Source organism: Pseudophryne corroboree, chromosome 4 (genome assembly GCF_028390025.1).
Source record: "Pseudophryne corroboree isolate aPseCor3 chromosome 4, aPseCor3.hap2, whole genome shotgun sequence".
Classification (NCBI taxonomy): Eukaryota; Metazoa; Chordata; class Amphibia; order Anura; family Myobatrachidae; genus Pseudophryne; species Pseudophryne corroboree.
This window is the reverse complement of record NC_086447.1, coordinates 68,668,241-68,795,677: the sequence shown is the minus strand read 5'-3', so window position 1 is coordinate 68,795,677 and position 127,437 is coordinate 68,668,241. Positions and strand designations below refer to the sequence as shown.

The following is a 127,437-nucleotide window of genomic DNA, read 5'->3' as shown; positions in this document are numbered from 1 at the left end:
TACACTTTACACAGTAACATACAGTATCATTGGACTTTAAACAATACTTATCCTCCCTATCATTTATTAACCCAGAGTTACATTCTCCCCCTGGTGATTGGCACTTATGAAAGGAGTGAAAATCACCATATAATTAATAACAATACTGATTCATCTATTATTTACACACACTATAACCAAAATACGGCCATGACCCTATCAAACTAGGATGTACTAACAAAGGAACTTCCATGGGAGTGCCTAACTGTTCATAAGTTAAAATTCTTGGGGGTTTCCGAACTCTTTGAGGGCGAGGTGACATATGTAGTCCCTCCGACACTACCTCTACTCCGCCTGTGGTATCGTGTAACAATTCAGAGTCTTCTCCTATTTCCCAACTTTCCTCTGTAACTTCCCCCGTAGGGTTTTTATCAATAGCTTTGGAGTATTGATAAGTCAGCTCTGGAACAATCTCTTCCTGTAAACAGTCTTGGTCTTGATAAAAACATCCTGAGGCATATTCATCATTAGTGTCACTATTCTCAGAGTGCATTATATTTCCATTACCCTGATCAATGTTGATCTCTGTGGAACTACCCCTCTTAATCATAGGACCGTATATCTTGGCCAATGGGGAGCAAATGCTGCCGATGATATGTTACATGGGGCCCCAGTCCATTTTCAGGGGCCAGTTGGTACACTGGAAGATCGGAAAGTTGGTTTACAATAATATAGGGTTGGGATCTCCAACGATTTATCATTTTCTGTCTTCGTGGGGCTCCTAACATTCGGATTAGCACTCTATCCCCTGGGAACAGTCTGTTTTCTTTTACATGACTATCATACCTGTTTTTATTCCTTTCCCCAATATGTTCAGCTGAGGATTGAGCCATATTATAAGCATCTCTTAAAAGCTGTTGTAATCGCTTTACATATTGATGATGTGAAGATACCTTAGGGGAATTTACTTGCGTCCCCAGACATACATCGATTGGCAGTCTAGCCTCTCGGCCGAACATAAGGAAATAGGGAGTATACCCCGTAGACTCATTCTGAGTACAATTGTAGGCATGAACCAACGAAGAGATACACTGTTTCCATCGCCATTTCATCTTAGCATTTAATATTCCCAACATATTTAAAAGTGTTCGGTTAAACCGTTCAGGTTGAGGGTCGCCCTGGGGATGATATGGAGTTGTTCTCGATTTCTTTATCCCACAACATATACATAATTCTTGAATGAGACTACTTTCGAAACATCGACCTTGGTCAGAATGTATCCGAGCGGGTAACCCATAATGTTGAAAAAATCGCTCCCACAGGGTCTTGGCAACAGTCATTGCCTTCTGATTCGGAGTCACATAGTCTTGCGCATATCGCGTGAAATGATCTGTGACTACCAGTACGTTCCCTTCCTTTCCTTCCGGCCCTTCCAATGACAGAAAGTCAATGCAAACTAAATCCATGGGCCCATAGCTATGAATGTTTACTAGTGGGGCAACTTTCATAGGTAAAGTCTTTCGAAGAATACACTTCCCACATGTCCTACAGTACTGATCAATATCCTTGTTCATAAAGGGCCAAAAGAATCGTTCCGATATCAGACCTTGAGTCTTATCATACCCGAGATGACCATGCCGGTCATGCAGCTCCATCATCACCAATGGTTGATATATACATGGTAGTAATATCTGCCACTTATCCCGACCATCTCTCCTTAGACTGTGCCGATAGATTATGCCTTCTCTGATACTCAATCTTTTTGACTGTTGAAGAAGTACTCTGGATTTTGAGGACAGGGTTCTATAATTTATAGTATATTGAGGGTTTTCCAGCAATTTAAGGATAGGCAGTATATCAGGGTCGGCCCTCTGATCCTGAGCCAATTGGTGGGTATTAATAATTTCCAAGCCATCCATTTGAGACCTTGTTACTCTCTGGTACTGAGGTGGTATGGCCTTATCAGAAGCTCCAATCATACGGATAGCTGCTATATGTGGATATCCAGTGTTACCGACCTGATGGCATAGTCCCTGGACGCCTGCAGCTGGAACTTCGATCCACTCATTGCTGTCCACCTTTTCTGTTGAATGGGGCATTCTGGACAACGCATCTGCATCCTGGTTGGTGAGTCCTGGTCTATATTTGATGGTAAATTTGTAGTGACAATGCTAAATTCCTTTGTCGTATAACCAACCCTTATGAAACTAAGAACACTGTACGCTGTTTACTTAAGAAGTACCGTAATGGTACGCTATCTGCGTAGCGATCGCTCAGCCGTAGGCGAGACGCTCAAGCGTCACGTTCGCTCGCGGCCCAGTGATCACAGGACACGTTATTGGTTAAGTCTAGGGGAAAGATTCGCTGTTACGTAGTGTACGCTAGAGACCACGAGGAGGTCACCAGCGATGCAGACGCTTACAACACTTTACCTTGATATTAAACCTTATACCAATGAAACACACAGAATACCTTAATGTGAGTACAGGGTGTAAATGCAACCTTGTGTAACCTGACTACCTACAAAGCTGTTTGAGCGTCACCGACGCTCAAATGAACACTTAACACTATAGTAAATACACAAATACTGATTTAGGGTTCCAAAGCCTATTATCTGTATTATATCTAGTATACTTGTAAAAGAGTAACACAGTACAAATGATACACTACAATATAACAAAGACTTCCTAACCAAACACCTAACTAAGGGATAAACTACAATACTATCCTGGTCTAACACAATACAATACAATACTATAAAGTTTAGTCTAGGGGAGATATGAGAGAAAAGAGAAAATAGAGAGAGAGAGAGATAGACACAGAGAGAGAGAGAGGAATTGGCTCACAGAAAGACAATGATTACGGAGAGAACTTACGCACAAAGGGTATGATCGCCAGCGCCTCGATATCCAGCTCCCGATTATCAGCAGATAACCGTTGATGAGAGAGTGAGAGCTGGATGTGGTCGGTCTGCCTATTTATGCCCCACACACAATGCAATCTCCTAGTCCCTACAATCCTACAGTTTATTGGACACAGGAATTCGGCCCTGTACTGTAACCAAAGGTCATAGGTTGATTCATACAGGTGGGCTGTGCTGATTTCCAACAGCTCAGGTGGGTGGGGAACTGGGTTTCCCGCCGCATACCTGAGTATGTGCAAATCATAGAAATGGACATAAACTTCTTATGTCCATAACTATTCGCACGAGCGATTAATACGCTCCAAACCAACACCGGAATATTGCTAATTAAATACTCTTCCGATGGGTATCAAACACTGCTGTATGACTCCTGTTAGACCCTTCGTGCAATACAAAGAGGGATTCCTCCGCTCAGGGACATTCTATCTAAACCAAACTTACAGAAACTATTGAGGGGAACATGATCTATGAAATACATTAATTGTGCATATTTGTAACGAATGAGTCGCACGCTACGATCACATAAACTCTACCGTAAATGCGCATACTGCGCGTGCGAGTGCACGCTATTGCGGGTATGCGCTTCCACGGGAGAGCGTACGCATGCGCAGCACGGACCAGTGTGCGGTGCAAATATGGCAGTGTGCATTAAGACATTTTTCTGACTTCGACAGTCCACCCTTTGGCAGTCAATAATAACTGCCACAAAACATTTAAGGAGAAAAATGTAAGTCAGGGGTTAATTGATTTCCATGGTTGGGTAGGGGAGGAGAGAGGAGAAGGTGTGAAGAGGGTATGACCTAGTGAGAAAGTAGAAGCATGTGTGTATGAGTCCATGTTTGGGGGGGTCATGTATCATCGTGCCGTACGTGTGGTAAATCAAGCTTCGAGGTATTGCGAAGTATACATTTGAATTCCTTCTTATCCCGTACTAAGGGTCTGTGGATGGGCTGTCAAACTCTACCGAGCTCATTTCGGCTGTGGTTGCAACAAAATGGGGATGCACATTTTAGTTGATGATACATGAATGGGGGAGGTATGTGGTTGCTGATATCTGTGCCTGTATTCCCTATCGACTATGTGTGTCATTACCTGAGGGTTGTAGAGATGAAGATAAAGAACACTTATGGAAAATGCAATGATATTCTATGTCAGGGAAATGTACATTCGTCGATTGAGGTCTTGATTGGTGTCATTTGCTTGGAGTCTTCTTCTTTGTGCTTTTGCTCATAAATCGTGAGTAAAGCAATCAACGTCCATGGATTTACAAAAAAAATGTTGGGCTAGCGTGATTTTAAAGTTCCTAGGGAAACTGGGGTACCCATGGCATTGTCCATCAAAATCTTGTATATCAGGTCGTCTGCTCTTCCTCTTTCCATCTTTCCGTTGTCGGCCCCTTGGCTCATCAAATCCTTCGTCTACGTGGGTCTTTGTACCTCGGAGGAAAACATAGAAATGGGTGAAAGACGGACCGTATACTCATTACATCATTACGTCATGGTTTCTAGCATTGGGTCATAAATCAAATCCAGGTTAATTACAGTTTCCTCACTCCTCAAGCTCATCACTTTCGTACTTTGTTTACACTTCGTCAAAGCCTGCCCGCATCTAAATATCAATCCAATCGATATAACGACACCCAAGATACACAGTAGAAACTTTCCAACATCCATTATGACTCCTTGAGCCCACTCTCCCAAACCGGAGAACCAATTTCGCGGGTTCAACCATGACACCCAACCAGTCAGCTCATTACCTACAGCAACAAGGGTGAGATTGTGTTTTCGACGAAATTCCCATTTTAATTGCAGAATATCATCCATCTTTTGGTCTATGACCTCTACCGGATCCTCGGTACTATTTGTGATGTACGTGCAACACTTTATGCCGTACTGTGTTGCCAATGTAACACAATATCCGCCTGTTACTGCTGTAAGGTAATTAAGAACCATCCTATGCTGAACTAGTTCCGTTTTGTAAGCTTGGAGTTCTCTTCCGGTGTATCTAAACGTGTCATCATACATTTCAGTGATATTATCTAACAAATTGGCGAGTGCGGAAATGTATTTATAATTCATCACTCCTCGAGCGGTACGAGTGAAATCTAACGCTACCAGAACCTGAATCCCGGTGGATTCATGGATAAGATCAGAGGCCGGATGCTCTAACCTTTCTGACAGGTGTCTTTTAACTCGGTGTTCGTAGTGAGTGTGAGTATAAGGAGCTTGGGCACCACGGTGTATGTCTTTCATTTTGTCATGTGTTACAGTCATCACTTCAGGCAATACTTTTCCAATATAACACAATCCTTCAGAGTTTGGGGCAAGCCACTTGTACGCCTTTCTCCCGCATATGAAATATGCATCATCGGGGAGAACATAAGGGACGGAGAAGGACATGACCATGTTACAAACCTTCCAGGTGAAATCTCCTGACCCTAATTCTTCCATCTGTCTAATGCACGTATCAGTTTGTACGATATGTGCACAGTATCCTGGTGATACCTCTCCAACTTTAGTAATCCTATTTCCTAAGGTATATCGATACCGAAAAGATTTTCCTCTACTGGCTATGTGGCGTACGAGCTCTGTATCTGTAGGCATTCTATCTGCTCTGTGTGAAAAGGTCATGGTAAGGTTGCTCCATGACACTTCCCAATTTCCCGGTTTTCTAGGATTGGAGATGTTAAAACATATGAGGGACCTATCCACATGGTATTGGTGGAGCTTCAAACTAGGAGGGCTGGAGATGTTAAACCTCCGGTCCACCGGTCTCCCACCACTTAGCTCAAGTACCTCCCCTAACGTTAAAGGAAATGGTACTAGCCCTGATTTGCTGTGACCCTGAGGTACTTGAGAGCATACCCAACAATCGGTCTTGTTTAATACGTTACCCACTAGAGAGTGATAGTCACTCAATGGATGCCGGTCCATATGGATATTAAAACTAGATTGGCATTTCTTTATGCATCCATCTTCAACCAGATTATCACAAAGCCTACAGATACAATTTTCTTCAGCTAACAATCCATCACAATTTCTTCTATCGGATCGTTTTCTGATACTCGCCTTTGCTTGTTGGATTGGTTGATCTTGGAAAACTACACCTCCATCATCATAATCGGAACCCATTCCAGAACCTCTCTCGACCTCTATGGTACTCTCGCCGGAACAGACTGCTCTGGTCAACATCATGGTCAACATCAAAATCCGGATTACAGTCTCTTGGGGCAAGTCCATCTTTGAGGAGGAAATGGAGAAGAATGAGAAAGGGGAAAAAGAAATATCAAGGGAGAAGGGATGGGAAGTGGAGAAAAACAATAAAAGGGAGTGGGGAGTCGACAGCTGCTTTCGATCTTCAAGGCTCAGGTGCCGCCTCAGTCCTCCTGAAACAGACACTCCAGTGATACAACCTCTACCGTCTGTTCCTTATCACGGGACTTCTCTGGGTCAGCAACCTTTTTGCAGTGGGATGAATGGACCCAAGTCTCTCTCTCAGCAACCTTCAATGCTGTGGTGCTAGTCAATAAGACCTGGTATGGTCCTTCCCATCTATCAATAAGACAACCTGAGCGTAGAAAATTTCGTATCATTACATAATCCCCAGGTTCAATGTCATGACAATTACTATCTGGTAAATCAGGAATCACCAACTTCAGATTATCATTTTGACTCCTCAACTGCTTACTCATGTTAATTAAGTACTTTACAGTTACTTCATTGTTACATTTCAAATCATCCTGAGGGTTAATCATGACGTGCGGTTGTCGACCAAACAGAATTTCAAAAGGAGACAGATTAAGAGGGGACCTGGGAGTGGTTCTGATGCTATACAAAACAATGGGTAAAGCTTCTGGCCACGTCAAACCTGTCTCTGCCATTACTTTACTCAATTTATTTTTAATAGTGCTGTTCACTCTTTCGACCTTCGCGCTCGCCTGTGGACGGTACGGAGTGTGCAGCTTACTATCAATACCCATCAACTTACACATTCCTTGGAAGACATCACCTGTAAAATGGGTACCCCTATCACTTTCAATGATTCTAGGGATACCATATCTACATACAAATTCCTGCACAATTTTCTTAGCTGTAAACATAGCAGTGTTTGTAGCTGCTGGAAAAGCTTCGACCCAATTCGAGAAAACATCTATACAAACAAGTACATACTTCAAATTTCTACATGGGGGTAATTGGATGAAGTCAATTTGTATTACTTGGAAAGGGCCGCCGGCAGGTGGGATATGGGAGGGTTCTGTAGGTATTGCCTTTCCAATATTCTTTCTCAGACAGGTAAGGCATGACATTGCTCTTTTACTAGCATGGGAGGAGAATCCTGGGGCACACCAGTATGCTCTTACCAATTTGCACATCCCCTCCTTGCCTAGATGAGTCAGCCCGTGAGCTGCTTCAGCCAGACATGGAAGGTATGCCCTGGGGGCCACTGGTTTACCATGTCCATCCGTCCAGAGCCCTGAGGACTCCTGGCCATATCCCTTTGCCTTCCAGACTGCTCTCTCCTGAGTGGAACACAAATTCTGCATCTCACACAACTTCTGTGTGTTGATGGTATTGAATACCATCAACTGTGTGGCGTCTGTCTGTATGGGGGTAGCAGCTGCAAGCTTTGCGGCTTCGTCTGCTCGGCTGTTACCAAGGGATACTGGGTCTTGGCTATATGTATGTGCTTTACATTTGATAACAGCCACTCTGTCGGGTTCCTGTATCGCTGTTAGAAGCCTTTTTATATACGCTGCATGCGCTATCGGTGTGCCAGCTGCCGTCATGAAATTTCTGAGCCGCCATAGGGCTCCGAAATCATGGACTACCCCGAACGCGTATCTAGAATCGGTGTAGATATTGGCAGACTTTCCCTTAGCCAATTCACATGCTCTGGTTAGGGCGACCAGTTCAGCAACCTGGGCTGAGTGAGGTGGGCCTATCGGTTCCGCTTCTATGGTGTCTTGGTCATCTACGACTGCGTATCCAGTACACAAGTCTCCCGAGTCTGACTGTCTGTGACAACTACCGTCCGTGTAGAACGTGAGTTCTGCATCTTCTAGTGGATTGTCACTGATGTCAGGCCTTGCGGTAAAATTTTGGGTCAAATATTCCATACAATCATGTGTATCTTCCTTTGCATTAAATCCTCCTTCCCCATCACTCTCACCTCCCACCCTTTGTGCCTGTCCAGGCACACCTGGGAGAAATGTTGCAGGGTTTAATGCACTGCATCTCCTTATGGTGATGTTTACGGGGGCCATTAATGCCAATTCCCATCTCGTAAACCTGGCTGATGAGACGTGTCTGGTTTGGGCAGAATTCAATAAGGCAGATACTGCATGTGGCGTATGGATTGTGAGGTTGTGGCCTAGCACGACATCTTCGCTTTTCGTCACTAGCAATGCTATCGCCGCAACACTACGCAAGCATGTGGGGAGGGATCGCGCTACCGTGTCTAGCTGCGCGCTGTAGTATGCAATTGGCCTGCTGGCATCACCGTGTTTTTGTGTTAGTACACCTGCTGCGCACCCAGCACTTTCTGTTCCGTATAGTTCAAAGGGTTTCCCATAGTCTGGCATACCTAGTGCTGGTGCCTGCGTTAGGCATTGCTTGAGTCTTTCAAATGCTGTTTCGGATTCGTCTGTATGCGAAATCCGATCAGGTTTGTTTGAAGAGACCATTTCCTGCAAAGGTAACGCCAATATGGAAAACCCTGGGATCCAATTACGGCAATACCCACACATTCCTAAAAACGTCCTTATCTGTTGCTGGGTTTGTGGCAGTGTCATGTCTCTAATGGCTTGGATTCTATCAGCGGTCAGGTGTCTCAGTCCTTGTGTTAGACAGTGTCCCAAATATTTTACCTTAGTCTGGCATAATTGCAACTTGTCTTTGGAAACCTTGTGACCTGTGTCTGAAAGGTGAAACAGGAGCTGTTTCGTATCTTTCAGGGAAGCTTCCAGTGAATCTGAACACAGCAGTAAATCATCCACATACTGTATCAATACTGATCCACTCTCTGGTTGAAAAGACTGTAAACAATCATGCAAAGCCTGAGAAAATATACTTGGACTATCTATGAAACCTTGGGGTAATCGAGTCCACGTGTATTGGACTCCTCTGTATGTGAATGCAAACAAATATTGGCTGTCAGGGTGCAGAGGTACCGAAAAGAAAGCGGAGCAGAGGTCAATAACAGTGAAAAATTTGGCAGTGGGAGGAATTTGCATTAGGATGACAGCTGGATTAGGCACTACGGGGAACTGACTCTCGACTATTTTGTTAATCCCCCTTAGATCCTGCACTAGCCTGTAACCCCTCCCCCCACTCTTTTTAACAGGGAAGATGGGACTATTTGCTGTGCTGGACGTTCTTACTAGAATGCCCTGTTGTAGCAAGCGCTCTATTACGGGAAAAACTCCTAACTCCACCTCTGGCTTCAGAGGATACTGTGGGATTTTTGGAGCTATCCTACCATCTTTTACTTGTACTACTACTGGAGCTACGTTTGCCATTAATCCAGTGTCCTGTCCATCTTTTGTCCAAAGTGACTCTGGTATCTGAGATGTCATCTCTTCTACCTGGGATGGGTTCCTATTTGTTATAACGGTGTGTGACATTAATTTTGATGGGGAGTCTAACATGTCTCGTACTTCCTGAGCGTGATTCTCAGGGATGTCCAAGAATACACCTTCAGGAGTACAATAGATGACGCAACCCATTTTACATAGTAAGTCTCTTCCCAGGAGATTGGTTGGTGCCGATGCAGCCAGCAAAAAGGAATGCTTGGTGTGCAAAGGCCCTATTGTAATCTCGGCTGGTTTGCTAACAGGGTAGTGCTGGACTACTCCTGTTACTCCCATGGCTGGAATTGTCCTACCAGTGGTTCTCATGCCCACTGTCGAATTTATCACTGACTTGGCCGCCCCTGTGTCTACAAGAAAGTTTAAAGTTTTACCAGCCACATTGATTGCAATCTCTGGTTCACTTCCAAGACTAGCAATCAATTTAACTGGTTGCAGATTACAGGTATGGCCACACCCCTATTGGGTATGCTGACCTCCCTGAATCCCATTGGCAGCAACTATTTGTGAGGGGGTTAGCTGGGAACTACCAGAGGCATGCCAATCTCTGTTCGGGGGATATCTTTTTGTTTCCCCTGTATGTGGCTCAAAACTCCGCCTCTGTGGACCCTGCTCCCAATGTCGTGTGTTGTGTTGTTGTCTAGGGGGTTGAAAAGATCTTTGTACATTTCTTACTCTACAGTCTCGTGCAAAGTGTCCTGGTTTGTTACAAGAAAAACATGTTATTATACTTGCCTTACCCACAGGATTCGGTGGTACATACGCAGGCTGCCTTGTGGTCAGCGCCTGTATACTTACTGACATCAACTTATCACTTTGCGACTCCCTGTGCCTAGTGATGTTTTTGTCATGATCAACAGCAGCCTCTCTCAATGTGGACACTGACAGACCTCGCCAGCATGGCTGCGTGGTCTGAACCCTAGTCTTTAATGTTTCTTTCAAACCATCCATCAGTACAGACACTGCTACTTCCCGATGGTTTGGGTTGGTCTTTATGTCCTCTATACCAGTGTACTTTGCTATTTCTGTTAGTGCCCGGTGGAAATATTCTGCTGCCGTTTCGGACTCTTTTTGCTTAATGGAAAATATTTTATTCCATTTAACAACGGCTGGGAAATACTCCTTTAGTTGTAAATTTATCCTTTTTACATTATCCTTATTGTATACGTCTGTAAGCGGTACATCTTTATCCAATTGACAGTCAGCTAAAAACTGAGTTGCGTCGACATTGGAAGGTAAACAAGCTCTTAGCAGTACCTGCCAATCCTTGTTGTTGGGCTCTACAGTGTTACCTAAATCCCTGATGTATTTTTGGCTAGCAACTAAGTCTTTCCTGGGGTCAGGAAATTCGGACACTATTGCTCTTATTTCCATTCTGGAAAATGGGGCGTACATGGCAATGTTCCTTAGGGGAGTGGCTCCAGACACATCTGTTTTTCCATTGGGAACTGCTATTACCCTTACAGGAGCAATTCTAACAGCATCTTCCTGTGTAGATTCTACAACTTGTGGTACAATGGTTTCAGTGTAGTGCATGGTGCCGTACTTACCCGTTGACACGACCTCACCTATCCCTCCGCTAGGGGCTTTCACTAATCTCGTGGGTGTCGCTGTGCCTACTGTGGTCTCTGATATGGTGGCCGCAAGAGAGAGAGCTGAAATTGTTGCCGAATCGTCTTCTTGTTCACACTCCTGAGGAAGGTTCAAAACAGGGTACAACTTGCACGGGTTAATACTTGCATGAGTTATTCGGTTAACATCATTTACATTTACAGGGTTACTAAGAGTTTGTGTTTTACAACCCAGTGCGTTTCTCTCCGCAATCAACCTCTCTCCTGCAATGTATGGTGGAGGAGGAGCTGTGGCAATCAGCTTCCTGACCGCCCCAGTTCCCGCCGCCAGAGCCAAACCTCTCTGTATCTCACCTTCCTGGTGCCATAACTGCAAGTAATCATGATGCTGAATTCGTCTCTTTGATGATTTTACGAGACATATCCTCCTCCTTAAATTTTGTAACACATCTGGACTGAAGCTACCTATTCTTGGGAACTTGTCCCTGTCTTGTACAGTCATTCTCTCCCATTCATCACATAAAACCTCTGTGTGACTACCGTATTTTTCACACATAATGTATCTTGCCGACCCGACTGGTCGGTTCTCCGAATCAACCTGAACCTGGGTTGATCGCCCCCTACCTGAGCAACTGGCCCCCATCGTCTGTAGGTGTTGCTTAGTCCTCCTTGGATTTTCTGTATCAAGGTTTTCAGCAAGCCTTTACAGACAACCAAATTACTCCACAGTAGGCCGGCGGTGGCGGTTTACCGAGTACCCCACTCACTCGCCCACCTCGACCAATACGACCTGATCACACCGATATGGTGCTGGCGTACTCGATACAGGGCCCCTATGGAACCTTCAGTTTACTGGAACATATGAGGGTTACCCGCAGGACACTTACTCTTTCCAGTAAAGTTGGGGTTGTTAGATAGTTCCTGAGTGACCAGCGAACTTCCCTTCCAAAAATAAAAAATTACACAAATCACGTCAGAATGTACAAGTAGCGTTTGTGACCACTTTTCTCTAATGGTATGAGGTCAGATTTACTAACTACTGCACACAATTACGTGCGGTCCAATCGTTCAGTACGCGAGCACTATTTGTCATGTACTGAAAGATTAATGGAATCGATGTTTCCGGCTGCGATTCCTTCAACCAGAGCTTGTATGGCCTATATGGGTTCTGCACCAACACCCCAGGCGTTGTGCCACTGGACTTTTATAGCGGACCTTTTTACCTTATGACCTCCTGGTCTTGTTACCTTATGGTCCGCTATACTCTAATGCTCAAATATTATTTAACCAGGGATGCCTCCCTAGCCACCGTATATGTCACTTACACGTATGTCCCTTTACGAGTACCCGACTTTCCTTTTGGTTCCACCTTTAAAATTGTATAAACTTTTGTATACAAAACACACTCACTCAACACATGTACACTTTTGTTTCTATATCTATTTCTGCGCAGAAATTGTCTTCAGGCCAAGTGTGTTACCAATTAGGAGCAGGATCTGTTAAACTAAATTTCAGATTTTCCAAAAATAGATTTGCGTTATTTACCGCTTCGCGTTAATTATCGCTGTGCGTTAATTATCGCTTTGCGCTAAAATCCAACTTTATCACAACTTGAGCTACGTGGGCGTAACCAGACGCTACGTTGCGTAATGTACGCTGCGTGCGTCTGCCTTTTGGATTGCGTACGCTAGTCTTTGTTAGCGACACGTGTACGCAATGCAAAGGATCCACCGTAACACAATATATATTTTATCAATGTAGATGATCCCTGATCATCTACCGCAATCCACACTGCACACTGGCTGCCTCGTCTCTCGGACAAGCCGTGTGTTGTTCTATACTTTAACTATTACCTCTATTATTAAATAACAGCAAATCTCCTTTTAGCCCTTTCTATCAACTATAAAAATGTGGCAAACAGGAATAGTGATATACGAAAAATGAAATACACAAGTGAAAAGAAATGCAGGTATATATGCGTGCGTATGCAAGACAAAAGAAAAAAAATAAACAGTTTTAAAAAGACACAAGCGTTTTGTTCTTACTTCCGGTTACCGGGTTCCTTCAGCACTCTTTACCTAAGCGAAGCAGACGCTTATCCCGTCAGCAACTGCGAGACAACCTCCCACCCTTTTGCTGGGGGATAAAGTCTGCTGATCTACCTAGTGCAGATGTGAAAAGGACCGGGCGAGCCCGCAATTGACAATGCTAAATTCCTTTGTCGTATAACCAACCCTTATGAAACTAAGAACACTGTACGCTGTTTACTTAAGAAGTACCGTAATGGTACGCTATCTGCGTAGCGATCGCTCAGCCGTAGGCGAGACGCTCAAGCGTCACGTTCGCTCGCGGCCCAGTGATCACAGGACACGTTATTGGTTAAGTCTAGGGGAAAGATTCGCTGTTACGTAGTGTACGCTAGAGACCACGAGGAGGTCACCAGCGATGCAGACGCTTACAACACTTTACCTTGATATTAAACCTTATACCAATGAAACACACAGAATACCTTAATGTGAGTACAGGGTGTAAATGCAACCTTGTGTAACCTGACTACCTACAAAGCTGTTTGAGCGTCACCGACGCTCAAATGAACACTTAACACTATAGTAAATACACAAATACTGATTTAGGGTTCCAAAGCCTATTATCTGTATTATATCTAGTATACTTGTAAAAGAGTAACACAGTACAAATGATACACTACAATATAACAAAGACTTCCTAACCAAACACCTAACTAAGGGATAAACTACAATACTATCCTGGTCTAACACAATACAATACAATACTATAAAGTTTAGTCTAGGGGAGATATGAGAGAAAAGAGAAAATAGAGAGAGAGAGAGATAGACACAGAGAGAGAGAGAGGAATTGGCTCACAGAAAGACAATGATTACGGAGAGAACTTACGCACAAAGGGTATGATCGCCAGCGCCTCGATATCCAGCTCCCGATTATCAGCAGATAACCGTTGATGAGAGAGTGAGAGCTGGATGTGGTCGGTCTGCCTATTTATGCCCCACACACAATGCAATCTCCTAGTCCCTACAATCCTACAGTTTATTGGACACAGGAATTCGGCCCTGTACTGTAACCAAAGGTCATAGGTTGATTCATACAGGTGGGCTGTGCTGATTTCCAACAGCTCAGGTGGGTGGGGAACTGGGTTTCCCGCCGCATACCTGAGTATGTGCAAATCATAGAAATGGACATAAACTTCTTATGTCCATAACTATTCGCACGAGCGATTAATACGCTCCAAACCAACACCGGAATATTGCTAATTAAATACTCTTCCGATGGGTATCAAACACTGCTGTATGACTCCTGTTAGACCCTTCGTGCAATACAAAGAGGGATTCCTCCGCTCAGGGACATTCTATCTAAACCAAACTTACAGAAACTATTGAGGGGAACATGATCTATGAAATACATTAATTGTGAATATTTGTAACGAATGAGTCGCACGCTACGATCACATAAACTCTACCGTAAATGCGCATACTGCGCGTGCGAGTGCACGCTATTGCGGGTATGCGCTTCCACGGGAGAGCGTACGCATGCGCAGCACGGACCAGTGTGCGGTGCAAATATGGCAGTGTGCATTAAGACATTTTTCTGACTTCGACAGTAGTTATTTAACGCGGCCAGCCACCTATGACCAGTTGCATCTAATTTTGCTGTAGAATGAATATATGTCAAGGGATTATTGTCAGTCTGTACTAAAAATTCCACTCCATATAGATAGTCGTGAAACTTCTCCGTGACTGCCCATTTGAGAGCTAGAAACTCTAACTTATGTACAGGATAATTTTTTTCACTATGAGATAGTCCACGACTTACATATGAAATAGGTCTTAGCTGATTATCATAGAGTTGATATAATACTCCCCCAAGTCCCTCAAAGGAGGCATCAATATGGACCTCATAAGGGAGTTCTGGATTTGCATATGCCAGCACAGGAGATTTTGTTAGACTTTCTTTTAGTTGACGAAAAGCATCTTCGCAGTTTTCATCCCATCTTACTCCAAATGACTTTTTAGGCTTTAAATACTTTGTCTCATAGTTGATAGAAGAACCTGTCATTTTCCTAGTGGGTGGATAGCCTCGGGTCAGATCAGTTAAGGGACGGGCAATCTTAGAATATTGCGGCACAAATTTTCTGTAATAGCCGCAAAATCCCAGAAAGGATCTCAGATCTCGGAGATTATCAGGTCGGGGCCAGTTCTTTACAGTTTCAACCTTAGCTGGATCAGTAGCCACCCCTTGCCTACTGACTATGTGACCAAGATACTTTACTGATGACTGACAGAGTTGGCATTTTTCAAGAGATAGCTTTAATCCTCTGGCAATTAATCGATCCACTACTTTGAGTAGGCGCTGGTTGTGTTCATCAAGGGTTCTTCCAAACACTATGATGTCATCCAGGTATACTAGTACTTCCCTGTAACACATATCCCCTATTGTCTTTTCCATGGTCCTCTGAAATGTAGCAGGAGCACCAGTTATCCCCTGAGGCATCTTGAGAAATTCAAAGAACCCGATGGGGCAAATGAAAGCAGTTTTAGATCTATCATTAGCGCTCATCGGTATTTGATAATAACCACTCCTTAGGTCTAATACAGAGAACCACCGACTACCCTGAAGACAATCAAGTGCTTCATCAACTTTCGGGACAGTATATTGGTCTGGCACGGTGCGATTGTTAAGGGTGCGATAGTCAATGCATAATCTAATTTCACCGTTTTTTTTTCGAGCTACCACTATGGGAGATGCGTATTGGCTCTCAGAGTCAGCGATCACATTATTTTCAAGCAGTCCCGAGATGCTGCCTCACGTCCTCGAAATCAGCGGGTGCCAACCGTCTAGATCTTTCTCTGAAAGGTGTGTCATTGTTTAATTTAATGTGATGTTCAACCCCGGTAGCAGTGCCTAAATCCCATTCACTTCTGGAGAATGCCGACTCTCTCAGTAGTAATTGTTCTATAAGAATTTGTTTATTATCATCGTCAATATCACTTCCGGTAAAACAAGCTTCTAACTCCAACTTTGAAAAAGGCCGTACTCCCTCCTTGAGTAAGATGACATCCTTTTCTCCTGTCGCCATCTTTCCCTCCACCCGTTGACTACGGCATTGAGAGTGGGTACCTGCCGACTCTGGCTTCGCACCTTCCAAAATTTCCTGCTCTTGCTTCTCACACCATTGTATAAGGTTCTGAAACATATTTGTATTGGTGCCCACGATTACTGGCAACTTCCCATTGTCCCCAGGGGAATCAGGACATACCAAGGCTACTAATGGAACTGTTTTGTTAGTAGAACTCAATCCGGGATCAAACGTGATCTGGGTAACCACATACCCCAGATACGGGTAACGTTGTTCGCTCAATCCCCATATAGTCAGTCCACTAAGGGGTTGAATGGGAACATCAGACAGATGTGGTTGTACCAAGATTCGAATATTATGGACACTTGTGATCCGCTATCCATCAATATAGTACAATCGTGACCGTTGATCATAGCCTTAGTTATAGGTGCATGTCCCAATAAACTATCGGGAACAGAGTGGGACCATTGTGCACTCCCCATAGCTCTAACTTGTATTATTGGGGAGTCTGTGAGGGGTCCACAGAACTCCCGTTGGAGTTTCCCCCTTCAGATGACCTTCTTCTCTCATTGCTGTTAATTCCCCTCCTCTCAGACCCCCTTAGGGGGCATTCGAACGACCGATGTCCAAACTGCCCACAACTATAGCACTCGTAGGCATTTCTAAAGTCACTTCTTCTATCTCCTCTTCCTACACCCAACAACCTATTGGGGGCTCGTTGTTGACTAGTCTGCAAAGCTATAAGCTGATCGATTTTCTTGTTCTGTTCTTCTATCATCCTCAATAATCTTTCATCCACAGGATGGGGATCAGCAGTAGGTAATACAACTTTAACCTTTTTTATAGATTTTTCCCGGTTTTCCATTTGGACTTCCTCCAATTTGACATCTCTGACTAATTCATTCAAGGTGGGGTGTCGAGATGGAGTCATAGTACAACGAAGTTTTTGAGCTATCGGACTGTTGGTAAGAGCCCCTTTCAAGATTTGTCTTAATCGCCTCTCATCCACGACGTCTAATGTAAGTCCTCCTTTGTCCACAATCTTATATATTAACCGGTCCACTCTATATATAAATTGAGTTAACGTCTCTCCGTTATTTTGATAAGTGCCGTTCAGCCTGGCCAACATATCTCCAACATCTTCCAATGTTCCAAAGGAGAAATCCAAAGCCTCAATATATTCCCGTAAAGTGGCATTGGGGTTGCTCCGCCTGGTCGCTTGGATCACCCTCATAGCAGGCCCACGCAGACTCTCCACCACTCTCTACTTTCTTATATGCTCCGGGCATTGCCATTCCTCAGAATGTTGGATGGCAGCCTCCCTCCACATATCGTATGTTTCTTCTCCTGCAGGTACAGGAGTAATTCCCGAGAATATCCTCAATCTACGATATCCTCCTTCAAAATGCCATCTTTCCAGATGGCTAACCACTTTGTCGACTACAGCTTCTACCTGGGGTTCTGAGCTGGTACGTTGTCTAGATGCAGCATTGGTTTCATCCCGAATCATATAGGATCCTGCAGAATTAACACCAGTGCCATGTTCTCCTGCCCCTTGATCATCTCCTTGGGTGGCCTCTTCCTCTTCTGACCTTTGTCCTTCAGGCCATATTATTTGGATTTTTCTCCCAGATCCTCGTTCCAATATGATCATACCAGGAAATAAAGTCCGGTCCAGTACGTCCTTACCACTGAGGAGCATAGCAGACACTTCTCCATTCTGCTCCTTCCATTTATCCACTATACAGGGATAACTTAGCCCATAGACTTGCCCCATGAATTTCAATACCTCTTCTTCCTTGACGGTGGAAAGATTCCCAACCAAACTCAGACTATAATTAACATGCACTCCCTTCTCTTGGCACCAACGACTGATATCTTCCTCCGTAACCTACTCCATCACGACACTATATTCCTACCGATAGTCAGTCAACAGAAGACGCTGGTATAATAGGATCTCAGCAGTGCCTCCAAAATGTAACCCCTATCTACACCCCTGGGGGGGTACTTGATACAGCTGACAGAGTGCCTCCACCCAAGCGGTTATTTTTCCAACCCCGGCTTGCTTGGGAAAGCTGTTGCCAGTAAGATTATATTTACTGTTTATTATGTGGGTTGAATAAGATGTTTAATTTACCTTGTGTGTCTTCTTTTGTTTTTCAGATCCGTGGATTCAGATGCCTGAGACAACTTGTCCAATTCAATGGTAAGTATTTATTAATAGTACTTTCTTACCTTCCCATATTATGTTGTTCACAGAATGAACCCTACCTTAAGTAAAGTTCACAGTACATTACATATTCTTCTAGTAAATTCAATGCATTACTCACAACATAAGGATATAATATCCCAACATATATGGTTTCACATAAAATGATAAATGTTATACAATACAAACAATATTTATGACTATAGTTTATAGAGATATTATCACTCCAGCTACCATAACATTATGTGTTCAACTGCAGTCTTATATTTATGTGTTGGGTATACCTTTAGATTATAGTTGGTGCACTGTTGGGGCCCATTTTACCTTAGGTACTCCTGAAGTCTTAGTCATTCGATGCTGAAATAACTGATTAGTCTTGTCCCTAAAGATGAGAATGAAATGTAGGTACACTGTAGTTAGTACCCTTTCCCATATAGTCTTTTGTAGTGTAATATCCTTCTCTTTATAGGGGAGTATCAAGGACCTATTGAAAGCCCAATGATTATACCTCAACAGATTGATAGTACCTTTACCGGAGTCCCAATAGCTGAGGAACTATGTGCATATAAGACAATCCTTGTTCTTTTCTTCGATTACTTCGGAATTTTCCACCTTCCTTGTACTACTCGGTGTGAATAATTGAATATCCTCTGCTATTTATACCACCAGGGTCCACACAATTTAGTAATAGAAATTTTGCAATAGATGTCTAATTTGAGTGTAATTAATGACAAATGCCTCTATGGTCTTTCTCCCCCAAACTCCTTTATTTAGGGAAAACCATGGATGATCATTTCACCAATATTGTCGTCCACTTCCTCAGCTGAAATGGGGCTATCCAATTATTATAATTTTAGGATTATACAATATGGCCAACGTGGTATTGGAAAGCTAAATGATAATAGGCAATGGGACGCATATAATAAGTGCTTGAGTCTTTGAGGCAAATTCTATGCTCATGCTTCCCGGTTATTAGGCATTACTTGGTCTATATCAGTGAGGTCCATTCCCCTCACGTCCCTTCACACTTGTTATGATTCCAGTACTCCTGACCGGAGGAGATCTTATGACAGGGGCCAGAGTACTGGAAGGGAATGCTGGTGCGGTAGCAGGAAATACTAGTTGCCCCTGGCGCCCTAACTCTATTGTCTCACCCGTGCTATCGGAAATCCCTTGCGAGACTATGGTTTCTTGAGCCCCTGGCAGCCACGTTTGAAAGGCGGATTATGTCTGCCCAACTCCGGTGCCCACCGGTCTTAGTGAGAGACAAAGGGAAATCCGAGGCAGGATGATGACAAGAGGACCTCTGACTAACAACGGGCCAAGGGCAACAAGCTAACTAACCAAACTAGAAGTATGCGCGGAAAAACCGCCGGATAAAAGGACAACCAAAGTCCACTAGTCCATTTACTCCTACCCAGCACCGCTGGATACCAGAGTGGATCAGTGGGGGCGGAATCCTCCGCAAAAATCTCCGAAACACAAATAATAAATAATAAGTAATAAAGCGGCCAAGCCGCAACACACGGCTACGCCGCGACTCACGAACACCACTGGATGTTTAACGGTGCTCAGTCAGGACTCCAGGAACAGATGACGACTTCCGAGTACAGGACAACTGAGGACAGGAACGACCGGATACAGCAGGACTGGAAACACTCTCAGCAAACAGATACAGCATGCAGGAAGCTATTACCGGCGTCTGTGTGAGGCACTGCAAGAGCATATAAACCGAAGCCCTCCAATCACCTGCTGCCAGTGCTGATTACATGAATGCCGTGCAGCTGCCTTGCTGCACGGCCAGGAAACAGGTGCCTTTACTAATTTCAATGGACCCAGCAACGGGGAACGCGATCCGCCAGTGGCGTCCCCGTTGCTAGGGTCCGTGCGGCTCCGTGCGCCTGGCGTCTAGCGTTGCCAGGGAGCCGGAGGCTGTACGCGCACGGCGTCCCTGGTTGCTAGGCGCCGGGCCGCACCGACGAGCGGACCCCGGCGCCTAACAGTACCCCCCCCCCTTGAGGAGGGGTCAAGGAACCCCTAAAGCCAGGTTTCCGAGGAAATTCACGAAAAAATGCCCTCTTGAGCCTCGGGGCATGGAGATCTTTATCCAGGACCCAAGACCTTTCCTCTGGACCATAGCCTCTCCAGTGCACCAGAAAATAAAGCCGACCCCGGGACAATTTGGAATCGAGAACCTTCTCCACCAAGAACTCCTGTTGTCCCTGTACATCTACTGGTGATTTCCCCTGAGAGATCTTCCGAGGAAATCTACTGGAAGAAACATATGGTTTCAACAGGGAGCAATGGAACGTATTTCCGATCCGGAGAGCTCTTGGTAAACGTAACCGGAAAGCAAGAGAAAAAACATATCCGTGTTTTTTTTTGGGTTTTTTTTTCTCTGTAAATGATGTATCTCATGGCTAAATACCGTGCTGTATTTGATATATTTTATTTAATATTTGGTTTTCTTGCTCTATTTAAAGCCGTAATATTACTGGTTTATAAGATTACCCTAGTAATATCTTAATGCCTTGTTAGTATAAAATAAAAAACCTTTTCTTTAATATGACCAAGGAGGAATATTTGACATGTTTTTTAGTTCTTAGTGAATTGTCTTATAAGAAATGGATTATATCGGATGCGCAATACAGCCGACCATCACAATTTTTTGTAACAATCGCCTTTTACAGTGAGGGAACGGCTTCATACATAAGCCGCATCGATATAACCTATTTTGATCCACTTTTGTAACACTGCAGGACTTTGTATAATTCTATGGAGTGTTTGCATACTTTTTAAATGTGTTCAGTATAGATCAGGTGATAATGATTAATCTGTAATTGAATACATCTGTCATCGGATTGGAATCCTATCGAGATTGGTCATGTGGGGTCATATGACTTAAGTCCATCCAGGATAAATTCAGGAACAGAAAGATCTACACAGCACTTCTTGACAAAGGGGAGAGAAATCCTTGAAACGCGTTGAAGTATCCAGAAGTATCCATGCTGTGACAAACATCTATCTATTGCGGGACGTTCTTTTGCTGCAGAATCCATGTGTGTTTTAGTCTCATGAAATAAATCTGTGTGTGATTTTAACTACATCGGTCTGCTGGTCTCCTGTCTACAACGTGTGGGAGATAAAGAAACCTTTCAGTGCACTCGAGACTGAATTTTAATGTAAGTCTTATTTTTATTGTTTGCTGTCTCTTTGGAAGAAATCATTTTTTACTCTGCTATCAATATAAAAGATACCTTTATGGGAATGCGAGACTGAATTTGAAAGTGAGTGTCTTTCTAATTACGTTGAATCATTCTGAAGACCCCATTGGAACAGCTCGCACAACAGCTTAGTCAGACGTTTTATATAACGGTGTTTATTGTTTTTATTATAAAACAGTAACAGCGCTGGTTTTTATCTCTCTTTTTATATATTAACATTTGCACTTGTGGAATTTTGAGGGTGAATTCCTTTGATTTAAGACCAGCCGCTCATATAACAGCGCAGGGCTGCATTAACTACATTTTTATTACACTTAAATCAATGTACACAGCTTCAGGGGCCATATTACGTCCCACTATTGCTAGTGCATTGATTGCAAAGGCTATAGTAAAGTGGTCGTCTACCTTACTTGAGGATTTGGATACGATGGATAAGGATGATGTTGTATACATGATTCAGCAGGTTTTATGGTAGAATCCATGAAAGACCTGGGTTCCATTACTGTGGGAATATCTTCCATGTCTGTTTCAGCTCGTCGGGGACTGTGGCTGCGCCAGTGGTTGGCTGACGCGGAATACTGAAAAAGTGTGGAGTCCCTACCCTATACAGGTCAGGCTCTCTTTGGGGAAGCCTTAGACGAGTGGATATCCATGGCTACAGCTGGTAAGTCTCCGTTTCTTCCCTCAGCAGCACCTGCTCCAAAGAAATCCTTCTCTTCATCTGCAACACAGTCCTTTCTGCCTAACAAGCCTAGAAAGGCCAGACCATCCAATACCTTCTTTAGGGGAGGTCGAGTTAAGTCCAAGAAAACTGCTGCTGCAGGCTCCCAGGAACAAAAGCCTGCTTCAGGTACGCCAAAGTCCTCCGCATGACGGTGGACCGCGCAGCCTGGAGGTGGGGCCAGTGGGAGCGAGACTCAGACAATTCAGTCACGTCTGGGTATCGTCCGGCCTGGATCCCTGGGTGATAGATATTGTATCCCAGGGATACAGGCTGGAATTTCAAAGTCTCCCTCCTCATCGTTTTTTCAAATCAGGCTTACCAGCTCTGTTGACAGACAGCACTGTACTACAAGAAGCTGTCCAAAAGCTGGTAGAGGCACAGGTCATTGTGCCAGTTCCTCCTCCTGCGCAGGCCACAGGTTACTATTCAAACCTTTTCGTGGTACCGAAGCCCGATGGTTCAGTCAGGCCCATTCTGAACCTAAAATCATTGAACCCCTTTCTAAAGGAGTTCAAGTTCAAGATGGAGTCTCTCAGGGCAGTGATATTAGGTCTGGAAGAGGGGGAATTCCTGGTATCCATGGATATCAAGGATACGTACCTCCACATTCCGATATGGCTGCTGCATCAGGCTTATCTCCGTTTCACATTGCTGGACTGTCATTTCCAGTTCCAGGCCCTGCCATTCGGCCTCTCCACAGCACCAAGGGTGTTTACCAAGGTGATGGCAGAGATGATGGTTCTCCTCCGCAAACAAGGGGTGAACATCATTCCATATCTGGAGGATCTGCTGATAAAGGCATCGTCCAAGGAGAAGCTGCTGCAGTCAATTGTTCTCACAACACGCCTCCTCAAGAGTCATGGTTGGATTCTGAACCTTCCAAAGTCACATTTGGATTCACACAGAAGTGCAGAAGGTGTTTCTTAAGCAGGAAAAGGCGTTGGTGATACAAACTATGGTCCGGGATGTCCTGAAGCCAGCCCGGGTGTCGGTTCATCAATGCATTTGCCTGTTGGGAAAGATGGTAGCTTCTTACGAGGCTCTCCAGTACGGGAGGTTCCACGCTCGGACCTTCCCACTGGATCTTCTGGACAAGTGGTCGGGATCTCATCTCCTCATGCACCAGAGAATTCGTCTGTCGCCGAAAGCCAGGATATCGCTCCTCTGGTGGTTACAATTACCTCACCTTCGAGAGGGCCGCAGGTTCGGGATTCAGGATGGGTCCTTCTAACCACGGATGCGAGCCTTCGGGGCTGGGGAGCAGTCACTCAAGGAGTAACTTTCCAAGGACGGTGGTCAAGCCTGGAAGATGGCCTGCCCATCAACATCCTGGAACTAAGAGCCGTCTACAATGGTCTTCTTTAGGCGGCCCCTCTTCTAAGAAATCGGGCCATTCAAATGCAGTCAGACAACGTAACAACAGTGGCTTACATAAACCGACAGGGCAGAACGAAGAGCAGAGCGGCAATGTCAAAGGTGACAAGAATACTCCTCTGGACAGAAAAACACGCGTTGGTGCTGTCAGCCATCTTCATTCTGGGAGTAGACAACTGGGAAGTAGACTTCCTCAGCAGACATGATCTCCATCCAGGGGAGTGGGGGTCTCCATCCGGAGGTGTTCAAGGAAATAACAGACCTTTGGGGATTACCCCAAATAGACATGATGGCCTATCATCTCAACAAGAAGCTTTGGCGTTATTGTTCCAGGTCGAGGGATCCACAAGCAGTGGTAGTGGACGCCCTGGTGTCTCCGTGGGTGTTCCAGTCAGTGTACGTGTTTCCACCACTCCCACTCATCCCAAGAATCCTAAAGCTCATAAGGAGAGCAAGGGTTCAAGCGATCCTCATTGCTCCATACTGGCCGAGAAGGGCTTGGTACGCGGACCTTCTGAATCTACTGCAAGAAGAACCGAGGCCTCATCCTCTTTGGGAGGACCTGCTGCAGCAGGGGCCGTTCGCCTATGAAGACTTACCGTGCCTACGTTTGACAGCATGGAAGTTGAGCGCCTGATACTTGCTCGGAAGGGCATCCTGAAGAAGGTCATTCCTACCCTGATACAGGCTAGGAAAGGGGTAACATCTAAACATTACCATCGTATTTGGAAGAAATATGTCTCTTGGTGTGAATCAAAGAAGTTTCCTACGGTGGAGTTTCAACTTGGACGTTTTCTCCTCTTCCTGCCAGCAAATGTGGATATGGGCCTGAGGTTGAGATCTGTGAAGGTCCAGATTTTGGACCTATCCATTTTCTTGCAGAAACAATTGGCTGCCCTACCTTAGGTTCAGACTTTTTTGAAGGGAGTTTTGCACATCCAACCTCCCTTTGTACCGCCTACGGCTCCTTGGGACCTTAACGTGGTGTTGCAGTTCCTCCAATCAGATTGGTTTGAGCCTCTACAGAAGGTTGAGGTCAAATTTCTTACATGAAAGGCGGTCACGTTGTTGGCCTTAGCTTCTGCTAGACGCGTGTCCGAATTGGAGTCTTTGTCCTGTAAAAGCCCTTACTTGATCTTCCATGAAGATAGAGCTGAGCTCCGGACACGTCAGCAGTTTCTTCCGAAGGTTGTGTCGGCATTTCATATCAACCAACCTAGTGTGGTGCCAGTGGCTACTGACTCCTCAATTACATCAAAGTCCTTGGATGTTGTGAGGGCTCTGAAGATGTATGTGAAGAGAACTTCTCGTCACAGAAAGTCGGACTCTCTGTCGTATATGATCCCAAGAAAATTGGGTGTCCTCCTTCTAAGCAGATGATCTCTCGCTGGATTTGGTTTACTATCCAACACGCTATTCTATGGCAGGATTGCCATCTCCAAAATCTGTTAAGGCCCACTCTACTCATTAGGTAAGGTCTTCATGGGCAGCTGCCCGTGGTGTCTCAGCATTGCAACTTTGCCGAGCTGCAACTTGGTCTGGATCGAACACTTTTGCAGAGTTTTACAAGTTCGATACTTTGGCCTCTGATGATCTGAAGTTCAGTCAATCAGGTCTGCAGGAGCCTCCGCGCTCTCCCTCCCGTTCTGAGAGCTTTGGTACATCCCCATGGTACTAATGTGGACCCCAGCATCCTCTAGGACACAAGAGAAGATAGGATTTTAGTTATCTACTGGTAAATCCTTTTCTCGTAATCCGTAGAGGATGCTGGGCGCACGAACTGTGGGAGGCAGTGGAGTCGGCTGCCGCCGGGCTCCTGGCCTCAAGGGGGCGCTTCTCCACTGTCTCCCTCTGCTACTTTTTTTTTTTTTTGGTAAATCATTCTTGCAGACGGAGGGGGCCGGGCGGATTGGTCCAGCAGGACACCATGCGAGTCCCTGCTAGCAGGATCCCATGCAAACATCTGCGGGCCGGCTGAAGCTTGCTGCTGGCCTCCACGCTTTCGGGTTTGCGTTCCAGCAGCTGGAACACAACACAGAAGCTATTACCTGCTCCGTCCTGCTGCCACTTCCGGGTGCCGTTAGCCAGGAGCAGTGAGTGTGTGCGGTTGCTGGGCTCGAGCTGTGTGTTAGTGGAAACGATGTGACATGCACACCTGTTTCCACTGCCATTTGCTGTGTAGGGGCCGGACAGAGCTGCCAGGATGGTCAGAGGTGAAGCTGCTTAATCACCAGCGTCAGGTAATTCACTGTCTCGGGACATCTGCACACTCACTGACATCTGATCTGCACGGCCACAGTCGATCCTGTTGTGTGCAGCCCACTGCCTATTCATCTCCCCCTCCTGCAGCTCCTGCTGTTAACTGTTTGTATACTGCCATTCCTATAGCCAGGGCCCAGGGTGGGAGCACAGGAAATGATACTGTATGTGGTGGGAGTCGTCAGCCGTAGGGATTGTGTCAGTGCACATGATTTATTTATGTAACACATCAGACCCCCGTGTTCTGCATACACACACACTGTAGGTAAAGGGCTGCTGTAGCTGGGCCTGGCACTGCAGGGTTAACTTCCCCCTTCATCTGCTTCAGACAGTGTGCTGGGAAATGAGGATCTTCTGAAGATGGAAGACGATCTGATTGGATAGTATGGGGGCAGGTGGAAGGTGTACTGTGCCTTGCTGAACACTGTCTGCAAGTGCAGCAGGAAAGGTCCCATCCAGGAAGGTAAGAGGACACAGAGGAGGGGGCATGGTAAAAAGGATCACTATTGCATACATGCCTTCATGGGCAATTAATAGCAATTACATTAGAGATGAGCGGGTTCGGTTTCTTTGAATCCGAACCCGCACGAACTTCACTTTTTTTTTCACGGGTCCGAGCGACTCGGATCTTCCCGCCTTGCTCGGTTAACCCGAGCGCGCCCGAACGTCATCATGACGCTGTCGGATTCTCGCGAGACTCGGATTCTATATAAGGAGCCGCGCGTCGCCGCCATTTTCACACGTGCATTGAGATTGATAGGGAGAGGACGTGGCTGGCGTCCTCTCCATTTAGATTAGATTTAGAAGAGAGAGAGAGATTGCTGTGATACTGTAGATTAGAAGAGAGTGCAGAGTGCAGACAGAGTTTAGTGACTGACGACCACAGTGACCAGTGACCACCAGAGACAGTGCAGTTGTTTGTTTTATTTAATATATCCGTTCTCTGCCTGAAAAAAACGATACACAGTCACACAGTGACTCAGTCTGTGTGCACTGCTCAGCCCAGTGTGCTGCACATCAATGTATTGTATATAAAGCTTATAATTGTGGGGGAGACTGGGGAGCACTGCAGGTTGTTATAGCAGGAGCCAGGAGTACATGATAAATAATATTATATTAAAATTAAACAGTGCACACTTTTGCTGCAGGAGTGCCACTGCCAGTGTGACTAGTGGTGACCAGTGCCTGACCACCAGTATATTAGTAGTATTGTATACTATCTCTTTATCAACCAGTCTATATTAGCAGCAGACACAGTACAGTGCGGTAGTTCACGGCTGTGGCTACCTCTGTGTCGGCACTCGGCAGGCAGTCCGTCCATCCATAATTGTATTATATACCACCTAACCGTGGTTTTTTTTTTCTTTCTTTATACCGTCGTCATAGTCATACTAGTTGTTACGAGTATACTACTATCTCTTTATCAACCAGTGTACAGTGCGGTAGTTCACGGCTGTGGCTATCTCTGTGTCGGAACTCGGCAGGCAGTCCGTCCATCCATAATTGTATTATAATATATACCACCTAACCGTGGTTTTTTTTTCGTTCTTTATACCGTCGTCATACTAGTTGTTACGAGTATACTACTATCTCTTTATCAACCAGTGTACAGTGCGGTAGTTCACGGCTGTGGCTACCTCTGTGTCGGAACTCGGCAGGCAGTCCGTCCATCCATAATTGTATTATAATATATACCACCTAACCGTGGTTTTTTTTCCGTTCTTTATACCGTCGTCATACTAGTTGTTACGAGTATACTACTATCTCTTTATCAACCAGTGTACAGTGCGGTAGTTCACGGCTGTGGCTACCTCTGTGTCGGCACTCGGCAGGCAGTCCGTCCAACCATAATTGTATTATATACCACCTAACCGTGGTTTTTTTTTCATTCTTTATACCGTCGTCATACTAGTTGTTACGAGTATACTACTATCTCTTTATCAACCAGTGTACAGTGCGGTAGTTCACGGCTGTGGCTACCTCTGTGTCGGCACTCGGCAGGCAGTCCGTCCAACCATAATTGTATTATATACCACCTAACCGTGGTTTTTTTTTCATTCTTTATACCGTCGTCATACTAGTTGTTACGAGTATACTACTATCTCTTTATCAACCAGTGTACAGTGCGGTAGTTCACGGCTGTGGCTACCTCTGTGTCGGCACTCGGCAGCCCGTCCATAATTGTATATACCAGTGACCTAACCGTGGTTTTTTTTTCTTTCTTTATACATACATACTAGTTACGAGTATACTATCTCTTTATCAACCAGTCTATATATTAGCAGCAGACACAGTACAGTGCGGTAGTTCACGGCTGTGGCTACCTCTGTGTCGGCACTCGGCAGCCCGTCCATAATTGTATATACCACCTAACCGTGGTTTTTTTTTCTTTCTTTATACATACATACTAGTTACGAGTATACTATCTCTTTATCAACCAGTCTATATATTAGCAGCAGACACAGTACAGTGCGGTAGTTCACGGCTGTGGCTACCTCTGTGTCGGCACTCGGCAGCCCGTCCATAATTGTATATACCAGTGACCTAACCGTGGTTTTTTTTTCTTTCTTTATACATACATACTAGTTACGAGTATACTATCTCTTTATCAACCAGTCTATATATTAGCAGCAGACACAGTACAGTGCGGTAGTTCACGGCTGTGGCTACCTCTGTGTCGGCACTCGGCAGCCCGTCCATAATTGTATATACCAGTGACCTAACCGTGGTTTTTTTTTCTTTCTTTATACATACATACTAGTTACGAGTATACTATCTCTTTATCAACCAGTCTATATATTAGCAGCAGACACAGTACAGTGCGGTAGTTCACGGCTGTGGCTACCTCTGTGTCGGCACTCGGCAGCCCGTCCATAATTGTATATACCAGTGACCTAACCGTGGTTTTTTTTTCTTTCTTTATACATACATACTAGTTACGAGTATACTATCTCTTTATCAACCAGTCTATATATTAGCAGCAGACACAGTACAGTGCGGTAGTTCACGGCTGTGGCTACCTCTGTGTCGGCACTCGGCAGCCCGTCCATAATTGTATATACCAGTGACCTAACCGTGGTTTTTTTTTCTTTCTTTATACATACATACTAGTTACGAGTATACTATCTCTTTATCAACCAGTCTATATATTAGCAGCAGACACAGTACAGTGCGGTAGTTCACGGCTGTGGCTACCTCTGTGTCGGCACTCGGCAGCCCGTCCATAATTGTATATACCAGTGACCTAACCGTGGTTTTTTTTTCTTTCTTTATACATACATACTAGTTACGAGTATACTATCTCTTTATCAACCAGTCTATATATTAGCAGCAGACACAGTACAGTGCGGTAGTTCACGGCTGTGGCTACCTCTGTGTCGGCACTCGGCAGCCCGTCCATAATTGTATACTAGTATCCAATCCATCCATCTGCATTGTTTACCTGAGGTGCCTTTTAGTTGTGCCTATTAAAATATGGAGAACAAAAATGTTGAGGTTCCAAAATTAGGGAAAGATCAAGATCCACTTCCACCTCGTGCTGAAGCTGCTGCCACTAGTCATGGCCGAGTTGATGAAATGCCAGCAACGTCGTCTGCCAAGGCCGATGCCCAATGGCATAGTACAGAGCATGTCAAAACCAAAACACCAAATATCAGTAAAAAAAGGACTCCAAAACCTAAAATAAAATTGTCGGAGGAGAAGCGTAAACTTGCCAATATGCCATTTACCACACGGAGTGGCAAGGAACGGCTGAGGCCCTGGCCTATGTTCATGGCTAGTGGTTCAGCTTCACATGAGGATGGAAGCACTCAGCCTCTCGCTAGAAAACTGAAAAGACTCAAGCTGGCAAAAGCACCGCAAAGAACTGTGCGTTCTTTGAAATCCCAAATCCACAAGGAGAGTCCAATTGTGTCGGTTGCGATGCCTGACCTTCCCAACACTGGACGTGAAGAGCATGCGCCTTCCACCATTTGCACGCCCCCTGCAAGTGCTGGAAGGAGCACCCGCAGTCCAGTTCCTGATAGTCAGATTGAAGATGTCAGTGTTGAAGTACACCAGGATGAGGAGGATATGGGTGTTGCTGGCGCTGGGGAGGAAATTGACCAGGAGGATTCTGATGGTGAGGTGGTTTGTTTAAGTCAGGCACCCGGGGAGACACCTGTTGTCCGTGGGAGGAATATGGCCGTTGACATGCCAGGTGAAAATACCAAAAAAATCAGCTCTTCGGTGTGGAGGTATTTCACCAGAAATGCGGACAACAGGTGTCAAGCCGTGTGTTCCCTTTGTCAAGCTGTAATAAGTAGGGGTAAGGACGTTAACCACCTCGGAACATCCTCCCTTATACGTCACCTGCAGCGCATTCATAATAAGTCAGTGACAAGTTCAAAAACTTTGGGTGACAGCGGAAGCAGTCCACTGACCAGTAAATCCCTTCCTCTTGTAACCAAGCTCACGCAAACCACCCCACCAACTCCCTCAGTGTCAATTTCCTCCTTCCCCAGGAATGCCAATAGTCCTGCAGGCCATGTCACTGGCAAGTCTGACGAGTCCTCTCCTGCCTGGGATTCCTCCGATGCATCCTTGCGTGTAACGCCTACTGCTGCTGGCGCTGCTGTTGTTGCCGCTGGGAGTCGATGGTCATCCCAGAGGGGAAGTCGTAAGCCCACTTGTACTACTTCCAGTAAGCAATTGACTGTTCAACAGTCCTTTGCGAGGAAGATGAAATATCACAGCAGTCATCCTACTGCAAAGCGGATAACTGAGTCCTTGACAACTATGTTGGTGTTAGACGTGCGTCCGGTATCCGCCGTTAGTTCACAGGGAACTAGACAATTTATTGAGGCAGTGTGCCCCCGTTACCAAATACCATCTAGGTTCCACTTCTCTAGGCAGGCGATACCGAGAATGTACACGGACGTCAGAAAAAGACTCACCAGTGTCCTAAAAAATGCAGTTGTACCCAATGTCCACTTAACCACGGACATGTGGACAAGTGGAGCAGGGCAGGGTCAGGACTATATGACTGTGACAGCCCACTGGGTAGATGTATGGACTCCCGCCGCAAGAACAGCAGCGGCGGCACCAGTAGCAGCATCTCGCAAACGCCAACTCTTTCCTAGGCAGGCTACGCTTTGTATCACCGCTTTCCAGAATACGCACACAGCTGAAAACCTCTTACGGCAACTGAGGAAGATCATCGCGGAATGGCTTACCCCAATTGGACTCTCCTGTGGATTTGTGGCATCGGACAACGCCAGCAATATTGTGTGTGCATTAAATATGGGCAAATTCCAGCACGTCCCATGTTTTGCACATACCTTGAATTTGGTGGTGCAGAATTTTTTTAAAAACGACAGGGGCGTGCAAGAGATGCTGTCGGTGGCCAGAAAAATTGCGGGACACTTTCGGCGTACAGGCACCACGTACAGAAGACTGGAGCACCACCAAAAACTACTGAACCTGCCCTGCCATCATCTGAAGCAAGAAGTGGTAACGAGGTGGAATTCAACCCTCTATATGCTTCAGAGGTTGGAGGAGCAGCAAAAGGCCATTCAAGCCTATACAATTGAGCACGATATAGGAGATGGAATGCACCTGTCTCAAGTGCAGTGGAGAATGATTTCAACGTTGTGCAAGGTTCTGATGCCCTTTGAACTTGCCACACGTGAAGTCAGTTCAGACACTGCCAGCCTGAGTCAGGTCATTCCCCTCATCAGGCTTTTGCAGAAGAAGCTGGAGGCATTGAAGAAGGAGCTAAAAGGGAGCGATTCCGCTAGGCATGTGGGACTTGTGGATGCAGCCCTTAATTCGCTTAACAAGGATTCACGGGTGGTCAATCTGTTGAAATCAGAGCACTACATTTTGGCCACCGTGCTCGATCCTAGATTTAAAGCCTACCTTGGATCTCTCTTTCCGGCAGACACAGGTCTGCTGGGGTTGAAAGTAGAGATGAGCGGGTTCGGTTTCTTTGAATCCGAACCCGCACGAACTTCACTTTTTTTTTCACGGGTCCGAGCGACTCGGATCTTCCCGCCTTGCTCGGTTAACCCGAGCGCGCCCGAACGTCATCATGACGCTGTCGGATTCTCGCGAGGCTCGGATTCTATATAAGGAGCCGCGCGTCGCCGCCATTTTCACACGTGCATTGAGATTGATAGGGAGAGGACGTGGCTGGCGTCCTCTCCATTTAGATTAGATTTAGAAGAGAGAGAGAGAGAGAGATTGCTGTGATACTGTAGATTAGAAGAGAGTGCAGACAGAGTTTAGTGACTGACGACCACAGTGACCAGTGACCACCAGAGACAGTGCAGTTGTTTGTTTTATTTAATATATCCGTTCTCTGCCTGAAAAAAACGATACACAGTCACACAGTGACTCAGTCTGTGTGCACTGCTCAGCCCAGTGTGCTGCACATCAATGTATTGTATATAAAGCTTATAATTGTGGGGGAGACTGGGGAGCACTGCATGTTGTTATAGCAGGAGCCAGGAGTACATGATAAATAATATTATATTAAAATTAAACAGTGCACACTTTTGCTGCAGGAGTGCCACTGCCAGTGTGACTAGTGGTGACCAGTGCCTGACCACCAGTATATTAGTAGTATTGTATACTATCTCTTTATCAACCAGTCTATATTAGCAGCAGACACAGTACAGTGCGGTAGTTCACGGCTGTGGCTACCTCTGTGTCGGCACTCGGCAGGCAGTCCGTCCATCCATAATTGTATTATAATATATACCACCTAACCGTGGTTTTTTTTTCATTCTTTATACCGTCGTCATACTAGTTGTTACGAGTATACTACTATCTCTTTATCAACCAGTGTACAGTGCGGTAGTTCACGGCTGTGGCTACCTCTGTGTCGGCACTCGGCAGGCAGTCCGTCCAACCATAATTGTATTATATACCACCTAACCGTGGTTTTTTTTTCATTCTTTATACCGTCGTCATACTAGTTGTTACGAGTATACTACTATCTCTTTATCAACCAGTGTACAGTGCGGTAGTTCACGGCTGTGGCTACCTCTGTGTCGGCACTCGGCAGGCAGTCCGTCCATCCATAATTGTATTATAATATATACCACCTAACCGTGGTTTTTTTTTCATTCTTTATACCGTCGTCATACTAGTTGTTACGAGTATACTACTATCTCTTTATCAACCAGTGTACAGTGCGGTAGTTCACGGCTGTGGCTACCTCTGTGTCGGCACTCGGCAGGCAGTCCGTCCAACCATAATTGTATTATAATATATACCACCTAACCGTGGTTTTTTTTTCATTCTTTATACCGTCGTCATACTAGTTGTTACGAGTATACTACTATCTCTTTATCAACCAGTGTACAGTGCGGTAGTTCACGGCTGTGGCTACCTCTGTGTCGGCACTCGGCAGGCAGTCCGTCCAACCATAATTGTATTATATACCACCTAACCGTGGTTTTTTTTTCATTCTTTATACCGTCGTCATACTAGTTGTTACGAGTATACTACTATCTCTTTATCAACCAGTGTACAGTGCGGTAGTTCACGGCTGTGGCTACCTCTGTGTCGGCACTCGGCAGGCAGTCCGTCCAACCATAATTGTATTATAATATATACCACCTAACCGTGGTTTTTTTTTCATTCTTTATACCGTCGTCATACTAGTTGTTACGAGTATACTACTATCTCTTTATCAACCAGTGTACAGTGCGGTAGTTCACGGCTGTGGCTACCTCTGTGTCGGCACTCGGCAGGCAGTCCGTCCATCCATAATTGTATTATAATATATACCACCTAACCGTGGTTTTTTTTTCATTCTTTATACCGTCGTCATACTAGTTGTTACGAGTATACTACTATCTCTTTATCAACCAGTGTACAGTGCGGTAGTTCACGGCTGTGGCTACCTCTGTGTCGGCACTCGGCAGGCAGTCCGTCCAACCATAATTGTATTATAATATATACCACCTAACCGTGGTTTTTTTTTCATTCTTTATACCGTCGTCATACTAGTTGTTACGAGTATACTACTATCTCTTTATCAACCAGTGTACAGTGCGGTAGTTCACGGCTGTGGCTACCTCTGTGTCGGCACTCGGCAGGCAGTCCGTCCATCCATAATTGTATTATATACCACCTAACCGTGGTTTTTTTATACCACCTAACCGTGGCAGTCCGTCCATAATTGTATACTAGTATCCAATCCATCCATCTCCATTGTTTACCTGAGGTGCCTTTTAGTTCTGCCTATAAAATATGGAGAACAAAAAAGTTGAGGTTCCAAAATTAGGGAAAGATCAAGATCCACTTCCACCTCGTGCTGAAGCTGCTGCCACTAGTCATGGCCGAGACGATGAAATGCCAGCAACGTCGTCTGCCAAGGCCGATGCCCAATGTCATAGTACAGAGCATGTCAAATCCAAAACACCAAATATCAGAAAAAAAAGGACTCCAAAACCTAAAATAAAATTGTCGGAGGAGAAGCGTAAACTTGCCAATATGCCATTTACCACACGGAGTGGCAAGGAACGGCTGAGGCCCTGGCCTATGTTCATGGCTAGTGGTTCAGCTTCACATGAGGATGGAAGCACTCAGCCTCTCGCTAGAAAACTGAAAAGACTCAAGCTGGCAAAAGCACCGCAAAGAACTGTGCGTTCTTTGAAATCCCAAATCCACAAGGAGAGTCCAATTGTGTCGGTTGCGATGCCTGACCTTCCCAACACTGGACGTGAAGAGCATGCGCCTTCCACCATTTGCACGCCCCCTGCAAGTGCTGGAAGGAGCACCCGCAGTCCAGTTCCTGATAGTCAGATTGAAGATGTCAGTGTTGAAGTACACCAGGATGAGGAGGATATGGGTGTTGCTGGCGCTGGGGAGGAAATTGACCAGGAGGATTCTGATGGTGAGGTGGTTTGTTTAAGTCAGGCACCCGGGGAGACACCTGTTGTCCGTGGGAGGAATATGGCCGTTGACATGCCAGGTGAAAATACCAAAAAAATCAGCTCTTCGGTGTGGAGGTATTTCACCAGAAATGCGGACAACAGGTGTCAAGCCGTGTGTTCCCTTTGTCAAGCTGTAATAAGTAGGGGTAAGGACGTTAACCACCTCGGAACATCCTCCCTTATACGTCACCTGCAGCGCATTCATAATAAGTCAGTGACAAGTTCAAAAACTTTGGGTGACAGCGGAAGCAGTCCACTGACCAGTAAATCCCTTCCTCTTGTAACCAAGCTCACGCAAACCACCCCACCAACTCCCTCAGTGTCAATTTCCTCCTTCCCCAGGAATGCCAATAGTCCTGCAGGCCATGTCACTGGCAAGTCTGACGAGTCCTCTCCTGCCTGGGATTCCTCCGATGCATCCTTGCGTGTAACGCCTACTGCTGCTGGCGCTGCTGTTGTTGCCGCTGGGAGTCGATGGTCATCCCAGAGGGGAAGTCGTAAGCCCACTTGTACTACTTCCAGTAAGCAATTGACTGTTCAACAGTCCTTTGCGAGGAAGATGAAATATCACAGCAGTCATCCTACTGCAAAGCGGATAACTGAGGCCTTGGCATCCTGGGTGGTGAGAAACGTGGTTCCGGTATCCATCATTACTGCAGAGCCAACTAGAGACTTGTTGGAGGTACTGTGTCCCCGGTACCAAATACCATCTAGGTTCCATTTCTCTAGGCAGGCGATACCGAAAATGTACACAGACCTCAGAAAAAGAGTCACCAGTGTCCTAAAAAATGCAGCTGTACCCAATGTCCACTTAACCACGGACATGTGGACAAGTGGAGCAGGGCAGGGTCAGGACTATATGACTGTGACAGCCCACTGGGTAGATGTATGGACTCCCGCCGCAAGAACAGCAGCGGCGGCACCAGTAGCAGCATCTCGCAAACGCCAACTCTTTCCTAGGCAGGCTACGCTTTGTATCACCGCTTTCCAGAATACGCACACAGCTGAAAACCTCTTACGGCAACTGAGGAAGATCATCGCGGAATGGCTTACCCCAATTGGACTCTCCTGTGGATTTGTGGCATCGGACAACGCCAGCAATATTGTGTGTGCATTAAATCTGGGCCAATTCCAGCACGTCCCATGTTTTGCACATACCTTGAATTTGGTGGTGCAGAATTTTTTAAAAAACGACAGGGGCGTGCAAGAGATGCTGTCGGTGGCCAGAAGAATTGCGGGACACTTTCGGCGTACAGGCACCACGTACAGAAAACTGGAGCACCACCAAAAACTACTGAACCTGCCCTGCCATCATCTGAAGCAAGAAGTGGTAACGAGGTGGAATTCAACCCTCTATATGCTTCAGAGGTTGGAGGAGCAGCAAAAGGCCATTCAAGCCTATACAATTGAGCACGATATAGTAGGTGGAATGCACCTGTCTCAAGTGCAGTGGAGAATGATTTCAACGTTGTGCAAGGTTCTGATGCCCTTTGAACTTGCCACACGTGAAGTCAGTTCAGACACTGCCAGCCTGAGTCAGGTCATTCCCCTCATCAGGCTTTTGCAGAAGAAGCTGGAGGCATTGAAGGAGGAGCTAACACGGAGCGATTCCGCTAGGCATGTGGGACTTGTGGATGCAGCCCTTAATTCGCTTAACAAGGATTCACGGGTGGTCAATCTGTTGAAATCAGAGCACTACATTTTGGCCACCGTGCTCGATCCTAGATTTAAAGCCTACCTTGGATCTCTCTTTCCGGCAGACACAGGTCTGCTGGGGTTGAAAGACCTGCTGGTGACAAAATTGTCAAGTCAAGCGGAACGCGACCTGTCAACATCTCCTCCTTCACATTCTCCCGCAACTGGGGGTGCGAGGAAAAGGCTCAGAATTCCGAGCCCACCCGCTGGCGGTGATGCAGGGCAGTCTGGAGCGACTGCTGATGCTGACATCTGGTTCGGACTGAAGGACCTGACAACGATTACGGACATGTCGTCTACTGTCACTGCATATGATTCTCTCAACATTGATAGAATGGTGGAGGATTATATGAGTGACCGCATCCAAGTAGGCACGTCACACAGTCCGTACTTATACTGGCAGGAAAAAGAGGCAATTTGGAGGCCCTTGCACAAACTGGCTTTATTCTACCTAAGTTGCCCTCCCACAAGTGTGTACTCCGAAAGAGTGTTTAGTGCCGCCGCTCACCTTGTCAGCAATCGGCGTACGAGGTTACATCCAGAAAATGTGGAGAAGATGATGTTCATTAAAATGAATTATAATCAATTCCTCCGCGGAGACATTGACCAGCAGCAATTGCCTCCACAAAGTACACAGGGAGCTGAGATGGTGGATTCCAGTGGGGACGAATTGATAATCTGTGAGGAGGGGGATGTACACGGTGATATATCGGAGGGTGAAGATGAGGTGGACATCTTGCCTCTGTAGAGCCAGTTTGTGCAAGGAGAGATTAATTGCTTCTTTTTTTGGGGGGGTCCAAACCAACCCGTCATATCAGTCACAGTCGTGTGGCAGACCCTGTCACTGAAATGATGGGTTGGTTAAAGTGTGCATGTCCTGTTTTGTTTATACAACATAAGGGTGGGTGGGAGGGCCCAAGGATAATTCCATCTTGCACCTCTTTTTTCTTTTCTTTTTCTTTGCATCATGCTACCTCATTGCGCCTCTTTTTTTCTTTGCGTCATGTGCTGTTTGGGGAGGGTTTTTTGGAAGGGACATCCTGCGTGACACTGCAGTGCCACTCCTAGATGGGCCCGGTGTTTGTGTCGGCCACTAGGGTCGCTAATCTTACTCACACAGTCAGCTACCTCATTGCGCCTCTTTTTTTCTTTGCGTCATGTGCTGTTTGGGGAGGGTTTTTTGGAAGGGCCATCCTGCGTGACACTGCAGTGCCACTCCTAGATGGGCCCGGTGTTTGTGTCGGCCACTAGGGTCGCTAATCTTACTCACACAGTCAGCTACCTCATTGCGCCTCTTTTTTTCTTTGCGTCATGTGCTGTTTGGGGAGGGTTTTTTGGAAGGGCCATCCTGCGTGACACTGCAGTGCCACTCCTAGATGGGCCCGGTGTTTGTGTCGGCCACTAGGGTCGCTAATCTTACTCACACAGTCAGCTACCTCATTGCGCCTCTTTTTTTCTTTGCGTCATGTGCTGTTTGGGGAGGGTTTTTTGGAAGGGCCATCCTGCGTGACACTGCAGTGCCACTCCTAGATGGGCCCGGTGTTTGTGTCGGCCACTAGGGTCGCTAATCTTACTCACACAGCTACCTCATTGCGCCTCTTTTTTTCTTTGCGTCATGTGCTGTTTGGGGAGGGTTTTTTGGAAGGGACATCCTGCGTGACACTGCAGTGCCACTCCTAGATGGGCCCGGTGTTTGTGTCGGCCACTAGGGTCGCTTATCTTACTCACACAGCGACCTCGGTGCAAATTTTAGGACTAAAAATAATATTGTGAGGTGTGAGGTATTCAGAATAGACTGAAAATGAGTGTAAATTATGGTTTTTGAGGTTAATAATACTTTGGGATCAAAATGACCCCCAAATTCTATGATTTAAGCTGTTTTTTAGTGTTTTTGGAAAAAAACACCCGAATCCAAAACACACCCGAATCCGACAAAAATAATTCGGTGAGGTTTTGCCAAAACGCGTTCGAACCCAAAACACGGCCGCGGAACCGAACCCAAAACCAAAACACAAAACCCGAAAAATTTCAGGCGCTCATCTCTAAATTACATTGGCAGCATCCATTTTTATTAGTAAGTATTGGCTGCAATTAGTTTTTATTTTTATTTTGTTATTGATGGCCAATACAGTTGCTCATTACGTTGGCAATATGTAATCAAGGGGGTAATTCAGACCTGATCGTAGATGTGCGAAAAAACACACATCTACGATCATTTTCTCTGACATGCGGAAGGACGCCAAGCACAGGGCAAGTCTACCCCGCATGCCGGGTCCTGCCACCCCCCCTCCGGCCCTTCCCCGCACGCAGACATGCGAAAGCATCACACAGCGGTGGTGCTTTTGCAAAGGCAGACAGCTACCCACCGTGTTTTGGGCCGCTGCGTTTGCATTGACGCCCCGTTTCCGCCCACCTCCAGGTGTTAAACTGCTTTGTGTAGGTGTACTATAAAGGTGTGCTGGTGTCTATTTTATTGTAATGACTGACTTGGAGTGCGTCCCCTTTGGATGTGTATCTATATTACTATTGGGAAAGGTACCTGAGCACGCTGCTACTGTTCACCCTTAGTGCCGGAGAGTAACATATGGTATGTGTGTGTATATGTAGGGGGGCACCAACATTTATCATGCCTCCGGGCGACTGGGACGAACTTACGCCACTGCGCCCAGCGCTTCATTTTTCTGCAACCACTATCTGGTTCAATACGACTTTGTTTAGTTATGTACTGCATTGTTACTTGGTAAGTAATGTTTCAGCTGTTGCTGAGTTTTTCAAGCTGGTTAGCTTGATGTGCCTTGTATGTGTGAGCTGGTATGAATCTCGCCACTATCTGTGTTAAATCCTTCTCTCGAAGATGTCCGTCTCCTCGGGCACAGTTTATAGACTGAGTCTAGTAGGAGGGGCATAGAGGGAGGAGCCAGCCAACATCTCAACCTCTTAAAGTACCAATGTCTCCTGGTGGACCTGTCTATACCCCATGGTACTAATGTGGACCCCAGCATCCTCTACGGACTACGAGAAAAGGATTTACCGGTAGGTAACCAAAATCCTATTTTGGTCCTTCCCTATCCTACTCATTAGATATGTATGTTGATATTTTAATATTTAGATAGTTGGCCACTCCTACAAGTTTCTGGCTGCCCATGGATCACCTAAGTTTCTAGTGTCTGATAAGGTGTGCTGGATTGGCTTTTAAGTAGAGATGTGCAGCGGGAGTTTTTCGTGTTTTGGTTTTGGATTCGGACGCGTTATGGCAAAACCACCCTTTCGGATTTTTGTCGGATTCGGATGCGTTTTGGATTCGGGTGTTTTTTTTTCAAAAAACCCTCAAAAACAGCTTAAATCATAGAATTTTGGGGTAATTTTGATCCTATAGTATTATTAACCTTAATAACCATAATTTTCACTCATTTCCAGTCTATTCTGAACACATCACACCTCACAATATTATTTTTAGTCCTAAAATTAGCACCGAGGTCGCTAGATGACTAAGCTAAGCGACCAAAGTGGGCGGCACAAACACCTGGCCCATCTAGGAGTGGCACTGCAGTGTCAGACAGGATGGCACTTAAAAAATTAGTCCCCAAACAGCACATGATGCAAACACAAATAAAAAAAGAGGTGCAAGATGGAATTGTCCTTGGGTCTTCCCACCCACCCTTCCCACCCACCCTTATGTTGTATAAACTAGAGATGAGCGGGTTCGGTTTCTCTGAATCCGAACCCGCACGAACTTCATGTTTTTTTTCACGGGTCCGAGCGACTCGGATCTTCCCGCCTTGCTCGGTTAACCCGAGCGCGCCCGAACGTCATCATGACGCTGTCGGATTCTCGCGAGACTCGGATTCTATATAAGGAGCCGCGCGTCGCCGCCATTTTCACACGTGCATTGAGATTGATAGGGAGAGGACGTGGCTGGCGTCCTCTCCATTTAGATTAGAAGAGAGAGAGAGAGAGATTGACCTGATTTACTGGAGCTTAGGAGTACTGTAGAACTGTAGAGAGTGCAGAGTTTACTAGTAGTGACTGACCACAGTGACCACCAGACAGTGCAGTTTTATTTAATATATCCGTTCTCTGCCTGAAAAAAACGATACACAGTGACTCAGTCTGTGTGCACTGCTCAGCCCAGTGTGCTGCATCATCTATGTATATATCTGACTGTGCTCAGCTCACACAGCTTATAATTGTGGGGGAGACTGGGGAGCACTGCAGTGCCAGTTATAGGTTATAGCAGGAGCCAGGAGTACATATTATTATTAAAATTAAACAGTGCACACTTTTGCTGCAGGAGTGCCACTGCCAGTGTGACTGACCAGTGACCTGACCACACTGACCACCAGTATAGTTAGTAGTATACTATATTGTGATTGCCTGAAAAAGTTAAACACTCGTCGTGTGACTTCACTTGTGTGGTGTTTTTTTTTTTATTCTATAAAAAACTCATTCTGCTGACAGACAGTGTCCAGCAGGTCCGTCATTATATAATATATACCTGTCCGGCTGCAGTAGTGATATATATATATTTTTTATATCATTATTTATCATCCAGTCGCAGCAGACACAGTACGGTAGTTCACGGCTGTAGCTACCTCTGTGTCGGCACTCGGCAGTCCGTCCATAATTGTATACCACCTACCCGTGGTTTTTTTTTCTTTCTTCTTTATACATACATACTACTACTACATCTCTTTATCAACCAGTCTATATTAGCAGCAGACACAGTACAGTACGGTAGTCCACGGCTGTAGCTACCTCTGTGTCGGCACTCGGCAGTCCGTCCATAATTGTATACCACCTACCCGTGGTTTTTTTTTCTTTCTTCTTTATACATACATACTACTACTACATCTCTTTATCAACCAGTCTATATTAGCAGCAGACACAGTACAGTACGGTAGTCCACGGCTGTAGCTACCTCTGTGTCGGCACTCGGCAGTCCGTCCATAATTGTATACCACCTACCCGTGGTTTTTTTTTCTTTCTTCTTTATACATACATACTACTACTACATCTCTTTATCAACCAGTCTATATTAGCAGCAGACACAGTACAGTACGGTAGTCCACGGCTGTAGCTACCTCTGTGTCGGCACTCGGCAGTCCGTCCATAATTGTATACCACCTACCCGTGGTTTTTTTTTCTTTCTTCTTTATACATACATACTACTACTACATCTCTTTATCAACCAGTCTATATTAGCAGCAGACACAGTACAGTACGGTAGTCCACGGCTATAGCTACCTCTGTGTCGGCACTCGGCAGTCCGTCCATAATTGTATACCACCTACCCATGGTTTTTTTTTCTTTCTTCTTTATACATACATACTACTACTACATCTCTTTATCAACCAGTCTATATTAGCAGCAGACACAGTACAGTACGGTAGTCCACGGCTGTAGCTACCTCTGTGTCGGCACTCGGCAGTCCGTCCATAATTGTATACCACCTACCCGTGGTTTTTTTTTTCTTTCTTCTTTATACATACATACTACTACTACATCTCTTTATCAACCAGTCTATATTAGCAGCAGACACAGTACAGTACGGTAGTCCACGGCTGTAGCTACCTCTGTGTCGGCACTCGGCAGTCCGTCCATAATTGTATACCACCTACCCATGGTTTTTTTTTCTTTCTTCTTTATACATACATACTACTACTACATCTCTTTATCAACCAGTCTATATTAGCAGCAGACACAGTACAGTACGGTAGTCCACGGCTGTAGCTACCTCTGTGTCGGCACTCGGCAGTCCGTCCATAATTGTATACCACCTACCCGTGGTTTTTTTTTTCTTTCTTCTTTATACATACATACTACTACTACATCTCTTTATCAACCAGTCTATATTAGCAGCAGACACAGTACAGTACGGTAGTCCACGGCTGTAGCTACCTCTGTGTCGGCACTCGGCAGTCCATCCATAATTGTATACCACCTACCCATGGTTTTTTTTTCTTTCTTCTTTATACATACATACTACTACTACATCTCTTTATCAACCAGTCTATATTAGCAGCAGACACAGTACAGTACGGTAGTCCACGGCTCTAGCTACCTCTGTGTCGGCACTCGGCAGTCCATCCATAATTGTATACTAGTATCCATCCATCTCCATTGTTTACCTGAGGTGCCTTTTAGTTGTGCCTATTAAAATATGGAGTACAAAAATGTTGAGGTTCCAAAATTAGGGAAAGATCAAGATCCACTTCCACCTCGTGCTGAAGCTGCTGCCACTAGTCATGGCCGAGACGATGAAATGCCAGCAACGTCGTCTGCCAAGGCCGATGCCCAATGTCATAGTACAGAGCATGTCAAATCCAAAACACCAAATATCAGTAAAAAAAGGACTCCAAAACCTAAAATAAAATTGTCGGAGGAGAAGCGTAAACTTGCCAATATGCCATTTACCACACGGAGTGGCAAGGAACGGCTGAGGCCCTGGCCTATGTTCATGGCTAGTGGTTCAGCTTCACATGAGGATGGAGGCACTCAGCCTCTCGCTAGAAAAATGAAAAGACTCAAGCTGGTAAAAGCAGTAGCACCGCAAAGAACTGTGCGTTCTTCGAAATCCCAAATCCACAAGGAGAGTCCAATTGTGTCGGTTGCGATGCCTGACCTTCCCAACACTGGACGTGAAGAGCATGCGCCTTCCACCATTTGCACGCCCCCTGCAAGTGCTGGAAGGAGCACCCGCAGTCCAGTTCCTGATAGTCAGATTGAAGATGTCAGTGTTGAAGTACACCAGGATGAGGAGGATATGGGTGTTGCTGGCGCTGGGGAGGAAATTGACCAGGAGGATTCTGATGGTGAGGTGGTTTGTTTAAGTCAGGCACCCGGGGAGACACCTGTTGTCCGTGGGAGGAATATGGCCGTTGACATGCCTGGTGAAAATACCAAAAAAATCAGCTCTTCGGTGTGGAAGTATTTCACCAGAAATGCGGACAACAGGTGTCAAGCCGTGTGTTCCCTTTGTCAAGCTGTAATAAGTAGGGGTAAGGACGTTAACCACCTCGGAACATCCTCCCTTATACGTCACCTGCAGCGCATTCATAATAAGTCAGTGACAAGTTCAAAAACTTGGGCCGACAGCGGAAGCAGTCCACTGACCAGTAAATCCCTTCCTCTTGTAACCAAGCTCACGCAAACCACCCCACCAACTCCCTCAGTGTCAATTTCCTCCTTCCCCAGGAATGCCAATAGTCCTGCAGGCCATGTCACTGGCAATTCTGATGATTCCTCTCCTGCCTGGGATTCCTCCGATGCATCCTTGCGTGTAACGCCTACTGCTGCTGGCGCTGCTGTTGTTGCTGCTGGTTGTCGATGGTCATCCCAGAGGGGAAGTCGTAAGACCACTTTTACTACTTCCACCAAGCAATTGACTGTCCAACAGTCCTTTGCGAGGAAGATGAAATATCACAGCAGTCATCCTACTGCAAAGCGGATAACTGAGGCCTTGGCATCCTGGGTAGTGAGAAACGTGGTTCCGGTATCCATCATTACTGCAGAGCCAACTAGAGACTTGTTGGAGGTACTGTGTCCCCGGTACCAAATACCATCTAGGTTCCATTTCTCTAGGCAGGCGATACTGAAAATGTACACAGACCTCAGAAAAAGAGTCACCAGTGTCCTAAAAAATGCAGCTGTACCCAATGTCCACTTAACCACGGACATGTGGACAAGTGGAGCAGGGCAGGGTCAGGACTATATGACTGTGACAGCCCACTGGGTAGATGTATGGACTCCCGCCGCAAGAACAGCAGCGGCGGCACCAGTAGCAGCATCTCGCAAACGCCAACTCTTTCCTAGGCAGGCTACGCTTTGTATCACCGCTTTCCAGAATACGCACACAGCTGAAAACCTCTTACGGCAACTGAGGAAGATCATCGCGGAATGGCTTACCCCAATTGGACTCTCCTGTGGATTTGTGGCATCGGACAACGCCAGCAATATTGTGTGTGCATTAAATCTGGGCAAATTCCAGCACGTCCCATGTTTTGCACATACCTTGAATTTGGTGGTGCAGAATTTTTTAAAAAACGACAGGGGCGTGCAAGAGATGCTGTCGGTGGCCAGAAGAATTGCGGGACACTTTCGGCGTACAGGCACCACGTACAGAAAACTGGAGCACCACCAAAAACTACTGAACCTGCCCTGCCATCATCTGAAGCAAGAAGTGGTAACGAGGTGGAATTCAACCCTCTATATGCTTCAGAGGTTGGAGGAGCAGCAAAAGGCCATTCAAGCCTATACAATTGAGCACGATATAGGAGGTGGAATGCACCTGTCTCAAGCGCAGTGGAGAATGATTTCAACGTTGTGCAAGGTTCTGATGCCCTTTGAACTTGCCACACGTGAAGTCAGTTCAGACACTGCCAGCCTGAGTCAGGTCATTCCCCTCATCAGGCTTTTGCAGAAGAAGCTGGAGACATTGAAGGAGGAGCTAACACGGAGCGATTCCGCTAGGCATGTGGGACTTGTGGATGGAGCCCTTAATTCGCTTAACAAGGATTCACGGGTGGTCAATCTGTTGAAATCAGAGCACTACATTTTGGCCACCGTGCTCGATCCTAGATTTAAAGCCTACCTTGGATCTCTCTTTCCGGCAGACACAAGTCTGCTGGGGTTGAAAGACCTGCTGGTGAGAAAATTGTCAAGTCAAGCGGAACGCGACCTGTCAACAACATCTCCTCCTTCACATTCTCCCGCAACTGGGGGTGCGAGGAAAAGGCTCAGAATTCCGAGCCCACCCGCTGGCGGTGATGCAGGGCAGTCTGGAGCGACTGCTGATGCTGACATCTGGTCCGGACTGAAGGACCTGACAACGATTACGGACATGTCGTCTACTGTCACTGCATATGATTCTCTCAACATTGAAAGAATGGTGGAGGATTATATGAGTGACCGCATCCAAGTAGGCACGTCACACAGTCCGTACTTATACTGGCAGGAAAAAGAGGCAATTTGGAGGCCCTTGCACAAACTGGCTTTATTCTACCTAAGTTGCCCTCCCACAAGTGTGTACTCCGAAAGAGTGTTTAGTGCCGCCGCTCACCTTGTCAGCAATCGGCGTACGAGGTTACATCCAGAAAATGTGGAGAAGATGATGTTCATTAAAATGAATTATAATCAATTCCTCCGCGGAGACATTGACCAGCAGCAATTGCCTCCACAAAGTACACAGGGAGCTGAGATGGTGGATTCCAGTGGGGACGAATTGATAATCTGTGAGGAGGGGGATGTACACGGTGATATATCGGAGGATGATGATGAGGTGGACATCTTGCCTCTGTAGAGCCAGTTTGTGCAAGGAGAGATTAATTGCTTCTTTTTGGTGGGGGTCCAAACCAACCCGTCATATCAGTCACAGTCGTGTGGCAGACCCTGTCACTGAAATGATGGGTTGGTTAAAGTGTGCATGTCCTGTTTATACAACATAAGGGTGGGTGGGAGGGCCCAAGGACAATTCCATCTTGCACCTCTTTTTTCTTTTATTTTTCTTTGCGTCATGTGCTGTTTGGGGAGGGTTTTTTGGAAGGGCCATCCTGCGTGACACTGCAGTGCCACTCCTAGATGGGCCCGGTGTTTGTGTCGGCCACTAGGGTCGCTAATCTTACTCACACAGCTACCTCATTGCGCCTCTTTTTTTCTTTGCGTCATGTGCTGTTTGGGGAGGGTTTTTTGGAAGGGACATCCTACGTGACACTGCAGTGCCACTCCTAGATGGGCCCGGTGTTTGTGTCGGCCACTAGGGTCGCTAATCTTACTCACACAGCTACCTCATTGCGCCTCTTTTTTTCTTTGCGTCATGTGCTGTTTGGGGAGGGTTTTTTGGAAGGGCCATCCTGCGTGACACTGCAGTGCCACTCCTAAATGGGCCCGGTGTTTGTGTCGGCCACTAGGGTCGCTAATCTTACTCACACAGCTACCTCATTGCGCCTCTTTTTTTCTTTGCGTCATGTGCTGTTTGGGGAGGGTTTTTTGGAAGGGCCATCCTGCGTGACACTGCAGTGCCACTCCTAAATGGGCCCGGTGTTTGTGTCGGCCGCTAGGGTCGCTAATCTTACTCACACAGCTACCTCATTGCGCCTCTTTTTTTCTTTGCGTCATGTGCTGTTTGGGGAGGGTTTTTTGGAAGGGCCATCCTGCGTGACACTGCAGTGCCACTCCTAAATGGGCCCGGTGTTTGTGTCGGCCACTAGGGTCACTAATCTTACTCACACAGCTACCTCATTGCGCCTCTTTTTTTCTTTGCGTCGTGCTGTTTGGGGAGGTTTTTTTGGAAGGGCCATCCTGCGTGACACTACAGTGCCACTCCTAAATGGGCCCGGTGTTTGTGTCGGCCACTAGGGTCGCTAATCTTACTCACACAGCTACCTCATTGCGCCTCTTTTTTTCTTTGCGTCATGTGCTGTTTGGGGAGGGTTTTTTGGAAGGGACATCCTGCGTGACACTGCAGTGCCACTCCTAGATGGGCCAGGTGTTTGTGTCGGCCACTTGGGTCGCTGAGCTTAGTCACACAGCTACCTCATTGCACCTCTTTTTTTCTTTGCGTCATGTGCTGTTTGGGGAGTGTTTTTTGGAAGGGCCATCCTGCGTGACACTGCAGTGCCACTCCTAGATGGGCCAGGTGTTTGTGTCGGCCACTAGGGTCGCTTAGCTTAGTCATCCAGCGACCTCGGTGCAAATTTTAGGACTAAAAATAATATTGTGAGGTGTGAGGTATTCAGAATAGACTGAAAATGAGTGGAAATTATGGTTTTTGAGGTTAATAATAATATGGGATCAAAATGACCCCCAAATTCTATGATTTAAGCTGTTTTTTAGGGTTTTTTGAAAAAAACACCCGAATCCAAAACACACCCGAATCCGACAAAAAAAATTCGGTGAGGTTTTGCCAAAACGCGGTCGAACCCAAAACACGGCCGCGGAACCGAACCCAAAACCAAAACACAAAACCCGAAAAATTTCAGGCGCTCATCTCTAGTATAAACAGGACACTTTAACAAACCAATCATTTCAGCGACAGGGTCTGCCACACGACTGTGGCTGAAATTACTGGTTGGTTTGGGCCCCCACCAAAAAAGCAATCAATCTCTCCTTGCATAAACTGGCTCTACAGAGGCAAGATGTCCACCTCATCCTCATCTCCCGATTCCTCACCCCTTTCACTGTGTATATCCTCCTCCTCACAGGGTATTAATTCGTCCCCACTGGAATCCACTATCACAGGTCCCTGTGCACTTTCTGGAGGCAATTGCTGGTAAATGTCTCCACGGAGGAATTTATTATAATTAATTTTGATGAACATCATCTTCTCCACATTTTGTGGAAGTAACCTCCTACGCCGATCGCTGTCAAGGTGACCGGCTGCACTAAACACTCTTTCAGAGTACACACTGGAGGGGAGGCAACTTAGGTAAAATAAAGCCAGTTTGTGCAAGGACCTCCAAATTGCCTCTCTTTCCTGCCAGTATACGTACGGACTGTGTGACATGCCTACAGTGATGCTGTCACTCATATAATCCTCCACCATTCTTTCAATGGTGACAGAATCATATGCATTGACAGTAGACGACATGTCAGTAATCGTTGGCAGGTCCTTCAGTCCGGACCAGATGTCAGCACTTGCTCCTGGCTGCCCTGCATCACTGCCAGCGGGTGGTTTTGGAAATGTTATCCTTTTCCTGGCAGTTCCAGTGGCGGTAGAAAATGAAGGAGGAGCTGTTGGTGGGTCACGTTCCGCTTGACTTGACAATTGTCTCACCAGCAGGTCTTTGACCATCTGCAGACTTGTGTCTGCCGGAAAGAGAGATACAACGTAGGCTTTAAACCTAGGATCGAGCACGGTGGCCAAAATGTAGTGCTCTGATTTCAACAGATTGACCACCCGTGAAATCTGGTTAAGCGAATGAAAAGCTCCATCCACAAGTCCCATATGCCTAGCGGAATCGCTCCATTTTAGCTCCTCCTTCAATCTCTCCAGCTTCTTCTGCAAAAGCCTGATGAGGGGAATGACCTGACTTAGGCTGGCAGTGTCTGAACTGACTTTACGTGTGGCAAGTTCAAAGGGTTGGAGAACCTTGCACAACATGGAAATCATTCTCCACTGCGCTTGAGTCAGGTGCATTCCCCCTCCTTTGCCTATATCGTAGACAGATGTATAGGCTTGAATGGCCTTTTGCTGCTCCTCCATCCTCTGAAGCATATAGAGGGTTGAATTCCACCTCGTTACCACCTCTTGCTTCAGCAGGGCATGTTCATGAGTGTTTGCTGGTGCTCCAGTCTTCGGCACGCGTGGCTGAATGCCGAAAGTGGCCCGCAATTTTTCAGGCCACCGACAGCATCTCCTGCACGCCCCTGTCGTTTTTCAAAATATTATGCACCACCAAATTAATTGTATGTGCAAAACATGGGACGTGCTGGAATATGCCCACATGTAATGCACGCACAATATTAGTGGCGTTGTCCGATATCACAAATCCCCAGGAGAGTCCAATTGGGGTAAGCCAATCTGCGATGATGTTCCTCAGTTTCCGTAAGAGGTTGTCAGCTGTGTGCCTCTTATGGAAAGCGGTGACCGGGGACACACTACCTCAAGCAATTCTCTAAGTCCCTGTGAACTAACTGTGGGTACCGGACGCATGTCTAACACCAAGACAGTTGTCAAGGCCTGAGTTATCTGCTTTGCAACAGGATGACTGCTGTGAAATTTCATCTTCCTCGCAAAGGACTGTTGGACAGTATATTACTTACTGGAAGTAGTACAAGTGGTCTTCCGACATCCCCTCTGGGATGACGATCGACTCCCAGCAGCAACAACAGCAGCGCCAGCAGCAACAGCATCAGTAGGCGTTCCACTCAAGGATCCATCGGAGGAATCCCAGTAAGGACTTGCCAGTGACATGGGCTGCAGGACTATTGGTGTTCCTGTCTAAGGTGGAAATTGAAATTGAGGGAGTTGGTGGTGTGGTTTGCAGGAGCTTGGGTACAAGAGGAAGAAGGGATTTAGTTGTCAGTGGACTGCTTCCGCTGTCACCCAAAGTTTTTGAACTTGTCACTGACTTCTGATGAATACGCTCCAGGTGACGTATAAGGGAGGATGTTCCTAGGTGGTTAACGTCCTTACCCCTATTTATTACAGCTTGACAAAGGCAACACACGGCTTGACACCTGTTGTCTGCATTTCTGTTTAAATAATTCCACACCGAAGATGTGATTTTTTTGGTATTTTGACCAGGCATGTCAATGGCCATATTCCTCCCACGGACAACAGGTGTCTCCCCGGGTGCCTGACTTAAACAAACCACCTCACCATCAGAATCCTCCTCATCAATTTCCTCCTCAGCGCCAGCAACACCCATATCCTTATCTTGGTGTACTTCAACAGTGACATCTTCAATTTGACTATCAGGAACTGGACTGTGGGTGCTCCTTCCAGCACTTGCAGAGGGCGTGCAAATGGTGGAAGGAGCCACCTCTTCCCGTCCAGTGTTGGGAAGGTCAGGCATCGCAACCGACACAATTGGACTCTCCATGGGGATTTGTGATTTCGAAGAACGCACAGTTCTTTGCTGTGCTTTTGCCAGCTTAACTCTTTTCATTTTTCTAGCGGGAGGATGAGTGCTTCCATCCTCAGGTGAAGTTGAACTACTAGCCATGAACATAGGCCAGGGCCTCAGCCGTTCCTTGCCACTCCGTGTCGTAAATGGCATATTGGCAAGTTTACGCTTCTCCTCAGACGATTTTAATTTAGATCTTTGGGTCATTTTACTGAACTTTTGCTTTTTGGATTTTCCATGCTCTCTACTATGACATTGGGCATCGGCCTTGGCAGACGACGATGATGGCATTTCATCGTCTCTGCCATGACTAGTGGCAGCAGCTTCAGCACAAGGTAGAAGTGGATCTTGATCTTTCCCTATTTTACCCTCCACATTTTTGTTCTCCATTTTTTAATGTGTGGAATTATATGCCAGTAATATATCTGGAATTAGACGACAGTAATGTCTGGAATTAGATACCACTAGATAGATACCAGATACCACTGTGACTGGAATGATGATGACCAATGCACAGTGACAGGACACTACCACAGCACCCTACAGCAGCAAGATGCAGCACAAGACACTGGACAAGTATATTAGTAATGTACTGTAGTAATACTGAGCACCACAATGCAGCACAAGACAATGAGCAGTGATACTGAGCACTGATGATGATACTACTGAGAACTGACACTGAGCAGCAAGATGAGCACAAGACACTGGACTAGTATTAGTAATGTGCTGTAGTATTACTGAGCACCACAATGCAGCACAAGACAATGAGCAGTAATACTGATCACTGGTGATGATACTACTGAGAACTGACACTGAGCAGCAAGATGCAGCACAAGACACTGGACTAGTATATACCCGCTCATCTCTACTTTTAAGTATGGCTGTTGTACTTTGCTAGGAATTTTGGTGGTCCACTGGTTTTGCTTATCCATTTGGTTGGCAATGATCTGGGGTTGAGGACGGACCTGTATTTATGGTGCTCTATTATAGCTTTCACGAGTATTATTGGTCAGGCCGCCTTGTAATTTCTTATGTTTTATTGAGCCCAGGCTGGTTTGGGGTGGTGAGATACAGTATTTGGTTGCCATACACGCAGCCGGGCAGAAGTTTAATGTGGCTGTGACTAAATTTGTTATGGCCAATGATGGTGAGTTCCACATTTCAGCATTAAATTTTGATTTGAGTATCTGAGAAGGTCCGCGGAGTCCAGTTGTCCGAGGAGGGGCCCTTCTTGTTTATTGAGGATCTCTCCCTGGTTGCTGTTTTCTCTAGTTTGGTATGATGGCGGTGCAGCGGTTCTGAGGCAGAATCTTGGTGTGGTGGGAAAGAATGGCAGATCACCAGTCTGGCTATAATGACTTATTTTGGGTGTGCTCCCCTCGTTGACTGGTAGTTGGCTGTTCCACCCATAACGGGGGTAATTTTCAATGCCCAAACAAAGGGTAGTCAAGTTAGGAAGGCTAGTGGATACAGTTGTTTGCCTTGGGTGGTATCCGCCTGCTATGCATGTTATTGTGCATTGTGGATGGTGCAGATTCTGGCCATCCTTTATGAATAGGAAGCTCTACTGGGGGCAATACAACTCTACTTGGGGCAATACTACTGGGGGCATAACTGACCACGCCCCTTCATGAAGCCACGCCCATATTTTTCACCCGGGGCGCCACAAGGGCTAGATGCGGCCCTGCGTATACACATATTACATCTGGAAGTGGCGTCACTACGGGGATGCGGGCCATACCCAGGTGTTACCTGGAGAGGAACGATACCAAAATGCCGGCTCTTCCTCAGTGGTAGGAGCCGGGTGCTGCACTGTGACATTACGTGCAACACTCGGCCCCTGTCACAGTGTAGGAGCTGGCACTGCAGACAAGACAGTCTCAGGGGTAAACCCCCAGAGTGATGAAAATGGGGGTCGGGCTGCAATGCCACGCCCCCTTCCTTAGTGGCATTTCACCTGGGCCAGGTGTCACCGAGGTTAGTGACACCCCTGCATCTGCCCTAGGGAAGTGGTAAGATAATACTACATGAATTTAGCTAAGGCAGAAAGACAAAAAAAACTATTTTTTTTGGGAAATGTGACCGCTGTAAGTAACGGGGGAGAGTACAATGAATTACATTTGAAAGGTGGGAATAACCATACTGTACTAACACAGATTGAGGCCAACCATCTGAGTGATATGTGGAGCTGTTTTAAAAACTAACATCTGAAACTGCAATAATTCTGAGCTCGGAATGAATGACTGATAATTGCTGTAATTACAGCTACTAACTGCTAATAATCATTATAGAGTGGTCAGCCAGAGGAACAATCATTTTTAACAGTTTTTATTTTTTTATTTTGAATGTATAGATATATATTTTTTTATGTATTGTATTGTCTATATGGCCATATGGGTTCGGTATGAATGACCACCGGATGGGATTCCGGCGGTCAATATACCAACACCATCAGGAGGTGTGTATCCCCTGCCCCTCCCTACTCACAGCCTAACCCTAACCTCCTACCTTAGTTCCTAACCCTAACCTCCCCCTGGTGGTAACTAAAGCTAACCCTCCCTGTCCCACAGCCTAAACCTAACCTCCCCCTGGTGGTACCTAAACCTAACCCTCCCTGTCCCACAGCCTAAACCTAACCTCCCCCTGGTGGTACCTAAACCTAACCCTCCCTGTCCCACAGCCTAAACCTAACCTCCCCCTGGTGGTACCTAAACCTAACCCTCCCTGTCCCACAGCCTAAACCTAACCTGCCTCCCTTAGTGCTTAAACCTAACTTCCCCCTGGTGATGCCGAACCCTAACCCCCCCCCCTGGCCGTAGCCTAACCCTAACCTCCCACACCCCGCAGCCTAAACCTAACCCCACCTGTCCCACAGCCTAAACCTAACCTGCCTCCCTTAGTGCCTAAACCTAACTTCCCCCTGGTGATGCCGAACCCTAACCCCCCCTGGCCGTAGCCTAACCCTAACCTCCCACACCCCGCAGCCTAAACCTAACCCCCCCAGTGTCAGCTAAACCCATACTTGCCTACTTTCTAGTAGTTTCAGGGAGATTACAGGTGGCAGCAGAACACGCAGCGCTTTCCGTTGGGGAGGGGGGTCATGCCCCCCACCCACACGTAAAATAGGGACATGGTTTTATGGGAAAGTGGTATGACCACAAAATTCACATTACATTACCCTGCACAGTAGTGTACATTTGTCACATTACATCCCACAGTAGTACCCATTATACACATTACGCCTGACAGCCCCTTATATACACCATACGCCAGGTAGCCTCTTACGCACATCACGCCAGGTAGCCTCTTACGCACATTACTCCAGGTAGCCTACACCAGATAGCCTCTTACGCACATCATGCCAGGTAGCCTCTTACGTACATTACTCCAGGTAGCCTACACCAGGTAGCCTCTTACACACATCACGCCAGGTAGCCTCTTACGCACATTACTCCAGGTAGCCTACACCAGATAGCCTCTTACGCACATCACGCCAGGTAGCCTCTTACGCACATTACTCCAGGTAGCCTACACCAGATAGCCTCTTACGCACATCATGCCAGGTAGCCTCTTACACACATTAGTCCAGGTAGTCTCTTACGCACATCACGCCAGGTAGCCTCTTACGCACATTACTCCAGGTAGCCTACACCAGATAGCCTCTTACGCACATCATGCCAGGTAGCCTCTTACGTACATTACTCCAGGTAGCCTACACCAGGTTGCCTCTTACACACATCACGCCAGGTAGCCTCTTACGCACATTACTCCAGGTAGCCTACACCAGGTAGCCTCTTACACACATCACGCCAGGTAGCCTCTTACGCACATTACTCCAGGTAGCCTACACCAGATAGCCTCTTACGCACATCACGCCAGGTAGCCTCTTACGCACATTACTCCAGGTAGCCTACACCAGATAGCCTCTTACGCACATCATGCCAGGTAGCCTCTTACACACATTACTCCAGGTAGTCTCTTACGCACATCACGCCAGGTAGCCTCTTACGCACATTACTCCAGGTAGCCTACACCAGATAGCCTCTTACGCACATCATGTCAGGTAGCCTCTTACACACATTACGCCAGGTAGCCTACGCCAGGTATCCTTACACACATTATCCCAGGTAGAGTCCCTTATACACACTACGCCAGGTAGAGCCCCTATACCTGAGAGAGACTGTGTGTGTGTATGTGTCACACCATGATAGACAGCAGCGCTTCAGCAAGACCCACAGCTCCATGTCTCACCAGCCTCTGCGAGCAGCTCTGGGACCCGCTGCTCCATGTCCCCCCATATTACCACAGTAACACATTACATTACATTTTACACCGCCCCCCCCCCCTCCCCCCCCATATTACACACAGTGGCAAATTACAATACACCCCCCCCATATTACACACAGTGGCAAATTACACTACACCCCCCCATATTACACGCAGTAGCACATTACACTACACCCACCCATATTACACACAGTAGCACATTACACTACACCCACCCATATTACACACAGTAGTAGCACATTACACTACACCCACCCATATTACACACAGTAGTAGCACATTACACTCCCCCATATTACACACAGTAGCACATTACACTCCCCCATATTACACACAGTAGTAGCACATTACACTACACCCACCCATATTACACACAGTAGTAGCACATTACACTACACCCACCCATATTACACACAGTAGTAGCACATTACACTCCCTCATATTACACACAGTAGCACATTACACTCCCCCATATTACACACAGTAGCACATTACACTACACCCACCCATATTACACACAGTAGCACATTACACTACACCCACCCATATTACACACAGTAGTAGCACATTACACTACCCCCCATATTACACACAGTAGCACATTACACTAACCCCCCCATATTACACACAGCAGCACATTACACTATACTCCCCCATATTACACACAGTAGCACATTACACTACCCCCCATATTACACACAGTAGCACATTACACTCCCCCATATTACACACAGCAGCACATTACACTACCCCCCCATATTACACACAGTAGCACATTCCATTACACCTCTTTCCCCCCAATAGCCCCCAGCAGACACAGTATACACCCGGTTTGTTGCTCCATGCGTCGCTCCTGGGAAGAGCAGGGAGTGTGTGGTGGGGGAAGTAGCACAGGGCAGACACAAGCAGGAGCAGGAAGGCTGGGCTGTGCCACGCTGCCTACTGTACTGTTAGTGTGGTGGGCGGGGCCAGCCACCGGGATGCAGAGCCCTGGCTGCCGGGTCATGTGCTCCCCTGTACACTACAGGTGGCTGCTGTGCTCAGTCTTCACATCCTGCTGCAGACTCTGACACTCTGCAGCGCACAGAGCTCTCACAGGACACAGTCTGCCTCTCCCCTGCTGCCCCGCCCCCCGCATTTCCAGACTTGCGCATGCGCAGTCCGAATTTACGGGGAGAAAGACTTCAAAATCGGGAGGGCTGACAAGGTATGCGGGGCAGCGGGAGGCTCATGTAAAAATTGGGAGCCTCCCGCTGAATGCGGGAGGGTAGGCAAGCCTAGCTAAACCTGACCACCCAAGTATACTTACGTTGTAAAATTGTAACACGTTGTGATTTCATCTTTCAGCTGGTCTGCTATAACTCACTTGAGGTTGGATGCGCTGATGCGGACTGTGCCAACAGGTTCTTTATGAGAATTTACGTGCGTCACCAGTGTTTAACGTAACATCTATTATTAAACTCATTCAAATTATCAGCCGTTGCTTGTTCCTTACACTGTGCAGGGAAAATTAATGTGTTCACTTGTGTCAGACATTACATACTGGGCACACATTACATATATACTGTTCATGAGATTATTTACTGCTGGGGAACGGGATGTAGTTATGTGTCCGACTGTCACAATAACTCCCCCTGCATCCCGGACCCTCACAATACCGGCAGTCGGCATGCCGACTAGAAGGGACTATTCCCACTCGTACGTGTCCACGACACTCATAGGGGGATATTCAATTGTTTGAAAAGTCAGTTGGGTGTCTGTTTTTTCCTATCTAATAGACAGGAAAAAACAGACACCCAACCGACTTTTCAAACATTTGAATTCCCCCCATAGAGTGGTAATAGAACCTGTGGCAAGTGCAGCTCGCCACCGAGTCCACAAGGGGCTTCGTTGTGATCGCACCCCCTCCGGCATTCTGCGGCCGGGATCCCACCCGCCGGTAATGCAGCCCCAACCCCTGGGGAACATGTGATGCTATCAAAGAAGCAGCGAGTAGAAATTATAATTACTGGATCTAAAACCTAACAATTAATAAATATATTTATTCCCTTATGTATTTAGCAAATGTCTGCAAGAGTTACAACTACTGATGTACAGTATTTACTAAACATCGGTTAAAAAACCTGCAGATTCTACACCCCGTAATCACGCTTGTTTTATGTGTATTACTATTGCTATTCCTACTATTCCTACTACTATTACTACTATTACTAGGTTATATTTTTACCATCAAAGAAATAGATAGAAAATATAATATATATACTGTATAGTAGTATAATATGGGCAAAAAACATAAGTGTTCTTGGCCAGGTCAGCAATGATTTATCCTCAAAGCCTGAGATGTCCGAGGCTGTATTAGAAAAGAGGTAAAACATTGAGCAAACTTTGCATTTACAAACGCCTGTACCCTTCTGGTGTCTGCGGAAATTAGGTCACATCACACCTAAATCCTTCCACCGAGAGGCGAGCACAACCGCCCCAGAAAATATTCCCTCATCCCCATTTGTGCAAGAAATGACATACGGTACATTCTTCACCGACTCCGTGGGTGCTCCTGGGCCCGAGCACCCACGGACAACAAGGAGCACCCACAGAGCCACTGCCCCAGTAAAGCTAGCCGCCACAGGCCCCACAGTAGACTGAGGCACGCTGGGGGCTGCGGAAGCGCTTCCGTACCATAGCAGTGTAAAAAAAAAAAATATGGCTTCTGCCGAGGAGGAGACAGATGCTAAAGGTCATATTTGACCTCTAGCGCCTGTCTCCTCGGCAGCGGCCATTTTAAGAGGGTGTTTCTTTACACTATGGTATGGTACGAAAGCGCTTCTGCAGCCCCCAGCGCGTCTCAATCTACTGCGGGGTGTGCGGGGGCTAGCAGCAACCTTACTGATGCCCGCACCCATCCTCCCTAACTTTACTGGGGCAACACGCAGGAAACCCCTGGCAACACACAGGAAACCCCTGGCAACACGCAGGAAACCCCTGGCAACACACAGGAAGCCCCTGGCAACACACAGGAGACCCCTGGCAACACGCAGGAAACCCCTGGCAACACACAGGAAGCCCCTGGCAACACACATGAGACCCCTGGCAACACGCAGGAAACCCCTGGCAACACACAGGAAGCCCCTGGCAACACACAGGAGACCCCTGGCAACACGCAGGAAACCCCTGGAAATGCACAGGTGATGCCTGGTAATGCACATGAAACGCCTGGCAACGCACATGAAATGCCTGGCAACGTGCAGGAGACCCATGGCAACACACATGAAACCCTTGCCAATGCGCAGGAGACCCCTGCGAGGATGGAACCCAGAGCATGAAACCCCTGACAACGCGCAGTGCAGCGATCAGGTAAAAAAACGGCAAAACTGCGCATGCGTATGGACCGCAATGCGCACGCGCGACGTACAGGTACAAACAGCATCGTTGCTGTGCAATGCTTCTAACGACTAATCCATTCGCACAGCCGATCGCAAGGAGATTGACAGGAAGTGGGCGTTTATGGGTGTCTACTGACCCTTTTTTTTCGGAGTGGTAGGGAAAACGCAGGCGTGACCAGGCATTTGCAGGGCGGGTATCTGACGTCAATTCTGGGACCTCCGTCACTGAAATCATTGTAACTACAGGGTTGGTCTTGTTTTGCACAAAATGTTTTTGTATCGCTCGGTTGCACATGCGTTCGCACACTTGCAAAGCGAAAATACACTCCCCCGTGGGCGGCGACAATGCGTTTGCACGGCTGCTAAAAGTAGCTAGCGAGCGATCAACTCGGAATGAGGGCCAATAAGTGTTATGGTGTGTAGCATAATGTGTAATAGACATTATGGTGTGTGGCATATTGTGTAATGGGCATTACGGTGTGTGGAATATTGTGTAATGGGCATTACGGTGTGTGGCATATTGTGTAATAGGCATTATGGTGTGTTGCATAATGTGTCATGGGCCATAGGTGTGTTGCATAATGTGTAATGGGCATTATGATGTGTGGCATAATGTGTAATGGGCATTATGGTGTGTGGCATAATGTGTAATGGGCATTAGTCACTGCCGCGGCTCTCCGTTCTTTTCCGATGCTGCCTCCCGCCGAGCACCCACCAGCAAAAACATAAATCGGCAGCTATGGGGACACTAGTCTCTGTGTCATAATGATTTGCAAATCAGTGTTTCACCTTCTCTTAATCTTAAATAGGAACATCTGAGCATTTCAACAATGTCTTATAGAGGGGTTGGTATCACTTCCTTAATAATTATAGAAAAATCATTCATTGTAGCAGCAATAACCATTGTGTTACTGAAAATGAAAAGGAGGAGAATCCCTCTCTGTCCCTCTGGAAATTGCGCAGGCTTATGGACACACAGGCGCAATAATACAACTGGGTCATAAACCTGGAAATCCTCTCTTCGCCGGGACAGCTCTTATCAGAAGATCTGACCCAGCAGGTGCTGTCCTCAGGGGCGTAGGGAGGGCGGTTCCTGGAGCTCGAGCTCCAGGCGCCCAAGACAGTACAGGGCTCCGCAGCTCGACTCGCCGTAACCTCCGACTGGCCGCAAGCAGCTCGCAGCCGCAGCTGTCAGTCACTGACAGCTGGAAGCCCGAGCTGCTTCAAGTCTCTCCCTCCCCTCGCCTCCCGTCCCTCTTCTCTGCCCCCCTCCCCTCCCGTCCCTCCTCTCTGGGGGCAAATCTATAGGAGACACACCTACTGGGGCCACAGCTACAGGGGGCACACCTACTGGGGCCACAGCTACAGGGGGCACAACTACTTGGGGGAAATCTATAGGGGGCACAGCTACTGAGGGCAAATCTATAGGGGGCACACCTACTGGGGCCACAGCTACAGGGGTCAAATCTACAGGGGGCACAACTACTGGGGGCAAATCTATAGGAGACACACCTACTGGGGCCACAGCTACAGGGGGCACACCTACTGGGACCACAGCTACAGGGGGCACAACTACTTGGGGAAAATCTATAGGGGGCACAGCTACTGAGGGCAAATCTATAGGGGGCACACCTACTGGGGCCACAGCTACAGGGGTCAAATCTACAGGGGGCACAACTACTGGGGACAAATCTATAGGGAGCACACCTACTGGGGGCACAGCTACAGGGGGCAAATCTATAGGGGGCACAGCTACTGGGGGCACAGATACAGGGGGCAAATCTATAGGGGGCACAGCTACTGGGGCAAATCTATAGGGGGCAAAGCTACTGGGGCCACAGCTATAGGAGGCACACCTACAGGGGGCACATCTACTGGGGGCAAATCTACAGGGGGCACAACTACTGGGGGGCAAATCTATAGGGGGAACAGCTACAGGGGGCACAGAGCAGGGTGCACAATTACTCTGGGCACAGCTACAAGAGGCACACCCACTCGGGGCACACTTACAGAGGGCATAGCTACAGGGGACACAACTACTTCGGGCACAGCTACAGGAGGCACATCTACTGGGGGCAAATCTACAGGGGGCACACCTACTGGTGGCACAGCTACAGGGGGCACAACAACTGATTCCATAAATACAGGGGGCATAACTGTGGCCATGCCCCTTCCCTATGAAGCCACACTCCTATTTTTTGCCGCGCACCTTAGGCGCACACTATGCTTGACCTCTGGGTGTGTGTGGGGGGGGCGTGCCAAAGGAAACTTTCGCCCTGGATGTCACTAGGTCTAGAACCGGCCCTGGAGGCCACGCCCCCAATTCAGTACAGGGGAGGGGTGCGCCAAAACATACCTTGCTCCAGGCACCATGACACCTTGCTACACCTCTGGCTGTCCTACCTGATGAGGCCAGCTGGTCGTGACAGGTGGACCCATATTTCTTTGGCCAAAATTATGCTAAGAACCTCACTTTTACCCCATGCTAAATTGTTCATAATTGTCCCGATCAGCAGTGTCCTTAGTACTTAGAGTGTACACCTGCATATTCCTTTTTTTCTGTGAGGCACTACAAGTCTCAGCATGGTCGCACCTCTTATTATGTTTAGGGTATGCAATCCAGCCCCCACCCCACACACACACCCACCTCCTTGCAGGTAAGTGTACCTGCATGCCAGTGATCACAGGTACTGAAATGCAGGAAACCAACAGAGGGCAGGATGAATTGTCATTGTCATGTGTAAGCAGATACATCCCGCCTTTCATCTGTAAGTGTTAAATTCAAAGTTGCCTCACCCCATGGCCTATTAGTTACTGCTGGTGGTGAGGACAGAGGAATCATCATTACCGATCCCTCTCTGCAATCTGGTTCAGGGCCCTCAAATAGAAGGAAGGGGGGTCATTGGAAATAACACCATGTGATGTTGCATTTAGTTCCCACAATCTATCTACGTGAATACTTCCATTAGAAGTCTCTACAGTTTTTTGGTTTTCAAACTGTGTACCGTGGTACCATGGGGTGCCTTGGATTGGTGGTCCAGCACCAATTCAAATGATTTACAGTCAATGTAATAGGCAAAACCAGTGCTTGTGGCTGCCAATCATAAACTATGTGGACAAACAGAGGCAACTCTTGTCCCTCACCACATCACTGACCCTAAGGATGATATATAAACACCATTTACTTCATTTAATATTTCTTTATACATTTCTCAATCAGAATTGTTTGGCCTAGGGGTGCCATGATAAAAAATTCTGATGCTCTAGGGCGGCGTGACTCAAAAATGTTTGGGAACCACTGGTATATAACCTTAAAACCAGTAAATATAACATACATACGGCATACTACAATTCCATATATAATCCTGGTGTTCTAAAATAGAAATAAATACAAAATATAGACAGAACTTCATTTGACCAAATCCAGAAGTGCCCATTCCTTACTTCCGGCTCGGCAATGATACTTTGGGATACAGCCATTAGGTCGACCACTATTGGTCGACATGCATTAGGTCGACGTGGTCACCAGGTTGACCTAATGTGTGTCGACCAATAGTGGTCGACCTAATGACTGTCGACCTAAGTGTTAGTCGACCTAATGACCCATACCCCGTACTTTATGCATCTTCCTCACGTACTGATGGTGACCAAACACCAGGTGGGGTGGGTGAGTCATAGATTCAACCAACAGTTGCCAATAATGTCCATAAACCGCAGCCAATCATGTCCGCGGGTAACCTCCGGTATATGGAAAGCATTTGATAAACATTCTGGAACCGGAAGGGTCATGGCTTATGATTACGCGGTTCTCTCTTTGCATTGACACGCATAAAGTATCAACAAAATGGCCACAGTCAGTCACATAATAAGAGAAGCTAGAACTTGGAAACTACATTATCCAATGCGAGCACGCGTCGGAGATCCAGGTGTGGCGTCACTCTGTGACCAGAGAACATGCATCTCTAATTACATCTGATGGGCCTACTTTACATAGGAATCTGGTAAACCTCCACCTTGCCTTGTGTTTTTTTTTACACTTTAGTTTATTTTAAAATGAACATATATGTTACATTGTTACACAATAGTCTCTCAATGCTTTTGTCTCCATATGTTACAAATCTCTTATATACCTACTGTATGCTGAAACTATTGTTTCCTCATGTATAATGGACCTATTTGGCTTGAGGGTATCCGGTCAAATGGTCAGCAGTTGCCATGTCAATGTTCATAAAGACAACACCTCAACATTGTCTTGGTCTTTGGGGGTACTAAATATCTGTCCCCTCCTGGAGTATACTCATTCTTATGGCTGGCGCCATCTTCTCAGTGACATCTTCGGGAAGATGGCCGCCGCACATTGAAAGCAAAGACTGTGCCAGAGTCTTTACTCTCTAGTGCACAGGTACCATCTTCTCATATATCAATGGAAAGATGGTGACGGGCAAGTTGGAGGGACCCACTTTCCGTAGTGAGCACGGTAGGAAGCGGGTGCCCTCCTCGTGTCCCCCCTTCCCCCTTCATGAGAATGGTGCCACCATGTGGAGCACACAAAGCAGCTCCGCAATTATTATATTTTATATTTAAATGTAATTTTTGTTTATGGGAAGTGGACACTCCCACTTTATGGGCAATGGCCCTATTCATTGCCAGGGCCATGCATTGCTTTCTATGGCCCTGCAGACTGTCCCCATAAAAATAGGTCAACATCCACAAACTGTAGACAACGTTGACATTTGAAATGTTGCCATTAAAATGTCAACAGTTTCAGGATGCCGACAGTTCGAGTTAGGCTGTGGGTGGGATGATTAAGGTTGGGCTGGGGGGGGAGGGGAGGTTATGGTTAGGCACTGAGGAGAAGGGTTGGGTGGGTGAAATACTCACCAGAACACTGCAGCATCACAGGTCCACCCCGGAAGTGACCATCACAGCCCAGCAGGACCCAAAAGACGTTGGAGCAGCTGCTGTTGCTACCGGGAGAGGGTAATAAGCCACTAGACCACGGGACGGTTTGTCGACAATTCATCACGTCAACATATCATCCTGATAGAAATGATGGATGTCAACATGGTCACTGTAGACACGCTGAGAAGTGGCGTCACCGGGTGCGGTGACACCCGGTGCGCACCCCTGATCTCCCGGCGTGCCTGCGGTAAAAAGAGGGTGTGACCTTATATACAGGTGGCATGTCCTCACGGAGATCCAGAAATCGTCACACTGGGGGCGTGCCCAGCATCTCCAGAGATGCTGGGCATGCCCCCGGAGACAGTCTCCGTGCGCTGTCGGCTCCTTTTCTTTGACAGGAGCTGGGTGATGTAGGAGACTTTCACACTGCAGCACCTGACTCCTGTCATTGCGGAGGAGCTGACATTTGGTGTCACCTCCCATCCAGGTGTCACACCCGGGTGCGGGCAGCACCACCCGCACACGCCTTGTGAGGCCACTGACGCAGAGCATGCCAACTTGCTGCATGTTGACAGTTTGACCCTGTCGATATACAGTACTCATTGTGACCTGATGACTGCCGACAAGTCCTAACACACCTGGTTTAAGGAAATAGGCCTCTATTTCAATTTTTGGAGATTATTATTACTGTAGTTAAATATAAAGATCCTATAGTATAGTGCATATGTACAGAACATCATGTTTTTGCAGTCTTCCGTGTTCCGTCTAGCCTCTCTGTATCTGTGCTGAGGGGTCACAGGAATGTACGGTAATCCAGACTTATAACAGAGGGGGTCATTCCGAGTTGATCGCTCACTAGCAGTTTTTCGCTGCCATGCAAATGCTAAGCCGCCGCCCTCTGGGAGTGTATATTAGCTTAGCAATAGTGCGATTGCTTCCATCGCAGAACGGCTACAAAAAAAAATGTGCAGTTTTAGAGTAGCTCCAGACCTACTCAGCACTTGCAATCACTTCAGACCATTCAGTTCTGGATTAGACGTCACAAACACGCCCTGCGTTCACCCAGCCATGCCTGCATTTTTCCTGGCACGCCTGCATTTTTCCGAACACTCCCTGAAAACGGTCAGTTGACACCCAGAAACGCCCACTTCATGTCAATCACTCTGCGGCAGCCAGTGCGACTGAAATGCATAGCTAGACCTTGTTGGAAACTACATCGGCCGTTGTGAAAGTACGTTGCGCGTGCGCATACGCATGCGCAGAAGTGCCTTTTTTTGCATCATCGTGGCGCAGCGAACATTTTCAGCTAGTGATCAACTCGGAATGACCCCCAGAGTCTATAGTTGCTGGTAAATAGTAGTTATCTTGTTCTCCAGTTCTGCATTACATTTCCTTATGCCTAATAGCAGACTGCTCGCCCCATAGTACTTGTCTCTTTGCCGATACTTTGTGCCTTGTGTGTTACTGTCTCAGATTAACCATTTGCTGCTCAGGTACCCAGACTTTTATTGTGTTTGATTCTTGGGTCTCACACCCTGATATTTCTACAGTTATACTGAGTTTAGCTCATATTAAATAAGGTCATTTCCTTTATAGCCTGTGCTAGATAAACAGAGAGAAGCTAATGGGTGCAATCGGGCAACATCTACACTTTATCTCTCTCCCAGGCTTGATACATCTCCCCTTTATGGCTGGATTTACTAATGCTGAGGAAGTTATTCCGTCAAACATCACAATGATACTATGTACTAACATATGCTATTAGTATCGAAAAGGACAACTCTTCCAAAAAGAGTTGCCTTTGCAAACGCCGGGACTTCCGGGTTTAGGACCAGGGAGGCCTTTTATGCATGCGCAGGGAGATATGGCGGCCGCGGAGGGTGCTGGGAGGGAACTGATTAGATCCCTCTCAGGGGGAATTGCAGAGAAAAGCCCATAGGCTTCTGTTGGGTAATGCCAACTACAGATAGCGTTACCCACCATATCCAAGCTCAGTACATGTGGTAAAAACAGGGTTTTTATCACATTTTTGGCTTCAGTACATCCCACCCTGTGTCCCTATGGGATTCTGTGGTGGCCCTTTCCTCCAGGGAACCCTAGCAAGTAATTATATTGTGAACCAGAACAGCTTTTAGGGTTGGGGCTCCAATGTGGGCAATATTTTTGGCATTGATACTTGTAGAGGAATCACATTTCTGCCTGTAGTGTACCCAGTAATGCTTCTAATGCACCAGTTTCCTATGGGCTAGTCACTGTATACAGTATATAGACGTGCAGTTCCGCTCTTTAGAAAAACAAACCCATCCAAATTTTGTGGTTCTGAACCGAACGGATACCCGGTTCAGTTCCCCTGAGTGAATCCGATCCGAACAGAGTCCCAATTCGAAATTTAAAACCGATTTTCCGGTTTTGGATTGCAAAAATGACACGATTTTAGGTATTTGTATCCACTTTCAAGAAATCACAAGAATCAGCTTTTAAATCCAAATTCCGAATCAAAACACTTTAGGGTGGATTTGCCAAAGCACGACGATATTAGAATCAAAATCTAACCACGAGGCTCCGCGCACATCTCTACCTAAATGTAATAAGCAGGGCCAGGTTATAAATGTGGCGGATAGAGCTCCAGCTCCAGGACTCCACATAAACATAGGCCCATCGTCATGGCGGCATAATGGTCACCAGCTGCCGAGCATAAATCATAATTATTAAAATGGTTTTTCTAGTTTTCTAAAAAAATTATGCAATTTTTCTATTTTTTTGTATGTAGGGAGCAATTGGGGATAATAGTATAGGGGATGGACACACCCAAATGTCACTGGCCACGCCCGCACATTACTGGTCACACCCACACATCACTGGTCACACCCACACAGCACTGGTCATACCCACACAGCACTGGTCACAGCTCCTCCCCTTCTCAGTATAGAACCATGAACATTTACAGCCCTAGACCCAAGTGGCCCTTAATCCGGTCCTGGTAATAAGCCTCTCCCACATAAACATGAACCATACCTAAATGTTTGCCTGGTTCCCCTAGTATTGGGTGTCAGCATCCGAAGCCTTACCTCCGGTGCGGTCTCCCGGGGGCCTGCCATCCCGGTGGTTGGCGCGGCTGCGACGGCAGGGAACTGCTTGCAGCGGGTCCTTGGCCACGTGTGTGGCTTCCGGAGGTCAGAGGCCGGGGTCTGGTGAGCCGGGCGCTGCGCTGGGTAGTCGCTGCATCAGAGCCCTCTGGCAGTGACTCTGTTTCAGGAAGTCAGGGCCGGAGCTGTGTTAGCTAAAGTGCTGCAGCTGAGAATGTCCCCAGTGCTAGGGACGGCCATGTTGGAGACCAGAGATCTGCCAAGTGAATTCACACTCTGCTTCCAGCCAATCCGGTGCAGTCTTCCCTTATAAAAGGGGGCTGGCTCAGGGAGAGAGTGCCAGTGCTTCAAGTTGCTTTCCTGTGAAAGGTGCTCCAGCTCTGTGCTCCCAGGCTGCTCCTGGATCCCCAGTTTCGGTTGCTATCATCAGTTCGTGACCTATCGCTGCTGAAGTCTTGTCGCTTAACCCATCGCCACTCGTGGAGACGCTTACGGGCCCCCGGTCATTAAGGGGCTTTGGGTGCTAAACGGTGGTCCCTGCGGGCATCTCGCTAGCCCAAACCACACAGTCTTCGTTTCTTCAGAATCTGAGTTCTTCACCCTCTCTTTCCAAGCCCAAGCCACAGTCTTCGTTTCTTCAGAATCGGAGTTATTCAGCCTCTCTCTCCAAGCTCCAGCCACAGTCTTTCAGTTCTTCAAAACCAGTCTCCTTTAATCTCGTCTACCAGTCACAAGCCACAGTCTTTCAGTTCTTCAAAACCCACCTCCTTCAGCCTTGTCTACCAAACATAAACCACAGTTTTTCAGTGCCTCAAATACCGGTGATCTTCAGCTCCATTCCTCAAATCATTTAATCATTGACTCCAGTTCTTTTCCCGTGTCTTTCAGTTCTTCAAGTATCGGTGTACAGTTATTTCTTCATTAAAGATACAGTTAACCTCCAACAGAGTCCTCACTATTTCTTCTGCTCACCAGCCAACTCTACCCCTACTAGGCCTCCACCTCATGAGGAAGAACTACATTCAACCACCTCACCTACTTCCTACACAGTCAGCTGTCCTCCCAGCCCAAGCTCGGTTGTCGGAACCCCAGTCTTTGCTGAGCGTGACATTGGGATTGCATGTACTATTTATTAAGCCTTGTCTAAAAGCAATCTGTATGCACTGTATGCATTTTTTTTTTACGTTTGAAGCCCAATGAGCCATCCCAGGGCAGGCCTCCAACCCTCCATGTTCAAATGTTGGGGTTCCCATGTTATGCACACCTCAATAATTGTCATAAAGTCTACAGCATTTGTCCCAGCAAAATATAGATTTACAGAAAAAGAATAAGTATTTGAACTGTGACAATGTAGTAATGGCTGATTTACATGTGTTTCCGATATCACTGTACTTGTGATGTCACACTATTACTTTATACTGTATATCCATTTATTGGTTTAATAAGAATATTGGGGCATACTGTATGTATCAAAGCGTAGAGAGAGATAAAATACTTTGGGGTCTATTTAAGCCTTGTAGAGAGATAAAGTGCAGAGAGAAAAAGTACCAACCAATCAGCTCCTATCTGTCATTTTTCAAACACAGGGGGCATTTACTAAGCAGTGATAAGAGCGGAGAAGTGAGCCAGTGGAGAAGTTGCCAATGGCATCCAATCAGCATTGAAGTAACATATATAATTTACATACTATAGAATTATACAGAGCTGCTGATTGGTTGATGGGGCAACTTCTCCACTGGCTCACTTCTCCGCTAATATCACTTCTTAGTACATGTCCCCCGCAGTCTGTAACATAACAGGAGCTGGTTGACTGGTACTTTATCTCTGTTCCAAGTATTAATAAATAGAACCCTTTATCTCTCTCCACTATTTCTGTCTCCAAGCTTTGATACATACTGTACACCCCATTGTATGATGACACAGAGTTTAATGAATGTAATCTGCTTAATCAGCCAGTGAGCAATATCACTCTATTCATTTATCAACTTGGTACAGACTTATGAATCATTATTTACATTTTGTATCGTTACAGCCAATCCTTGACCACGGGCTGATAATTTCTCCAACTGCGATCAGTTAAAGAAGTATTGCACTCTTTCGGACAATACAAAAGATGGATTCCAAGCTTCATGCAATTGTAACAATAATGAAATGATATAACGTCTATGCAGGCGGACCTAATAAGAATGAAGACATTTAGTGAACAATATTTTGTGTGCAGACAACCACTACATTATTCTATTGTATCTGTGCAATATCCTGTTATTCATTGCAATAAATCAGATGCTACTGTAGCTTTCACTAGTGCAAGGTAGTCTCATCAGAACAAATGACTCTATTAGTTTGTGTGCGTGTCTATAGACAATCTACCCACAGTTCCACGTATCCTAGGAAGATGTTTCATTTTGGGTGCCCAAAAGTGCCATGGTCTCCTAGTACTGCGTGGTAGACCATAGTATGGTGATTTATAATAGGATTTTGGTACCTACCGGTAAATCCTTTTCTCTTAGTCCGTAGAGGATGCTGGGGACTCCAAAAGGACCATGGGGTATAGACGGATCCTCAGGAGCTTGGGCACACTATAAAGACTTAAACTGGGTGTGAACTGGCTCCTCCCTCTATGCCCCTCCTCCAGACCTCAGTTAGAAAACTGTGCCCAGGAGAGATGGACAATTTCGAGGAAAGAATTTACTGTTATAAACACGGTGAGTGTCATACCAGCTCACACCTCAAACATACCGTAGAACATGGCATTCAGTAGAATACCAGCCAACGGCATGAACAAAACACCGCCACATGCTGAGAGAATATGTAACACAACCCGTGTGTCCACTGAAACAAAAATACGACCCCTCATGCTATGTCATGAACAACGGTAGCAACCGCCAAACAGAGAATACACACCACCAGGGTGTAACCAAAAGCAATAACTGCAGACACCGTATGCACTGGGACGGGCGCCCAGCATCCTCTACGGACTAAGAGAAAAGGATTTACCGGTAGGTACCAAAATCCTATTTTCTCATACGTCCTAGAGGATGCTGGGGACTCCAAAAGGACCATGGGGTTTATACCAAAGCTCCCAAACGGGCGGGAGAGTGCGGACGACTCTGCAGCACCGAATGAGCCAACGAAAAGTCCCCAACAATCAGGGTATCAGACTTGTAAAGCATTGCAAAAGCATCTGACCCGTACCAAGAATCCGCTCGGCAAAGTTGAACCGCAGAGACTCCTCGGGCATTCGCCCAAGAAAAGCCCCTCTTCCCAAAAGAAGGAACCTCCACCAACTTCGGTGGCGGCAACGTAGCCGTAGAACAAACATGCTAACCCGCATCACAAGTTAAGCCTGTAACAAACTGCAGAACGCAGTTTCCCAAAGTAAGTTGGGAACATACCAGATAAACAGGGCCTCTGTTTCTGCCAACTGAGTCAAAATGATGACCTGCATACTCAAATCCCTGGCTAGATCAAGGGAATTCGAATAAGCTAATGCCTAAGTAACTCCCGGCATCAAAATAGGCCGACTTCAGCGAAACCCAGAAACCACTCTTGGTAGAACTACCAACCGAGTACTCAATTTCTCTCTATCCACCTGAATGATCAAACAAGGCTCTTGTGAGACCAAACACCACTTCCGACACCCGCCTTGCGGACATCAAAGTCAATAGCCTGACCACTTTCCAAAAGAGAAATTTCGTAAAGAAACTTATTAGGCTTGCCTCCACATCGGCTTGTAAAAGATGGATAAGCACGACCTAGCTGAAAGTCCTCCATAGGAGCCTTCCTGGATACACACTGAGACACAAAATTACTCCAACAATGGTGGTAACGCTGTGCCGTCAGTTCTTTCCTAGCCCGAAGAATTGAAGAAACAACTTCACTGGGAACACCCATTCGGCTTAGGATACAACATTCAACCGCCCCGCCGTTAGACGCAGCCGCCGTAAGTCCTGATACACGCCCCGACCTTGTTGTAACATTACCTCACGTAAAGGAAGAGGGCAGTCATTTTCTATGAGTAAACCATGAAAAACTACATAGCCAACCCTCGCTGGTTAGCCTGGATTTCAGAGGATCATCAGAACCTTCAATCATCTTACGCTTACCACTGTCAGAAAAGTGAAAGCGAATAGGTCACCTAGACCGACTAAAAACACCCACGGTGTCACGAGGATGTCCGCTGCTAAATCCTGAGTGTCCCTTAACCTGGAACAATCTCCTCGAGGCCTCTCTTTGAGGCGAGACGCCAACATGTCCAATTGCGACACTCCACAAAGACTTGTCACGTCCGGGAAAGCTTCTCGATGATGACAGTATTCTTCCCGGCTGGATATCGTGTCCGCAAAGGAAATCTATTTTTCCGTCGTTACCTCCGGAACGAAGACTGCTAACACAGCATCTACCAGACTTCCCACTCAACTGCAAACTGTGCATCTTCTGCCATTTCCGCTTATTCCTTGTTCCGTCCTAGCGGCTTACTTACGCCATTGCTGACAAGTCTTCTGGCCGAATTAACACGGCAGAACACGTAGAATACGTTCATCAAAAATAGCTCTGAATTCAAGAAAGCCTACAGCAGACAAGTTTCCCAACTTGACCTCATCCTCTGGAAATACGTCCCTTGCAAAGGACTGCTCTCCAGCTTCGGAGATCTATAAGCCCGGACACCAGGATCTAAACCTGGATCCCTAACCTTCTTTCCTCTAGAAGGAAAGAACCGAGCAGACAGCACAGGATCGATGCCCTGGCCGTTTTGATTATATTCCGGTGCATGCGCAGGTGAGCCCCGGACCACATTACCAACTGGTCCCATGAAAACCACTCAGGTATTAGACCTGCTCACCGAAAAAGGCCTCTTATGCCACAACCATCTGTCTTATTAACGGAACCTATTGATGAGGTGTCACCTCAAAGCCGATCCCACTCTGGATCTTCAGACCTCTTTCCACGGGAAAAACACCGAACCTTAACCGGTCAGTATCAACTCTGAAATCCACTTCTGACCTCTGCGTCGTTGGGAACAACAGGTCAATCCCTGCGTCGAAGAACAGTCAGAGAAAAACAACGATATGCACCTTTTTACAGGGACAACCAGACAATGTCCTGAACGTGACGCACCTCTGTATGGCGTCGCGTGCTACCTCCCCTTCCATAGGGGAAAGGCAAGATCTATTAGAAAAAATAGCAAGGGAAAACAACCGTTACTCAGAATGTTTCCCTTTGGCTTCTATAAATAACTCACAGGTCCTAGTCTATTCCTGGACTAACTGAAAATTAGTAAACAAGCGGTCCCCGGAGTGGGAACCAGCCAGATAGACTCAGCGACAAGTGGTGTATGTAATGGAAACAGCAACTACGTCCACTTCTGCGAACCTAACAAGGCTGCAGAACACTTACCTTTTCACCTTTCACTGTCTTTACAGAAAAGGAAAAAAGAACGGTCTCGAACCGGTTAAACAACTGCGTCCCACAAAAGAATGCGTCATCAACCGTTGTGGAGGAGGTTAACTCACGAATTTAGACATACCAGCTGATATCACCGAGCCCGACTGAAGAGAGGCCACACCAACCAGCTGTATACCTCCCACCAGCATCTCCCGGATACATTCTCCGCATTTTTCTGGTCACACCTCCTGCTGTCACGTGGCAGCCTGCTGTAATGTTACAAGGAAACATAAACATAGGCAAGCCTACCCACTCTGGGTAGAATAATTATATCGGGTGCTTACCCGACAACCACACTTCCTCAAGTGCATACATTGCAAATAAGGTCAAAGGATAGAAATAAAATTTCACTTAGCTGCCTGTGTATGATCCTTTGCGACCGGCTCTGCGTCAACCAGGAGTTGATTGTCACAATTTTCTTTCCGCGTTGTGAAGAGACTAATATTCAGACTCCTTGAGAGGATCGAAAACAACTCGTCCCGGCCAATCTAGAGCTTAATCAACCGAGCGACCAGCACATGAGAAGAATACCATTATTTCAGCATTCATGGATATACATAATGTAATACACAATAAAAACACCCATATCATAATCATGCATATATAAGGTCATATCTACACCTATATACATATAGACATAACCTAAACGCAAGTGGATTGTCCAGACCCGTCACGTCCCTCGTGACAGTAGTGTGTTGTGAATGTGTATGACCATGTACTGACATGCCCCCGATGTGGATCTACCAGGAACTCTATGGCCGACAGAAACTGAGTAAATGTCGACAGTGCGGAATAGTAAGCGGGCAGAAATAATAACAATACTGGAACCCCAAGGGGTCTGAGGGAAACATATCTACAATTGTAACAGCCTTCCCCCCTACGTATATATATATATATAATATATATATATACCAATACAGGCACAAGGCAATAACAGCCTGATAATTTTTTACCTAGGCATTACCGTTGATGCCGACAGGGCATCGACCAACCGCCGTGTCTCCCCTAGCGTGTTTACTTGTTTTTAAGTACACAGAGGTAACCTGCCCATACTTAGTTGTTTGAAACGTACCGGCAAGTGTCGGCGAAACCGACAGTTATCCCCACAGGTGCCTTTGACAAAATCCTCACACCTGTCGACATATGTCGACTAAGCAGCAGTAGGTGAATAAAAAGGGAAACAGCGTTTTATGTATTACAACAAGGATTCTGCGAGCCTTAAATACTCTGTGCCCCCCTTTCCTCACTAGTACGCAGCAAGTCCCGTTGGGGGACGTAGGAAAATGGCGCGGACCTCTCAGTGAGGGCTAAGCTCCTCCCCTTCTCGGCGTGCTTAAGCCCACATATATATATACATATACATATCCCCATATCGAGCCTGGGGACCATACATAGGGAGAATTCACCTCTTGGAGGGCATCAGAACCCAAACACTCTGTCCCCCACTGTGCTTGTGCTTGGCGGGGACCGTAGGGAAAAAATGGCGCTGACTCTGTGTGGGGCTAAGCTCCGTCCCTCTCGGCGCGCTCTAGCCCCTCTAACCAAACAGATCGAGCACTAACAAATGGAAAGAACTCCACATTTACCGAGCACCATGCTGCTCAGGGCGGCCCCCTTGCGCGCCCTGCACCCCAGACAACCGATCGGGAAGCGGGAGCCCCGGCGCGTCGCGCACCCGACGCTCTCCTGGAGGGTCCTCGTGTGCGGCGCCCGGGAGCTCTAACACTCTATGGGTGAAGGCGGCCGGCGGGGACCACTGCATAACGCGCCTGCGGGGGTCTGTACAGAGCCCCCGGGAGCGCGAGTGATAGACTGTGAAACACAAACTCGCTGCCCAGGGCGCTCCCCCCCCCTCGCCTACACCCGTATAAGCGGTGGCGGGGAATCATGAACGTATGCTGGCGGGGGATGAATCACGGTGCCTCGGCACCTAAATGCTTTGCCAGTTCTTCCACATTAAAAAGACCAGTAACATGCTGCCCAGGGCGCCCCCAGCGTCCTGCACCCTGTGAGTGCGTTGGTGTGTGGGAGCATGGAGCGCAGCACTAACACCGTACCTCCGTTACTGAAGTCTTCTGCCGTCTGAAGTCTTCTTTTCTTCCAATACTCACCCGACTTCTTTCTTCTGGCTTCTGTGAGGGGGTGACGGCGTGGCTCCGGGAACAAGCAGCTAGGCGCACCAAGTGATCGAACCCTCTGGAGCTAATGGTGTCCAGTAGCCGAGAAGCAGAGCCCTTGAAACTCACAGAAGTAGGTCCTGCTTCTCCCCCCTCACTCCCACGCTGCAGGGAGCCTGTAGCCAGCAGGTCTCCCTGAAAATAAAAAACCTAACAAAGTCTTTCAGAGAAACTCAGTAGAGCTCCCCTAGTGTGTGACCCATCACTCCTGGGCACAAAGTCTAACTGAGGTCTGGAGGAGGGGCATAGAGGGAGGAGCCAGTTCACACCCAGTTTAAGTCTTTATAGTGTGCCCAAGCTCCTGAGGATCCGTCTATACCCCATGGTCCTTTTGGAGTCCCCAGCATCCTCTAGGACGTATGAGAAAATGTATTTTACATATATATGACCAATATTTATAGGTGGCACTCCAAAGACTAGCGGATATATGTAATAGGGTCCGAATTTTTCGGATTTCTGGGATTTCATCCAAAAATAGGCGCATTTTTAAAATGGCAATCATTTACAAGGCACAGGCAAGTTGCTTTTGCCTTCTAAATGATTGCCGCTTTAAAAATATGCCTATTCTCAGATGAAATGCCAGACCTCTGGCAAACTCAGACCTTAGTACATATACCCCTTGAAATCCATCAAAAAATACTATAAAAGCATTAAATGAATCCTCCAGTGTTTCAGAGTTAACTAAGTTTCCTCAGGAACTAAGCTAAAAGATGAACATATTTCCTTTCTAGAAGTAATTCCCCCTTAGTAAAGTATATACGAGGCATGACACGCTTCGGATCAGCCCTGAGATCAGACACATATGCAAACATCAAAGGACACATACAGTATGCAAACATTAGGGCATAAAACTATAATTTAAACATATATAAAAATATATGCATGGCCTAATGTTTGCTATGTTTCTGGCTTTAAACATTTCACAATATATATATATATATATATATATATATACTGCTCAAAAAAATAAAGGGAACACTAAAATAACACATCCTAGATCTGAATGAATGAAATATTCTTATTAAATACTTTGTTCTTTACATAGTTGAATGTGCTGACAACAAAATCACACAAAAATTATCAATGGAAATCAAATTTATTAACCCATGGAGGTCTGGATTTGGAGTCACCCTCAAAATTAAAGTGGAAAAACACACTACAGGCTGATCCAACTTTGATGTAATGTCCTTAAAACAAGTGAAAATGAGGCTCAGTAGTGTGTGTGGCCTTCACGTGCCTGTATGACCTCCCTACAATGCCTGGGCATGCTCCTGATGAGGTGTGGATGGTCTCCTGAGGGATCTCCTCCCAGACCTGGACTAAAGCATCCGCCAACTCCTGGACAGTCTGTGGTGCAACGTGGCATTGGTGGATGGAGCGAGACATGATGTCCCAGATGTGCTCAATTGGATTCAGGTCTGCGAAACGGGCGGGCCAGTACATAGCATCAATGCCTTCATCTTGCAGGAACTGCTGACACACTCCAGCCACATGAGGTCTAGCATTGTCTTGCATTAGGAGGAACCCAGGGCCAACCGCACCAGCATATGGTCTTGCAAGGGGTCTGAAGATCTCATCTCGATACCTAATGGCAGTCAGGCTACCTCTGGAGAGCAGGGCTGTGCGGCCCCCCAAAGAAATGCCACCCCACACCATTACTGACCCACTGCCAAACCGGTCATGATGGAGGATGTTGCAGGCAGCAGAACATTCTCCTTGGCGTCTCCAGACATCTGTCACATGTGCTCAGTGAGAACCTGCTTTCATCTGTGAAGAGCACAGGGCGCCAGTGGCGAATTTTCCAATCTTGGTGTTCTCTGTCAAATGCCAAACGTCCTGCACGGTGTTGGGCTGTAAGCACAACCCCCACCTGTGGACTTCGGGCCCTCATACCACCCTCATGGAGTCTGTTTCTGATCATTTGAGTAGACACATGCACATTTGTGGCTTGCTGGAGGTCATTTTGCAGGGCTCTTGCAGTGCTCCTCCTGTTCCTCCTTGCACAAAGGCGGAGGTAACGGTCCTACTGCTGGGTTGTTGCCCTCCTACGACCTCCTCCACATCTCCTGATGTACTTGCCTGTCTCCTGGTAGCGCCTCCATGCTCTGGACACTACGCTGACAGACACAGCAAACCTTCTTGCAACAGCTCACATTGATGTGCCATCCTGGATGAGCTGCCCTACCTGAGCCACTTGTGTGGGTTGTAGGGAGGTCATACAGGCACGTGGAGGCCACACACACTACTGAGCCTCATTTTGACTTGTTTTAAGGACATTACATCAAAGTTGGATCAGCCTGTAGTGTGTTTTTCCACTTTAATTTTGAGGGTGACTCCAAATCCAGACCTCCATGGGTTAATAAATGTGATTTCCATTGATAATTTTTGTGTGATTTTGATGTCAGCACATTCAACTATGTAAAGAACAAGGTATTTAATAAGAATATTTAATTCATTCAGATCTAGGATGTGTTATTTTAGTGTTCCCTTTATTTTTTTGAGCAGTGTGTATATATATATATATATATATATACTGTATATATCTCCACATATCCCCACAAAAGTGTGCCCTCCAAAGGGTAGGAAGCCTATACATAATACTAGATGCAGCACTCAATCCAAAATAAATCCAGGTCACACAGCACAGGTCACTATGGGTGCACCCTGATGAAAATATTTTAATAACACTGACACGTTGGGGGACCTCTGCTTCCTCATATGTGATTATTTTGCATTGAGTGCCCCTGCGTTGTATTTCTGGCTAGTTGTGGTTTATCTTTTTTCTTAAATGTCGCGCATATTCTGTTGTGCCGCACTCACTTCTATCCTATATTCTACTACTTTATTTAGTTTTAGATCCATGTTAATAATAATAATAAATATTGTAATTGAAAAATAAAACACATACTGTAGGGGACGGATGCGGAGTGAGCGCTACAGTACATCAGATTGTGCAGCATCTTTTGCACATCCTATGTCTAACGCAAAGAAAGTGGCCACATGCACATGGGCCAATGCACACATGCGTTATTCTGACGCTAACTCCAGTCTGTGCCCAGAGAGGCAGAAATGGGAACAGGGTACAATCTAGCGTACACAGATGCATATATAGTATAACTGAGTATGACTGAGAAAATCAGATTGTTTGTGGGTGATGAAGGGAGCGGTGCCAATACCAGAATACAGTGATGGCAGTCACCTGTACCATAATTGCCGGCTTTACAGCTGCCCCATCAGGAAGGAGCGGGGTGCGTGATGCAGCTCAATAGGCGGTGTAGGAGAACATGACACTGCAATCAAGTCATTGAATAATTGTAGCCCCTCCCTCCCCCCACACACACACACGAACTAGACAATGTCACAATTACCGTCATTGTAAAATGGGCGGCAGGGCCATGATGACAGAATTCAGTGGGCCCACTATTCCAGTCATCCAGGAGCGCCACCCGAGATTAGCGGGTCAAGTAAGGCCTGCCAAGTTAACCATATGTAAAGACATAAGTAAAGGCATAGCATAAGTAAAGACATAAGCAGGGCTTAAAGTGATTCTGGAGAGGTGGCAGGGGTGTATCTACCTATTGGCCAGGATGGCACTCTCCAGGGGCGCCAGGCAAGGAGGGGGCGCCGCCTGGCTGTGCCACCCGTGGCCAAAGGATAGAAAAGTAGTATTATCAGAGTGTACCTGGTGAGAGTCTGTCACTGCTGGAGCGGTGCTGGTGTCCGGCAGCACCGCACTGCACTAGTGATCAGACTCAAAATAAACTACATCTTTCATCAGCCCTTGTTGCTGGGAGCTCCCGGCAGCAAGGGCTGCTGGGAACTGTAGTTTATTGTGAGTTTGATTACAAGTGTGGTGCTGCTGGACACTAGTCTGATCACTAGTGCAGTGCGGTGCTGCTGGACACTAGTCTGATCACTAGTGCAGTGCGGTGCTGCTGGACACTAGTCTGATCACTAGTGCAGTGCGGTGCTGCTGGACACTAGTCTGATCACAAGTGCAGTGCGGTGCTGCTGGACACTAGTCTGATCACTAGTGCAGTGCGGTGCTGCTGGACACTAGTCTGATCACTAGTGCAGTGCGGTGCTGCTGGACACTAGTCTGATCACTAGTGCAGTGCGGTGCTGCTGGACACTAGTCTGATCACTAGTGCAGTGCGGTGCTGCTGGACACTAGTCTGATCACAAGTGCAGTGCGGTGCTGCTGGACACTAGTCTGATCACTAGTGCAGTGCGGTGCTGCTGGACACTAGTCTGATCACTAGTGCAGTGCAGTGCTGGTGGACACTAGTCTGATCACTAGTGCAGTGCAGTGCTGGTGGACACTAGTCTGATCACTAGTGCAGTGCGGTGCTGATGGACAACGGCACCGCGCAGGCAGTAACAGACTCTCACCCGGTACACAGCAATTGTTATATAGCACAGTGCTATAGATCTATTTGTTGTTGAAGAGAATAAAAAAGTGTCAGTGTTTGGGAGAAGGGACTGTAGTACCTGGAAAACTACACGATTTTCATGCATGTTAGATGTAAGTAAGTAGTAAGTAAGTAAGTAAGAGAAAACTTTAACTTGTTGATTGTAATAAAGATAATACATATCTTACCTATTTCAAGGCCAGGTTCAAGGAAACGTATATCAGTTAATTGTATAATTGATCATTTTATCTTGGAAGTGATGGCACCCTGATATCTTTTCTAACAGGAATCACTTCTACCATCCAACTAATGGTGTTCGGTTAATGGCTGGGTCCATTTGAGGCTCATCTCACAGCATCTCATTAGCATTTCATTCAGGATGCAGTCAAGATGCCGGTGTTTGGCATCCCGGCCTTTGGAAAGCTGACATCAGCATCCCAAAACTGCTCGGAATGCTGATGCTGGCATCCCAACATAGATAGCGATGAAGAATGCCAAAATCTGGATAGATTTGGTGCCAAAGTCTCCACTGGCAAGCCGCGTGGGAGGGTTAGGGTTAGGCTGTGGGGGTGGGAGGGTTAGGGTTAGGCTGCGAGGGTGGGAGGGCTAGGGTTAGGCAGCAGGGAGGGAGATTAGGAAGGGTGGGTTAGGGTTAGGCACCACTGAAGAGGCTTTTGGGGGCAGGTTAGGGTCAGTCTGTGGGAAAGGTGGGATAGGGGGGAGGGATGGTGTAACGTGAATACGAGACACAACTGTGTGGTGTAATGTGAATAAGGGACACTACTATGTGGCATAATTTGAATTGGAATTACAATTGTGTCCACGCCCTTCCCCCACAAGACCATGCCCCATTTCCAATACTCACACTGTATTCCAAATGTGTGTGTGTGTGGGGGGGGGCAGTCCCTTACTTTGCCAGGGGCGCAAGGACCCCTAGATACACCCCTGAGAGGTGGGCTAGTATTACGGTTTGTGGCAACCCCCTGCAATATATCAATTTGTGCCCTATCTCCCATACCTTATAAATGCACAGTGGTTTCTCAAGGAAAGGGCGTCATCACACAATAGTACCCCCAATTCAAATTTCCTACACATTAGTACAATCTTATTCAGGGCAGTACGGATGGTGTAATGGCTGGCATTACTTCCTCACAGCACTGAAGTCATGGGTTCGATTCCCACCATGGCCCTAACTGTGCGGAGTTTGTATATTCTCTCCCCGTACTTGCGAGTACTCCGATTTCCTCCCACAATCCAAAAATATACTGGTAGGTTAATTGGATCCCAACAAAATTAACCCTAGTATGAATGTGTCTGTGTGTACATGTGGTAGGGAATATAGATTGTAAGCTCCACTGGAGCAGGGAATGATGTGAATGTCTCTATAAAGTGCTGCGGAATATGTGTGCGCTATATAAATGACTGGTGATAAATAAATAATAATAATAGTGCCCCTGATTCGTATTACACCACATAGTAATGCCTATTATTCACATTATGTCACTTAGTGATGCCCCTTATTCATATTACGATACTCAGTGGTATCCCTTATACGTGTTATGCCACACAGTAGTGCCATTGATACACAATACCAACAGTAGCGCCCCTTATACATAATACCCACAATACTAGTGCTGCTTATATACATAATGCCCACAGAAGTGGTGCCCCTTATACATAATGCCCACAGAAGTTCCACTTATACACATAATGTCCACAGAAGTACTGCTTATACATATATTGCCCACAGTAGTGCCCCTTATACACATAATGCCCACAGTGGTGCCCCTTATACAAATCTCTGCCTCTGTCATTCCAGCAGCTCCATGCCCTGTGTCCCTCCAGCAGCTTCCCATCTTTATGTGTTCACCCAGCCCACTCTCACCTTGTCTTCAGCATACATAGAGCCTGCTCCTCTTCGAGGGGTAGGCCACAGGTGGAGAAGGACCATGGAGCTGCCAGAGAGTGAGAAAGGGGGAGGTGGCTGTAGGTCATCGGTGACAGGAGTGTCACCTGCATCATCTACTGATGTAATTGATGGGGCAGGCTTTTCTGTTGAATTACTGTACAGGTCCATGGAGGAGGTGGAACTAGTTCCACCTACCATTAGAGGTGGCGGAATTCAGTTCCACCCCACCCCCCCCTTCCTCACGCACACAACCACACCTTAACACGTGGACATAACTAAAGACATAACGTAAGTACAGACATAAGTAAAGACATAACATAAGTAAAGACATCAGTAAAGACATAACATAAGTAAAGACATAACATAAGTAAAGCAGTAGGAAAAACGTGAGGAAGAGATGGCGCCACTTGTCACTTCTATAAACACAAAACAATGCTTACACAATATATTCTCACGCGGAGAGATAGGTGAATTCAAGTTAGCCTTCCACAAACAAGAATTCTAAAGATATGATAAGAAAACACAAAAAAAAAAAAACATAGGCCCTCATTCTGAGTTGATCGCAGCAGCAAGAAAGTTAGCAATTGGGCAAAACCATGTGCACTGCAGGAGGGGTAGATATAACATGTGTAGAGAGAGTTAGATTTGGGTGGGGTGTGTTCAATCTGCAATCTAATTTGCAGTGTAAAAATAAAGCAGCCAGTATTTACCCTGCACAGAAACAAAATAACCCACCCAAATCTAACTCTCTCTGCACATGATATATCTGCTTCCCCTGCAGTGCACATGGTTTTGCCCAATTGCTAACTTTCTTGCTGCTGCGATCAACTCAGAATGAGGGCCATAGTGTATTCTAAAAGGATTAGTTGATGGATCTTTTATTGCTTCTTGGCCTCACTCACATGATAGAAATGTTTAATTCACATGTAGAAATCCATAAGCGTGATGAATCAACTTCATAGATATGCACTGAGTATAGAATCCAATTGGCACTTAGGAAAGAGAAAAACAAATAGTGCAATCCTGTCTGTGTATGCTTAAAAGGATAATTTTAATAACAAACCACTCACAAACACAGACTTGATAATAACATTAAACAAGGAAGAAATTGCATGGACATCAGGGCAACAGGAAAAGCAGCCACCAGCAGCATGTGATTATAGGCCCTCATTCCGAGTTGTTCGCTCGCAAGGCGAATGTAGCAGAGTTACACACGCTAAGCCGCCGCCTACTGGGAGTGAATCTTAGCTTCTTAAAATTGCGACCGACGTAGGCGCAATATTGCGATTACAAACGAGATAGCAGTTTCTGAGTAGCTTCAGACTTACTCTGCCTGTGCGATCAGTTCAGTGCTTTTCGTTCCTGGCTGACGTCATAAACACACCCAGCGTTCGCCCAGGCACTCCCACCGTTTCTCCGGCCACTCCTGCGTTTTTTCCGGAAACGGTAGCGTTTTCAGCCTCACGCCCATAAAACGCCTTGCTTCCGCCCAGTAACACCCATTTCCTGTCAATCACAATGCGAACGTCGGAGCGAAGAAAAAGCCGTGAGTAAAATTACTTTCTTCATAGTAAAGTTACTTGGCGCAGTCGCAGTGCGAACATTGCGCATGCGCACTAAGAGAATTCTCACTGCGAAGCGATGAAAATCTCCGAGCGAACAACTCGGAATGAGGGCCATAGTCACCGCAAGTCCCGGTTCACTCGAGGCGTGTGGGGACGCCTCGAGTGAACCGGGACTTGCAGTGACTATAATCACATGCTGCTGGTGGCTGCTTTTCCTGTTGCCCTGATGTCCATGCAATTTCTTCCTTGTTTAATGTTATTATCAAGTCTGTGTTTGTGAGTGGTTTGTTATTAAAATTATCCTTTTAAGCATACACAGACAGGATTGCACTATTTGTTTTTCTCTTTCCTAAGTGCCAATTGGATTCTATACTCAGTGCATATCTATGAAGTTGATTCATCACGCTTATGGATTTCTACATGTGAATTAAACATTTCTATCATGTGAGTGAGACCAAGAAGCAATAAAAGATCCATCAACTAATCCTTTTAGAATACACTATGTTTTTTTTTTTTTGTGTTTTCTTATCATATCTTTAGAATTCTTGTTTGTGGAAGGCTAACTTGAATTCACCTATCTCTCCGCGTGAGAATATATTGTGTAAGCATTGTTTTGTGTCTATAGAAGTGACAAGTGGCGCCATCTCTTCCTCACGTTTTTCCTACTGGTGTATATTCTAGAGACAAAACCACGGTGATGGTTTTATAGTGTGGGACGAGAGGCTGTAACTTGCTAATAAGCGCAAGAAAAATCTCTTTCCTTTTTCTGATAACATAAGTAAAGACCTGTCAAGTAAACCATATGCGATGGGCTGTTAGCAAATGCATGATAGCTACAGACTTCATGTGCCCAATAACATGCAAGCAGAGCCGGCCCTAACCAATATGATGCCCTAGGCAAGATTTTGGCTGGTGCCCACCTAGCACCACCGCTTGTTCCGCCTCTGACCTTGCACCTCTTTCCCAGCACCATCACCCCTCACCCATGGCAGTCCTTATTTTGGGGTTTGTACCCCTTATATTTTAAATAGGAACAGTTTGCACATTTGGCGCACAGCCCAAAAAGAGGTGTGATTTTAAATGGCAAGGGGCATGGCCACACAGTAGTAACCCCAATTCCAATTACGCCACACAGTACTACAACTTTATTTACATTTTATCATGCAATAGTGTCCATAATTCATATTACATCCCACAGTAGTATCACTTTACCTTATAAACGTTACTCCTCACAGTAGAGCCCCTTATTCACATTACATCACACTGAATTGCTCCTTATTCACATTACACCACACCCTATTGCTCTTTATTCACATTAGATGACACAGTAGTGCCCTTTCTATACGCAACGCCACATAGTAGAGCACCTTATACACATAATGCCACACATTAGTAATGCATTTATACACATACAGTAGTACCCTGTTACACATATGCTGCACATTATTAATGCCCTTATACACGTAATGACACACAGTGCCCCTTACACATATGTTGCACATTATTAATGCATTTTTACATGACACACATAATGCTACTTACACATATTCCGAAAACTACTGCACAACCAACCCACTCACATGCACACAGCACTCACACTGCCACTAACACTGTGACCTCTGCCTCTGCTCAGATACAGATGTGTCCTCAGAAATCTTAATTGCTCCTTATTCACATTACACCACACCCTATTGCTCTTTATTCACATTAGATGACACACATTAGATGACACAGTAGTGCCCTTTCTATATGCAATGCCACATAGTAGAGCACCTTATACACATAATGCCACACATTAGTAATGCATTTATACACATACAGTAGTACCCTGTTACACATATGCTGCACATTATTAATGCCCTTATACACATAATAACACACATAGTGCCCCTTACACATATGTTGCACATTATTAATGCATTTTTACATGACACACATAATGCTACTTACACATATTTCGAACATTACTGCACAACCAACCCACTCACATGCACACAGCACTCACACTGCCACTAACACTGTGACCTCTGCCTCTGCTTGGATACAGATGTGTCCTCACAAGTCTTGCATCAATGCTAATGTCGGGCACCTTTTTTATGAAAATGCATCTTATTTGCATTGCTATGTGGCTAGGATGCATAAGCAGCTTCTGCTGATTAAAATGATATACAGCATGCCTATATACTGTGTGAGACTGTGGCTGTATCTGCATATGAAATGCTACATACAGAATATAGGCATGCTGCATATCATTTTAATCAGCAGAAGCTGCTGATGCCCCTAGGCATATCAAAAGCCCTAGGCAATTGCCTAGTTTGCCTATAGCTATGGCCGGCTCTGCATGCAAGCATAACAGATATTTGTTATATTGTATTGTTGCAGCATAGCAATGATAATTTATTGGTTATTATATGCTATAGCACAGTCTAATTATCCCATTGGTTGCTATGGGTTACAGTATTTCCAAATTGTAATTAAACAACCTCCATTTACTGTAGGTTTCAAATTCCTTGTCTTGGTAATTGGTGTTACTGTCACTACGATATATTGTATATAATGCTGGTATCAATTGCAAAAGGTGCTGTACCGACATTGCTCTCACACCTACAGCTAGAGAAATGATACATATATAACACTGTAATGCCCTTCTATGTACATATACTGGGACTGATAAGGATTATAGCACTGGGAACTGTATGAATAACTGGAACTTTTGTGGTGACCGGGTGGTCAATCAAACAGCCTTTCCTTACCTCCGTCTTCTGGGTGCAATGATAGAGTTTCTTGGTGCTTTGTTTCCGGTGAATGAGGTGGCAGTTACACTTCAATGTAAGGGACAACAATTTTCCTACTGCGTCTGTTTTATTAACTGCTCAGACGTGGATGAATCTCAAGTATCAAATGCAGCTAATAGACTTTTAGGCAAACAATTATTTCTCTAGCAATAGAACGCGTCCAACATATTAATCGACAACACGACATAGAATTGCATCAACACTTACGATACACTTAAGCTGTCTACAGCTTTTTCACGCATGTGTGATACGCTGCTTCACCTGGAATCAACCAGCCCACTAGGTTCTGTAAACAATAATTCCACTAGGACAAAGCACAGCAGTACCACTAATACTGGATGGCGACACTATTCACCAATAAACGCTCACTTTACAACCTCAATACAATGGCCCTCATTCCGAGTTGATCGCTCGCAAGGCGAATTTAGCAGAGTTACACACGCTAAGCCTACGCCTACTGGGAGTGTATCTTAGCTTCTTAAATGTGCGACCGATGTATGCGCAATATTGCGATCACAAACGAGTTAGCAGTTTCTGAGTAGCTTCAGACTTACTCTGCCTGTGCGATCAGTTCAGTGCTTGTCGTTCCTGGTTGACGTCATAAACACACCCAGCGTTCGCCCAGGCACTCCCACCGTTTCCCCGGCCACTCCTGCGTTTTTTCCGGAAACGGTAGCGTTTCCAGCCACACGCCCCTAAAACGCCGTGTTTCCGCCCAGTAACACCCATTTCCAGTCAATCACAATGCGAACGTCGGAGCGATGAAAAAGCCGTGAGTAAACTTACTTTCTTCATAGTAAAGTTACTTGGCGCAGTCGCAGTGCGAACATTGCGCATGCGCACTAAGAGAATTCTCACTGCGATGCGATGAAAAACTCCGAGCGAACAACTCGGAATGAGGGCCAATACTTTTTAGATCCTCATTATCAACTTAATGTATTTCTTAATAACCTTGATGCACCAAAATATATCTCTATTGGGTACCCAATGGTGTGAGATAGTTGCCGACTTCTGGGCTGCTCTCTCCGGGAGAGAGCAGCCCGTCGGCTCAGCAGTGGGGGCGGGCAGTGAGGTGACGTGACAGGGGGGCGGGCCAGAGGCGGAACGAAGGCGGGCCAGAGGCGGAACGGGGAGTGGATTCTGGACCGCGTCATTTAAGCCACGCACCCCGCTGTGTAATGCCGCGATTACCGGCATTATACAGCAGGGGCGTGGTTACGATGACGCGATTCAACAAGAATCGCGTCATCGCCTGCCCGGACCGCCCACTTTACTCGTTAGGGGGTGACCCGCGGATATCAGGAGACTTGCCTGCTCTTCCGGGGGGCCGGGAGGGTCACCCGTTTTTCAGGAGCCTCCCGGCCATTCCGGGAGGGTAGGCAAGTATGGTTCAGGTCAACACGGGTTGTCATTTGACCTGTGCACAGGAGTTTACTGAGGCGTCCCCTTGTGTAGGTTAAATGTCTTTCAAACAACGTCTTTCCTTTTTCACTTATTAACTCTCTCTCTGGTGACATTCATTATGCAGGAGACCTGATGTTGGACCGGGTAAATGTCTGCACACATACTGGGTTCATCCCAGTTACAGTCACTAGGTGGCGCTGTCTCTGCACAAATCACTGTCTGTCAAGGATAGACCCCCAAAGTCCCTGAGAGTCCTTTAATCAGTGTAAGTAATAATATGCGAATTTCCAAATGGGCTAATAATTCTCCTGGATAGCCCCTCTTCTTGCAAGAGGGTCAGTGTCTTGTAGCCCTGCTCTAATTGGTATACAGTCCCGGCCTATGAAAGGGGGAGCGTAGTCTGATTTGGTCAGTCTCTCACATTAGGTAGGGCAGTGGAGCAAGGGCTCTGTGAACCCCTTTCTAATACTGCGGGGTATATTAGGACTAGAGTCAATGAGCTGGAGTGGTCCTAACTTACAGGTGCTAGCAGTAGGGGTTGTGAGGGTGTCCCAGACGCACGTGACGTGGTGACTATCAGTGTCTTTCCCTGACTCCTTCTAAAATGTGGTGTCTCACCGGTATGTGCAGTCTTCACCGCCACACACGTTGCTGCTCCTTGCCTGTGGGGCGCTCAAAGGGCTGCGCGGTCACCAATCACCCGAACTCCGCTCCATTTCTCCCGCTGGGGGGTGCCTCCCGCACCCGGCGCTATACGGCTGACTGCGCTGTGTAATCTCTTCTCGCTGCACTCTCCTGGCTAGCCGCAGATCCCTAGCGCAGTCAGCGGTGGCCACTAGTCCCGTCAGCTCAGTCACCTCACCAGCTCACTCGCCCACTCCGCTTCTACGCCCGACTCCTTCCACGCTGCTCTGCTTCTCTTCACGCCTTCACCTTCCTCCACGCTGCTCCCCAGTCTGCTCTCTTCACACACTGTCCGCCCTCAAACCCGCCTCTTCCTGTTCTTCCACCAGCCAATCAAGTCTCCTCTCACCAGTCTGTCAATCAGACCTCCGGGTAGGTCCCGCCCCACCTCTAATCCTCAAAGGCTCCGGGGCACAATTGTCCCAAGGATGTCCTATACTTTACCTAAGGTGCGCAGGCCTTACTACTGGGCTATTCAGGGGCCTTGCAGGGCACCACACTTTTACTGTTTTGTTATTATTATTATCTGTAAAGTAAATTTAAAAAATGCATTAAACCAATGGCTGTTATTACCTTTTTATGACGTACTGTAGTTGCTCTCTGGTGCAAGGCCTTAGAAGGCAATTTATGAGTTGCAAAGTCTGCAGGCCCACAATGCTCCTTCACATCAGCAAGCGCAGTCTTTGGGAATGATATGTGCTATGCACCATCTTGTGCCTCTCTAACGCTGATAGATCCATACTATAGGGGGCGGTATGATTGGAGGTGAGCAGCACCTTGTCAGTTCAGTCGCACTGTTAATCTCAATGAATCATGCCCTGTCAGACAATCCTGTGAAATGTTGACATTACATCACCACTCTCAATGAAAAGAGAGGAGTAAAAGAATTTATCATGGTAAAATGGAAAAAATAAACATAACATGAGCAAGTGATCAAACACAGAAGTCATAGCAGTTGTTAGAGAATTAGTGGAGCCTGATACCGAATCCCGTCACCTAACGCTTTCATCATCAGCAGGTGTCAGCATCACCATCATTTCCTGTTTCATATAACACCGAAGATGAAGTTTGATCCGTCAATGGTCAGTGTCAGGTCACGGAGTTATGTGGCACATTCTCATGCAACTGTATTAATGGGGAGACAGCAGAGCAGCTTCCAGGGCAGTAATACCTAAATCTTATTATTGGTATAACAAGAACATACCATTAGAGGCTAACGATAAGATAAAATAATTAGTCTATAAGTCAAGCTACCTACAGACAGATAAATGTAGTCAGGCAGCTAATTACTAATGCCGTGTATTGTAGTGCACTGGGCACAGGGCCTGCCTCAGTGATGTAGGGAAATACATTCACAGCTGCAGATTGGTACGCTGAGGGGGTCATTCAGACTGGATCGCTGCAGCGCCAGCGATAGCAGTCTGAAGCCCTTTAGGGAGTGCGCACCCCGGGGGGGGGCCAGTGAGATGGTAATAGCATCTCACTGGTGCGATCGCCTCTGCCTGATTGACAGGCAGAGGCGGTCTTGAGGCGGGATGGACTGTGCCAACAGCATTAGAACGCCGTTGGTGGGACGCGATTCGGACAGCGGAGGTGTGTTCGGACCTTTGCGGGGGCAGGCTGCGGTGGCTGTGTGACGTCACACGCAGCCGCAGTGAGCCGGGATGTGGTGGGTAGCTGCCTGCCAGCAATGCTAGGATGCGCACTAGCTGCGCTGGCAGGGAGATACTTAGCGGGTGCGAAACCATCGCTGCCATGCAATGCTTTCACACCCGTGCAGGGTGGGGGAGGGGGCTATGGTGGACGGCAGAGCCAGACATGTGGGGCGGACTAGAGTAAAAAAAAATTAAAAAGCACACAGAAAGGCATGGGGGAAAACAAGTGTGGGGTCCCCTTCATACTTCCAGTCACCAGCACCAGGCTCAAGCAGACAGGAGTAATTCCATAGCAGGAAAACACACTCCACAGGGTCCTCCTGCCATCTCATAATACTGCCCCCAACTAGTCAGCCCAGGCCTTGGATTTCTCGGGAAGTGGTGGTGGGTGCAGAGTTCATAGAGAGAAAAGTAGAAATAATATTGTTCTTTACAGTGGGACTATAGGTCCCAGCCAGCCAGCCTGCCCCTGCATCCCGGCACTTGCAGAACCACAACTGCCAGGATGCCCAGACAGTAATGGCCGCTGGCACCTGTAGGCCCATTACAGATAAAATATAAAAATAAGACAGAATCCTTTATTATAGTAAATAGCAATTATAAGTGCAAAATTCAAGTGATATCGAGGTCAGGTTTCAATTGAAGTTGAAACAAGACGGCTGATAAATACTGTATGCAGATTTTGCTGTCAGAAAAGCAGTTGATGTTAGTCAGTTTTAAATTGATCTCAATTTGATCGAAAACTGAACTTTAGATGCAGGCAGGGTATAAGAGCCAGTGTTGTCATTATTGCCATATGCAATGAAGAGAATCAGTAGCTATTTTCTATAACTATTGTATGTGGAACATGAATAGAAATAAAAGAATTAAAAAAAAACCCTTTGATACAAAGTCATTGATTGTAATATTGCAGATGGCCACATGATGGCAGCAAAACCTCAGTACTGCATAAGGAACATACTGTACAGTAAAACATACAAAGAGCTGTTGAACAGGCCCATTTAGTCCAGAGGCACTATGCTCAAAACAGGAAAGTATAAGGGTCTATTCATGAAGCAGTGAAAAGTGTGGAGAAGTGAGCCTGTGGAGAAGTTGCCCATGGCAACCAATCAGCTGCTCCGTACAAGTGTACAATATGCAAATTATAAATGTTACTTCAATGCTGATTGGTTGTCATGGGCAACTTCCCCACTGGCTCACTTCTCCATTCTTTTCACTGCTTCATGAATAGACCCCCAAAACAGTTATAGTCGTGCCATCGGAGGCAACCGAAAATCAGGTGACCCTCCCGGCCCCCCGAAAAGGTGGGCAAGCCTCCCGCTTTCCCCATCGGCCGCCCGCAGCAGTGAACAAGTAGGCGTGCCGAGGGGGTCCGATGACGCGATTCGCGCTGAATCGCGTCATCGTAGCGCGGCCCCTGCTATGCAGTGCCTCGTTTCTCGGCACAGCACAGCGGGGGGTGGAGTAACGATGACGCGACCCTGATGCAACGCTCCCGGACCGCCCATCCTGCTGCCAGCCACGCCCCCGAACCACCCGTCCTGCTGCCGGCCACGCCCCCATTCACCTACAACGCTGCCTCCTCACGGAGGAGTAGGCAGCAAAGTAGGTAAGTATGGTGTAGATGTAGTCAGGCCTCCTATATGTCGCACAGGAGCCCAAATGACCAACTGAACAAGGCAGACAGTCGGTCATTTGAGTTACTCAGGGTGACCAAGAATTCACTCTGCATAAGCCAGTGAAGTTGCATCCAAAGACAAAGTCACTGGCTTCAGCACAGCGGCGGCATCGGGGTCAGTGACACCTAGTGCGACCAATAGCCATCTAAAAAGAGGGTGTGGCTTCATGGTCAGGGGTGTGGCCTCACAGAAGCCCCCCATTTATGTCATTGTGGGGGTGTGGCCTTGTGGGAAGCCCCTCCCTCTTGAATCACTCTAGGAAGGTGTTTAAAGCATCATTAAGGCAGCGCTCTACTTCTCAGTGCCAGCAGTCCTCCCTCTAGGCAGGATGTCATGACGTCACAGGTTTAGGGAGCAGGGACAGCACAGGGGTACAGCGCTGACCCACACTGTTGGCTTTCCTGTTACAGTGTAAAAACCCTGATGCTGCATATGCTGCAATCACCCTGCAATTACCCCAACCAGCCCAGGACATTATTTTCAAAATATTTATTTACTAGATTATATTATAAATCAAGTTGATGATGACTGCAGGGTCCGATGCATTACTATATATTCATGCAGCGTGTGCACTTATACCCCAGAATAAGCACATAATTTTGGGTTTAATAAAAAACAAAAATTTGACATCTGTTTTTACTGTACATGTAATACATACAATATGTCCAGCTATGTACATCTATGCATAAATATTATTATTAATATTATTATTATTATTATTATTATCAGCATCGCTAGAGAGCACATGTGATTCTGTCTAAATAAAAGTTGCCAACAATAATTTTATGCGTGCACCTCACAGGAGATACACACAATTGCCACTAGATGGCACCACACGCTGTTCAGTGTTTACATTTACAACAAATATTTGCCATAAGAGATCAGTAACAAGATTCGGGCAAGCTTGGAATGAGCCGTTTCTTTTTTTTTTTTGGAGGGGGGGGGGGTGCGGTGGCTGTGGGGTTAATAAAAAATAGGGATTTTTCTAGAATTCAGATTCAGTTCATCCCTTTCCGCTAACAGGTATACATGGCAAATTTGCGGGTGGTGTTCAGTTTGCCGACTGTCGGGATCCCGGCGCACAGTATACCGGCGCCGGAATCCCGACAGCCGGCATACCAACACTTTTTCTCCCTCTTGGGGGTCCACGACCCCCCTGGAGGGAGGATAGCGTGGCGCGCTTAGCGCGACACCGTACCGCAGCGTGGCACTCACCCAGCTGTCGGTATGGCGGCGGTGGGGATTCCGGCTCCGGTATGCTGGCCGCCGGGAGCCCAGCCGCCGGCATATCCTACTACACCCCAAATTTGCGTATCAGTAATCTCCTCAACTTTTATTTTTTTGGGTAGTAATTATTATTTTTAGAATTTTTTTTTCTTTTTTTGCCAAACTACGGTATCCTTTACTTTCTTCTGAGCTTGTAATGTATACAGTGATATGCATATAGATACTTTCATGGAAGTTTTGGGGCATTGATAGAGGACATACCTCCCGACATGACTCTCTCCAGGTGGGATAGAATGCTCTGCTCCTGGACTTTCCTCGTAATGTATGATTGCCGACACCTGTGCAAAACTAATTATTTGATAAGAAAGGTGTTTCACCACAAGTGATGGCGATCATATATTAAGAGGGAAGTCTAGAACTTAAGTCAGTTACAGATGTGTCCTTGCAAATCCTTTCTGTAGTCACACCAAACAGTCCATCTTTTTTGCTTGCAAATCAATGCGCCTATGACACACAAGGAGACTGTGCTGATTAAAGTGTTACACTTGTATATCTGTGTGCATCTGCGTACCTGAATCTGCACATGAAGTGCTACAATGTACTGTAGCAGTTTTTTTCCAGTACAAGTTCTGTTCTGCTCCGTATGCAGACTCCGTCACACACAATATACATGTGTCATCTATAAAATGAATTAGTCTCCTTGTACGATCTACATGTTGCTGCCCTGCTCCATCAGAGCTCTCAGGGGCTGCTAGTCGGACACACAGTGCTTTAAAGTAGCGCCTACTTTAAAGGACGGCTGCGGGGAGTGTGTGTGTGATGTGGGAGGCTAGAAGGGGTGATGACGATTACGCATACCTCCCAACATGACCCTCTCCAGGAGGGACAGAATGCTCTGCTTCTGGATTTTTTCTCTTAATTCAAGATTGCCGACACCTGTTTCGAACAGGTAATGGATAAGAAAGGTGTTTCAGCACAGGTGATGGCAATCCTAAATTAAGAGGGGAGTCAAGGAGCAGAGCATTGTGTCCCTCCTGGAGAGGGTCATGTTGGGAGGTATGGATTACGGTATAATTGCCTTCTCTGCCAGGGATTGTAGACCCTAACTTGTGGTAGTATTGTGGACATGTATCATAACTCAGTGTGATTCTGTGACATGTGCGGAGAAGGGAAACTTTGGGAAACACTTGTCTCTAGCTCCTAGCTTGGCGCTGGTGCAAGTGCAGAAACTAATGATGGTGGTTGCGGCAGCTGGGGTAAAATCAATGGGCAGCACAGGTTCCCGCTTGCACATGCAGAATCCCCACTTAGCTGAATGGAATCTCATAAGGTAGTAAAACAGGCAAACGCAGCTACTTTGTGTGAATCAGCCTGATAATTCCTCCTCACAGACACAGTCACAGTCATCTCAGTACCCGAAGCTGGTTAAACATACTGATTTAGGTACAAGTACACCTGTTTAGTAGGGGATTGATGGATTGGGCTGGAGAGACACAGAGGACATGAGACTATATGGCGGCACCAATGGCTTGAGATCCATCAAATGATGGGTCAAACATGGTACAGTATATACTAAATGTTAGTATCTATACTAAAATCTATATACTGTATATAAAATCAATATACAAGATTTTAAGTCTATTAACTTATAAGGGGAGTGTAAATTTGCGGTGCAAGTGTGCGATCCTATGTGTACGCCGAGCTGCAAAAACCCACTGTGTGCGGTCTCTGCGCAGCCCAGGACTTACTCCTCCATTGTGATGAGAACAGGCTGATCGGGGCCGGAGCTGACGTCACACACCTGCCATGAACACGCTTGGGGAAACTGCATTTTTTTGAACACTCCCAGTTAACGGTCAGTTACCACCCATAAATGACCTCTTCCTGTCAATCACCTTGCGAACGCCCGTGAAAATGAAATTTTCGCACCATCCCATCTCTGATCGGTGATGCCCGTTGCTGTTGGCCGATGCGCGTGCGTGTATAAACAGCAGTGATCAGGTCTGAATCAGGCCCTGAGTGACATGAATGCTGATAACCTAGGTGACATCTGAGCCTTCGTGTGCACATTGGGGCCATTACAGTGTATACACAACTACTGTAGCCAGGGGTTCAAGAGGGTCGGAACGAGGCAGAACTGCGTTCCGTCACTTCTAATTGGAGGCGGAACCAGTTCTGCCTACAACCACCCACCTTACTCGCCCACAACATATATACACCGATAACTAGAGGCCGCACCTCCGCTCTTGGGTGCAGCAGGTGTCAGGGGATCTATGTATCATCCTGTGCGCAGTCAGGGAAAGCCTGACACCAGCTGCCACCTGCGCCCGGTAATCTCTGTTGTCCTGTTTCTGGCACCAAGGAGGGAACAGAGGTAACTGCAGTTACTTTTCAGCTGCCCCAAAGCTGGGAGTACATGCGGCCGATGCGCTCTCTTTTTCATCAACCCTCAGCACCAGCACCTACACCAACTCCTGACCAAACTGGCGGATACCGTGGCATACTCCTGTTGCATAGGACCAGTACTGCACAGCCCACTGTTATAGGTGGTAGTGCTGGGTGGTGCTGTAATGTGTGTCACTGTAATATGTTATTATTATAGATAGTAAGGCTGGGTCCTAGATGTAATGTGTTATAAGTAGTAGTGCTGGGTCCTAGATGTAATGTGCTATAAGTAGTAGTGCTGGGTCCTAGATGTCGATGTAGTGTGCTATAAGTAGTAGTGCTGGGTCCTAGATGTCGATGTAGTGTGTTATAAGTAGTAGTGCTGGGTCCTAGATGTAATGTGCTATAAGTAGTAGTGCTGGGTCCTAGATGTCGATGTAGTGTGTTATAAGTAGTAGTGCTGGGTCCTAGATGTAATGTGCTATAAGTAGTAGTGCTGGGTCGTAGATGTCGATGTAGTGTGTTATAAGTAGTAGTGCTGGGTCCTAGATGTCGATGTAGTGTGTTATAAGTAGTAGTGCTGGGTCCTAGATGTCGATGTAGTGTGCTGTAAGTAGTAGTGCTGGGTCCTAGATGTCGATGTAGTGTGCTATAAGTAGTAGTGTTGGGTCCTAGATGTCGATTTAGTGTGTTATAAGTAGTAGTGCTGGGTTCTAGATGTCGATGTAGTGTGTTATAAGTAGTAGTGCTGGGTCCTAGATGTCGATGTAGTGTTTTATAAGTAGTAGTGCTGGGTCCTAGATGTCGATGTAGTGTGTTATGAGTAGTAGTGCTGGAACCTAGATGTCGATGTAGTGTGTTATAAGTAGTAGTGCTGGGTCCTAAATGTCGATGAAGTGTGTTATAAGTAGTAGTGCTGGAACCTAGATGTCGATGTAGTGTGTTATAAGTAGTAGTGCTGGGACCTACAAGTCGATGTAGTGTGCTGTAAGTAGTAGTGCTGGGACCTAGATGTCGATGTAGTGTGCTATAAGTAGTAGTGCTGGGTCGTAGATGTCGATGTAGTGTGTTATAAGTAGTAGTGCTGGGTCCTAGATGTCGATGTAGTGTGTTATAAGTAGTAGTGCTGGGTCCTAGATGTCGATGTAGTGTGTTATAAGTAGTAGTGCTGGGTCCTAGATGTCGATGTAGTGTGCTATAAGTAGTAGTGTTGGGTCCTAGATGTCGATTTAGTGTGTTATAAGTAGTAGTGCTGGGTTCTAGATGTCGATGTAGTGTGTTATAAGTAGTAGTGCTGGGTCCTAGATGTCGATGTAGTGTGTTATAAGTAGTAGTGCTGGGTCCTAGATGTCGATGTAGTGTGTTATAAGTAGTAGTGCTGGAACCTAGATGTCGATGTAGTGTGCTGTAAGTAGTGGTGCTGGGTCCTAGATGTCGATGTAGTGTGTTATAAGTAGTAGTGCTGGAACCTAGATGTCGATGTAGTGTGTTATAAGTAGTAGTGCTGGGTCCTAAATGTCGATGAAGTGTGTTATAAGTAGTAGTGCTGGAACCTAGATGTCGATGTAGTGTGTTATAAGTAGTAGTGCTGGGACCTACAAGTCGATGTAGTGTGCTGTAAGTAGTAGTGCTGGGACCTAGATGTCGATGTAGTGTGTTATAAGTAGTAGTGCTGGGACCTAGATGTCGATGTAGTGTGTTATAAGTAGTAGTGCTGGGTCCTAGATGTCGATGTAGTGTGTTATAAGTAGTAGTGCTGGGTCCTAGATGTCGATGTAGTGTGTTATAAGTAGTAGTGCTGGGTCCTACATGTCGATATAGTGTGTTATAAGTAGTAGTGCTGGGACCTAGATGTCGATGTAGTGTGTTATAAGTAGTAGTGCTGGAACCTAGATGTCGATGTAGTGTGTTATAAGTAGTAGTGCTGGAACCTAGATGTCGATGTAGTGTGTTATAAGTAGTAGTGCTGGGTCCTAGATGTCGATGTAGTGTGTTATAAGTAGTAGTGCTGGGTCCTAGATGTCGATGTAGTGTGCTGTAAGTAGTAGTGCTGGGTCCTAGATGTCGATGTAGTGTGCTATAAGTAGTAGTGTTGGGTCCTAGATGTCGATTTAGTGTGTTATAAGTAGTAGTGCTGGGTTCTAGATGTCGATGTAGTGTGTTATAAGTAGTAGTGCTGGGTCCTAGATGTCGATGTAGTGTGTTATAAGTAGTAGTGTTGGGTCCTAGATGTCGATGTAGTGTGTTATAAGTAGTAGTGCTGGGTCCTAGATGTCGATGTAGTGTGTTATAAGTAGTAGTGCTGGGTCCTAGATGTCGATGTAGTGTGTTATAAGTAGTAGTTCTGGGTCCTAGATGTCGATGTAGTGTGTTATAAGTAGTAGTTCTGGGACCTAGATGTCGATGTAGTGTGTTATAAGTAGTAGTGCTGGAACCTAGATGTCGATGTAGTGTGTTATAAGTAGTAGTGCTGGGTCCTAGATGTCGATGTAGTGTGTTATAAGTAGTAGTGCTGGGTCCTAGATGTCGATGTAGTGTGCTGTAAGTAGTAGTGCTGGGTCCTAGATGTCGATGTAGTGTGCTATAAGTAGTAGTGTTGGGTCCTAGATGTCGATTTAGTGTGTTATAAGTAGTAGTGCTGGGTTCTAGATGTCGATGTAGTGTGTTATAAGTAGTAGTGCTGGGTCCTAGATGTCGATGTAGTGTGTTATAAGTAGTAGTGTTGGGTCCTAGATGTCGATGTAGTGTGTTATAAGTAGTAGTGCTGGGTCCTAGATGTCGATGTAGTGTGTTATAAGTAGTAGTGCTGGGTCCTAGATGTCGATGTAGTGTGTTATAAGTAGTAGTTCTGGGTCCTAGATGTCGATATAGTGTGTTATAAGTAGTAGTTCTGGGACCTAGATGTCGATGTAGTGTGTTATAAGTAGTAGTGCTGGGACCTAGATGTCGATGTAGTGTGTTATAAGTAGTAGTGCTGGGACCTAGATGTCGATGTAGTGTGCCATAAGTAGTAGTGCTGGGACCTAGATGTCGATGTAGTGTGTTATAAGTAGTAGTGCTGGGTCCTAGATGTCGATGTAGTGTGTTATAAGTAGTAGTGCTGGGTCCTAGATGTCGATGTAGTGTGTTATAAGTAGTAGTGCTGGGTCCTAGATGTCGATGTAGTGTGTTATAAATAGAGATGAGCGGGTTCGGTTTCTCTGAATCCGAACCCGCCAGAACTTCATGTTTTTTTTTCACGGGTCCGAGCGACTCGGATCTTCCCGCCTTGCTCGGTTAACCCGAGCGCGCCCGAACGTCATCATGACGCTGTCGGATTCTCGCGAGGCTCGGATTCTATCGCGAGACTCGGATTCTATATAAGGAGCCGCGCGTCGCCGCCATTTTCACACGTGCATTGAGATTGATAGGGAGAGGACGTGGCTGGCGTCCTCTCCGTTTAGAATAGATTAGAGAGACACTTGATTTACTAATTTTGGGGAGCATTAGGAGTACTCAGTACAGTGCAGAGTTTTGCTGATAGTGACCAGTGACCACCAGTTTTATTTATAATCCGTTCTCTGCCTGAAAAAAGCGATACACAGCACACAGTGACTCAGTCACATACCATATCTGTGTGCACTGCTCAGGCTCAGGCCAGTGTGCTGCATCATCTATTATCTATATATAATATTATATATATCTGTCTGACTGCTCAGCTCACACAGCTTATAATTGTGGGGGAGACTGGGGAGCACTAATGCAGTGCCAGTTATAGGTTATAGCAGGAGCCAGGAGTACATAATATATTATATAGTGAGTGACCACCAGACACACAGTGCAGTTTATTTAATATATCCGTTCTCTGCCTGAAAAAAGCGATACACACAGTGACTCAGTCAGTCACATACCATATCTGTGTGCACTGCTCAGGCTCAGGCCAGTGTGCTGCATCATCTATATATATTATATATCTGTCTGACTGCTCAGCTCACACAGCTTATAATTGTGGGGGAGACTGGGGAGCACTACTGCAGTGCCAGTTATAGGTTATAGCAGGAGCCAGGAGTACATAATATTATATTAAAATTAAACAGTGCACACTTTTGCTGCAGGAGTGCCACTGCCAGTGTGACTAGTGACCAGTGACCTGACCACCAGTATATATAATATTAGTAGTATACTATCTCTTTATCAACCAGTCTATATATTAGCAGCAGACACAGTACAGTGCGGTAGTTCACGGCTGTGGCTACCTCTGTGTCGGCACTCGGCAGCCCGTCCATAATTGTATATACCACCTAACCGTGGTTTTTTTTTCTTTCTTTATACATACATACTAGTTACGAGTATACTATCTCTTTATCAACCAGTCTATATATTAGCAGCAGACACAGTACAGTGCGGTAGTTCACGGCTGTGGCTACCTCTGTGTCGGCACTCGGCAGCCCGTCCATAATTGTATATACCACCTAACCGTGGTTTTTTTTTCTTTCTTTATACATACATACTAGTTACGAGTATACTATCTCTTTATCAACCAGTCTATATTAGCAGCAGACACAGTACAGTGCGGTAGTTCACGGCTGTGGCTACCTCTGTGTCGGCACTCGGCAGCCCGTCCATAATTGTATATACCACCTAACCGTGGTTTTTTTTTCTTTCTTTATACATACATACTAGTTACGAGTATACTATCTCTTTATCAACCAGTCTATATTAGCAGCAGACACAGTACAGTGCGGTAGTTCACGGCTGTGGCTACCTCTGTGTCGGCACTCGGCAGCCCGTCCATAATTGTATATACCACCTAACCGTGGTTTTTTTTTCTTTCTTTATACATACATACTAGTTACGAGTATACTATCTCTTTATCAACCAGTCTATATATTAGCAGCAGACACAGTACAGTGCGGTAGTTCACGGCTGTGGCTACCTCTGTGTCGGCACTCGGCAGCCCGTCCATAATTGTATATACCACCTAACCGTGGTTTTTTTTTCTTTCTTTATACATACATACTAGTTACGAGTATACTATCTCTTTATCAACCAGTCTATATATTAGCAGCAGACACAGTACAGTGCGGTAGTTCACGGCTGTGGCTACCTCTGTGTCGGCACTCGGCAGCCCGTCCATAATTGTATATACCACCTAACCGTGGTTTTTTTTTCTTTCTTTATACATACATACTAGTTACGAGTATACTATCTCTTTATCAACCAGTCTATATATTAGCAGCAGACACAGTACAGTGCGGTAGTTCACGGCTGTGGCTACCTCTGTGTCGGCACTCGGCAGCCCGTCCATAATTGTATATACCACCTAACCGTGGTTTTTTTTTCTTTCTTTATACATACATACTAGTTACGAGTATACTATCTCTTTATCAACCAGTCTATATATTAGCAGCAGACACAGTACAGTGCGGTAGTTCACGGCTGTGGCTACCTCTGTGTCGGCACTCGGCAGCCCGTCCATAATTGTATATACCACCTAACCGTGGTTTTTTTTTCTTTCTTTATACATACATACTAGTTACGAGTATACTATCTCTTTATCAACCAGTCTATATATTAGCAGCAGACACAGTACAGTGCGGTAGTTCACGGCTGTGGCTACCTCTGTGTCGGCACTCGGCAGCCCGTCCATAATTGTATATACCACCTAACCGTGGTTTTTTTTTCTTTCTTTATACATACATACTAGTTACGAGTATACTATCTCTTTATCAACCAGTCTATATATTAGCAGCAGACACAGTACAGTGCGGTAGTTCACGGCTGTGGCTACCTCTGTGTCGGCACTCGGCAGCCCGTCCATAATTGTATATACCACCTAACCGTGGTTTTTTTTTCTTTCTTTATACATACATACTAGTTACGAGTATACTATCTCTTTATCAACCAGTCTATATATTAGCAGCAGACACAGTACAGTGCGGTAGTTCACGGCTGTGGCTACCTCTGTGTCGGCACTCGGCAGCCCGTCCATAATTGTATACTAGTATCCAATCCATCCATCTCCATTGTTTACCTGAGGTGCCTTTTAGTTGTGCCTATTAAAATATGGAGAACAAAAATGTTGAGGTTCCAAAATTAGGGAAAGATCAAGATCCACTTCCACCTCGTGCTGAAGCTGCTGCCACTAGTCATGGCCGAGACGATGAAATGCCAGCAACGTCGTCTGCCAAGGCCGATGCCCAATGTCATAGTACAGAGCATGTCAAATCCAAAACACCAAATATCAGTAAAAAAAGGACTCCAAAACCTAAAATAAAATTGTCGGAGGAGAAGCGTAAACTTGCCAATATGCCATTTACCACACGGAGTGGCAAGGAACGGCTGAGGCCCTGGCCTATGTTCATGGCTAGTGGTTCAGCTTCACATGAGGATGGAAGCACTCAGCCTCTCGCTAGAAAAATGAAAAGACTCAAGCTGGCAAAAGCAGCACAGCAAAGAACTGTGCATTCTTCGAAATCCCAAATCCACAAGGAGAGTCCAATTGTGTCGGTTGCGATGCCTGACCTTCCCAACACTGGACGTGAAGAGCATGCGCCTTCCACCATTTGCACGCCCCCTGCAAGTGCTGGAAGGAGCACCCGCAGTCCAGTTCCTGATAGTCAGATTGAAGATGTCAGTGTTGAAGTACACCAGGATGAGGAGGATATGGGTGTTGCTGGCGCTGGGGAGGAAATTGACCAGGAGGATTCTGATGGTGAGGTGGTTTGTTTAAGTCAGGCACCCGGGGAGACACCTGTTGTCCGTGGGAGGAATATGGCCGTTGACATGCCAGGTGAAAATACCAAAAAAATCAGCTCTTCGGTGTGGAGGTATTTCACCAGAAATGCGGACAACAGGTGTCAAGCCGTGTGTTCCCTTTGTCAAGCTGTAATAAGTAGGGGTAAGGACGTTAACCACCTCGGAACATCCTCCCTTATACGTCACCTGCAGCGCATTCATAATAAGTCAGTGACAAGTTCAAAAACTTTGGGTGACAGCGGAAGCAGTCCACTGACCACTAAATCCCTTCCTCTTGTAACCAAGCTCACGCAAACCACCCCACCAACTCCCTCAGTGTCAATTTCCTCCTTCCCCAGGAATGCCAATAGTCCTGCAGGCCATGTCACTGGCAATTCTGACGAGTCCTCTCCTGCCTGGGATTCCTCCGATGCATCCTTGCGTGTAACGCCTACTGCTGCTGGCGCTGCTGTTGTTGCCGCTGGGAGTCGATGGTCATCCCAGAGGGGAAGTCGTAAGCCCACTTGTACTACTTCCAGTAAGCAATTGACTGTTCAACAGTCCTTTGCGAGGAAGATGAAATATCACAGCAGTCATCCTACTGCAAAGCGGATAACTGAGTCCTTGACAACTATGTTGGTGTTAGACGTGTGTCCGGTATCCGCCGTTAGTTCACAGGGAACTAGACAATTTATTGAGGCAGTGTGCCCCCGTTACCAAATACCATCTAGGTTCCACTTCTCTAGGCAGGCGATACCGAGAATGTACACGGACGTCAGAAAAAGACTCACCAGTGTCCTAAAAAATGCAGTTGTACCCAATGTCCACTTAACCACGGACATGTGGACAAGTGGAGCAGGGCAGGGTCAGGACTATATGACTGTGACAGCCCACTGGGTAGATGTATGGACTCCCGCCGCAAGAACAGCAGCGGCGGCACCAGTAGCAGCATCTCGCAAACGCCAACTCTTTCCTAGGCAGGCTACGCTTTGTATCACCGCTTTCCAGAATACGCACACAGCTGAAAACCTCTTACGGCAACTGAGGAAGATCATCGCGGAATGGCTTACCCCAATTGGACTCTCCTGTGGATTTGTGGCATCGGACAACGCCAGCAATATTGTGTGTGCATTAAATCTGGGCAAATTCCAGCACGTCCCATGTTTTGCACATACCTTGAATTTGGTGGTGCAGAATTTTTTTAAAAACGACAGGGGCGTGCAAGAGATGCTGTCGGTGGCCAGAAAAATTGCGGGACACTTTCGGCGTACAGGCACCACGTACAGAAGACTGGAGCACCACCAAAAACTACTGAACCTGCCCTGCCATCATCTGAAGCAAGAAGTGGTAACGAGGTGGAATTCAACCCTCTATATGCTTCAGAGGTTGGAGGAGCAGCAAAAGGCCATTCAAGCCTATACAATTGAGCACGATATAGTAGGTGGAATGCACCTGTCTCAGGCGCAGTGGAGAATGATTTCAACGTTGTGCAAGGTTCTGATGCCCTTTGAACTTGCCACACGTGAAGTCAGTTCAGACACTGCCAGCCTGAGTCAGGTCATTCCCCTCATCAGGCTTTTGCAGAAGAAGCTGGAGGCATTGAAGAAGGAGCTAAAAGGGAGCGATTCCGCTAGGCATGTGGGACTTGTGGATGCAGCCCTTAATTCGCTTAACAAGGATTCACGGGTGGTCAATCTGTTGAAATCAGAGCACTACATTTTGGCCACCGTGCTCGATCCTAGATTTAAAGCCTACCTTGGATCTCTCTTTCCGGCAGACACAGGTCTGCTGGGGTTGAAAGACCTGCTGGTGACAAAATTGTCAAGTCAAGCGGAACGCGGCCTGTCAACATCTCCTCCTTCACATTCTCCCGCAACTGGGGGTGCGAGGAAAAGGCTCAGAATTCCGAGCCCACCCGCTGGCGGTGATGCAGGGCAGTCTGGAGCGACTGCTGATGCTGACATCTGGTCCGGACTGAAGGACCTGACAACGATTACGGACATGTCGTCTACTGTCACTGCATATGATTCTCTCAACATTGATAGAATGGTGGAGGATTATATGAGTGACCGCATCCAAGTAGGCACGTCACACAGTCCGTACTTATACTGGCAGGAAAAAGAGGCAATTTGGAGGCCCTTGCACAAACTGGCTTTATTCTACCTAAGTTGCCCTCCCACAAGTGTGTACTCCGAAAGAGTGTTTAGTGCCGCCGCTCACCTTGTCAGCAATCGGCGTACGAGGTTACATCCAGAAAATGTGGAGAAGATGATGTTCATTAAAATGAATTATAATCAATTCCTCCGCGGAGACATTGACCAGCAGCAATTGCCTCCACAAAGTACACAGGGAGCTGAGATGGTGGATTCCAGTGGGGACGAATTGATAATCTGTGAGGAGGGGGATGTACACGGTGATATATCGGAGGGTGAAGATGAGGTGGACATCTTGCCTCTGTAGAGCCAGTTTGTGCAAGGAGAGATTAATTGCTTCTTTTTTGGGGGGGGTCCAAACCAACCCGTCATATCAGTCACAGTCGTGTGGCAGACCCTGTCACTGAAATGATGGGTTGGTTAAAGTGTGCATGTCCTGTTTTGTTTATACAACATAAGGGTGGGTGGGAGGGCCCAAGGACAATTCCATCTTGCACCTCTTTTTTCTTTTCTTTTTCTTTGCATCATGTGCTGATTGGGGAGGGTTTTTTGGAAGGGACATCCTGCGTGACACTGCAGTGCCACTCCTAGATGGGCCCGGTGTTTGTGTCGGCCACTAGGGTCGCTAATCTTACTCACACAGTCAGCTACCTCATTGCGCCTCTTTTTTTCTTTGCGTCATGTGCTGTTTGGGGAGGGTTTTTTGGAAGGGACATCCTGCGTGACACTGCAGTGCCACTCCTAGATGGGCCCGGTGTTTGTGTCGGCCACTAGGGTCGCTAATCTTACTCACACAGCTACCTCATTGCGCCTCTTTTTTTCTTTGCGTCATGTGCTGTTTGGGGAGGGTTTTTTGGAAGGGACATCCTGCGTGACACTGCAGTGCCACTCCTAGATGGGCCCGGTGTTTGTGTCGGCCACTAGGGTCGCTAATCTTACTCACACAGCTACCTCATTGCGCCTCTTTTTTTCTTTGCGTCATGTGCTGTTTGGGGAGGGTTTTTTGGAAGGGCCATCCTGCGTGACACTGCAGTGCCACTCCTAGATGGGCCCGGTGTTTGTGTCGGCCACTTGGGTCGCTAATCTTACTCACACAGCTACCTCATTGCGCCTCTTTTTTTCTTTGCGTCATGTGCTGTTTGGGGAGGGTTTTTTGGAAGGGACATCCTGCGTGACACTGCAGTGCCACTCCTAGATGGGCCCGGTGTTTGTGTCGGCCACTAGGGTCGCTTATCTTACTCACACAGCGACCTCGGTGCAAATTTTAGGACTAAAAATAATATTGTGAGGTGTGAGGTATTCAGAATAGACTGAAAATGAGTGTAAATTATGGTTTTTGAGGTTAATAATACTTTGGGATCAAAATGACCCCCAAATTCTATGATTTAAGCTGTTTTTTAGTGTTTTTTGAAAAAAACACCCGAATCCAAAACACACCCGAATCCGACAAAAAAAATTCGGTGAGGTTTTGCCAAAACGCGTTCGAACCCAAAACACGGCCGCGGAACCGAACCCAAAACCAAAACACAAAACCCGAAAAATTTCAGGCGCTCATCTCTAGTTATAAATAGTAGTGCTGGGTCCTAGATGTCGATGTAGTGTGCTGTAAGTAGTAGTGCTGGGTCCTAGATGTCGATGCAGTGTGCTCGTAAGTAGTAGTGCTGGGACTTAAATGTCGATGTAGTGTGCTGTAAGTAGTAGTGCTGGGTCCTAGATGTCGATGTAGTGTGTTATAAGTAGTAGTGCTGGGTCCTAGATGTAATATGCTATAAGTAGTAGTGCTGGGTCCTAGATGTCGATGTAGTGTGCTATAAGTAGTAGTGTGGGGTCCTAGATGTCGATTTAGTGTGTTATAAGTAGTAGTGCTGGGTTCTAGATGTCGATGTAGTGTGTTATAAGTAGTAGTGCTGGGTCCTAGATGTCGATGTAGTGTGTTATAAGTAGTAGTGCTGGGTCCTAGATGTCGATGTAGTGTGTTATAAGTAGTAGTGCTGGAACCTAGATGTCGATGTAGTGTGCTGTAAGTAGTAGTGCTGGGTCCTAGATGTCGATGTAGTGTGTTATAAGTAGTAGTGCTGGAACCTAGATGTCGATGTAGTGTGTTATAAGTAGTAGTGCTGGGTCCTAAATGTCGATGAAGTGTGTTATAAGCAGTAGTGCTGGAACCTAGATGTCGATGTAGTGTGTTATAAGTAGTAGTGCTGGGACCTACAAGTCGATGTAGTGTGCTGTAAGTAGTAGTGCTGGGACCTAGATGTCGATGTAGTGTGTTATAAGTAGTAGTGCTGGGACCTAGATGTCGATGTAGTGTGTTATAAGTAGTAGTGCTGGGTCCTAGATGTCGATGTAGTGTGTTATAAGTAGTAGTGCTGGGTCCTAGATGTCGATGTAGTGTGTTATAAGTAGTAGTGCTGGGTCCTACATGTCAATATAGTGTGTTATAAGTAGTAGTGCTGGGACCTAGATGTCGATGTAGTGTGTTATAAGTAGTAGTGCTGGAACCTAGATGTCGATGTAGTGTGATATAAGTAGTAGTGCTGGAACCTAGATGTCGATGTAGTGTGTTATAAGTAGTAGTGCTGGGTCCTAGATGTCGATGTAGTGTGTTATAAGTAGTAGTGCTGGGTCCTAGATGTCGATGTAGTGTGTTATAAGTAGTAGTGTTGGGTCCTAGATGTCGATGTAGTGTGTTATAAGTAGTAGTGCTGGGTCCTAGATGTCGATGTAGTGTGTTATAAGTAGTAGTGCTGGGTCCTAGATGTCGATGTAGTGTGTTATAAGTAGTAGTTCTGGGTCCTAGATGTCGATGTAGTGTGTTATAAGTAGTAGTTCTGGGACCTAGATGTCGATGTAGTGTGTTATAAGTAGTAGTGCTGGGTCCTAGATGTCGATGTAGTGTGTTATAAGTAGTAGTGCTGGGTCCTAGATGTCGATGTAGTGTGCTGTAAGTAGTAGTGCTGGGTCCTAGGTGTCGATGTAGTGTGTTATTATAGGTAGTAGTGCTGGGTCGTAGATGTTGATGTAGTGTGTTATAATTATAAGTAGTAGTGCTGGGTCCTAGATGTCGATGTAGTGTGTTATAAGTAGTAGTGCTGGGTCCTAGATGTCGATGTAGTGTGTTATAAGTAGTAGTGCTGGGTCCTAGATGTCGATGTAGTGTGTTATAAATAGTAGTGCTGGGTCCTAGATGTCGATGTAGTGTGCTGTAAGTAGTAGTGCTGGGTCCTAGATGTCGATGTAGTGTGCTCGTAAGTAGTAGTGCTGGGACTTAGATGTCGATGTAGTGTGCTGTAAGTAGTAGTGCTGGGTCCTAGATGTCGATGTAGTGTGTTATAAGTAGTAGTGCTGGGACCTAGATGTCGATGTAGTGTGTTATAAGTAGTAGTGCTGGGACCTAGATGTCGATGTAGTGTGTTATAAGTAGTAGTGCTGGGACCTACATGTCGATGTAGTGTGTTATAAGTAGTAGTGCTGGAACCTAGATGTCGATGTAGTGTGTTATAAGTAGTAGTGCTGGGACCTAGATGTCGATGTAGTGTTTTATAAGTAGTAGTGCTGGGTCCTAGTTGTCGATGTAGTGTGTTATAAGTAGTAGAGCTGGGACCTAGATGTCGATGTAGTGTGTTATAAGTAGTAGTGCTGGGTCCTAGATGTCGATGTAGTGTGTTATAAGTAGTAGTGCTGGGTCCTAGATGTCGATGTAGTGTGGTATAAGTAGTAGTTCTGGGACCTAGATGTCGATGTAGTGTGTTATAAGTAGAAGTGCTGGGACCTAGATGTCGATGTAGTGTGTTATAAGTAGTAGTGCTGGGACCTAGATGTCGATGTAGTGTGTTATAAGTAGTAGTGCTGGGTCCTAGATGTCGATGTAGTGTGTTATAAGTAGTAGTGCTGGGTCCTAGATGTCGATGTAGTGTGTTATAAGTAGTAGTGCTGGGTCCTAGATGTCGATGTAGTGTGTTATAAGTAGTAGTGCTGGGTCCTAGATGTCGATGTAGTATGTTATAAGTAGTAGTGCTGGGACCTAGATGTCGACGTAGTGTGTTATAAGTAGTAGTGCTGGGTCCTAGATGTCGATGTAGTGTGTTATTAGTAGTAGTGCTGGGTCCTAGATGTCGATGTAGTGTGTTATAAGTAGTAGTGCTGGGTCCTAGATGTCGATGTAGTGTGTCATAAGTAGTAGTGCTGGGTCCTAGATGTCGATGTAGTGTGCTGTAAGTAGTAGTGCTGGGTCCTAGATGTCGATGTAGTGTGCTCGTAAGTAGTAGTGCTGGGACCTAGATGTCGATGTAATGTGTTACAAGTAGTAGTGCTGGGTCCTAGATGTCGATGTAGTGTGTTATAAGTAGTAGTGCTGGGTCCTAGATGTCGATGTAGTGTGTTATAAGTAGTAGTGCTGGGTCCTAGATGTCGATGTAGTGTGTTATAAGTAGTAGTGCTGGGTCCTAGATGTCGATGTAGTATGTTATAAGTAGTAGTGCTGGGACCTAGATGTCGACGTAGTGTGTTATAAGTAGTAGTGCTGGGTCCTAGATGTCGATGTAGTGTGTTATAAGTAGTAGTGCTGGGACCTAGATGTCGATGTAGTGTGCTGTAAGTAGTAGTGCTGGGTCCTAGATGTCGATGTAGTGTGTTATAATTATAAGTAGTAGTGCTGGGTACTAGATGTCGATTTAGTGTGTTATAAGTAGTAGTGCTGGGACCTAGATGTCGATGTAGTGTGCTATAAGTAGTAGTGCTGGGTCCTAGATGTCGATGTAGTGTGCTATAAGTAGTAGTGCTGGGTCCTAGATGTCGATGTAGTGTGCTGTAAGTAGTAGTGCTGAGTCCTAGATGTCGATGTAGTGTGCTATAAGTAGTAGTGTTGGGTCCTAGATGTCGATTTAGTGTGTTATAAGTAGTAGTGCTGGGTCCTAGATGTCGATGTAGTGTGTTATAAGTAGTAGTGCTGGGTCCTAGATGTCGATGTAGTGTGCTGTAAGTAGTAGTGCTGGGTCCTAGGTGTCGATGTAGTGTGTTATTATAGGTAGTAGTGCTGGGTCGTAGATGTTGATGTAGTGTGTTATAATTATAAGTAGTAGTGCTGGGTCCTAGATGTCGATGTAGTGTGTTATAACTTAAGTAGTAGTGTGTTATAAGTAGTAGTGCTGGGTCCTACATGTCGATATAGTGTGTTATAAGTAGTAGTGCTGCGTCCTAGATGTCGATGTAGTGTGTTATAAGTAGTAGTGCTGGGTCGTAGATGTCGATGTAGTGTGCTATAAGTAGTAGTTCTGGGTCCTAGATGTCGATGTAGTGTGCTGTAAGTAGTAGTGCTGGGTCCTAGATGTCGACGTAGTGTGTTGTAAGTAGTAGTGCTGGGTCCTAGATGTCGATGTAGTGTGCTATAAAGTAGTAGTGCTGGGTCCTAGATGTCGATGTAGTGTGTTATAATTATAAGTAGTAGTGCTGGGTCCTAGATGTCGATGAAGTGTGTTATAAGTAGTAGTGCTGGGTCTTAGATGTCGATGTAGTGTGTTATAATTATAAGTAGTAGTGCTGGGTCCTAGATGTCGATGTAGTGTGTTTATAAGTAGTAGTGCTGGGTTCTAGATATCGATGTAGTGTGCTATAAGTAGTAGTGCTGGGTCCTAGATGTCGATGTAGTGTGCTATAAGTAGTAGTGCTGGGACCTAGATGTCGATGTAGTGTATTATAAGTAGTAGTGCTGGGTCCTAGATGTCGATGTAGTGTGTTATAAGTAGTAGTGCTGGGTCCTAGATGTCGATGTAGTGTGTTATAAGTAGTAGTGCTGGGTCCTAGATGTCGATGTAGTGTGTTATAAGTAGTAGTGCTGGGTCCTAGATGTCGATGTAGTGTGTTATAAGTAGTAGTGCTGGGACCTAGATGTCGATGTAGTGTGTTATAAGTAGTAGTGCTGGGTCCTAGATGTCGATGTAGTGTGTTATAAGTAGTAGTGCTGGGTCCTAGATGTCGATGTAGTGTGTTATAAGTAGTAGTGCTGGGACCTAGATGTCGATGTAGTGTGTTATAAGTAGTAGTGCTGGGACCTAGATGTCGATGTAGTGTGCTGTAAGTAGTAGTGCTGGGTCCTAGATGTCGATGTAGTGTGTTATAAGTAGTAGTGCTGGGTCCTAGATGTCGATGTAGTGTGTTATAAGTAGTAGTGCTGGGTCCTAGATGTCGATGTAGTGTGTTATAAGTAGTAGTGCTGGGTCCTAGATGTCGATGTAGTGTGTTATAAGTAGTAGTGCTGGGTCCTAGATGTCGATGTAGTGTGTTATAAGTAGTAGTGCTGGGTCCTAGATGTCGATGTAGTGTGCTGTAAGTAGTAGTGCTGGGTCCTAGATGTCGATGTAGTGTGCTGTAAGTAGTAGTGCTGGGTCCTAGATGTCGATGTAGTGTGTTATAAGTAGTAGTGCTGGGTCCTAGATGTCGATGTAGTGTGTAATAAGTAGTAGTGCTGGGTCCTACATGTCGATATAGTGTGTTATAAGTAGTAGTGCTGAGTCCTAGATGTCGATGTAGTGTGTTATAAGTAGTAGTGCTGGGTCCTAGATGTCGATGTAGTGTGCTGTAAGTAGTAGTGCTGGGTCCTAGATGTCGATGTAGTGTGCTGTAAGTAGTAGTGCTGGGTCCTAGATGTCGATGTAGTGTGCTGTAAGTAGTAGTGCTGGGACCTAGATGTCGATGTAGTGTGCTGTAAGTAGTAGTGCTGGGTCCTAGATGTCGATGTAGTGTGTTATAAGTAGTAGTGCTGGGTCCTATATGTCGATGTAGTGTGTTATAAGTAGTAGTGCTGGGTCCTAGATGTCGATGTAGTATGTTATAAATAGTAGTGCTGGGTCCCTGATGTCGATGTAGTGTGTTATAAGTAGTAGTGCTGGGACCTAGATGTCGATGTAGTGTGCTGTAAGTAGTAGTGCTGGGTCCTAGATGTCGATGTAGTGTGTTAAAATTATAAGTAGTAGTGCTGGGTTCTAGATGTCGATTTAGTGTGTTATAAGTAGTAGTGCTGGGACCTAGATGTCGATGTAGTGTGCTATAAGTAGTAGTGCCGGGTCCTAGATGTCGATGTAGTGTGCTATAAGTAGTAGTGCTGGGTCCTAGATGTCGATGTAGTGTGCTATAAGTAGTAGTGTTGGGTCCTAGATGTCGATTTAGTGTGTTATAAGTAGTAGTGCTGGGTCCTAGATGTCGATGTAGTGTGTTATAAGTAGTAGTGCTGGGTCCTAGATGTTGATGTAGTGTGCTGTAAGTAGTAGTGCTGGGTCCTAGATGTCAATGTAGTGTGTTATAAGTAGTAGTGCTGGGTCCTAGATGTCGATGTAGTATGTTATAAGTAGTAGTGCTGGGACCTAGATGTCGATGTAGTGTGTTATAAGTAGTAGTGCTGGGTCCTAGATGTCGATGTAGTGTGTTATAAGTAGTAGTGCTGGGACCTAGATGTTGATGTAGTGTGCTGTAAGTAGCAGTGCTGGGTCCTAGATGTCGATGTAGTGTGTTATAATTATAGTAGTAGTGCTGGGTTCTAGATGTCGATTTAGTGTGTTATTAGTAGTAGTGCTGGGACCTAGATGTCGATGTAGTGTGCTATAAGTAGTAGTGCTGGGTCCTAAATGTCGATGTAGTGTGCTATAAGTAGTAGTGCTGGGTCCTAGATGTCGATGTAGTGTGCTGTAAGTAGTAGTGCTGGGTCCTAGATGTCGATGTAGTGTGCTATAAGTAGTAGTGTTGGGTCCTAGATGTCGATTTAGTGTGTTATAAGTAGTAGTGCTGGGTCCTAGATGTCGATGTAGTGTGTTATAAGTAGTAGTGCTGGGTCCTAGATGTCGATGTAGTGTGCTGTAAGTAGTAGTGCTGGGTCCTAGGTGTCGATGTAGTGTGTTATAATTATAAGTAGTAGTGCTGGGTCCTAGATGTCGATGTAGTGTGTTATAACTTAAGTAGTAATGCTGGGTCCTAGATGTCGATGTAGTGTGTTATAAGTAGTAGTGCTGGGTCCTACATGTCGATATAGTGTGTTATAAGTAGTAGTGCTGCGTCCTAGATGTCGATGTAGTGTGTTATAAGTAGTAGTGCTGGGTCCTAGATGTCGATGTAGTCTGCTATAAGTAGTAGTTCTGGGTCCTAGATGTCGATGTAGTGTGCTGTAAGTAGTAGTGCTGGGTCCTAGATGTCGACGTAGTGTCCTGTAAGTAGTAGTGCTGGGTACTAGATGTCGATGTAGTGTGCTATAAGTAGTAGTGCTGGGTCCTAGATGTCGATGTAGTGTGTTATAAGTAGTAGTGCTGGGTTCTAGATGTCGATGAAGTGTGTTATAAGTAGTAGTGCTGGGTCCTAGATGTCGATGTAGTGTGTTATAATTATAAGTAGTAGTGCTGGGTCCTAGATGTCGATGTAGTGTGTTTATAAGTAGTGCTGGGTCCTAGATGTCGATGTAGTGTGCTATAAGTAGTAGTGCTGGGTCCTAGATGTCGATGTAATGTGTTATAAGTAGTAGTGCTGGGTACTAGATGTCGATGTAGTATGCTGTAAGTAGAAGTGATGGGTCCTAGATGTTGATGTAGTGTGTTATTATAAGTAGTAGTGTTGGGTCCTAGATGTCGATGTAGTGTGTTAAAAGTAGAGATGAGCGGGTTCGGTTCCTCGGAATCCAAACCCCCCCGAACTACACCCATTTTTCTCGGTTACGAGCAGACTCGGATCCTCCCGCCTTGCTCGGTTAACCCGAGCGCGTCCGAATGTCATCATCCCGCTGTCGGATTCTCGCAAGATTATTATTCTATATAAGGAGCCGCGCGTCGCTGCCATATTTCACTCGTGCATTGGAGATGATAGTGAGAGGACGTGGTTGGCGTTCTCTCAGTTTCTGTGTTCAGTGTGCTGCAAATATCTGTGCTCAGTGTGCTGCAAATATCTGTGCTCAGTGTGCTGCAAATATATACGTTCTGTGCCTGAAAAATGCTCCATATCTGTGATCAGTGTGCTGCAAATATCTGTGTGCTTTATTGTGGGGACTGGGGACCACCAGTATTATATAGTAGGAGGACAGTGCAGAGTTTTGCTGACCAGTGACCACCAGTATTATATGTTCTCTGCCTGAAAAACGCTCTATATCTGTGCTGCATTGTAGTATATAGTAGGAGGACAGTGCAGAATTTTGCTGACCAGTGACCACCAGTATATAATATATAGCAGTATGGTACAGTAGTCCATTGCTCTACCTACCTCTGTGTCGTCAAGTATACTATCCATCCATACCTGTGGTTCATTTAAGCTGTGTGCAGTATATATATAGTAGTAGGACAGTGCATAATTTTGCTGACCACCAGTATATAATATATAGCAGTACGGTACAGTAGGCCACTGCTCTACCTACCTCTGTATTGTCAAGTATACTATCCATCCATACCTGTGGTGCATTTAAGTTGTGCGCAGTATATATATAGTAGTAGGACAGTGCATAATTTTGCTGACCACCAGTATATAATATATAGCAGTACAGTACAGTAGGCCACTGCTCTACCTACCTCTGTGTCGTCAAGTATACTATCCATCCATACCTGTGGTGCATTTAAGTTGTGCGCAGTATATATATATAGTAGTAGGACAGTGCATAATTTTGCTGACCACCAGTATATAATATATAGAAGTACAGTACAGTAGGCCACTGCTCTACCTACCTCTGTGTCGTCAAGTATTCTATCCATCCATACCTGTGGTGCATTTAAGTTGTGCGCAGTAGATATATAGTAGTAGGACAGTGCATAATTTTGCTGACCACCAGTATATAATATATAGCAGTACGGTACAGTAGGCCACTGCTCTACCTACCTCTGTGTCGTCAAGTATACAATCCATCCATACCTGTGGTGCATTTAAGTTGTGCGCAGTATATATATAGAAGTAGGACAGTGCATAATTTTGCTTACCACCAGTATATAATATATAGCAGTACGGTACAGTAGGTCACTGCTCTACCTACCTCTGTGTCGTCAAGTATACTATCCATCCATACCTGTGCTGCATTTAAGTTGTGCGCAGTATATATATATATATATATATATATAGTAGTAGGACAGTGCATAATTTTGCTGACCACCAGTATATAATATATAGCAGTACGGTACAGTAGGCCACTGCTCTACCTACCTCTGTGTCGTCAAGTATACTATCCATCCATACCTGTGGTGCATTTAATTTGTGTGCAGTATATATATATATAGTAGTAGGACAGTGCATAATTTTGCTGACCAACAGTATATAATATATAGCAGTACGGTACAGTAGGCCACTGCTCTACCTACCTCTGCGTCGTCAAGTATACTATCCATCCATACCTGTGGTGCATTTAAGTTGTGCGCAGTACATATAGTAGGCCATTGCTATTGATATATTACTGGCATATAATTCCACACATTAAAAAATGGAGAACAAAAATGTGGAGGGTAAAATAGGGAAAGATCAAGATCCACTTCCACCTTGGGCCCCTAGTCATGGCCGAGACGATGAAATGCCATCAACGTCGTCTGCCAAGGCCGATGCCCAATGTCATAGTAGAGAACATGTAAAATAAAAAAAAATAAAGTTCAGTAAAATTACCCAAAAATCTAAATTAAAAGCGTCTGAGGAGAAGCGTAAACTTGCCAATATGCCATTTACGACACGGAGTGGCAAGGAACGGCTGAGGCCCTGGCCTATGTTCATGGCTAGTGGTTCAGCTTCACATGAGGATGGAAGCACTCATCCTCCCGCTAGAAAAATGAAAAGACTTAAGCTGGCAAAAGCACAGCAAAGCACTGTGCGTTCTTCTAAATCACAAATCCCCAAGGAGAGTCCAATTGTGTCGGTTGCGATGCCTGACTTTCCCAACACTGGATGGGAAGAGGTGGAGCCTTCCACCATTTGCACGCCCCCTGCAAGTGCTGGAAGGAGCACCCACAGTCCAGTTTCTGATAGTCAAATTGAAGATGTCACTGTTGAAGTACACCAGGATGAGGATATGGGTGTTGCTAGCGCTGAGGAGGAAATTGACAAGGAGGATTCTAATGGTGAGGTGGTTTGTTTAAGTCAGGCACCCGGGGAGACACCTGTTGTCCGTGGGACGAATATGGCCATTGACATGCCTGGTCAAATTACAAAAAAAATCACCTCGTCGGTGTGGAATTATTTTAACAGAAATGCAGACATTTGTCAAGCCGAGTGTTGCCTTTGTCAAGCTGTAATTAGTAGGGGTAAGGACGTTAACCACCTAGGAACATCCCCCTTATACGTCACCTGGAGCGTATTCATCAGAAGTCATTGACAAGTTCAACATTTTTGGGTGACAGCGGAAGCAGTCCACTGACAACTAAATCCCTTCCTCTTCTAACCAAGCTCCTGCAAACCACACCACCAACTCCCTCAGTGTCAATTTCCTCCTTAGACAGGAAAGCCAATAGTCCTGCAGGCCATGTCACTGGCAAGTCTGACGAGTCCTCTCCTGCCTGGGATTCCTCCGATGCATCCTTGAGTATAACGCCTACTGCTGCTGGCGCTGCTGTTGTTGCTGCTGGGAGTCGATCGTCATCCCAGAGGGGAAGTCGGAAGACCACTTGTACTACTTCCAGTAAGCAATTGACTGTCCAACAGTCCTTTGCGAGGAAGATGAAATATCACAGCAGTCATCCTGCTGCAAAGCGGATAACTCAGGCCTTGGCAGCCTGGGTGGTGTCAAACGTGTTTCCAGTATCCACCGTTAATTCACAGGAAACTATGCTTGAGGTACTGTGTCCACGGTACCAAATACCATCTAGGTTCCATTTCTCTAGGCAGGCGATACCGTGAATGTACACAGACGTCAGAAAAAGAGTCACCAGTGTCCTAAAAAATGCAGTTGTACCCAATGTCCACTTAACCACAGACATGTGGACAAGTGGAGCAGGGCAGACTCAGGACTATATGACTGTGACAGCCCACTGGGTAGATGTATTGCCTCCCGCAGCAAGAACAGCAGCAGCGACACCAGTAGCAGCATCTTGCAAACGCCAACTCGTTCCTAGGCAGGCTACGCTTTGTATCACCGATTTCCAGAAGAGGCACACAGCTGACAACCTCTTATGGAAACTGAGGAACATCATCGCAGAATGGCTTACCCCAATTGGACTCTCCTGGGGATTTGTGACATCAGACAACGCCACCAATATTGTGTGTGCATTACATGTGGGCAAATTCCAGCACGTCCCCTGTTTTGCACATTATTTAAAAAACTACAGGGGCATGCAAGAGATGCTATCGGTGGCCCGAAGAACTGCGGGCCACTTTCGGCATTCAGCCACAGCGTGCCGAAGACTGGAGCACCAGCAAACACTCCTGAACCTGCCCCGCCATCATCTGAAGCAAGAGGTGGTGTCGAGGTGGAATTCAGCCCTCTATATGTTTCAGAGGATGGAGGAGCAGCAAAAGGCCATTCAAGCCTATACAGCTACTTGCGATATAGGCAAAGGAGGGGAAATGCACTTGACTCAAGTGCAGTGGAGAATGATTTCAACATTGTGCAAGGTTCTGCAACCCTTTGAACTTGCCACACGTGAAGTCAGTTCAGACACTGCCAGCCTGAGTCAGGTCATTCCCCTCATCAGGCTTTTACAGAAGAAGCTGGAGAGATTGAAGGAGGAGCTAAAACAGAGCAATTCCGCTAGGCATGTGGGACTTGTGGATGGAGCCCTTAATTCGCTTAACCAGGATTCACGGATGGTCAATCTGTTGAAATCAGAGCACTACATTTTGGCCACCGTGCTCGATTCTAGATTTAAAACCTACGTTGTTTCTCTCTTTCCGGCAGACACAAGTCTGCAGAGGTTCAAAGACCTGCTGGTGAGAAAATTGTCATGTCAAGCGGAACGTGACCCGTCAACAGCTCCTCCTTCACATTCTCCCGCAACTAGGGCTGCGAGGAAAATGCTAAGAATTCTGAGCCCACCCGCTGGCGGTAATGCAGGGCAGCCTGGAGCGAGTGCTGACATCTGGTCCGGACTGAAGGACCTGCCAACGATTAATGACATGTCGTCTACTGTCACTGCATATGATTCTGTCACCATTGAAAGAATGGTGGAGGATTATATGAGTGACCGCATCCAAGTAGGCACGTCAGACAGTCCGTACCTATACTGGCAGGAAAAAGAGGCAATTTGAAGGCCCTTGTAGAAACTGGCTTTATTTTACCTAAGTTGCCCCCCCTCCAGTGTATACTCCGAAAGAGTGTTTAGTGCAGCCGTTCACCTTGTCAGCAATCGGCGTACGAGGTTACTTCCAGAAAATGTGGAGAAGATGATGTTCATTAAAATGAATTATAATCAATTCCTCCGTGGAGACATTCACCAGCAATTGCCTCCAGAAAGTACACAGGGACCTGAGATGGTGGATTCCAGTGGGGACGAATTAATAATCTGTGAGGAGGGGTATGTACTAAGTGAAAGGGGTGAGGAATCGGAGGATGAGGAGGAGGTGGACATCTTGCCTCTGTAGAGCCAGTTTGTGCAAGGAGAGATTGATTGCTTCTTTTTTGGTGGGGGCCCAAACCAACCAGTCATTTCAGTCACAGTCGTGTGGCAGACCCTGTCGCTGAAATGATGGGTTTGTTAAAGTGTGCATGTCCTGTTTATACAACATAAGGGTGGGTGGGAGGGCCCAAGGACAACTCCATCTTGCACCTCTTTTTTCTTTCATTTTTCTTTGCATCATGTGATGTTTGGGGACTATTTTTTGAAGTGCCATCCTGTCTAACACTGTAGTGACACTCCTAGATGGGCCAGGTGTTTGTGTCGGCCACTTGGGTCGCTTAGCTTAGCCATCCAGCGACCTTGGAGCACCTCTTTTTTTCTTTGCATCATGTGCTGTTTGGGGACTATTTTTTGAAGTGCCATCCTGTGTGATACTGCAGTGCCACTCCTAGATGGGCCAGGTGTTTGTGTCGGCCACTTGGGTCGCTTAGCTAAGTCACACAGTGACCTCGGTGCAAAGTTTAGGACTAAAAATAATATTGTGAGGTGTGAGGTGTTCAGAATAGACTGGAAATGAGTGGAAATTATGGTTATTGAGGTTAATAATACTATTGGATTAAAATGACCCCCAAATTCTATGATTTAAGCTATTTTTGAGGGTTTTTTGTAAAAAAACAACCGAATCCAAAACACACTCGAATCCGACAAAAAAATTTCAGGGAGGTTTTTTCAAAATGCGTCCGAATCCAAAACACGGCCGCGGAACCGAATCCAAAACCAAATCACAAAACCCGAAAAATGGCAGATTTTAAAAAAATAGTCCCCAAACAGCATAGTTAGTACTGCGCACAACTAAAATGCACCACAGGTATGGATGGATAATATACTTGACGACACAGAGGTAGAGCAGCGGACTACTGTACCGTACTGCTATATATTATATACTGGTGGTCAGCAAAATTATGTACTGTCCTACTACTATATATATATACTGTGCACAACTTAAATGCACCACAGGTATGGATGGATAGTATACTTGACGACACAGAGGTAGGTAGAGCAGTGGCCTACTGTACCGTACTGCTATATATTATATACTGGTGGTCAGCAAAATTATGCACTGTACTCCTACTATATATACTACAATGCAGCACAGATTTGGTGCGTTTTTCAGGCAGAGAACGTATAATACTGGTGGTCACTGGTCACTGGTCAGCAAAACTCTGCACTGTACTCCTCCTATATAATACTGCTGGTCCCCAGTCCCCACAATAAAGCAATTAGCACACTGAGCACAGATATTTGCAGCACACTGAGCAGATATGGGCCCTCATTCCGAGTTGTTCGCTCGCTAGCTACTTTTTGCAGAAATGCACACGCTAAGCCGCCGCCTACTGGGAGTGAATCTTAGCTTTGCAGAATTGCGAACGAAAGATTAGCAGAATTGCGAATAGAAATTTCTTTGCAGTTTCTGAGTAGCTCGAGACTTACTCTGCCACTGCGATCAGTTCAGTCAGTTTCGTTCCTGGTTTGATGTCACAAACACACCCAGCGTTCGCCCAGACACTCCCCCGTTTCTTCAGACACTCCCGCGTTTTTTCCAGAAAACGCCAGCGTTTTTCCCAGACACTCCCATAAAACGACCAGTTTCCGCCCAGAAACACCCACTTCCTGACGATCACACTACGATCACCAGAACGATGAAAAATCTTCGTTAAGCCGTGAGTAAAATACCAAACTTCTGTGCTAATTTACTTGGCTCAAACGCACTGCGAACAATGCGCATGCGCAGTTTGCGACTAATCGATCCGTTGCGAAAAAATCTAACGAGCGAACAACTCGGAATGAGGGTCCTGGAGCATTTTTCAGGCAGAGAACGTAGATATTTGCAGCACACTGAGCACAGATATTTGCAGCACACTGAGCATAGATATTTGCAGTACACTGAGCACAGATATTTGCAGCACACTGAACATAGAAACTGAGAGGACGCCAGCCACGTCCTCTCACGATCATCTCCAATGCACGAGTGAAAAATGGCGGCGACGCTCGTCTCTTTATATAAAATACAAATCTCGCGAGAATCCAACCGCGGGATGATGACGTTCGGGCGCGCTCGGGTTAACCGAGCAAGGCGGGAGGAACCGAGTATGCCTCAGAACCATGTAAAATGGGTGAAGTTCGGGGGGGGTTCGGATTCCCAGGAACCGAACCTGCTCATCTCTAGTTTTAGGTAGTAGTGCTGGGTCCTAGATGTCGATGTAGTGTGTTATAAGTAATAGTGCTGGGTCCTAGATGTCGATGTAGTGTGTTATAATTATAAGTAGTAGTGCTGGGTCCTAGATGTCGATGTAGTGTGTTATAAGTAGTAGTGCTGGGTCCTAGATGTCGATGTAGTGTGTTATAATTATAAGTAGTAGTGCTGGGTCCTAGATGTCGATGTAGTGTGTTATAAGTAATAGTGCTGGGTCCTAGATGTCGATGTAGTGTGTTATAATTATAAGTAGTAGTGCTGGGTCCTAGATGTCGATGTAGTGTGTTATAAGTAGTAGTGCTGGGTCCTAGATATCGATGTAGTGTGTTATAAGTAGTAGTGCTGGGTCCTAGATGTCGATGTAGTGTGTTATAAGTAGTAGTGCTGGGTCCTAGATGTCGATGTAGTGTGTTATAAGTAGTAGTGCTGGGTCCTAGATGTCGATGTAGTGTGTTATAATTATAAGTAGTAGTGCTGGGTCCTAGATGTCGATGTAGTGTGTTATAAGTAGTAGTGCGGGGTCCTAGATGTCGATGTAGTGTGCTATTAGTAGTAGTGCTGGGTCCTAGATGTCGATGTAGTGTGTTATAAGTAGTAGTGCTGGGACCTAGATGTCGATGTAGTGTGTTATAAGTAGTAGTGCAGGGTCCTAGATGTCGATTTAGTGTGTTATAAGTAGTAGTGCTGGGGTGTGGCCTGGATGCTGAATGAGGAAGCTGGGCTTTACATGAGCTCCCAGGGACCTGGGAGATTATAACTAATAAGAAGCCTCCTCACCCATATAAATAAGCCCTAACTCCCTGGATCAGCACCCTACACCTGTGGAGCAGGCGGTGAGTCAGTGCCGCGGAATCGGGGAGCCGGTTTACTGGCTCCTGCGGATTGCGGCCCACTCGCTGCTTTGAAGCCGGGGCCTCGATTTCTATACATCCCCCGCCCGTGTGATCTGCCATACCGGAGCGCCTGTGGAGCCGGCCTGGTCCTTGTCCCCTCAGCAGACATCCTCACAGACTGCCCAGCGTTGGTCCCCGTCCGGCGGGACTCGTCTGCTGTCGGATTGGAGACCGGAGACGCGCTGCGGGGTCCGGGCGGCGGCCATCTTGGGTGACGGAGGAAGAGAGGAGACTCGGCGGTGATCGGAGGAGGACGTGCGGAGGCCCCCGGCTTGCAGATCCGGCAGCACTGAGGTGACGGCGGCTCCCTCCCCTCCCCTCCCGTGAGCTATACTCGCACACCCGTCCTCCGCTGCTGCGGATCAGACACTAGCCCGTCGGCGACCCCCCCCCCCCTCTCCTGGCCTGTCGGAAGTAGTGTGGCTCATTCAGCGGCGCCCCCCCCCCCCCCGTGTGCCTGGGGCCCTGCTGCAACTACAATAAGTACACTGGGGTGTAGGCTGCCCTGGGCTACAGGTTCTCCCCCCCCCCTTCACCTGCAGGCTCACACTGAATACCGGGGGATCTTGTGAGGCCCCTGCCCTGCTACGAGTCCATCCACGGCTGTGGGTGGCTCGCTGGGCGGTGTAGTAGGTCTGCGCTGAGTCCTGCGACCCCCGGCCGTTAAGCCCCCGCAGCACTCTAACCTGCAGCGTTGAGGCCCTGGGGCGCGGATCAAGGAACAGGACGGGACCCGGCGAAAACAAGAGAGAGGCCGAGGGCGTGTGGCCTCCAGTCGTGGGGCTCCTGATTCGGCTCCTCACTGTGCAGTGCCATCATCTGAAGTAGGCGCACGTTCGTTGCCCGGGTCCTGCTGCGCGGCGGCTGGTCACTGGCTGGTCCGTGACCGGGCGGGCTTGCCCCCCCCTCCTCCTTTTTCCTTCTTCCGCCTAGCTGCCAGGATCGACATGAGTGGGGACTATCTACCTTACTCGACAATGCCGGCTGTGCCTCACACTTGATTACTACTTATTTTGCCCACTACCATATGAGGTTCATATGATACCTGCTTTACACTAAATCATTCTGCGACCAGGATGTGATTAGGGACTTACAACTCATAATACTTATAAAGTCTCTGGAAGTTGCTCCCAACCCATCCCGTGACCGTCTCAACAACCCTACTGGACCGATATTACTACTGGACATCAATCAGCTTCTATCATTCCGCCATGTCGCAAAAGAACCGCAAAACACCTGCTCAAGCTAAGCCTAGTATCCTCCGAGCATGGGATAAAGCAGGTGCTACACCACGAGGCTCCCCCTCTGTGGACCCCCAGTCGGATGCCGATGACGATTCTTCACCAAAGTCAGGTCTTACGACCCAAGATGTAGTGGCAATCGTCACTAAGACCATCCAAACGGAAATGAGATCAATCCTGACTGAATTTAGAACTGAACTAGCTGATCTCGGCACCCGCACAGATACCCTGGAACGTAAAGTGGATGAAGTCTGCCAGTACCAGGTGGTGGTCGAACAGGAGTTGGCGGAGATCCGGGCGGATATAGCCCAGCAAGAGGATCACTTAGAAGATATGGACAACCGGAACCGTCGGAACAATGTCCGGATCCGTAACATTCCGGAGAGCGTTCCTATGGAGGGCCTCCCGACCTTTCTGGAAGGCCTGCTGCAAACCATGATCCCCGAAGTCCCAAAAGACTTCCTCCTTCTTGATAGAGCTCACCGAGCTCTGCGCCCACGCCCACCACCATCTCAACCCCCAAGAGATGTCATCCTGCGGTTCCATTACTACAAAACGAAGGAGAAATTTATGACGGCGGCCCGGGATCATCAAACGGTTCTCTATTCTGGAGCCCAACTGCAGATATTCCAGGACTTAGCCCCCTCCACGCTTCGAAAACGCAAGGACCTGACCGTTATCACTAGAGTCCTTCGAGATAACTCCATCAAATATAAATGGGGTTTCCCGTTCCAGCTCCATGTCACGAAGGATGGCTCTCACCACTCGATAAAAACGCCCTCCCAGGGATATGACTTCCTCAAAACCTTGGGCTTATTTGAGTCTCTTCCTGACGAGATCCGAAAGCAACTTCCTGTTGCCTCCCCTGGGAGGCCTGGGGCTCCTGCCCCCGAATGGTCTACTAAATGAACGAACGGAATTCCCTCATCGGATCAGTAGTTATATTGGATAATGTTTATAGACCCCTCCCATGTTTACTGTTATAGTGACTTACTGATATATTATTCCACATGTTAGGTCTCTGTGATTTGTCTAATTCAGTATTTGAAGTTATTTTATCTCATTCCTATATGGGGTTGGGTGGCGACTCTGTCCTGGGAGTGGCTGGCCGCGCCCTTGGGGATAGACGGGCTATCCGCCTGGTCTGCTCCGGGGGACGGTGTGCCCCTCTGGACCTGGTTTGCCTATTCTACGGATATAGTTTTTTGTTTTTTGTTTTTTTTTCATGTTGCCCACAGCTTTTTTGAGTTCTCGATACATGCCCACCCACCTTGGCTCTCACTATAGAGAAATGGGCTATTTTGCAACTAATTATTTTCTTGATCTAATTAATATGTTACACTAGTATCTCATACTTCAGTTTATACAATATTATTTGCCACATTTGAGTTTAGCGGCTGGACCAATTGGACGCAGTCTGAGCCTCCTGTGTCTCGGTTCAGAGTGGTCCCTCTTTCCTTTGCTGGTTTCGTGCCTTGAATTGGAAAGGCTAATCTGCTGTTAGAATCAAGGGGGCCACTCGGACGCCGACCCTGGAGGTAACGATTATAGATACTATTGTGGTCAAGTACCGCTATTGATCTATCTATACAAAGTGATAGGCCACATTGGTGTTATGCTTTAAGATGCTTTGGTTGACTCTACGTTATTAAGCACAGTAATTGTTCATACGATTGATGATAGTGGTATCCTTTCTTTCTACTTACCCCAATTTACTGTCTGATCTGAAATTCCCGTTCCCCTTCTGTCCTGGTTCGCGGAATGTATTTCCTCCTCCTTACACCCTCCTATATGTTCCTCATCTTCCTTGTTATGTGTTACCATAGACATGATCCCACACCCCGAAGGGGCTGCCCGCTTGGTGCCCGCCCCCTCATTCCTAGACCCAACCCGTCTTTAGGAAAGGGTCTAGCCCTACAGTTCGTTTTCACGATCTCTTTTACCTGTTACTTCTCTCTTTACCTCCCCTCTTTCATACCCCAAGATCGACCATGTCCAGAGCTGCCCTTTTTATTGCGCTGTTCAGACCTTCAACCCCCATGACTTTGAAAGTTTTATCCATTAACGTCAATGGCCTTAATTCCCCGACCAAACGCTCCATGGCGTTTCAGTTTTTTACCAGACAAAAGGCGGATATCATATTCTTGCAGGAAACCCATTTTAAGACCCCTCACCCCTCCTTAAGCTCCAAACGCTATCCTCATGCCTTCTACTCCACAATGTCAACTAAACGCAGAGGCACTGCCATCTTGGTTCATCGTGACCTACCCTTTGTTGTCCAGGACACAATTCGTGATGACCACGGCAGATTTGTGATTCTTTCCGGCTCCCTTAATCAAACTCCCATTACTTTGGCATCGGTTTATGCTCCAAACATGCAACAGGGTTCCTTCTTTAGGACGTTTTCTGACCACCTCTCTAAATTCTCGAATCCCTGGGTTATTGTGGCTGGTGATTGCAACGCTACAATGGATCCTCAAGCTGACAGATCCCGCCCAGGTGTTGGGCCCACTCCTCACACCAAATTATCTAAGCTCCTTCAGACCTGTGTTACCGCACATAATTTATATGATACTTGGAAAACACTTTACCCCTCTGCTAAGGGTTATACACACTACTCCCCACAACACGATATATACACTCGTATTGATTACGTTTTTGTAGATAGGGACTCCACCCAATCCCTGTTGGGAGCCCAGGTGATTCCGACCACCTGGTCTGACCATTATGCGATTTTGCTTGATCTTGCTTGTTCCCATAGACCTCAGACTTCCCGCAAGTGGCGCCTTAATGAGTCCCTATTTCTTAAGCCTGATAATGTGACTCGAATAGAGGAAGCGATTCATCACTTCCTAAATGATAACGTCTCCCCTGACATATCGCCCACAATACTATGGGAAGCTCACAAGGCGACATTGCGGGGGCTCCTTATTAGCCTTACGTCAACTCAGAGGAAGATTGAGTCTAAACGGATCGCGGACCTGGAGACTGAATTAACATCTATGACACTCCGTCATCAGCGCTTCCCCAAACGCAAATTGTATTTAAAGATACTCGCCCTGAAAGGGCAGCTATCCCAAATACTCACAAAGAAAACAATCAAATCATTATTGTGGATCCGCCAAAAATTCTATGAAAAGTCGGATAAGGCAGATACACTATTAGCCCGGCGACTGCGCGAGAAACGCACGCTCAACCGGATCCTGGCATTAAAATGTCCTGACGGGTCCACAACGAATGACCCTAAAGTGATGGCTTCCCTCTTTCAGGAATATTATGCTTCCCTCTATAACTTCCCCTCTGAGGCCGCTACTAACCCACATTATATAACAAATATCCAACATTATCTTTCCTCTTGTCAACTACCGAAATTATCCGCAGCGGACCTTAAGTTACTCAATGACCCTATCACACACGAGGAAATTCTTCTCACAATCGGGCAGCTTCGTCGCTCCTCCGCACCGGGTCCGGACGGATATACTGCCATATATTATAAGAAATTTTCCCAAGCCCTTCTCCCTATGTTACATTCACTATTCAACTCACTGATGGAGGGGAACTCTCTCGATGCAGCGACCACCAGAGCCAATATTATAGTTATTGCCAAGCCTGATCGAGATTCTACGGAACTAAAAAACTATAGACCCATATCGTTATTAAACACAGACTTAAAGCTATTCGCTAAAATTCTGGCTAATCGACTCGCCCCTCATCTTCCCACACTGATACACCCAGATCAAGTAGGCTTTATCCCCAATCGACAGGCTGCTGATAATACTAGGCGCCTTATAGATCTCATACACCTCTCCCATCGGGATGCCACCCCAACTTTGGTGGTGGCTCTTGACGCGGAGAAAGCCTTTGATAGGGTAGCCTGGCCCTTCATACAGCATGCCCTACAGGCAGTGGGTATCCAAGGCCCATTTTATAATGCCATCACCTCGCTTTATGTTAATCCTTCAGCGTCAATTCTGGTTAATGGCCTTACCTCCTCGCCTCTGCCTATCAAAAATGGCACCCGACAGGGATGCCCACTCTCCCCCTTACTCTTTGCCCTAGTTATGGAACCACTGGCGGCGAAAATCCGTCTGAATCCCAATATCTCAGGTATTCGGGTGGACAATCATGAATATAAAATCGCACTGTATGCAGATGATGTCATCCTGACTTTGACTAACCCACACGTGTCCTTACAACAACTTTTTCAGGAGATCCACACATATAGCTCCATTTCAAACTATAAACTTAATGCAGACAAAACAGAGATCCTAGATTTACATATCCCCCCACAGGATCTTAGTACTTTACGTTCCTCCTTTGCCTTTAAATGGCAAAATTCTAAACTTAAGTATTTAGGCATCTATCTAACCAAATCTTATTCATCGCTGTATGCTGCTAACTTCCCACGGCTAATATCTCAGTTTAAAACAGATCTTGCTGCCTGGAACAAATTCTTTATTTCCTGGTTTGGTCGCATAGCAGCAGTCAAAATGAATTTACTACCACGGATATTGTACTTGTGGCAAACCCTGCCTATTCACATCCCAGTCAAAATATTAAAGAATTTACAGCGAGATATATCTAGCTTTATATGGGCTGGGAAGAAACCCAGGGTTAAGATACGGCTATTACAACAACACCGCTCGGAGGGCGGACTGGGCGTACCAGACCTTACTCGATATTATCGAGCCGCACATCTGGCTTCATGTGTCCTATGGCACTCACCTCCAGCACAGAGAGTGTGGACATGCATTGAGGCACAGTCTCTCCGCATGTTCTCACTCTCAACCCTACTATAGTGCCCAGCCCGCTCCCGACCCGCCTCTACCTTACTCTTGCCAACGGTGCGCTTTTCCTTGTCATTGTGGGATTTTTGCACTCGCTTTTATCAACTCCGATCCCACAACCCCTATCTAACTCCTCTATGGAACAACCCGCACTTCCCACCGGGTAATAATCACTCTGCATTCCTTCATTGGACAATGCACAACATTCTCTTCCTTCAGGACATTACCCCTCTTTCCTCATTCCCATCATTTGAAAATTTGCAATCCCGCTACTCGCTTCCTCACTCTGTATTTTACCAATTTTTACAAATTAGACACTTCTACGGTACACTCCCTAAACCCACCAACCCCATCATAGCTACCCCTCTGGAAATATGGTGTTGTGGCTCTCGTTTAACGAAGGGACTCCTTTCACGCATATACCGAGTGCTACTGTCACACGATATCCCCCCCAAGGAGAGTCATGAGTTGGCGTGGGAGAGGGAAGTGGGGGAGACCTTAACCGTAGAGGAATGGGAGGACATTAGACAGGAAATTACCAAAAGCTCTATCTCAGTTCGTATAGCCGAAAACTCATATAAATTGTATTATCGCTGGTACCTGGTACCTACTAGATTACACTCTATTTATCCAACGTCCTCGGACGAGTGCTGGAGACTATGTGGTTCCAGGGGGACCTTGTTGCATGTTTGGTGTCTTGTCCAACTATTCGCCAATATTGGAGACAAATTCATAAATTGATTATAGAAGTTACGCACTTAAACGTGCCAGACTCACCCTTTTACTCACTGCTCTCCCGCCCCATCCCTGACACCTCGCGCCACCAACGGGCCCTAATCAAACACATCCTGAACACAGCCAAATGTCTAATAGCGTCTAATTGGAAATCTGTGGCCCCTCCAACTATGACCGCTACTATTAACGCAATTTGGTTCACATATAAGTTAGAGCGAATTACGGCTTCTATCCGAGACTCCCCACTCTCTTTCACTGAGACATGGACACCATGGACCTTGCATTTTAACGCTGAACCACCATTGACAACCATTTAACACCTAATACCTAGTGCCTCATTCTATATGTTTGGTGCTGATTATTTGGGATATTAACTAGATCTTATCTGCATCTGGAATTTGCATACATCAATAGCTCGGACTGGTCGACCTTCCTATCTCTTCTCACCCCCCCTCTCCATACCCTCTGTTTCTTTCTTTCACCCTTTCTCTTAACCCTAATGGATAGTTGTAGCGTTTAGGTGATTTGTCTACATGGAGGCTAGCGTGATAATTACTTATTGATATGTCTATTGAGTGCCCCCTCCTCCTGATTATAATATCTCATTCGCTCCTTATATGCCTCCTATTGTTACAACGTTGTATTTCTTTGTTTATATGCCTACATAATCAATAAAATGTTATTTAAAAAAAAAAAAAAAAAAGTAGTAGTGCTGGGTCCTAGATGTCGATGTAGTGTGTTATAAGTAGTAGTGCTGGATATATGGATATATATATATGTTTTTTTCATCAATGTAGTCTACGGAGTCAGGATACAACTTACAGCTTTCACTTGCGTGGAACCACAAGTCTCAGTCAGTCTGCTGGTTGCAGTCTTTCCCTCTCAGCTGCTTATCCCTTTAAGTGTGTTGTGCTGATCAGTGGCATCAGCCAGCTCTCCTCTCTCAGCGGCTCCACCTGTCCCCCCCCTCAAACTGCGCTTTTGTTTTGTTTTTTGTAAAATCAACTTTGTTTTACATGACGCTGTCCCATACATACATACTGTCACAAAAATTTCAGGAGCAGGGGTTAAAGTGAGCGTTACGTCTGTTCCATTTGCAGACGGAACCGGTTCTTCCTCCTCCGACCCACTTAACCAAGAATGTCTGCCCGCCATGCAGGGAGATGCCGGGTGCCTGCTGAGATTTTGTTACTAGCGGGTGTCTGGCTCCCTTTCCACAGTGGCAGCCAGAGGCAGGAGCTTACTATTGAGCTCCGGCTTCTGGCTCCCAAGTCCTGCTGTGTGCTTTATGGGAGAAACGTCATGTGTCATGACGTCTCTTCCATAGTTCCGAGGAGCGGGCGGCCAGAGCAGAAGGACGGCAGCGGTCGAAGGCAGGACCAGGGTTTAGGTACTTTTTTTTTATGTGTTTAAGGGGCAATACAACAGGGGGCACTATCAAAGGGGCAATACTACAGTGGGCATTACTAGGGGCACTACTACAGGGGGCAGTACCAAAGGGGGAATACAACAGGGGGCATAACTAGGGGCACTACTACAGGGGGCATTAAAATTAGGGTCACAACTACAGGGGGCACTACAAAAGGGGTATTCGTGCTGGGACAGTACTACAGGGGGCATTACTAGCGACACTACTACATGGGGCTTTAATACTGGGGGCACTACTACAGGGGGAATTACAAGGGGCACTACTACAGGGGACATTACTACTGGGGGCAATACTAATGGGGGCATTACTACAGGGGGCATTACTACAGGGGGCATTACTAATGGGGGCACTGCATAAGATATATCACTCCTGGAGGCATAAGGGGCACTGTATAAGGGGCACCACTACTATGAGCTCTGCATAAGGGGCTCTACCACTGTGGGCATTGCATAAGGGTCACTACCACTACAGTGGGCATTGCATAACGGACACTACTACTGAGGGCATTGTATAAGGGGCACTGTTGTGGGCATTATGTGTATTAGGGGTGCTACTACTGTGGGCAGTATGTGTATTGGGGTGCTACTACTGTGGGCATTATGTGTA

At 46.4% G+C, this 127,437-nt stretch overlaps 1 long non-coding RNA gene across 1 annotated transcript; it reads left to right on the top strand.

Annotated features, from left to right (window-relative positions):
- The first annotated feature begins 25,597 nt into the window (after positions 1–25,597).
- On the top strand, positions 25,598–68,108 carry LOC134911109 (uncharacterized). The gene is made up of 3 exons (XR_010176324.1): positions 25,598–25,940; positions 26,288–26,422; positions 67,834–68,108. It is a non-coding gene; the product is annotated as an uncharacterized LOC134911109 (long non-coding RNA).
- Positions 68,109–127,437: the final 59,329 nt, after the last annotated feature.